Source organism: Panthera tigris, chromosome C2 (assembly GCF_018350195.1).
Source record: "Panthera tigris isolate Pti1 chromosome C2, P.tigris_Pti1_mat1.1, whole genome shotgun sequence".
In the NCBI taxonomy this organism is placed as follows: Eukaryota; Metazoa; Chordata; class Mammalia; order Carnivora; family Felidae; genus Panthera; species Panthera tigris.
Window position 1 is genome coordinate 17,966,016 of NC_056668.1, and position 144,179 is coordinate 18,110,194.

Genomic DNA, 144,179 nt, shown 5'->3' on the forward strand with positions numbered 1-144,179 from the left:
TGCAGGGTTTGAACTCATGAACTGCGAGATCATGACCTGAGCTGAAGTCGGACACTCAACCGACTGAGCCTCCCAGGCACCTCTATAACATTTCTAAAAGACTACCCAAGCTAACACTTGGAAAACAGATTGAATATGAGCAAAGCAGGTATGGGCTGAGCACTAAAAAGTCTATTGCAATAATAAAGGGGGGGGGGTTAAGTAAAATATACTAAAACAACCAAATGGAATTCTAAGCAGCTACTGACAGTAATGATTATGAAAATTGTACAAATGCTGAAAATGTTTAGAATTCAATATTACCTGACACAAACATGGAATATAAAATTGAGCAGACATTATGCTTCAACTAGGTGAAGTTATATATGCATACAAAGACTACATGGGAATTTATGCCACCTACATCAAAGAAGAAAATACTAGTAAGAACATGGATGATACTTTTCCTTTCCCAAAGGAATAATTTTACTTAATATTACTTTAGAACAATATAAATTGGGACACTTCTTTCAGTTCATTGAAAGAGTTCTCTTGCCTACCCTCTTAGTAAGGTGAGATATTTTTATCAGCCCAGAAGGTAAAATTGTTGATAATATAATTGTTGATAATATGAGCCACATCTGCATTTGTGTTTAACCCTCCAGAGTGAGTTCCAGTTTGTGTTTTATGACGGAGACACTACTTTTTCTAGACAAGTCTTTGCACGATACCACAAAGAAGATATTATCCACTTGAAGAATTCCTAATTCTTTTAAAAGTAAATGCATCAGATCTCCAATTGGAAAGCAATGGTGACCATCTGATTTCCAATCTCCTCATATAACCTCACACCAACAAAAACATGCGAAGTATCTTCTAACTAGTTCTGATTTGTGTACTTAAATGCTTAATGATTGTTGCATGCTAACTTTATATCGTGCTACCCTACTGAACCACCTAACCACAAAGAGAGCAAAATGTATAAAATGAAAGCACACGAGGACTGTTTTTGGAGGTGCATTCCTCTATAACCTGGGAGTAAGAAGAGGCTCTCTAACCATGACTTCAAAAGTCAGATACCAAAAAAAATAAAAGTAAAAAAATTTGACCTCTTAAGAATTAAAATAACTTGCATGGCATAAGCACCAAAAGACAAAGGAAAAACTGGTAGAAAAAAATTGCAAAACATGTAACTTTAAAAGATCAAACATGTAATAATTTTTTAATTGAGGGGAAAAAGCCCCACCAAACTCCTATAGAAAAATAAGCAAAGATGTGAATAGCTAATTCACAAAATGATTGAAAGTAACCTATAGAAAGATGTTTGTGGTCACTCATAATAGCAGAAATGCAAAGGATACCACCTTTCCCATCAAACTGACCAAACAGAACAAAAATCAAAAGCTTAACAATGCATTATGTTGGCAGAGCTGGGGAGAAACAGGCACTCATACGCACTTCTGGTAGAAATGGAAAAATGGTACATTCTCTCAATGAGAGAATTTAGCAATATTTAACAAAAGCACATATGCATTTACCCTTCAACCCAGCAATTCTAAATTTACCCTAAAAATACAGCAATAATACATATTTTCAAGGCTATTTATTGCAGCATTATTTGTAATTGTACATTGGAAGCTATAATGCCACAACATACTAGAAAAGTATGGTACACATCTTCGACAGAATACTATAGAGCCTTAACAAATGATGGAGGGTATTCGCGCTGGTTGCTGTAGGAATCCATGTATCTACGGTGAGGGGTAGGAAGGACCTGTGCCCACCAGCTCTTTTGTCCTTGGAGAAGTTTCCTTAAGATCCCCACCCCTCACTTGTTCTGAGATTAGTAAACAAATATCCTTCCCAATGCCCCAGGCACCTTTTAAACTGCTGCTTCTATGCTGTTCCTAGCAGGTTGTTTGCTATGCTGGCTCTTTAAGGGCAGGGGACTGTTTCCCATCCCACCCCCCCAGATTTTCTCCTGCCCACTGAATTTCTAAAGTTCCTGATGGCAAGCCTGCTGGTTATAAAAACTTGCAAAGTTAAGCGCCACTGATTTTCAAAGCCAAATGTTATGAAGACTCATCTTCCAATGTGGGTCCCCCATGCCTGGGGTGCCTGGTGTGGGTCTACTCCTCTCCCCTCCTTAGGTTTGTGGGGTTGGTTAATCTCCCTAGGCGTTTAGTTCCTGATCATGTCTCCACCCCTTTCATCCTTTTGATGTGGCCTCCTCTCTGTGATTTTCTGGGTTGGGTGCACTGATGTGGCTGTCGTCTAGGTGCATCCATGGGACGAGGTGAGCGTAGGATCCTCCTACTCCGCCATCTTCCCAGAAATCCTGGAGCAATAAAAAATGAATGAAGACAAACCCTATGAACTGATACGGAGTGATTTCCAAGATGTATTATTCAGTGAACTTACTTCCCTATAGACAGACTTTTTAAACTAAATTAATATTTCAAAGCATATGGTTATTACATGAACTCTCTCCCAAATTTCCTTTGAAAAGCTGATATAGCCATATTGAGTGAGGACCCCCACAAACTCAAAACCCACTTTTAATTATGAGATGCCCGTCAAATATCCTTAGGAGACATACAAATGAAGACTTCTAAAGGGTGGTTTGCCTAAACCTAGTGTGAATCCGGGATAGGTTTAAAGATCTGTGTTTTAACAGACCTGCAGGTATTTCTGAAGCCCACTAAAGCTTTCCGAACTATACTTCTAAACTATAGTGATTATAGTAATACAATTTATTTTAGGATCGTTGGGTTGATTAAATGAGACCTAGTTATTGAAGCTAACTGTAATAATTGCTGTTGAGAGAGCTCATCTGGAAGTACTTTGTCTCTTGTTTTTGATATGGTCCAAAGGGGAATCTTAAACTTCCCCCAAACCAAACAAGCTATTCGTTTTGAAAGACAGTGTAGCCCCTGTGGTAAAGGGTAGGAGCTCTGCTCCGAAGTTACATTTTCAGGGCACCACTCCTTGCTGTGTGACCTTGGGCAAAGTTATTTATTCGTGCAGGGTCTCAATAACTCTGCTCCTACAACAAGGGTGATAATAATTGCAACCACTTCATCAAGAGGCTGAGAGTAATTACAGTGTTAAAGAACTTAGAAACGGTTCTGACACAAAGTAAGCATCCAATACTCTTCCCGTACTCTGAGTGCCATATTTTAGGTTATCTCCTTTCTTCTCTCTTTTTCTTCCCCCCTGCTTGCTTTCTTCTAGATTTTTTTGCCTTTGTATGAGTCTTGCTTTTCTTGGCATCCACACATCTTCTAATGAAGATAAAGACCAGATACAAGTAGAACCCTAAATGTACCCACTTTTTTTTACACTTATCAATGAGTAACTAATTGCAAGGAGTTACACTGATCTGACTCTATGGTGAAATATATTATCTGAAGAAAGAAAGTATGTGTCAGAAGAACTCAAAGGGAACCATCATGAAACTCAGACATATTCTATCATATCATTACCAAAATCCGATATACGACCTCTCCCCATGGGGACTGCTGGGCCTCAGAAACAGACCTGGACAATCTGTGAAATCCTGTTCTCTTCTAACTCTCTGGTTCTAAATAATACTATAGGTTAACATTACTCACCTCTCATATGTCACCTATAGCTTTTTAATCATCTTCAGACGTTTGAAATGTTGGCTTATGCATCATCCAAAGGCAGAACTATAATATAAATCCAACAACATCAAATTACACATGATACATAATAAATGCTCGTTGCTAAATATACATCTTAAAGTTTCTTAAAGTTCTCAAAGTTTCAGAAAGCCCACTAAAGAACAAATTTAAAGTTCTTAAAGTTTCAGAACTATGGCAGGAATTAAAATATCTTCAGAGATAAAACTGTTCAATTTTCAAAATGCGACAGTATGTAAAAGCTTTCATATTGTTAGGAAATATCCACTCTAAATGACATGACCAGACTAAAAGATTTTATTTAAAAACCCATTTTTTTCACTATAAAATAATACACGCCTATTGTAAGATATATGGAAACCGTAAGCAAGAATAAAGAAGTATGTATCTATGTGTTCCCTAAATTAGTAACTCAAAGGAAATACAATTTTGTTTCTTCCTTAGAAAGACTATGAGCATTTTTCTGTATTATTATTCTCCATAGCCATGAGTTTAATAATGTAATATTGCAAAAGATGGATGCCATCTTTTTTTTTAAGTTTGTTTATTTATTTATTTATTTATTTATTTATTTATTTATTATTTTGAGAGAGAGAGAGAGAGAGAGAGAGAGCACATTCACATGCAAGCAGGGGAGGGGCAGAGAGAACGGGAAAGAGAGAATCCAAAGCAGGCCCTGCACTGTCAGCATGGAGCCCGATACGGAGCTTGAATTCATGAACCATGAGATCGTGACCTGAGCCGTAACCAAGAGTCGGACACTTAACCAACTGAGTCCCCCAGGTGCCCCTGGATACCATCTTTTTAAAGCCAGTATTTATTATATGCTATGAGCTATGTATAGCTATAGTGAAGATTCAGGGGGAATTATTAAATAACAATTAATTAGAATTCTAGCAGTCAAAAAATAGCTATTTTTACAAATTTGTGTGTACTCTTATCTCCCATGTATGTATTAGCAATAGCTTTTAAAAAATCAACTTCCTTGAGGCATAATTTACATACTCCAGAACATGCATATTTTAAGTGTACTGTTAATGTGCATTTCCATGACTTCAGCACATGTATGCATCTGGGTGATGGCCACCATTATTAAGATATAGAACTTTGCCATCACCCCCAAACGTTCCCTCACGAGACTCTGCAATAAAACTTATATTCCTACCCCCATTCCAGGGCAGCCATTAATCTGCTTTCTGTCATTATAGATCAATTTTGCCTTTTCTACAATATCATGCAAACAATGTTATACAGTAATTTGTTTGTGTCTGGCTTCTTTGCTCAGCATATTCATCCAGAGATTCATCCAATGTGTTCCATATTCTTCAAACTTGTTTTTACTGCCAAGTTGTGTTTCACTGTATGAATATACAGCACAACATGTTTATCCATGGATTACTTCCCTTGGATACTTCCCTTTCCCATTTTTCGTCTTAACTATATATCTCAAGGACTTTCCCCCATTATCTTAAAGTATTGGATATTAATCCATAATATGGATGTATCCTAATTCACTTAACTGGACATGTAAGCTCTTTATCATGTTTTAAAGTTATTATAAATACTGTTATAAACATGTTAACAAACTCAAATGTTAATGGAATCTGATTTGGAAATAGGATTCTTGGGCTATTGTCTTTATCTTTCAAAGGTACAGAAATATTTTTGCTCTCTTAAATTCTAAGGTTGCAAATGAGAAGTCTGATGTCGGATGCTTTTTCTAAGCAAACTTATTTTATTATGTAGAAAAGTTTATATTAAGTTAATGCTAGTTCAGATAGGTCTCTAGGACATGTATATATGCATTTCTCTTTTAAAAAAGGTTTCCTGGAACTCACTTACCATTTTCAATTTGAAAATTCAAATTTTATTATAGCTTGGAATTGTAAACAATAATCTAATATTTGTTTCTTCATTTTTTTTTCTTTTAAAACTGCATCTAGCTTGCATATTGTTTTCATATTCGGTCTCTTCTTTATGCCGTAGCATTTTTTATATTTTTATTCATGGTTTGTATTTCTTTGCATATTTTTCTGTTAGGAATTATGCCCTCTCCTTGAGCCTATCCCCTCTAACAGCCTAAGTTGTTTTTTTTTTTTTTAATCTGTGACAATTTTGTAATTTTTCTGTGACATTTTAAAAATTCCAAGTCAAGTTTTATTTTAATTTCCAGAAACTCTTTTCTTCCCTCTAATGCTGTGTTTTAAGGGTTTTCATTTCATATAGATACATATATACATACATATTTTGCACCTAAAGCACCTGAGTACTTTAAGGTGGACCATCTTTTGCAATGGCAAACCAGCAGGCAAGCCTGCTTGGCCTTTTCCATTGACATGTATGAGGACAAGGTTCTCTGTTCTCAAAAGCAAGCTGGGATCAACATATTCCACTTGCCACTGGCCTCATTGGCAACAAGCTGCCAGTCCCAGAGCTGTGTGCAACTGGGTGGGAACAGTCTTGCCCTTCATCTCCAGATGCCTGTCCCCACCACCCCAGTCCTAGGGTTCTGCATCCAGTGTTATCTGCCGAGGAAAGCATCTTTCCATTCCAAAAACCTTCAATATCCTTCTCCAGCTTTGCAAATACTCACTTACATGCATATCTTCTTCTTTTAGGACGCAAAATCCTATATACCTGAGACTTCCTCCAGTTATTTACAAATTCTCCCAGCTACTTAGCAATTGTGTTCCCCAGCAGAATGTTGAGATCAGGTTAAGAACAACAGAACCCACTGATAAATCTTCTCAAAAACCATGGATTAAATGTCTGGATTTTAACCCAAGAGCAAAACGAGTGCACTGGGTTTTAAACCAGTGAGTGAATGTGATGAAATCTCTAACTTAAGAAGAAATATTCTAGTTTCAGTCTGGAGGATAGCCTTGGAGGCAGGGAGACTGGTTGTAATGGAGACTCTAAGCGCCTAGCTTAGAGCAGAGATAGAAGGCAAAATGCAAATATATTTGAATGTTGTTTGGGCGTACCATCAGGAAAACTGTGTGATAGATCAGCTGTTGGAACTGAGAGAGAGGAGCAATTGACCGGGCTTCTTATTGGACATGTGGATGGCTAGGCCTTCGCTGAAGCATACAGCCTGCTAGGGCTCTCCAGTTATATTTATTTTGAAGGTGGTTTTTCGTCCCATCTTCTTACACCAAAGCAGCAGCATATTGATAGGACTAACCTCCTAGAGGAGGACAAACTGCATTAAACTGAATGTGTATTTGAATTTTGACACATATTGCCACATTGTTCTTAAAAGTTGGGTTGTTGGTTTTTATTTTTTATTTTATTTTATTTTATTTATTTATTTATTTATTTGGTTGATCTGATATATGAAAGAATGATGTCTCACTGTCATTTTGGTTTTCATTTTCATTTCTTTTTGGGGAGTTAGGATGTTTAGAAGACTAGAAGACCTAGATAGATAGATAGGTAGATCAATCTATTAATATTCCTGTTCAGTTTTCTATTGGTTTTCTTTTCCTTATTGGTTTTTTTAAATTTTTTAATGTTTATTCATTATTGAGAGACAGAGCATGAGCACGGGAGGGGCAGAGAGAGGGGGAGACACAGAATCCGAAGCAGGCTCTGGGCTCTGAGCTGTCAGCACAGAGCCCGATGTGGGGCTTGAACTCACAAACTGCAAGATCATGACCTGAGCTGAAGTCGGACATTTAACCGACTGAGCCACCCAGGTGCCCCTTCCTTATTGATTTTGAAGCTCCTTACATATTAAGGAGATCAGGACTTTACCTATCCTATGCATTGTAAATATTTTTCCCAGTTAAATGTGTGGCTTGTCATATACAGACAGTTTTATTTCTTATGGAGTCAAATTGGTCAATTTGTTTCTTTTATGACTTCTGCGATCATATAATGCTTAGAAAAGCTTTCCATAATCATTTACATGTCATCTTTCCATTTTTTATCCAATATTTTTATAATTGTATCTTCAAGTCTAAATACTTGATTCGTATGCTACTGTTTGATGAAAGGAGATAAGAATCCACAGATGCTTACTTAAGGCCCCAGCACTATTCACTGAGTAACCCATCATTTCCTCTTCTGCTTTAAAAGTATCTTTTTTAAAACTATAAATTTAATTTCTATGCATATGTATCTCTATTTTTGGATTCTCCAGTCTGTTCCATTAAGCCTATCTATTCTAGTGTTAATGAAAACTGTTTCAATCATTGTGATGTTATAATATGGTTATTTTCTGTTGAGGCTTATCCCATTCATCACTCTTTTGAATTTCTTTAATAAATAAAGAGAATTATCTTTATTCATTTACTCATGCTTTTTTTTTTCTTTCATGCCTAAAACAGAACTTTCTAATCGATTCTAATTTGCATGAAAGAAAATGATTGAGTCTCTGTAACTCTCTTTAAGAGCTGTAGAGTTGACTCTGTCTGATTTTCCACATGCACAAGCATATCATTTGCCAGTGGTAATTTTTGCTTCCAATTTTTATAACTTTTTTCTTTCTCTTGCCTAATTGCATAGGCCAGTAACTCCAGAACAGCATCAACTAATAGCGATGACAGTGTACATTCTTGTTGTGTTTTCCACTTTACTAACAATGCTTTAGGTGTTTAACAAATAAACATTTTATCAGCTCTCAGCAGAGAAGCTACACACTGCCTCTGACTTTCCAATTCTTCTGGGCTTTCCTTAGTGGCTTCCTTTGTCCAGAACCTTCAACCCTGAGACTGCCCTACCTTTGTTGAAAGGTGAAAAGTTAGATTCTTCTTCACCTATTGCCTCCAAAGGAAAAATTGGAGCGCAGGGCTGGAATTCAAAAGAGCAGCTGCCAGAGCACCGGGTTGGAAGAAGTTCCCTCTTGCTCCAGGACTCAAGCCACAGAAGGAAGAACCCGAGGGTGGGGAGGAGTCGGGGCCACCCCCGCCCCCAGCCCCACGTCGGTGCCACCCGCGGAGATGAAATGTGAGCCCGGGTGGCCCAGGACGCCGGAGTGGCTGCCTCGCCTGCCGCCTGAGCGCCGCGGGCAGAGACAAAGAGACCTCGGCCCCAGCGCAGCCCCGCGCGCCCCGGCCGGGCTCCCCTCGAAGACGCTCAGGGCAATGGCCCGGTCCCCGCGCGACCCTCCTCTCGGGAGCGCTGCCCTCTCCCTCTGACCGCGCTCCGGCTCCTCCGCGGCCCGGGCTCTCCCTTCTCCCCCCCATCAGCCCTCTCTCCAGTCTGTGCGTCTGTCCGTCTGTCCTGGCGCGCAACCTCCGGCCACCGGCTTGGATGGACGCGCTGAGGCTGCCCGGGGGTCCAGGAATCTTGCTTCCGAAGCTGGTCCTGCTCTTTGTCTACGCAGGTCAGTGGCCTGGGGCGGCGGGAGAGGGGAACGAGACTTGGGACTGAGCTCGGGTCGCCCTCTGGCCACGCGGGTTGGGCGGGAGGCACGGGGACCCTGGTGGGAGAGCCGAGACGGGGTGGTCCCCGCCGGGCAGCCAGGGAAGCCGGCGTGCTGCGACCCTCGGCTCGACCTCCCTCGAGGTTTTGTTTTGTTTTGCTCCTTTTCTTTAACTTTCCCTTTCCCCTTTCCTCCTCCCTTCTCTCTCTGCAAGCAATTTAAAACTCCCAGTCCAATTTAAAAATCCCAAACGCGCATTTAGAGGATTTCACTCTCTGGATAGCGTTCCATTGATCCTGTCCACGACTCAGGAATCTGGGGGTTGAGGGCAGAGACTGAGGGGTGGGAGAAAAGCATTTTTTTAAAAAGTACCCAAGATTTAGAGGTATTTGCTGAAGTTTTAACATGAACTAATGTGGTGACTTTTCCATTTCAAGGTAGTCTATCTCCTCTCCTTGCTACCCCCACATTCTGAGTATTTCGAAATATAAAGCCTTAGACCATCGGGTTTCTTGTTTTGTTTTTTTCACTTTAGAAGTTGATTCTCAAGTGTGGTAGTCTGGATAATTGGATGCTTTGAGTTCAAATAGGAGGTTTTCGGGAGGCGTAAATTCACCCAGAGTCTAATCCTGTTTTCATCGATTTCGTGAAGCACTGTTTATAGGTGAAAGGAATTTCATTTCCCTCCTCCTAATTATTCTTCCTGATAATTGCTAATAATTGATGGAGCAAAGCGGTTTTCTTGTTTCATGATTGATATGGAACTCAAAATGGCTTTTCACTGGTTATTCATGTATAAAGTTAATTACACATGTGGTTTTGCATTTGCTTCCTATTCACAAAAGAAGCTGAAAGCAAAGTTCTTTGTAAAATGTTTTCATGTCTCTAGCTTCCTAGGACAAAAAAAAAAAAAAATCACAGGCTTACCTGTGACCTTGCAATAGTAAATTTATGTAGCACTGTGATTTATTTCTTGATACTTAACGAAGATTGCGACTGACATGAAGAGGTTCTTCAACATTATTGAACGTGAACGTCAAGAGAATTGAACTTCTCATTCAACCTTGCCAGAAATGACTCCCCAAACTTCTATAGAAATTTTCAATTGATACACTAAAATGTGAATTAGTAGCCGTCTATAAGTTATTTAAAAGATATTTTATTGCAAGGAAAACGCTGACTTTCAAATGCAAAAATTCATCAAAGTAGGAAAAGACCTTCCTACTTAATGAGGAGAAACTGCATTGTAATCCGTTTGCTTATTTCTGTACCTTAAAGTGTATTCCAGAATTTGCGAAGCTAAAAGAAACAATTGCGTTATTGGTTTTATATTAAAATCTTCCCATTAGTTCATTTGAAGCAATGATTCTTTTCACCTCCTCTGTTTATCCAAAAACAAAAATAAAAATAAGAAAATAGAACAAAACCTCACTCATCTTTACTCAAGCACACCGTTGAACAACAACTGACTCCTTGTCTATTTTATTCCCTGTGGTAAACTGAAAGCTTCTAATGCACACGCTTTTCCTTCCTTTTGTCCTGTTCACCCACCCCACCCCCCACCCCCACCTCCACCCCCACCCCACCCTGTGCTTGGTGAACAATCCCCAGGGTTCAGGAAATCTGCAAAGCCTTCTGGCAACAAGTTTGGTTAGTTTAGAAAGTTTTGCTGCATTCATTTCTTCTCTTCTTAGGCATACCCCCCTCAAAAGCTACAGAATAACTACAAGCCAATAATACTAAATTAACTTACTATCTTTGATAAGGAATATTTAGCCAATGTGTTCTTTGGTGTTAACTCCCGAACTCTTTGCTTCAGAAATCCCTTTATGCTTGCCTTATTTATTTACCCAATATTCACTGAGTGAGGCATTTTGAGTGTTATATAGGACAGAGGCCTTGCTCTGAGTTTCATCTGGGAGATAAAGGAGGCCTATTATAATGTATAAAAGGCTGTGTCATAAGCGAATTACAGTCATGTGCCAGAACTGTTCACAGGAGGGAACCTCATCGCTGGCTTAGGAGAGTAAGCTCCAGGAAGATGATGTCTGTTTTGTTCAGCATGATATTCAGATTCTGGCAAAATACCTGGCCCATAAGAAGAACCCAATAAGTAATCTCTCAGAGAAATTGAACTTAAGGAGGAATTTAGGGACTAGATAGGGAAGCCTTGGACATAAGGAAATGGAGGAGGATATAATGTGAACAAAGGCAAAAACCATGAGATATATATTTGTAATGATACAGAATTCATTTTGGTTGCAACTAAGACATGTGGCTGGAAGTGAGGACTGGGGGATGATGAGGAAACAATGCCGATCTAACAGTTGAGACACCCTGTTAAATAAATTTCCAGCTTTAATGGGACAAAAACCTATGCAGATGCACCGCCTATAACCTGAATTATTTTCCCCCAAAGCAGATGCACTAAATTCATGCTCCCTTTGATAAGGAGGTACGGGCGAAGTTTCTGTGCCTAAAGCATCACGTTTTGCTGTGGAACCACCTTCGGAAAGAGACCCGATGACATTTATGCCGTTATCCAACTCCCACCGCAGGCAACAAAGACAGGATTTGGCCAAGGTTTTACCTTCCCAGCCTCAGCCAGTGACTGCTGTCCCCTCCCTTTCCTTCCTCCCTTATCCTCAGCTGTAGCTTACAAGAGCCATTTCTGAGCATGTGCTTTGCAACCAGATGTCGCTTTTCCTGTGCCACGAATTCCTTGAGGTGGGGGTGAGGGTTGGAGAACCTTCTTCCACATCATGCCTTTGATTCAAGTCACTGCAGAAAGCTTGAACTGGCTACTTTTCAAGAATATTCACTCGAACATTAGAGGTAATATCAATTATCTTCTGAAACAATTGGAATGTTCCATTCCTTACAAGTGAGAAAATGCTCTGGTGCCTTCCAAATCCAATTTTCACAGAATTGCTCTCCACTAAACTGGAGAGAGCAACTAACATAGAAGATTTGACGTGTGGTCAAAACCTCAGTTTGAGAATGTTGCGATTGTGAATCTGTTTGCCATACTGTTACATCTGCCCTTGTCAGTTGTTTAATTCTGGGAAGTAGACAGGAGTGCTAGAAAGTGCCATCAAAATAAGGAACAACTTGTGACACGATCCTGATGTTTGCTGCAGGTATAATCCAGCTCCTTGGCTACAAGATGTTGGGCTTGGTTTCCTGTAACATTGGTTCAAAATATTTTGATAACACCACGTCCTTATAATAGTAGTAACTGGAATACAATAATAGTAATTGAACCTTTGATATTCATGGAGAGTTTAATAAGATGTCACTATCAAGGGCATCATTCCGAAGGCACCCCATGAAGCTACCTACATATGGGTTGTCCTGCTCACACAGAAAAAATGGGGACATCGGCTCTTCTGCTCTCCGAATGGCTTTAAAGAACATGCAGCAAAACATCCCTGTTAAGCCTCTTGAGACAACTAACTAATCTAAATGTTTGAATTAACTAAACAGCACTAAAAATGAGAGCTATAGAAGTTCATAGGGAAACATGAGAAGATAAATAGCCTTAAAAAGTGTGATGCACTCTGCAAAGAGCATACCCTGTCAGTAGGTCATTAGATTGTGCTTCTGTCTTCAAAATTTAGCAGTGGTTTTCAGTAGAGTTACTGAATCTTACAAAGTAATTATTTCTTCCTCTCCTTTCTTCTTACCTCATCTCAGAAGAAAACATTAAGGTTTATTAATTTATGGGGTAGAAGTAAAATGGAGGGGGAAAAAAGGTGAACGTTTTCACGTGTTCTGCAAAGGCCATGCATTATTGAAAAAGATCAATGAACTTTGCTACTTTCTGATATTCATTTGTCAAGAATCATCCTGTCAAGGAGGTGATTTAAAAACAAAATCTAGGGGCACCTGGGTGGCTCAGTCGGTTCAGCGTCCAGCTTCGGCTCAGGTCATGATCTCACATCTTGTGGGTTCGAGCCCCGTGTCGGGCTCTGTGCTGACAGCTCAGAGCCTCGAGCCTGCTTCAGATTCTGTGTCTCCCTCTCTCTTTGCCCCTCCCACCTTGTCCTCTCTCTCTCTCTCTCTCTCTCTCTCAAAAATAAATATACATTAATTTTTTTTTTAAATCTAAATTTTTCTTTCTGGATAAATCAATCACCTGGACACACAGACATAATGTAACATCTTGTACTTTTCGGTTATGGTTTGACAGGCAAGCAAAAGTGTTACATAATTTAGATAATAGTGGATATTACCTCTAGGGATTGAGTTGGAAAGGACTTCCTTTGTGATTCTTGAACATGTAACTTAAATTACCAGACTATATTTAGTGCGTTTCTAATCATGTACCTCAAACTCACATATCCATGATAATTTATACCAGTGATTGTAATTAAATAATCATCTGAACTTGTTAAACATAAATCATTTAGGTGGCACGAAGAATTTTTAAAAGCTAGGGCAATTTTTATTCAAATTTGGGGTCTAATTTTCCTTGCCAAAAACATCTGGAAGAAAAAAGACATATTGAATAAAAAAGACGGTTTTATCAGCTCCTACATGTCCTTTCTACTCAGAAAGCACCTTTTTCCCTTCCCATAGTGCTGTTTCATAACTTGTTGATTCTGAAATCTAACATTAAATAAATTCCTAATTATTCACGAGATAGTTATCTACGGAAACGCCTTCCTACAACTAACCCATTATCTTCCAGTCCAGATGAATTGACAGGATATGCAGACTCATTTGTGTTACCATATGTATGCAAACTGTCGTTATGAGGGTAAAACAAAATGTACAGAAAGAGTAACATAGAATGCATTGTCATAAAAACATACATTATCTAAAAAGTATCTCCAGTTGACAATATACACGTCAATAACACATTCCATCAAAGGACCTTAATGTGACCCTCAAGTCAAAAGACTTTATCATTTCGAAATTGTTATAAGAATTCTGTTGCAAAATTGAACGGCTGATCTGTTGGATCATTCGTTTCTCCTTCCGTTGTCCCATTCAGCACTTTCAACTACCAGTTATGGTGTTGGATGAAGGAAATTCAAAACAGAATGGTCTTTGCCTCTTCTGGATTTACGTCCAATAGGGAAGGAAGACTAGTTTAGATGCTTATTCATGTTTGAGAATTCTGAGTATGCAAAATGAATATCTAAATGCACCGAAGTGTGGTCGCTGACCGATGGAGCTATAAAATAGAATACTTTTCATGAAGCTGTGATTTCAGAACTGTAAAGGACGTGTGTGGTGTTTCTTTTGCAGAGGATTGCCTTGCTCAGTGTGGCAAAGACTGCAGATCTTACTGCTGCGATGGGGCCACGCCCTACTGTTGTTCCTACTACGCCTATATTGGGAATATCCTCTCGTGAGTACTGGTCAAGTTCGGCAATACTGACGCTCTTTCCATTCCTCAGTTACGTGTTCACAAAGTACCAAGGTACATAGGTAGGGGCAAGAAATTTTAAAAGGGGTTATTTTTTTTAAGTTTATTTATTTATTTTGAGATAGGGAGAGGAGCGGGGGTGGGGGGGCGTCCCAAGCAGGCTCCACGCTGTTACATGAAATGCTACGTGTGACCTGAGCTGAGACCACATGCAACGCTTGATCACATGAAACACTAGATGTGACCTGATCTGAAATCAAGGGTGGGACGCTCAACTGACCGAGCCACACGGGTGCCCAAAGCGTGGTTATTGACGTAAAGCCTTCACTGGAGATATTAAACACTTATCACTATCTACAGTGTTATATTATCTAACAAAATATGCAAAGTGATATGCGACATAAGCTGCTTTTGTTAGAAGAGGGTTAAGAAGTATTCTTTTACGCTTAATTTGTGTTCCATAATAACAATGTTTTTAGTCCACCACATGCATATTATTGATCATTTTTTAACATTGTCAATGATATGGTTTTGTCTGCTTTGTTGAAGGATTTGTAAGTTAGAATTTGTCATTTAATTATGGCTGGTGTATTTTGCCATGTATTTGTCTATCTCATTCAGTAGATGAGAGACATTATGAATAAAAACAGTTAAGATATGAAATGTCAATTTTCTATATAGTGTATGTCAAACAACTTCGGGAAGTAAGCTTAGAGCCCAAGAAAGTCTAAGCATCAACCCTATACAGTGGTAACCAAGTACGAACACGAGTGAAACAAACACACATAGACTGTGTTTAACATTCCTCCATAACAAATTGAGAATTAATTTTGGAGATGCCCCTGGGCAACGGGACATGGAGAAGCTGGAAGGGCCTTCAGGGTTATATGTCTGAAAGGTTTGCAATTCTTTGTTCTTCTACATGGATCTTAAAGTCAAGAAATTAGAAAATTAGGAACGTAAGACTTTTCAGAGTCAAAAATCACACGTGGCTTTCAAATAACAGCCAGGATCTAGTCTTTTAGACTAGCTCCTTAGTTTTTATTTTTCAAGTGAATATCACGATAACTCATTCTCCATTCCCTGAGGACAGAAGAGCTGGCACCACATACACTTTCTAAAATCAAAGTTGGGGCTGATAGTGGAGATCATAACTGTCTGAATAAGGCCAAAAATAATCATACTTCAGGATACTCTTGAAGTCTGACATGGCTCTAAGAATTGTCAGGTTATAATAAAGATTGATGAACGGAATTTAAGCATTCTTGAAATGCAAAATAAACTGTAAATAAAATGTTTGACATTTTCTCCCGGAAGTCTTGCTGAAAAAGGGTTTAAGTCTCCTTCTTATATTAGAGATCAGTCAGAATGATATTTACAGGATTAATCAGCTCAGAATACGCTCAATATAAATATATAAGGATGTTTCACATTTGTATGTCACTTCTCACTCTTGAAGTACTTTAAAATAGGGGCGCCTGGGTGGCTCAGTCAGTTGTGCGTCCAACTCAGGTCATGAGTTCAGTTTGTGAGTTCGAGCCCCGTGTCAGGCTTTATGCTGACAGCTCAGAGCCTGGAACCTGTTTCGGATTTTGTGTCTTCCTCTGTCTCTCTGCCCTCCCCCGTTCACGCTCTGTCTTTCTCTCTCTCTCTGGAAAATAAATAAACATTAAAAAAAAATTTGCAATTTAAAATAATTTAAAATACATAATTGCTAAATTCCAATTTCATTTTCCAGTGGATTCCACATGCCAGCTGTTGGTGTTTCAGGTAGATGTGCAGGTGGGTTCAGAAGGTGGTATAGATTTGAGGAAACAAGCTTCAGAGTGATTCCGTGATTCTCTGGTCCCCTGGCTCCTGGTCCCATCCACTAATATCCATTACTGTGTGCGTTGTGTCCTTATTTGTCACCTCACAGCTAACTGCACCCTGGGAAATACAGAGAGAAGAAAAAATTACTAAAATCAGAACTTTAAAATTTTAAATTTACAGATGCGCTTTGTATGTTTTATATTGGCATTCAGATTTACATTTTTATGGTATGCATTGTAACTCTTTAATTTTACCCTTGGTTAAAGTAAAGAGTTAGTGGAATTGATCTATTTGTCCGGGTTATTAGGGCCATGGACTGGTTATATTTGAAGAGAAGAATTGTGTTTTGAGTTGGGGGGAATATAAACACAGATGGCATTATATTTCAGGCGGTTATAACTGAATTCTGTGTTCAAAATAGAAGCCATTAAGTAAATCCTTTGGTAAACAATTCTCAGGAGAAAAAAAAAAAAAAAAGAGAAGCTTTAAAGTGTTTTCCCCCACTGAATAAAGGAGAATACATTTTCAGGATTTCCAGTAATTGTTTAAGATTTGAAAAGAGTTCTTAACTCCACCCAAAGCTTTTTTTTTTAAGTTGTGGGGGGAAAGGAGATAGAAACAAAATCATTCCAAGAATGCTTACAAAAGTTCTTTCATGCACATGTTTTCAAATATTGCTATTTTGGAACACATAAACTACCTTCTTCTCTTCCAAGTATCCAGGCACATTCTTGCTAAAATCATTTTAATTATCTTAACAGAAAGTTAAATCTTTGTCCTTATTAGAAAAGTAATAAGGAAGAAAGCTGTAAACACAATGGGATGTAATGTATCCTAAATGGCTAATTTTATAAATTGGTTATAATTTGCTTTCTATTTTTGTATGTTTTCAAAATAGAAGCTATCTTGGCTCAGCTTAAAATGAACTAAAAAGAGTGCAAAGTACAATCTGGGTCATTCTAAACTGTTCACAAATCAGTAAGGTAATGTGCAGTCAATCCTCATCGCTGAGGCCCCTCTAAAATAATCAGAGAGAAGTGTTCAGCCCTAACTCTGTTTCCTTCAACTCCCTTTTCTGTTTTACAAAAGAAACCACTAAGCTTCATTTGTAAAGAGATCCCAAGAGCTAAATTTACCTTTTAGTTGAAAAGCCTTACTTACATTACTCAGGTCCCTTGTTTTTAGACATTTTACATTCTAAATATGAGTTCATTTTGACAAATAAATTTAGATTCTACATCCCCACATTTTTTTTCTTTTTTCAGTTAGGAATTTTTTAAAGTTTATTTATTTATTTTCAGAGAGAGGGAGAGAGGGAGAACATGGGTGGGGTAGAAGCAAAGAAAATTCCAAACAAGGTCCACACTGTCAGCACAGAGCCTGACACGGGGCTTGAACTCACAAACTATGAGATCGTGACCTGAGCTGAAATCAAGAGTTGGACGCTTAACCGACTGAGCCACCCAGGCACTCCTTCAGTCAGGAATTTTTAATTTTACATGTGTCTCCTGAAAAATTTTGAAAATTCAACTTTTAAAATGGCATATCTACTTTTTAATTGGAGTATAGTTGGCATATAACATTATGTTAGTTTCAGGTGTGCAACATATTGATTCAATATTTGTACATATTGCAAAATGATCACCACAGTAAGTCTATTTTAAATAGCATATTTATTTTTGATCATTATGGTCACACATACTAAGTTCAATATAGAAAAATAGTCCCATTTTCCAGAATTTAAGAATGTTTTCACAGAAGTCAGCATATACTATGTAATCAGTTATTTACAAATACATATTGAGTGCTCATTAATTACTCTAGCAGTACTGAGCTAGGTTCTGGGATCCAAGGATGAATAAATGATATACCTTGACCTCTAGGAACTCACAATCTCATAAGAGAAGAAAGTGAAGAACATTTAATTCTGATTCAGTGAATTAATCTATCAAGTGTTATTGGAGGGCCAGGAAGAGAGAAAACAGCCAAGTCTTTGTGTGTAGTGTTTGGAAAGAAATGTTTAGGGAAAGTCTCATAAACATGAAATTGGATCAGAGCATTGAAAGATATTTATATAAATGGACAGCCAAGAAAGGGAGGTACATTCCAGAGAGAGACTGTCACTTGTGAAGGCAAAGATATAAGAATGGAACCGGTCAGTTTGAGAAAACCCATGTTATTCAATGTTGCTGTAGAAGGAAGGTTAAACTTTAAATATAACATACGAATAAGTAGGGAAGACAAAAGATAGGTCCTTACGTTCACATACTTTTAGTGGTCATGCTTAACAAAACTGAAACAAAATAATGTATTATTTTTCTTAAGATAGCTGGTTTTATATAGAAATGACATACTCTTAGGTACTACTATGACAAAGGACATGGGTGAGAAGGGTACCAAATGGACATTATTTTATTTATGCCATAAAGAAAGGATTTGGAATAAACACTTTGAGATGTTGCGCTATTTAGAACAACTTATGACAGGATACGTGACCTTGGAATTATTTCTCCCTTTTTGAGACTTTTTGTCATCATGAGGGTAATTACCTGAAGATTAAAAGCCTCACTGTGCTTGAAAATGAGAATTGGGTCAACTCAAGAAGTAAACAATTTCTCATCAAAATGATTCTCAAACATTTCATTTAGCCACTCTTCCCCGTGAAAAATAAATATCCGTGATGAATATGAAAAGGGATATTTCAATTTTTTGCTGCTGATGAAGTTTAATTGACATGCCTGAGGGAGAGGATCCAGCATAAAGACGTGGTTTGTAGAGTACTCTTTAGCATTGGAAGAATTCAAGGGGATAGAGGGTGCACTTGAGTGGCTAATTACTGTCAGTAATGGAATAAAGTAAAAACTTTACTGGACGTGAAGGGAAACTGCTATGTGAGTAAAAAAAAGTATTGTCTGGTGTCGAATAGGAGCCCAATAATGCCTAGGATGGACTTAGTGAGCCCGATAACAAGATGTAAGATTTAATCTTTTTATTCAGAAATAGATATTTGCTTTTCCAGTATGCCTCTGTAAAATACAGCTCTGTCGAGGGATTCCTCAGAGCACCATCTGGCCAACACAAAATCCCCGTGGGGAAAAAAATCAAGAGGGAGAACTAATAATGGAGATCCTGGTGGGATTAAGTTTCTTTTCTCCTCAATGGAATGTGAAAGATGTATTGCCCACAGTTTTGCAAAGACAGCTAATAAATATCACCACTGTGATTTTAGAACCATGTTACGCATGAAAGCAAAACCGAGCTAAAAGATAAAGGTTTCATATTTTCAAATGGCATTTGAAGCGTATGCTCATTAAGTAGCTGAACGTTCTGAATAAAACACGTGGGACTCTTCAAATACTGACTGGGACATAATGTATTTTGAAAGGCCCTTTGGTATTGGGAACATCATTTAAAGTAATTAAAATAAAATATTCTTAGTACTTAGATATGAAAAAAACAACTCTGAAAGGTGCTTACTGAGCAAACCAAAGTTGGTGGGGTGAGGGGGGAGGGTCTTACCTTTAGTATGACACAAAGATAAATAATTAATATAATGTTAAAACAAATATGAATTTGGCTTCAAATGTAGTAACAAATTTTGTTTGATTAAGAATAACGTCAGTGTGCCTCAGAAGACATTTCTATTTTATGGGTTACTTTATAAAGATGTTTATACAATAAACATCTAGAAATCTAAAACTCTTCTCTGTCAAATCTTACATTCTATTTCATCGTAATTGCCTCTGTAAATTAAGCTTCAATGTCAGAAACATAATTTGTGTTTAGAAAGAAATGGAGGAATTTTCTAGAACATGTTCTCAGGAATTTGTGTCTATAAATATAGAGAGAGATTCTGTGTTCTACACCAGGTTCTGGGGGATAGAGCCTTGAACCAAACATGGTTCTTGCCCTTGAATTATTTATAAGCTACTGGGGAGCATAGACCTATAAAGAGATAGTTTAATCTACTGGGGAAAGTGCAAAATGCGGTGGAATTAGGGAAGAGAAGCTTTTACTCCAGTTTGAGGGTTCTAGGAAAGCTTCTTGAAGGAGCGTAATTCTAAGATTAACCTGGAAAAGAAAAGCAATTGATAAAATGCATCGCTTACTTGGAATTAAAAGAAAAGATTTAGCAAACTAAGAATACAGAGGAAAGTCTCTTCACCTTATAAATCTCTCAAAAAAGAAAAATCTCCAAAAAACAAAAAAACCCTATGTCAAACACCAGACTTAGTGGTACGATATTATATATAACCTTTCCCTTTAAAGCCATCTGTAAGGCAAGCTGGCATCTTGGGCTTCTATTCAGCATCCTGGTCAGTGTAACTAACAAGACAAGTTAAAAAGAGGTGATAAGAATTGGATAGGGGGGAGCTAAGTTGTTATTTATTAATGGTATGATTGCCTGTACTCTTCAGACTATAAAAATGAATGAGAATTCACCAAGATTGCCGTATATAAGCTCAGCGTACAAAAATTAGTGCATCCCTCTATAGCAGCAACATTCAGACAATGTAATATGTATGTGTGTACCCAAATCTCATTTATAACATCAAAAATGATAAGATACCTACTCAGAGATCCAGTAATAGTATATGCATGGCATTTATGGGGTAATATAAATATATAAACATTTTGAGAGAAGAAAGAGAGAGCTACAGAAATGAAAAGATCTATCAAATTTTAGGTGCGAATATTGTAAGGATATCAATACTGGTATATGTCAGTTCTTCCTGAACGGTATGTAAATTCAGTGGAATTCTAATCACAACCCACAAGACCATTCTTTTTGTTGTTGCTGAGTTTGAGAGACTGAGTGTAACGTTTTCAAAGGGTAGCAAAGGGTGTAAGAAAAAAAGATATGAAGAAGAACAAAGTGAGAAGACATGCCTTGGAGACATCAAGATTTATTAGAAAGTTATAGTAAATAAATTGTGTGATATTGGTTTACAGGTAAACCAATAGAATATAGAACTTAGAAATTGACTCATATATATATTGGGCTTTGACAGATAACAGATGGCCTTACAGACCAGTGGAGGTGGGTGGGTTATTCAATAAATGGTGCATTAGCTATCCATATGGGTAAACATTAAATTCGCTCACTCCATCACACCGCACCCAGAAGTCTATTCGTTCCTATTGGATTAATTACATAAATGCAAGAAGCCAACATTTATCGCTTTTAGAAAAGGGAGAGAATGACATTATGGTATCAGGATAGGAAAGAGTTCTCAAATAAAAGGTAAAAACACAAGTACAACTACTAAAACTAAAAACCAATGAACTGTATACATTTTAAAAAAGATTTTCATCCCCATGACTTCTTTATTTTGTGACAGGCAGTTTGTATCTCTTAATCTTAACCCTTAATCCGCATGGCCAATGTGTGTGCACAAAAAAAATAGCAGCGCAGAGAAGTGGAAGGGCAATAAATGTACAGAAGATGCTCCACCCAGCGAGCCAAAGCTGGGAAATGAAATACCATCTCACACCCCTCAGGCTGGCAGTGCTGCTCAGTGTGACATGAGCCGCTGTTCAGTGAGCCGCATGAGCCAAGGTGAACGGAGCTCACATTGCTGCGGAAAGAACGTCACCTGTTATCAGCACTCGGGGAGCAATTTGACCAAGTACAGTAAAGATGAACGTGGGCATACTTTGGAGGTTAGCAATTCCTCTTCCGCGTATATTCCCTACAAATTTCCCAAAGATGCAACAAGATTTATAATACTGGCAGACGTGTTAAACTAGCAAAACATTGGAAGCAACCTCAATTTCCATCAGAAGAAAATGGATCCAGTGTATTCATACAATGGAACGGGATACAGAAATTACAGTGAATCCGTGCATGTTGGGGCACCTGGGTGGCTCATTCGGTTAAGCGTCTGACTCTTGGTTTCGGCTCAGGTTACCATCTCATGGTTTCGTGAGTTCAAGCCCTGGGTGGGGCCCTGTGCTGGCAGCACGGAGCCTTCTTGGCATTCCCTGTCTCCCTCTCTCTCTCTCTGCCTCTCCCCCGCTCATGCTGTCTCAGTCTCTCTAAAAAATAAATAAATAAGCTTAAAAAAAATCCGTGCATGTTAATGCATCACTATAGTAAATCTCAAAACTGGTAATGCTATGTGAAAAAGAGCTAACAGAAACAGACTGTGCAAAACATGATACTATTTGTGTGAAGTTAAACACATAAAATAATTCTGTGCATTACTTAGGAAACACGGGCATGTGGCAAATGTGTAAATATCTGAGGGAGCGAAGGGTATACGTGAATTTGAGGATTTCCCAGGACTGAGGGATTTCCTGGAATGCAGAATTTTCAGTGCCACAATGGAGACAGCCCTTGGCAAACTGGGACAAGTTGGTCGCCTAGACACCGTTGAGCAATGAACTCAATTCTGCTACCGTGTGGAGAGAGCCTCAGATCCCAGAGGCGAAGGCCTCCATCGTACAAGACATCCTTCCACGTCAGCCACCAGGGGCAAGTCCAGGTGGCCAGCTGTGCTTCTGACCAACCAGCTACAGATTGACGAATTTGTTGGAGTGGCCCGCAGAACCCAGAGAAACATTTTACTTGGTTATAAAAGGATCCAACTCAGGAACAGCAAGATGGAAGAGTGCAAAGGTCAAGGCCTGGGGAGAAGACTCCGAGCTTCTGTGTCCCCCTGGCAATCTGTTGTCCTCAACTCTCTGTGTGTTCACCAACCAGGAAACTCTCCAAACTCTGTCCTTTGGGGGTTTGATGGGAGCTTCATTCCAGAGGCATGACTGGACTCAGTCTCCAGCCCCACTCCCCTCCCCAGAGGTGGGTGGGTGGGACTGAAAATTTTCCATCCCTTATTACCCGGTAGGTTGCCCTGGCCACCAGCCCCCATCCTCAGGTGCTTTCCAAAAGTCACCTCTTTAACCTAACAAAAGACACCTTTAGGAAATTTCAAGCACCTGGGGAGCTCTGTGCCAGAAATAGAAGGAGGGCCAAATATAGATTTCTTATTATAAGCCTCAACCGCCCCTCGTTACCATGCAGATTCTGGTTTGGTAGCTATGGGGTGAGACCCGAAATTCTGCAATTTTCACCACCTCCGATGGGCTGTCGATGCAGCCCAGCCTCCAAGCACACTTGGGTAGAGGAGGCTGGCGTGACTTGACAACGTCCTAACCTATGGAATGAAATGGTAGAAGAGATTAGGACTGGAGGACTGCAGGCATGCGGGGGGCTAGTGGCTGGGGCTAAAAGAAAGAACAAGCCCACATTTAATTCTGGAGCTCCTGCTTTGGATGATTGGGTGGATGGTGTGCTGGAACTAATAGGAAATATTCAAGAAGGTTCCGAGAGGGGAATTAATTCCATTTTTAATATGTTGAGTGGCGGGCCAGTAGGGGAGCAGCGGTAATAGACTTTATAGCCTATGGGCTCAATTCAGTGGGTCTTCAAATGGTGAAATGGACTAATCTGAACTCCGTGGGAAGCCTGGAGCAGGCACAGATAGATTTGAGAGGACAAAGCCTAGAGGTGCTGGTTGAAAAAGGTGTAGAGAGAGGTGTATGAAAGAGAACAGCAAGCCAACCAGAGAGCCCCGGGGAGATTCGGGAATACACTGTGAGTTCTTCCCTTTCTATATTTAATCAGTCTTTTGAAAAGTGTTCTACATCTATTTCAGCCTCCCTTAGAGTGTTTTCTATCCCTTTGATATTCCTTTGCCTCTGTGTAAATCGATCTGTTCTTCACTAATCAGCCTGACTATACCTCCCGTGGTGGGGACCCTAAATGTCCTTATTTTCTCCTATGTGCTTTTTGTGTTTTATTATCTAAAATATATTAGTTTAAATTAAATTAATTAAATTAAAAATATATTAGTTTATTAATCTTCAGAATGGCCCTCATGACCGAGGTATTGTTATTTCTGTCTGTACAGATGAGGAAATTAAACTCAGAGCTGGGTAATCTCTCTAATTTTATACAGCTACCGTGTAATGAGCTGGCACTTAAAACTGTGTGTGCTTGACGTCTTACTGCCACTCCCCACTGGCTCCGGAAGATCTGAAGATTTCAAAAGGGATGAGTAGACACTGCTCGTTGCTGTAAGACCTTATGGAGACCTAAACACCGTACTTTGGGGAGAGCGCTTTTTTACCCCTAACATCTGGATTAAATTCCCTCCCTTATGCTGCCATAACATTATCCTTTCTCTACTCTGTTATTATTTATCGCTTAGCTCAGGTTCCAAAATTATCTTTCTGCCCTTCCATACTCTAGACCCTGAGAGGGTAAGAAGCCAGTGTGGCAGTTTACCATCAAAGGTAGAGGGGTGGAACCAACTGAATGATCCATAATGGGCTTTTTTGTTTTTTTTTTTTTTTTAAGTTTTTATTTATTTTTGAGAGAGAGACACAGATTGGGGGAGAGGCAGAGAGAGAGAGAGAGAGAGGGAGAGAGAGAGAATCCCAAGCAAGCCCCATGCTGACAGCAAGGAGCCCAACGTGGGGCTTGAACCCACGAAACGCAAGATCATGACCTGAGCCGAAATCAAGAGTTAGATGCTTACCTGACCGAGCCACCCAGGCGCCCCATAATGGATTGTTTAAATGCAGGTCAGTCCTTCATGTGCTCCTGAAGAACCGGATATATTGTGGGTTCTACACAAATATGTATCACCTGGATAAATACAAAACAAATTCGGAAATGTTATTGATTTCAGAGAATTGCTTTTCCTGGAGTATAAATCAGGTGTCATTAATGGAATGGTCTCCATGTAACCATGCATCAGTTTCTAGTCACACCGTTTAGGATAAATTATAATCAGATGACAGGGATCAGACTTTGAAGACCGATTTGATTATGACGATTTGACCTCTTGTCACATCTCTGGTGTAAATGTGCTCCTTCCAGGATGCCAGCCCATGATTACTAAGGGAACAGCCTCCTTGCGACTCGAGTCACCTGCATAATTTGGGGAGATAAAATGTTTTGCTGACAAAATTGAGGAGGGAAGAATTAGGCACACACGGTGCTTTTTACGGGATTATCCTGGGCGAGTTCTGGTGGGCAGCTACGGGCCAGAACCCATGTCTCCCGCCTACAAAATGTTAGGATGAACACATCCACAGCTGATGAAAATTTCAGAGGGCAGTGATAACCTCATAAAGTGTCATAGGATTCCAACTGAAAGGGCCACGGGTGAAAGCCTCGACCGTTTAACCCATAGTAACTCAGAGACAAATGGAATTTGTAGTTTCAGTATTCATTTGTAAGGAAAGAGGAAGAAGAAAGATCTGACACGTAACAAGAATGCTTTTTTTTAATGCCCCTGCACCAATCTGCCAAAAATAGAGCAAAACATGACAAATGACTCCAAACATACTCTGTATGAATTCAGGCTGTTAAAAAAGGTGGGCAGAACTATATCTCCCTGAGCTGCATTTTGCAAAAAGTAAGTGCCGCCTGTGGTTGCAAATAATCACCTGCGCAGCGTTGATACAACATTCTTTCTCTGCAGACACCAGGAATAATATAAGGTCAACCTCCAAAGTATTGTACGTGAAGAAATACTTAAATGTATCAAGTTAGTGGTGAAAACGCCACTTGACAATTGCAATCCTGAGCGATACGTATCCTTACGTTAAGCAAATAGACCTCTTTGCCCTTTGCCAGGTGGAATTCAACAGAAAACAATTCTTTGTGATTTCTCTTATTAACTGATAGTAGTCTTAGTGATAGGAACTTGTAGAAGAAAGACCAAGAATGTTTGGATTCACAAAAAAATGCATTTGAGTTTCTCTTGCTCTTATGCTCTGCAAACTTTATTCTCCTAATGTCACCGAGCCTGGGTTTATTAATTTGTAAAGAGGGAACAGTAGTAACAACTTGCCTACCTCTCAGAATTTAGCTAAAGGATATATTTGTTATTAAAAGCATTTAGAAAGGGGCGCCTGGGTGGCTTAGTGGGTTGAGCATCCGACTTTGGCTCAGGTCGTGATCTCATGGTTTGTGAGTTGGATCCTCGCATCAGTCTCTCTACTGTCAGCATAGATCCTGCTTTGGATCCTCTGTCCCCTCTGTCTCTCTGCCACTTCCCTGCTCTCTCTCTCTCTCTCTCTCAAAATAAATAAATAAACTTAAAAAAAAACATTTAGAAGAACAGTGCACATTTTCCTGTCATTAATGAAAACATCGGGCTTTGCAAATCTTTGGAGTTGAGAAGAGAGAAGCAAAGTGACTTCTCCAAGGTCATTCAGAAATCCATGACTGATCTGCAAAGTGAGTGCCACTTTGGGTGTAAGACCTCCTTGGTCCTCCAAGCCCAAACATAGGCTTCTGCCCTCAGGAAAGCACCCTCAGCCTTGAATAAAATAAACGACCTTTTTAATCAAACGTGATTACCATCTCTTAACCGCAAAATCTACTAATTAAGCACAGTGTTCTGCCGCCCAGCAATTGCTAAAAGTGTAATACAGCCCAGAAAGTCATGTGCGTACGATAGACAAACGCTCCATGTTGCCCTAGGCTGACCTATGAATCAGAGAAGCCAACTCAACACTGGGGTAAGGAAGTCCAAATAAAAATATATAAACCTGATTTATTAAAAAAGCACACAGGTAATAGCAAATATCGGGGAGGCAATGATTTGTTTTACTAAACTATTCCTTATAGGGTTCCAATTAATTCCCCTTTCAAAATTTATTTTATTCACAACTTTTCAGAAATGTATATTGTACATAAGCCTGGTTCATCTCTGTGGATGACATGTCAGTAATTAATACACAAAAAACGTGTTCTACCTGCTGACCACTTAGGGGCACGTGGGTGGCTCAGTTGGTTGAGTGTCCGACTTCGGTTCAGGTCATGATCTCTCAGTTTGTGGGTTTGAGCCCGGCGTCGGGCTCTGTGCTGACATCTTCGAGCCTGGAGCCTGCTTGAGATTCTGTGTGTGTGTCTGTGTGTGTCTCTCTCTCTACCCCTCCCCAGCTTGTTCACTCTCCCTCTCTCTGTCTCTCAAAAATAGATAGACATTAACAGCTGACCATTTCAACAGTGATCACAGTACTCTATAGATCTGAGTGTGCCTTTGCATGTAAAAGCTTAGAAATGCCCTGATTAGGCTTTTTAAAAAGTGTCTTAATCAGCAGTAAGTTAGTGCGTAAAAGACAAAAATTAAAAAGGCAATGACTTGCCTCTGATGATATTGTACATAACCTACATTTGCCACATCGCCAGATTGAAAATATTTTAGGTGGTAACGAGTAAATGCCAGATGGTATGCTGAGTAAAAAGCCATTGATCATGGCAAGGATCAGCTGAGGTCTATCAGTCCTAAAATGAATTCCTGTTTACTCAGTTTGTTGGCTTGAAACAGCCAGCTTATTGCACATGCTATATATTTCGTTTCGCGTTTGTGGTACAATCGTTTCGTCTCACTACCTTTCATGGCAAGGATTGGCTCCAGTTCTGGGGGAGACACAGAAAGTGCGCTCCACTCTCTGCCTCCCGCTGAATGCAGCTATAGAATTGGGGTGGGATGCAGGAAAAGCCCTTTCAGGTGTATGGAAAGTAAACAGTAGCAAACAGATTGGGGAACAAGACCAGAATTCAAAGTACTGCCTAACTAGCCATGAGTTTACCAGTTGTTTTTTCCCCCTCTGTTTACTCCACTCTGGACTAAACGTAGCCCAAAACACAGAAGTAGCTTACACGGACAGTCAAGTAGATACAGCAGAATCTCTCCAGCTAAGTAACCGAGGACTCCGCGTGCCGGAAGACCGCGGGGGAAAATACCCCGATATTTTTTCTTTGCTCTGCTCTCTTGCGTAGCTCCCAAGTGATCCTTTGGTTGCTGCAGCAGGGCCAGGGGTAATGGCAGCAGCAGGAGCCTAACATTCCAAGAAAGGGGAATCTTCCTTTCTGATCAGAGTGATGTTATACCAGGACGATGGGGCAAATCCCCACTGCTTTTCTTCTGTCTTTGTCCTCCTGGGGTCCACCCTGGCTATGAGCCCATTTGTAGAAACGCGCAGAGAGCAAAGTAAATAAAGCCCATTTTTTTTTACCAGAGAACTGCAAGTGTTGTCCCAGGGAACCAGAAAGTACCGGTGAGATCTTTGTGCTCGCTTTGGCTGCACACGTACTAAAACGGAAATGAGCAAGGCCCTGAGTGAGGATGGCATGCAAATTTGTGCAGCGTTTTATTTTTTTTTTTTTAATGCATGGATCCAACCCTAAATGGTATCCACAGCACTTGAGAGCTGAACACAGACAGGCTAGGCAACTAGCAACTAGATCCAAACCTGACTGCAAAGGCTCTGGAAATGGAACTCACATTAAAACCACAACCAACAGTCTGACTGAAGCTTGTGGTCTGAATTGAAACTGGTTGGTCGCCTGCTGAAACAAAAATCTCAGAATTCTCCATACATGTCACACCAAAATCCTCATAGCATAAGACTCAAAGTCCAGGATATAATTCAGAAGCACCCAGCATACAAACAAACAATCAAACAAACAAGGAATCTTAACTCGAAAGGCAAACAGTCATCAAGCAACAGACATGTTGGAATTCTCTGACAGAGCCTCTAAAGCAGCTATGGTGAATAGGACCCAAAAAGTAAGGACAAACACTACTTGAAATTCATGAGAAGACTGAAACAGAAAAAAGAAGGAAATAGGAAACCTGAGGAACCAAATGGTAATTTCAGAACAAAAAAAATTCAGGAGCTAAGGTTTAAAAGATTGACCGCATGGGCTCAGTAGCAGAGTAAAGCATACGTGAACTTGGGGACAGAGTAGTAGAAATTACTCAATCTGAGCAACAGAGAGAAAGAATATTGAAGCAGAAGAAAAGAACAGAGTCTCAGGGAAAAGTCTAGCGTTGATGTCACAGAGTCCAAGAAAAGAGGACCACGATGCTTAACACTTCCCAAGTTTGGTGAGAGAAACCACATATTCAAGAAAATTCAACAAACTCCCAAGAGGCTAAATTAAGTTTAAGTAGAGAAAATAAGATCTTGAAAGCAGCTAAAAAATAAGCAACAAATTACCTCCTGAAGAGCTACGATTTGAAGGAGTCCACATTTGTCATCAGAAACCATGGAGGACAAAGTGTCAACATTTTGTGATGTGATTTATGTGATGAAAGAACAGAAAGATGAGTCCACGCTTCTATAACTAGCAAAAATATCCTTCCGGAATAAAAGTGAAATAAAGATATTTTCAGATTTTTTAAAGTCTATTTACTTATTTTAAGAAAGATTGGGGGGTGTGGGGGGGGCAGAGAGAGAGGGAGACACAGAATCCGAAGCAGGTTCCAGGCTTTGAGCTGTCAGCACAGAGCCGGATGAGGGGCTCAAATCCACGAACAGTGAGATCATGACCCGAGCTGAAGTTCAACACTTAACCAACTGAGCCACCCAGGTGCCCCGAGACATTTACAGGGTTAGAAAAACTAAGAAAATATTTAGCAGTCAGACCTGATCCAAAAGGATTGCTAAAGGAACTTCTTCAGAAAGAAGGCAAATGATGCCGGAAGGAAATTTGCAATATCAGAAAGGAAAGAAGAGTACAAAATTGGCATGTATTTGGGTAAATATAATAGCGTAATTTCCCCCTTTTGAGTCCTTTAAAAGATGTTAGACTGTTGGATGCAGAAACATATACATTGTAGGTTTGTGTTTTCAGTGGAGGGAAATGCTATGCATAACACAACCATAGCGTAACACGGAGAGATTAAGGGATCTGTAAGACAGTGAGGTTCCGCCTTCCAGCTAAAGTATAAAAGTGATTCTCAGTAATGATGAAAAGTATGTGTTCTGCAATCCTGAGAGCATCCACTAAAAAAAGTAAATAAAAATAATTTAAAAAAAAAAAAAAAAAAAAAAAGAACCAAAGCAAAAACCTATAGTGTAATACAGTTAAAAGAAGGCAGGAGAAAAGGGGAATTGGAATGAAAAACAAAGAAAACAAACAGAACAGAAATAATACATGATAGACCCAATGTATCAGTAATTACATGGGTGGTCAAAACACATCAACTAAAGGACAGAGAACGGATTTTTTTTTAACTGACAGAAATTTGTCCTGTCTACCTGATACTTCAACTACAATGATACAGGCAGCTTAAAAGAATGGGAGGAGGGAAAATGGGGAGATGTTGGTCCAGGGGTACAAAGTTTCAGGTATACAAGATGAATTAAGTCCTGGAGGTCTGCTGTGTAACCATGTGACTATAGTTAGCAATACTCTATTGTGTGATCGCTAAAGGCATAGATCTTACATTTTTCTCAACACACACACAAAAGAAAAAGGTAACTGTGAGATGAGGGATATGTTGATTACCTTGATTGTCGTGATTAGTTTACAATATATGAAAATATTGAATAACCAGGTTGTATACCTTAAATCTACGCAATTTTTAAATTAATTATCTCTTAATACAGCAGGGGAGGGGGGAAATGAGCTATCAAGCCATGAAAAGAAAAAAAAAAAGTAAAAGGATAGAGAAAATACAGACCATGCAAACTTGAACCAAAAGAAAGCTAGTGTGGCTACATGAGTGTGAGACAAAGTAAAGTCCAGAGCAGAAAGTATTACCAGAGACAAAAAGTGATATTGCACAGTGAGAAAAGGGTCCATCGATCAAGAAGACATAACCATCAAAAAGAGAAACATGTTTGGTTTCTGTAAACAGCAAATAGACTCATTATTTGTTGCTGAAGCGCATCTTAGGAGAGAGCAGTGTGTGTCTCTTGACGTACATACAGGGTTAGATGAAATTATTTGCATTTTCCCTTTGTTCATCTTTTTTTCTTTTTAATTATGAGTCATGTCAGCGAATTGTAGATAATACCAGGGAAGCTTAGATTTACTGTATTCTAATTCTAAACCAACCTAAAACTTGGCAGTTCCTGGAATTTTTATGTGTAATCACAACTAGGAAATGAGATATTTAAGGAGGTGGCCCACACGTGTGGTGCACCAAAAACCCGTCGCAGTGATGGCAGAGATATTAATTTAATGGTACCAGATGCAGGGGCGCCTGGGTGGCTCAGTCAGTTAAGCATCCGACTGCAGGTCATGATCTCACGGTTCGTGAATTCAAGCCCCACATCAGGCTCTGTGCTGACAGTTCAGAGCCTGGAGCCTGTTTCACATTCTATGTCTCCCTCTCTCTCGGCTCTTCCCCTGCTCATGTTCTGTGTGTATGTGTCTCTCTCTCTCTCTCAAAAATAAATAAACATTAAAGGGGGAAAAAAAAGTACCAGATAGACAGAGTGCCCTGCAGATGACGTGAAAGGAAGATAAAGACACAAGCAACAGAAAATGAAGAGAATCGATAAATGAATTTTGTGGTAAAAGTGACTACAATAATGAATTTCAACTTAGGCTTATTAAGAGAAATACATTACTTCATGAAATGTAAAAGAGAATTTCGGAAAGAGAAAGAATAGAATATTAAAACCAAGAATCTAATCAGTGGCAGGCTTTCCCAACTATGTTCGTACATTTAAAAAAAAATTCATTAAACTATTTAAAAGAATGATCTTGGCTTTTCTCTTCTAATCTAAATATTTATGAGAAAGGAGAACTCACCAGGAACTGCAAGACCCAAAAATTCATTCCTTTCCTGGTGCAGGAAGAAAGTAGTTCATGAGGGAAAAGAGCTTATCCTGAAATGATTTATCCAAAGCCAGTAAAATCTGTTCTACTTTTCAGATTATGCTATTAGGAAGACTAACCCCCAGGTGTTTCCATTAATCGATAGTATGATTTAAAGACCTGCACAACTTTGTAGGTTTTTTTTTTCCCCCGTGCTGCGTCATTTATTTCAAATAACGCTTTTAAGGCTATATTAGCATACAAGAAACAAAAACGTACTTATCCATTTCTTAAATCACACCCAAGCTTTTAAATGTCTTGCAGTTGTAAACACCAGACATTAATTATGTCTGTTCATAGGAAAGTAGAGATTTCACAGCATTTACATTAGTTTATTTATTTTTAATTTTTTAACATTTATTTGTTTTTGAGAGACAGAGGGAGACAGAGCATGAGCAGGGGAGGAGTAGAGAGAGGCACACACAGAATCCAAAGCAGGCTCCAGGCCCTGAGCTGTCCGCACAGAGCCCGACGCAGGGCTCCAGCCCACAAACCTGAGCTGAAGTCATGACCTGAGCCGAAGTCAGTCCCCTAACTGACTGAGCCACTCGGGCGCCCCTACATTAGTTTAAATTAGAGGTTCCTAAACTTCAGTATGCATCAGAATCACCTGAGAGTGCTTGTTAAAACTACATTTTTCCTAGGACCTGATGTAGAAATTCAGGTTCAGTAGGTCCAAAATGGGAGCCAGAAATCTATATTTTTATTAACCAACAAATAGCCCTTGGGCTACACTAGTCTAAGTTAACTATACCAAAGTACATTTCATTTTGGACTCTACTATCCTGTTTAGTTTTCAAATTAAGAAATAGAATCGAATTGTCATATAACGAACCGTAACTTCTTTGCCTTTATGCAGACTTAATAAAGACAGTTCAAATAACTATGGTAAGTGTTTCCAGGAGTATTTATATTGAAAATAAAAGGCTATAAAGCTTTACTTAGGTTTGATCAAAGTAATTGAATAGAAGGAATGACCAATGACTTCTTGGTAAGCCCACAGCAGTCATACTTACAGAGCTTTTACCGTTACCAACAGTAACGGATTGTAAAATGGGGATAATATTAGAATCTGTCCCATGGGTGGCTACGAAGAATAGATTAGTTTGAACTTATGGGCCACTTAGAACAAGAGCTAGTGCTCAATAATTTTTGGCTACTATCTCTTCTTCTCCATCATCATCAGTTATATGCTCCATGTTGGGCAAAGCAGGTAATGGCATGAGCGTGACACAGAAACTGTGCTGGTTCAAACATTTTTTCCTTGACAAAGAGAATCAAAAATGCAGGAATATAAATACAGTCTTCACCAGGAAAGGCCAAGACCCTTAGCTTAAATGCTGCACGTGGGAGACCTTCTCTTGCTCCATTGTAAGAAAAATAAAAATGAGTCTTTGCACCTGGGGTTCCCCATCTAGAAAAATGTACTACCCTCAGCCTTGCTCAGCTCTTGACTTTTGGTAGATTACGCTTCCATCTGCATTGCCTCAGTGCTGGGGAGCTGGCATTTCCACCTGATGGTTTTGGTGCCTATTTATTTATTTATTTATTTATTTTAAGGTTTATTTATTTCTGAGACAGAGATAGAGCCCGAGTGGGGGAGGGGCAGACACAGAATCCGAAACAGGCTCCAGGCTCCGAGCTGCCAGCACAGAGCCCCACGCGGGGCTTGAACCCACAAACCACAAGATCATAACCTGAGTCGAAGTCGGATGCTCAACCGACTGAGCCACCCAGGCGCCCCTGTGCCTTTTTAATATCCTCTGAGGCAGCCTCCGGCCACAGTGAGCTTCCTGCCTGAGCTGGGCAAGTTATTTCCTGAGCATCCATTATTGTTGCTGGAATACTCAGTCTGAGCTCAGTAGAATCTATGGTGGCCCTAATGAAGCTTTCTTTCTTTTTTTTTGCATGGGCCCCTTCATTGCATCGAAGGGGGTGCATTTTTGTAGCACTTGTAAAGTAGGATATTTTGACTGTTTCTTTTAAGACCACAATCTTTCCACTTCAATTACTTCTCCCTCAGGGGCTTTGGAATGGCTGTACCGTTTTAGGGACCAGCTGGGAGGTAACGGGAATTGTAGGATATATTTTTTCTAAGTTTAGTATATATTTATGTGGTTTATAGTCACTTCCATATATAGCTGTAACTGTTGGCCATTTCTGTTTAGGAACGCTTCCCCCAAATGATCAAACAGCCCCATCCATCATGTTAGAGGAAAGACTGCATTATCTTTCTCTTCTCTGTCTAGGAAAAGATATTATGAGTTACTGTTACATGAAAAGGAGCTCAAAGAATTTGCAGCCACAAAATGTAGTAAAACATAAAGGAATTTGCTCTGCTGAGTTGTGTCAGTCAGTTAATCAAATGTATCTTCTGCAAAATAAAGGGTCCTCAAAAGTCTGCAAGCTTCAGACTCCAAGAAACGCTGATCTACCTACCACTGGTTTTTGATTAACTGACCTGTCTATACTCCGTAGTCCTATTACTTTTAATTTTTAATTCATGATATTGTAGAACTTTTCATAACCCAGGACTACATACATCATGTTATAGGAGAAACATCAGTTGCTGTTATATTATTACCATTATTAATTATTATTATTGTTATCAATGCAATTATTGGACCTTGGGATGAGGGGAGGGGGATCTATTGAACCAAACCTGTTCGATAATAGGAAGTGATTTCCTAAAGTCATTTTGTATTTATGTTTTATTTATAAATTTTTATACTGTATTTTTAAAACTACATTTTAAGAAAAATCAAGAGACTTAAAGCCCATAGAAATATTATCCTAACTTTTTCTTAAATTAAAAACTAAGCAAGGGTGCCTGGGTGGCTCAGTTGGTTAAGCGTCTGACTTCGGCTCAGGTCATGATCTTGCAGTTCATGAGTTCAAACCCAGCGTCAGGCTCTGTGCTCACAGCTCAGAGCCTGGAGCCTGCTTCCAATTCTGTCTCCCTGTCTCTCTGCCCCTCCCCCCCCTCAAAATAAATAAACATTAAAAAAAAAGACTAAGCAGATCATAGGTTTATTCATATATTTACTGAAATTGCGTTTTGTTTTAATAGTTACAATTTCTTCCTGCTTTATTTTGTTTCGGAAATCTCTAATATCTAAAGGTAGCAAGGTCCATCCCATGTCCATCTAAGAAAACACCTAATGTCAACACTTATTCAAATTATTTTAAAGTATCTGTTTAAGCTTTCATTATTGAAAAGTGAATGAGGTGAACCATCTTTCACTTTGTTAGGAGTACCGAGTTAACCAGGAGGTAGAAACTTCACCATAGAACTGTTTGCATGTGCGATCACTCACTCACTTTGCTATTTGGGAATTAACCTTCTGGTTGCTTCTTTGTAAAAAAAAAATTTAACCTTTGTTTATTATTGAGAGACACAGAGAGAGGTAGAGCATGAGCGGGGGAGGGGCAGAGAGAGAGAAGGAGACACAGAATCCCAAGCAGCTCCAGGCTCCGAGCTGGCAGCACAGAGCCCGACGCGGGGCTCAAACTCACGAACCGCGAGATCATGACCTGAGCTGAAGTCGGATGCTTAACCGACTGAGACACCCAGACACCCCTACCTTCTAGTTGCTTCTTAGTATCTTTCAATAAATAAATGTATATATAATTTCTAAATTATATAAATATTTATTTCAATAAATAAATAAATAAGCTTAACTTGAGAGCGATGTGGGTGGGCCCTAGAGATGTGATATTTGAGCAGAGAAATAAAACCAAATGAGGAAGTCAGCTAGATTAAAGAATACCATTTCACCAGGTGGGAGGCAGATCTGGAGACCCTGAAAGAATGTGATAAATGAGAAAACAGAACTTTAAAAGTAACGTATGTTGAAATAGTGCAAATATCTTGTATTTGTAATAAAATTTATAATTTCAACATAGAATTGTTTTCCAAATTAGGAATTAAATACAGACCAGAATTCATAGTACAGAAATGTCGTATTAATGTTTTCTGGAACATTTAACCTGTTCTGAAATGGTTTTGCCATTTAGCTAAATTGTTCTTTTGGTGTCATTTTATACCCAAATTATAATTTATTTTATTCTCTAAATATTTGAACCCATCTGTCTATAATAGTAAAAATATATAAATAGATGCTATGTTTTAATTACAAAGTTAACCTTTAAAACCCATTTAAATGTTAAGCAAATTTAATAAAACTATCTTTCCTTCTGATCCTGTCATTAATCAATGTAACCTAAGTATCACCAGTATACATCACAATCTATACCCCTCAAAAGTGTCATCAGAGATGGACCCTGACTACAAAGAGCTTATAAATTTAGTTGTGTAAGTCAGACAAGATTTATAAACATTGCATTCTTATGATAAACATTCAGCTAATAAATCCTAAATAAGTTTTGATTTATAAATCCTTTCATTGCCCTTGAGATTCTAGGGACTGATTTATGAGTCGGTATGCTAAAATCTATAATTTGATCAGGCATAAATCTTATTCTGTGACTTCTGTTTTAGCCAGTAATTCATAAATCCTGGTCAGTGTAGGTTTTCAGTTTTCTAAGTGTTCTGCATTTACAGTGGGTCTCAGAAGTACATATTTTAGGGTGTTAATGATTAAAAGTGATAATTTGCATATAATTCGATTAAACAAATACAGCAGCTGAATAGAACTTGCTCTGTATTCTAGGGAGTGAGTTTATAGAAATGAACTCTAAACTCAATGATGATTTCAAAGTATTGTAGCTGGAAGAACAATAAAATATTAAAATTAAAGTCATTGTTGACTGTACCTGCCAGGTTAGGATTGGTGTGCCAGAAACCATTAATTGTCTTCAAGTATCCACTCTCTTTTTCCGTAGTAATGTAATTTTCACAGAGCACAATATGTGCCCAGGATAAACTACATTTCCCAGTCCTCCTTGCAGCTGGGTGTGACCATGTGACTAACCTACAGCCAATGGTACTTGGGCAGAGGTGATAAGTACAATTTCAGTACATGTACTCCGGCTGGAACGCAAAAGTGGTTCAGGTCCAAGTGGGGAAGGAAGGAGTGTAGCCCCCCCGTACGACACTATCTTTTGTTGTCTGGTACACTTATTCCATGACAGATAGATGAGGGAGAAAACAATTTCTAACATCCTAAGACATTAATTAAATCTCTGTTATAGCGCACATTTAATAAATATTAAATTTTATATATTTATGTGCTAAATGTGTTATTTTTATATTGTACATTTTATTTAAAAAATTCCGTTTGCCAGGAACTCTGCTAATCACTGTGGAAATACAGGTAAACATGATTCAGTCCTTGCCTTTGTTAAATTTACCCCTAAGTAGTAACTTGTTTCTTAACACTTGAATACACGGAATTGTTTGTAAATTTGTTTTCTGTTGGCTGGCAGAATATAAAAATATAATTAGGGTTTGTATATAAACCCTGTCTACCACCCTACTAAATTCACCAATACCTCACTTTGTACGGTAGTTTGGATTTTCCATGTAAAAAATTATCTGCAAACCGAGTTATACTTCTTCCTTTATGTGTATGCTTTTTTTTTTCTTACTTCATTGCCCTAGAAATATTGAATAGAAGTTATAATATCTTTGCCTTGCTCCAGAACTTAGGAAGAAGCAACATCCATTAAGTATGACAATTGAATTTTTTTTTCATTGATCTTCTTTGTCAGATTGAGGAAATTCTCTTCTGTTCCTCATGATTGTGGGTTCAATTTCATCAAATACTTTTTTGCCTCTCCTGAAATGATTGTATGCTTAGCTTTCTTGTAATGGGAATTATATCGATTTTCAAATTTTAAACCACCCTAACATTCCCGGGAGTATCCCTACTTAGTCATGATTTTTTTAAAAATCTTTTTATATGTTTCTGGCTTTAATTTGGTAAAGACTTTGTCACGAATTTTTGCATCTATGCTCATAAGGGAAATTGGTCTGTAATTTTATCGCCTTGTAAAGTCTTGTTGTGTGCTCAGGGTTATACCAACCTCATATAACAGCTGAGGATGTGTTCTTTCCATCTCTATTTGCTGAAAGAATTTTGAGAGATTGATTTATTTCTTCCTTAAAGGCTGGATGGAATTTATCAGTGAAGCCATCTGAGTCTACAGTTCTATTTGGGGGAATATTTTTAATAATGACTTTAATTTTATTTTTTAATATTCATGAGGCTATTTAAATTTTACATTTCCATTTATATATTTTAAAAAATTATTTTCACCTGAATCTTCAAATTTAATTTTATTAAGTTCATAATATTCCCTTACTATCCTTTACTATCTGTAGGATTTTTAGTGATAAACCTTCTTTTATTCTAAGTATTGCTAATTTGTATTCTTGTTCTTTTTCCTTTTTAAATTAGCATTTCTTATCTTGGAGTTTTTCAATCTTATTGATATTTGCAAAGAAAAAAATTTTTTTGAGGATGGGTTTGCAAGGGTGATCTTTCAACAACTATTTTTTGAGCAGTCACATCTGCCAGGTCCTGGGATCCACACAGTCCCTGCCCTCGTGGGCTTAGTTCCTGGAAGGAGCCCTGTGGAAAGTCTTGGAGAAACCTGAGGCAGTGGGCAGCTTCCTTTTCTTGGGCAGAGTGGCCAGGGATGTAAAGAACAGTGGCCTGGCTCTCAGACATGCCCTCTCGGCTGAAGAGGACTTAAGTCCCCTTGCCCAGATTCCATGTAGCCCTTCCTTGGTTTTTACCTTTGGGCTTTGTTAATGTTCTCTGTTGTTTTCTCACTCACTGATTTCTGGTCTTAGTTATTTCCTCGTATTTATTTTATGTTTGCACTGATCTTCTTTTTCTAGCTTCTTAAGTTGGAAGCTTAGATCACTGATGTTATAACTTCTTTTCTAATATAGCCATTTAAAGGTATTAGTGTCTCTCTAAGCATCATAGAGTTACATCCCACAAATGTTATGATGAACTTTCATGATCATTGACATGAAAGTGTACTCTAATTTCCTTGATGACTTCTTTTTTTGACTCATCAGTTACTTGGAAGCATGTTTCTTGAATTCCGGACATCTGTAAGTTTTCTTACTTAATATCATTTTATTATTGATTTCTAATTTAGTTCTCTTTTGGTTGGAGAACATACTCTGGAATATTTCAAATTTTAAACTCTGTTAAGATTTGTGGGGGCGCCTGGGTGGCTCAGTCGGTTGAGCATCCGACTTCGGCTCAGGTCATGATCTCGCAGTTTGTGAGTTCAAGTCCCGCGTCCGGCTCTGTGCTGACAGCTCAGAGCCCGGAGCCTGCTTCAGATTCTGTGTCTCCCTCTCTCTCTGCCTCTCCCCTCCTCATGTTCATGCACTCTCTCTATCTCTCAACAATAAAGGTTAAAATTTTTTTTTTTAGAAAAGATTTGTGTCTGGTCCAACATGTGGCTTTAGTGAATGGTCCCTGTGCACTTGAAAAGAAGGCTGTATACTACACTTGTTAGGTGCAGTGTTCTATAAATGTCAATTATTCAAGGTTGTTGATAGTCCTGTTCAGGCGATCTGTATTCTTCCTGACTTCTTACATAGTTGTTCTATTAACTGCTGAGAGAAGTTGTTAAAAGTCCAACCAAAATTGTGAATTTGTCTGTTCCTCCCTTTAATTCTACTAATTTTTGCCCTGTGAATTTTGAAACTTTTTGTTTCTAAGTGCAAAGGCATTTCTGAATATTAAGTCTTCTGTTCAATTTTTATTTTAGCATTATGAAAGTATTTATGTATTTATAGGTTTTCTTCCCTGTCTTTAAGAAAGTTTTATTCCAAGTTTATTTATTTTTGAGAGAAAGAGAGAGGGAATCCCAACCAGGCTCCCCCACTGTCAGTGGGGAGCCCATTGCAAGGCTTGAACTCAGGAACCATGAGATCATGACCTGAGCCAAAATCAAGAGTTGGGACACCTAACGTATTGAGCCATCCAGGGGCCCCTTTAAGTAAGTCTTTGAATTCAGAGTACATCTAACTGAATTTTTTTATTTAAAGTAACTTCCAGGCAGACAGCATATAGTGCCTTTTAACCAACCAATTCTGACAATTCTTGCCTTTTCATTGGAGTATTTAATTTGTAATTAATGTAACTTTTGATGTGGCTGGATTAGGTCAACGTGGTTACTATTTGTTTTCTGTTTTTCCCATTTGTTTTGTGTTCCTCTGTCCCTCTTCTATCATTTTGAGTTCATTGAAATTGCTTTTAAAATTTCATTTTAATTATCAAGTGGCTGTTTTGCTTACCTCTTTGTATTATTATTTTAGTGGTGATCTACAAAGTACAACAAACGTCCTTGATTTTTCAGTCTGTTGGAAGTTAATAACATAAAATGTAACTTTGCAATCTTTTTGGGTTTTTTTTAGTGCAATCTTATAGGTTTTTTTACACCCTGTAATTTATGTTATTGTTCTCATGTTTATTACACAAGCTATACATGCTAGTATTTTTACCTTAAATGGTCATAAATATTTTTTAATTAAAATCTGAATTTTTATCTGGAATCATTTCCCTTGCGCTTGAAGAACTTACTTTAGCTTTTCGTGAACGCAAAGTCTGCTGGAGAATTACCTTTGTTTTTGGTAATCTGAAACTGCCTTTATTTCACCTTTATTCCTAAAAGTTACTTCTGTTCCATGGAGAATGCTGGGTTGACAATTTGTTGTTTTTATTTGACACTTTAAAGATGTCATTCAACTATATTTTGGCCTCCAGTGTTTCTGCTGAGAGAAGTCATTGGTAACTTGTATTTTTGCCCTGTATATGTTATGTGTCCCTTTTTCTTCTGGAAACTTTTAAGATTTTCTTTATTTTTTGTTTTCATTTGTTTAATAACTGTCACCTTTCCAACTCTTGTGTTCGTTTGTTTGCTTTTTTTCTATTTATACCACATAGAGTTCTCTGAGGTTTTTGAATCTATAAAATTTGGGAAACTTTTGTCCATTCTTTCTTCAAATGTTGGGTTACCCAATTCTCTCTCTCATCTTTTTCTAAAACTCCATATGTAGTTGCTGTTTTGATACAGTGAACTAATCACTGAGACTCAGGTTTTTTCCTATCATTTTTTTCCTCTTTGTTCTCCACACTGGATAATTTCAGTGGAGTGATCTTCAATTACTGACTCTTTTATTTCCAACATGGTTGTCCAGCCTATCCAATGACGTTTTTGTCTCAGATACTGTATTTTTCACTTCCAGAATTTCCGTTTGATTCTTTTCTTATGGTTACTATCTCGCTGTTGAGATATCCTGTTTATCCATTCATCACAAATATATTTTCTTTTATATCCTTGAGCATACTCATAACAGCTAAATTAAATTTTTTGTGCTCTAATTCTGGCGTCTGGGTCATCTCAGTTGCCTTTCCTCTCGATTATGTGTCTAGTAATTTGAGATGTATCTTGGACGTTGTGAAAAATACATGATAGAGATTAAATTCCGGTATTTCCCTGAGTATTTGATTGTTTGTTTGTTTCATCAGGCAGTTAACATGACAGGACTCAAGTCCTAATGTTTGTCACTTCCGCAGTGGGTATCTGCTAAAATCTGTTCAATTCTTTTAGCCTCAGGGCTGCTCACAGTTTATGCATGCATAGTTCAGATGCCATCCTGATTTTTTCTTCCAGAATTTACGTGCACGGTTTGATATTCCCCTTCCCCCTTTCCCCAGAGTTTCTCCTTTCCCTGATTTCCTCCCTCATTTTCCATCTGCTTTGACAGTCCTAAATTCTGACCTCTAATTCTTAAAAATGGTACACTGCAAAGATGTCTATCCAAGATTTAGTGAATCTGTTTAATCTGACCAGCGCATGCCCTTTAGCAAAAATCCTGATCAACAGGAAACTCACCAGTTCCTATTCACTTCTTCCAAGTTTTGACTCTCTTCCAATTTATGCCTGCTTTTCGTTTCGCTCCAGTGACTTCAGGGAGATGTGTTTTATATTGACGAATAACTCACTTGCTACCTGTGGTAGGGTTGTACCCATAAGAGCTACTCCACGTTTACCATTGTACCAGAAGAAAAAACTGCCCACATCCCTGAATGTTGACTTTGAGAAACTCAGTGTAGTGTCCTAAGCAGAGACACTAAAAGCAGTTAGGGAGAGTCTGAGAAAAGTTCGTTAAGAAATGATTTCCTTAAAACACAGAATAGATGTCTTCCTTAAAGTGGCATTGCATATCAACCTTGTTGTCTCACTTTTATATTAAATCAGAGAGAAGGAGATATGCTACTATGAGCAGAAAAAAAGATGTGAATCCCAGACACAATAAAATGCTACTTATGAATTTATGAATGCATCAAAGCACTGTTTAAACAGCATAGGCTGAATGCAAATGTCTATCTGAACTTCCTCCTAAAGCTTCACATAGCAATGACAGTAAAGGAATTAAGAGAAAAAAAATTCACAAGGACAAAAAGAAGACAGCAGACAACAAAAGTAACATTTTGAAATCTGGGAAATAGTTTAACCACCGGTAGCTGCTTTAGACTGGAGAACGCAGCAATCTGAGCCTGTTGAGGCAGGAAGCCAGAAAGCCAGTCATTTTCGCATAAAACTATGAAAATACTCAGACTGGAGACAACCAGTGCTTGGAACGCACGTGTGCAAAAAATGGGGCTGAAATCTGGAGTGTGAACTGAACGTTTTTTTAAAGATTTATTTATTTTTGAGAGAGAGAGAGAGAACACAAGTGGGGGAGGGACGGGGGTGGGGGGTACAGAAGATCTGAAGCGGGCTCTGCCCTGATAGCAGCAAGCCCAATGCGGGGCTCGAACTCACAAACTGGGAGATCGTGATCTGAGCCGAAATTGGATGCTCAACCGACGGAGACACCCAGGTGCCTCTGAACCGAACATCTTTAAAAGAGAAGCCAGACTTCCCATCTTCCCTCTCCACCCTGGCTCCATCAAAACAAAACCTGGGATCTATTTTTAGAGAGGCTTGATCAGATAGCCTCTGGATTTGGAGACAGCAAGAAGAGTTGAGGTTGGAGGGTGAGTTACTATGCTGAAATCAGAGGGATTATGGGAAAATCTTCCCACTGAAGAGAGATTTGTTCCCTGCATGGCTCTGGAAAGGCCTGCAGCCAGGCATACATACTTGAGGTTGGAGATTGGTGAACTGCCTTCTGGAAGAAAATTGATCCACTCAAAAGTATAGACTTACAGTAGGATTTTTAACCATAGGGTCCATGAGCACAAAAATTCATTTTTGTTTCCACTAACCTGCAAATTAGCATCTCTGTCGTTTTTGAATGTAGGTAACAAACCATTGTAATAATCACAGTACCCGTCACTTTGTCACTGGTAGGAATCACGGTAATTTTTTTTATCACATTATCCATCGCGTATATCTTGAAATAATATTTTCATTCATCATTACTTCAGCAGTTATTAGATCAAACTCTAAAGCTTATTATATGATGCATTAATAAAAAGCACGCATTATTGTTTCACAGATTTATTTTTAAAACTTTGCTATAATTGGTTCCATGCATTTAAGTACATTCTGAAATAGGGTCTACAGGCTTCACCAGACTGCCATGGCACAAAATAAGTTAAGAACCCCTAAAATGCAGATACAGGCATTTGGAGATTTCCCCCAGCCAAACAAATGATCTCATAGTGAGATACACAGATCACGAAACTACACTTATGCTTCCCAGTCTAGTTCATTTGGGCCTCACTTTTAAATATGATTTGACAGCTAAGGAAGACCAGACATTAAGGACAGCCTCTACTCTGAAAGGTAGAGCCAGAACAAAACAAAATAGGGAGAAACAAAGAAGGGAGAGGAACAAAGTGGTAAAATAAACTCATGAAAAAAGAACATCATGATTAATATCCAAAGAGAACTAAGAGACTCTATTTCATCTGTAAAACAAGACCAGAACAATACACATACAAAGGAGCAAAGAATCCAAAGGACTTCTTGAAAACTCAAGATAGATTCAATAAGGGTGCCTGAATGGCTCAGTCTGTTGAACACCCGACTCTTGAGTTTGACTCATGGTTCATGAGATGGAGCCCCACGTTTGGGATTCTCTCTCCTCTCTCTTTCTGTCCCTCCCCACTTCCTGCTCGCTTGTGCACTTTTCTCTCTCTCTCAAAATAAATAAACATTAAAAAAAAAGATTCTCTCTTCTTGTGTCCCTCTAAAATAAAAGAAAAAGATAGCTTCAATAAAATGTTCAACAGATGTGTGGAAAATAACATTAAGGACAACATTACTCTTTTCCTTCTTCCAGGAAGTGGGAAAAAAAGTCAAAGAAATGAAAATGGTATTTTATTTGCTCTGCCTAGTCTCCATTTCCAAATCATTGCCGTGGTTAGTGAACACCTTCTGATCTCCACTTCTGCACCCTATCACTCCCCTACAATGCCCCCACCCACACCTATTCACCTATATAGGGGCAGCTGGTTGACAATGAGAGGGCAGAAAATGGGTTGGTTTTAGGCAGGGTACCAGTAACTTGCTCTTTCCATGGACCACAGTATCTGATAAACGAAAGTTCATCTCTATGCTGACCGCTACTGTTCTTACCAGATATTTCTAGTTGTCTGCCTACCAGCCTCATGGCGGTAGGCTCCTCCTTCTCCGTAGTTTGAGGTCAAGCATTGCCCTGTGGCTTACTTCGGTCTTACATCTGCTCTTTATGTGTTCTGGGTGGTGAACCATAGGGGGATGCGACGCCACACCGAAGAACGACATAGAAGAAGCCAGCTTGGACCCTTTGGTATCTGAGCCCTGATCTTATGCATAAGTTACCTGGAGCCCAGTGGTTGTAAGTCAAACACTACATACATCAGTACCTGATTCTAGCACCACATGGTCTCTGAGTCCCTGCCTATACCATTCTTTCTATCTGATAAGCTCTCCCTAGGCCTTCTCCTGTACCCTTCATTTAATTAGCACACTTATCCATCACAGTCCTTTCCAATAATTCCCCTAGGAAAGCTTCTTTGAATCCACACATCATGTAAGGTTCCCTGGCTATATGCTCTTACCCTTGTACTTTTCCTTCACAGTGTTTACAAATTCTTGGCTCTTTCGCATGATTCTTTGAGTGCAGGATCTTTGGCTGGGCCTGGTACACAGTAGGTTCTCCATAAATATCTATTGAATGACGGAACAAGTGCACCTAGAGTCAAGAAAGCTGAGAATAAGTCTGGAGGATATAGAAATGATGCGTTGGGGGAATGCAGAAATAAAGATCAAGGCACAGATGCAAAGAGCCAGTCGAAGGGCTGGTGTGGTGGTGCTCAGGTAACATCCAGAAGCAGGTCCATTTCCATTCCAGGGTCTCAGGGCTGCCAGTGTTATAAAAATAGTGACTGGAAATCAAAGGGGAAACGTTACCACTTTCTTTCTACCTACGTATTGAATTTTAAAAGCAAACCTTCAGGCCCTTTATAATCACATTAGAGTGACTCCTGCCATGCTTTTCTAAAACGAAAGCCTCTGAAGTGTGGAGGCCATGCTGTTTAAAATGTACTAAGTAAGGAGACTTACACCATCTGAAAAAAATCCCAAGTTCCTGCCATACCCGATTTTGAAATTCTATAATTTGATATTGCCTTCCTCTGGTAATGTACACTATTTCTTAATTCATAATAGATCATACATATGCCCATTTGTTAAAAGCATAATAAAACAGCTCATAGAAAAGCAGAGCTTAAGACCTGTGTGGCTTTCAACGATATATTACTTCTTTCTCTTTCATGCTTCTCTGGAAACTCTGAGTCTTAAGTAGCCTTACGTAAGGAGACATACAAACGCACTGGTGGTCTACTGGAGAGGCAAGTTACAAATATCTCCACGTGAAAGTACCTCAGAGTTCACTCAACTCTTGAGCCTGATAGAGAAACTGAAGCAGCCCTTGGAGGGTGGGATCTGAGAGTGACCATTGACCTACTGTGGCCCTCAGACAACCCTCAGAATGCTAACAGGGCGTATATAATGAATGAAATTAGAGAGTCTTTTACATTTTAAAGGGTGCTGTAACAAAACCCGATTTAAAGCTCATTGACTTTCCTCCATAGCCATAGTAAAGGTCTCATAAGCCTGTCTCTCTCCACCCAAACGAATAGGATGAGCAAAACTCCAACAGTACTGTTCTTTCTTCGTTTAATGTTTTATTTATTTTTGAGAGAGAGAGAGAGAGAGCGGGAGAGAGGGAGACACAGAATCCGAAGCAGGTCCAGGCTCCGAGCTGTCAGCCCAGAGCCCACCACGGGGCTCGAACTTAGGAACTATGAGATCATGATCTGAGCCAAAGTCGGATGCCTAACCGACTGAGCCACCCAGGTGCCCCAGTATTGTTTTTTTATAATAGCTAAAGTATTCTGCATTCCTCCTTTTATAAATTTCCCCCTCCTGCTCTTTTCCCTCACTCAGCAAAACTAGTTTACTCCCTTAAACTAGTTTACTCTTTTATCCAAAAGAGATACTCACTTTGAGCCAGGCTGTGTTGTGCCACTCTGTTTTAACAGGAATTACACCTAGCAGCTGCAGTGTCCACAGACAAATGCCCAGTGGCTTCTGGGAAACAAAATGAACAAAGAATGAATGAGTGAATGGAAATAATGCAAGTTCTAGGTAGAGTGTATTTCTGTCACAGCCATTCTTTGAAATGGGAGTAGTCCTATTTTCCTTGCAAGCGTAAAGAGTAACATTAATTGTTTAAGAGTTATGCAAGCAGCCATATGGTAACTGTCAAGTTCCTAGCAGGAAGCAGCACACTCAAAGGGGAGATTGGAGAGAGTTTAATAAAAGGATCTTTCATAAAGGTGCAGATGGGGACTGGAGAAACCAACAAAAGATGGTGCAATGTTCTAGGCTATCAACAGCTGAGAGCCTTTCCCAATCTCTAAGACTGAGAGGGACAAGGAAAGAGAGTAGTTACCCAAGTCCAGACAGAGTACCTGTATGAAAAGGACCTCCCACCAGAGCTATGGCTATCCCTGGAAGGCAGCCAACTGACTGGAGGGATAGCCATAGCGTCCTAGGACTCATTCTCCTGTTCCTTTCAACCTCCAATCCCCCGTATCCAGTTTGGCCAAACCCAAGCATACGTCGGAAGGCAAGTTGGTGTATTGACACAGTTGTTACGGGTCAGCCTTCCTGACTATTGAGCAAGACGGAGAGGGCTGGAAGGTGGGTCAGGAGGGGTAAGAAAATATCCAGTATATTAACACAGAGTAGAGACGGAATGCATGGCCACCGACTCTGAAGCTGAGTGTGATAAAGTAAGAAAGCGGTGACTCCTATTCATTGATTCACTCATTTAACATTAGCCCTTTATTCAGCCCCCATCCTGTAAAAGGATTCTGCTAGGTCCTGAGCGTACAAAGAAATAAAGCATGATTTCTGCCTACAAGGAGTTGTAATGGGGCAATCAGACAAGTAAATAAGCAACTGACAACACATCATAGTGATATTAGTGAAATATTGACAACGTATTTTACAAGGTCATTCTTTTGAGATTCTGGTTGACAAATTCCTTACACTGATTTGAGACACATGCCGACAGAGTGCCAGAAATACTGGTGAATAGCATGACAGGTGTGCTTACAGCTCCATGTACTTAGAATTTGCTACTAAATTTTATATTATTTGAATGAGTCTTAGAGCAAATACATCTGAGTTTTAAATTCTTCAAACCTTCTAGGCCTTTTGCCGTGAGAGAGTAAGTGGCTTTGGCTGGTTATGTTCCATGACCTGTGTTTGCTAACATTCACTTTTGCAATTGGTCCCCTCTCAGAACCAATCCCAAGCATCGCACACAAAATACACACACACACACAAACACACACACACACACACACACACACACACACACACCCTGCTACCACCACCACCACCACCAATGACAACAGCGACAGCCTAGTTGATGTTTTGTCACGACCAGTTCTGGCACGCGCTGCATGCCGTGTGGCCGAAGTGACAGGGTACTCAACTTCTATACCAGTAAAATTCCTCCATTAACAACACATAACTTGATGGCGGCAGAAAACGATCGTGTGGGCTGATTATGAAGAGCTTGAATTCCATAAGCATTTCTCAGCTTATGAGAATTTTACAACACACAAATACAAGCAGATTGACCGACCTAAGCTTCACAGTGTACGTCAAATGATATGGTGTGGGTTTGTTAGTCTCCAATGGAAGGTCTGTTCATGTACTCACCATCGTTGTAGAGCTGTTGACCAATACATGGTCGTATTCCTGAAGATATCTATACCAGTGTTGTGCCATAACTCATCATTGTCACTAGAAAAAATGGGATGGGTGCAGTAACCTAAAACTGTCAAGAAAGGAGTCCTCATGGGTATTTACCCAAAGAAAATGAAAACACTAACTCGAAAAGATACATTCACCCCTATGTTTATTGCAGCATTGTTTACAATAGCCAAGATATGGACGCAACCTAAGTGTCCAGAGATAGATGAATGGATAAAGATGTAGTGTGTATATACAATATGTGCAACGGAATATTACTCAGCAACAAAAAAGAATGTTGCCATTTGCAACAGCATGGCCGGACCTATGGTATTTTGCTTACTGGAATAAGTCAGACAGAGAAAGGCAGTTACCGTGTGATTTCAATCATATGTGGACTCTAAAAAAAAAAAAAAAAAAACCAAATGAACAAAGAAAAAGCAGAAATAGGCCCATAAATACAGAGAACAAACTGGTGGTTGCCACAGGGGCAGTGGTGGGGGGTGGGCAAAATGGATGAAGGGGAGTAGAAGGTTACGGAATGAATGAATCAAAAGGATGAAAGTTACGGCACAGGGAACATAGTCAGTGGTTTTGTAACGTCATGGCATGGTGACAGATGGTAGCGACATTGGCAGTGAGTACAACATACAGGATAGAGAAGGTGAATCACTGTGTTGTATACCTGAAACTAATGTAACATTGTGTGTCGATACTATACTTCAAGAAAAAATTAATTTTAATTTTTCTTAACATTTATTCATTTTTGAGAGTGAGAGAGACAGAGTATGAGCGGGGGAGGGGCAGAGAGACAGAGGGAGACACAGAATCCGAAGCCGGCTCCAGGCTCCGAGCTGTCAGCACAGGGCCCGACGCGGGGCTCGAACCCATGAACCGCGAGATCATGACCTGAGCCGAAGTCGGACGCTCAACCGACTGAGCCACCCAGGCGCCCCAAAAAATTAATTTAAAAAAAAAGCAAGGATCTTCCAAAGATCTTTTGCTTCCTTGTTTTGAAGACCCATTATTACCAAAGGGCTAAGAGCTAACTCCCTCCAAATATACCTCTGCTCCTCAATCATTCTAGCAAACAGCTTAAGTGCTTAATCACGTAAAATCCAGTAGCACTGAACCACAGTGACCTCTGTCAAAAACAACATCACCTGCAGCTGATAATTTTAAATTAAGTAAAATAGAGACTGGTGGTATTGTCCCTGACGGTCGCAAGCTGTGTCTCCCTGTGCCTTCAGGATCTTGTGTCTTTTTGTGCCACACTGTCGGTCCAGCCAGCCTCCGGGTCTGCAGTAGTGTGCCCTGATTCCCAGCCCGTGCCAACGGCTGCTGCTGGCTCCAGCAAAACCGTGTTCTGTATACATTTCACCCATTTGAAGCAAAGCCGAGAGTGATCATTTGTATTCTAAGATTCAGTTCGAAGTTGTGGTTATCTGTTTTCTTCACGCATTTTATGCTTTACAAATGTAATGCATAACACTCATTAATTCAATATATGAATTACATGTGTGTGTTCCATATTAATACATGACTCAACCTATAAAAGGTCATTTGTATCCAGTTTATCAGAAGCTCATTTATTTCATAAAACTCTTGTACCTTTCTAAAACGATGCAAAAGGAGCATATGTAACAAAATCTGATGTGACACAGAATGGGCTTTGAACTCAGTAAGTAGACTTCTATTCAAATCGCACATTTGCCGCTTACTCACCAGGTGACTTTAGACAACTTAGTAAACCCCTCTGAGCCTTACTGTCTTTGTATGGCCAGTGGCAATGACAATACACAACTATTGGATTGTTGTGAGAAATAAGCAAAATGAGTAAAGTATCTTTGTAAAACATAGAGAGGAAGGACTCAGTATTTTAATTTCTTTATGTCCCTTTGTTTGCTATTAGTAACGGACGAGGTGTGTGTGAAATAGATACCAAACCAACAAAACTTTATGGTTTAGCTGGCCTGTCCCAGAAAACCTGTGTTGAAAAGGCTCATGAGAGATTTATTTGAATGTGCTTCCTTCTCTTACACACTTTCTTGTCTGACGGCCACAGATACTCAGTAACCAAGCTCCTCAATAACAAGGCAAATTGATTTCCAATTCGGACATTTCTTCCGATTATATAAATAAAGATACCATCTCAGTAGATTGAACTGAATCTTAGATTTTATTTTCACATTTTTCCCCATTTTAGGGTCTTTCCAACAAATTTCTAGCAAATGCTATTTACAGGAATTTCTAAAAAGAGACCAAAGGCTTTTAATTGTAAACCTTTTGAGCTAAAAGCAGAAATTCAGTAACTAACAAAATGGTAACATTTTGGCTCAAAATTAATATTTCTATTTCTCTTCTGCCAAAATGGTTTGCTTCTTTTTGATTGATAGTTAACCATATTTCTACCGGAGCATTTCCAGATTTTTAAGTTTTTCCTTTACCCTTTCTTTATAGAATTGCTAAAGTTTATTTCTTGACATTTCTGTATGATGTTTTCATAAAACAGTCCACTCCTTTGTCTAACTATATTTTGTCTGAGCTTTTGTTTTAAAAAAAGGTAACAATAATGCCTTAATATTCATTACCTCAGACTTCGTAAAATATCGTATTTCTAAAGACACAATAGGTGAACAGAACCTCTGATCGCTGAGGTGTTACATTATTTGAACAAAATATTCTCCGGGGACCTATGCAAGATTCTGATACCTAAAACCTGAATTTAGCTTTGAATTTGGCAGTGGAGCTCTTAGTAAAATAGCAGTGCTCCGGAGGAGCTGAGCTTTCTTTATGTATGATTCATCTGGCCATATTCACGCAAACTAAAAGAAATGTACAGAGACAGCAACGAAATGGAATACGTTCATCCCAACATAAGCCAGTTATACTTGATGAAAGTGGGAACCATTCAACAATCAAGTAACTGGGGCGCCTGGGTGGCTCAGTTGGTTAAGCCTCTGACTTCGGCTCCAGTCATGATCTCATGGTTCGTGGGTTCAAGCCCCGCGTCCGACTCTGCTGACAGCTCAGCGCCTGGAGCCTGCTTCAGATTCTGTGTCTCCCTCTGTCCCTACCCCACTCATGCTCTGTTTCTCTCTCTCTCTCTCAAAAATAAAGAAACATAAAAAAAATTTAAAAGTGAAAGATTTCTAAATTCGTGGATAATATAAAGAACTACTATTAGATATTCTTTTTTGGTTGACTTTCTAACCTTTGAGGTTTATACAGCATTCCTTGAGAAAAGTAACAGTGGTTTGACTTTAATTTGTTATGTAACTTGGGTTATGCTACATAATTAAAATATAATGAGCTTACGGAACTTCATGCCTGAAAAAAAATTAAAAACCGTAATATTTTAGAAGTTGTGCTTGCAGCTTATTGACAGGAAACACTTGTTTTGGTAATATTTTGGCCTGTGGACAAAGAAAAGTAGGAAGCTGGCAGTGCTCCTGGCCTTTGCTCTGGCTTTAATTTGCTTCAAATGTCCAAATGCCCTTCTCTATGTTTCCTGGACAGAAGAAAGTTATGTGAGGGCAGCCTTTCCTTGACTTCTGATCATTCATGTCATAAACACAATATTTGCAAGAAAAATAAAAAACAATAGAAGTGTCCAGAGCTTCTTCACTGAAGGAGTCAACTTTCTTTACTGTCTAATTCATTGCAAGCGATTGACTTGAACTCTTGGCTTATGTTGTGCACGGAAAGGAATGCCTTCGCTCAGATTTTTGAGAATTAACAGGGCCACAGTGCTTGGAGGACATGGGATTTGTTCTCTAGATGGGGTTCCTGAATCTTAAAATGCCTCACCTTCCTGTCTCCTTTGATATCTAGAACCCTGAAGTAAGGACAAGAGTTCCGACACCACTTTAAAGATGCAAACAAACAAACAAAACCAAGAGTCACAGAGGTGACGTGTTTCCCATAAGGCTCCTACAGTCACTTAGTTAAAACAGAGTTGTAGTAGTGGGCTCAAAAAGAAGATGGGAGAAAAAGAAATAGAAATATACAGACGTTAGTCAGGATGTTCATCAGGGCTGAGGCCTCTGGAGAATGATTTGATTTGTATTTTATTGTAAATGGCCACTCACTTTCATGTGGAGTCCGGATTGTAAGGGGCGAGAGAGAAAGCAGGGACCCCAGTTCAGAGCCACTTTGGGGAACAAGAGAGAGGAAGATGATTGTGATCCTTCTATAGGCTACGATAAAAAAGAAATTTCTATAAATAAAAAAAAATAGGGACAAGAATATCTATTCTGTTACTAATTCAAGATTTTTTTTTTCCAGGAGCTTCCTGGTATTTTCGGTCTGGCCTCATCTTATCCACCAGAGTCAGATTTCTAAACTAATTCGATTCTCTCTCTCCTCTATCCGACACCTTCAATACTTTTTCCTCACCTTACATACGCAACTCCAAACTCTTAGGATGGTCCCAAGGCTCTTTGGAGCCTGGCCTCATCTTTCCAGACTTCCTTTCAGCCAAGCTCTCCACCCCTGTCCCCTAAGCCTGTGTTCTCACAAAACTGAACGGTCACGCTTTCATACCTGTTGTTCTTTGTGCCCAGAACACTCTAACTTTCTTCCTGGCCTAGAAAAACATAGTCATCTTCCCAGTGCCAATAACCCAGATCTTTTCTGGGAAATCAGTTATCCCAGGGATAAAACCACCATTGAATTCATTTCCCTAATAATGTTTTTCACAATTTATGCTCAATAGCTGTGTCTCCATCTCTCCCGATAGACTGTGAGATTCTCAAGGTCAAGAACCTGGTCTTTTTATCTTTTCTCATCATTGTATCCCTCAGTGTATGGTAGGGGCTCATCAGTGCTGATTGAAATAAATTAAGGTCTGTCTCATTATAAAAAAATAATGACAGGTAAAATAAAATATTTTCTCTAGAAAATCAAGATGTGAAAGCAAAAGGTCCATTTTGATCAAAACAAAACTAAATTTTGTGAGCAATCAAACTGTACATAAATTGAGAGTATTCTTCTGATATATAAATAACCCTTAAAAAGTACCATCTGTGCATTTTTCCACGTCAGTGTTTTTTTAAGTTTTTTTTTTTTTCCAAAGAGGGGTGATGTCACAGGTTCCTTTAAGAGTGTGATAAAAACTGTTGGATCATTTCACAAATTCATATGAACACACAACTTTGCAAATAATTTTGGAGGCTTTCAAGCCCACTAAAATCCCCTCATGGGATAGATCAAGACTAGGTGAAAGTATCTTCTGTAAGCTTTTAAAAATATATGGTAAATCTTCTCTATAGTTGGAATATTGCTCACATTGCCAACTGTTACTGTTCTCATAATGTGTCAATGTGCTAATAACTAAAGGTGAAATATTATGTTGTAGGCAGCATATCGTTTTGACAAAATATCACATAGAACATTACAACATCAGTATAAAACTATGTGGATTTTCATTCCAGATAGAATTCATTTGCAAATGATCACAGTGTAACCTTTTCAATCTGTACCACCACAGATCCTTTCCTGAAGGGCAAAACAGCTAACAAGGAGCTCCAAAAAGAGAGAGACAGAGAGAGAGAAACATTTTAAATCCTACCTTAATCAGCTAAAGAAATTAGTTGAATTCTTCCCAAATGTGAGCAAATATTTTATTCTCTCTCTTCCTGTTTTTTTTTTTCCTTTGCTTTTAATTCAGAAGCTATGTCACAGATGAGCTATGAGTAGGTATAACAGAATGTATAGCGTGTATCCAGGACTGATTTTGTTGATCATTCTCTTTGGGACGAGATACACTCAAGAGTTCAACAGAGGTAGCAGTCCCATCAAGGATTGTTTAAAAAAAAAAAACGATGGCAATATTATCACTTGGTCAAAATTAAAACAAATTAACGGAGGCCATTATTAGCTATTATTGATTGATGTGAATTTGAATGTTCCTTTCGGGTAAGTTAGTCCTGATGGTTCTTATGGGAGTTTGTTTGAAGTTGGTGTCCATTCATTGTACTACCTGCTCACAAAATGTAAGAATTAAAAAACATACCCGGGCATTTCTCGAGGTGAAATGTATTGGCAGAGCTGTATCTATCTAAATAGATTTCTTTAGCATATGTATAAAGTCGTTTCAGTCTGGGCTAGCTAGCATCGGTAAGTTAACTCATGGAGAACCAAGGTCGCTGATTTCATCTCTGAAAAATACCTCTCACCTGGATTACTGCCATTGCCTCCTAGTTCTCTTTCTCAGGTTAACCTCATTCCTGACCGTCTCTTGTCAGCCCAGCAACCGGAGGGATTCCTTCCAAAACCCAATTTTGGATCATGTCACTCCTCTGCTCAGAACCCTTTAGCAGCACCCTATGTCCATGTAGAGTAAGAGCCAAAGTTCTTAAATGGTCTCCCAGTCCCTCTGGACCTGACCTGCTAACCTCTGACCTCATCTCCTACCATTTTCCCCCTGCGGCACTCTCCCTCAGCTACGCTGACCTCCTTGCTTGACTGAGACCCAAATTATTCTCCTTCTCTGGTGGCTGTGCCATCTGCTTGGAGTGCCCTTTTCCAGGTGTTCGCCTGGCCAACTCTTTCACCGCCTTCAAGTCGTTGTATCTCAACTCTCTTGTATCCCTTCCTCTGATCCTCCTTATTCTGCTGACTTATCCTTTTATTCCTTGTAGAATTTAGTATCTTCTGACAATATTTGTACTTTGTTATGTTTATTGCCTGTTCCTCCACTCCTTCCAAAATGTAATCTCTTCAAGGACAAGTGTCTTAATAATGTATTCCAAATATCTCAAATAGTACTTGGCACATGGTAGGCTCTCAATAAATATTTGTTGAATCAAATGAATGAATTGATTACTATACAGCCTAAGATTTACATATTGATTCATTCTGAAGATACAACAATGAATAAGAAGACAGGATCCTGTACAAAAACTAACCGATGTTGTCTCTACCATTAGGATCTATGTTAAACTGTTTGCCACTGACCACAGACAGCCCTGAGTAAAGGAACAGGGATGGTTCTACCACATCTATTCAATTTTGGGAGAAAAGACATCTGTTGCAAGGATTTCAATGATACTTCAAGAATGTAAATTACTGCCTAATTTTTGAACTCAGAGTGAGGCATGATCCTGAGCCCTTTCCCATTCTTAAGGTAATCAGTTGGTGTAAAGCTAAATCCTACCATTTGTTGGTATGTTAGCAGGCTGAACTTTAGGAGGATAATAGTCTGAGAGCCTCGTAAAACACGGATGTACAAGGAGTAAAGTAGCATAATTTCTTCTTTTCATAATGAGATTAAAACAATAGCTTCAAAAACTAGTGTCCTAGACAACCATGCTGGGTGTCTAAGTCTGGATCTCAGACGATTGCAGATGTAGGACCAGACACGTCTCAGCATTGCCTTCCCAAATGCTCAGAGAGTGGCACCAACATCTTCAGCCAGCTGTGTGCAGTCAGCATAGGTGCTGTGACACCAAGATTCATGATCTTGTCGGCCAAGACTTCAAGGGCCACGTGAGAGGAACACTGACAATCCTTATCCTCTATCCAGTTTGCTGTAACAGAATAGCATACTGGTTAGCTTCAACAATCGACATTTATTTCTTCTAGCTCTAGGAAGTCTAGACTTCTAGGGAAGTCTAAAATCAGTTAGCATGGTTGAGTGCTTGGTCCGGCCCCTGTTTCTGATTTAGAGACAGCTGCTTTCTTTCTCCACTGGAGGCGGGGGTGGGGTGGGGGGATAGAGACCAAGCTCATAAGTGGACTAATCCCATCATGGGGGCTCTACCTTCTTGACCCCGTCTAAATGTAATTGTTTCTCAAAGGCCCCACCTTCAAATATATTGCACTGAGATTAGGCCTTCAACATATCAATCTTGAGGGGACACAAATACTCAGTTCGTAATAGTCCCCAAGAAATATCTGTGGAAATTTTCCGGGGCTCCTAGAGATTTAATGAAGAATTGTCTGGTCTGTGTCAAGTCCTGGGATTCGTTACGCCTTCTCTACCCACCTTCATCTTACTTTTGCCAATATGTCTGATACCTCATCCACTTGAGTCTTCTTTTAGAGAAAAAAATAAAGAAGGAAGTATTTTAATATGAACTGAATATACCTAAATGGGCGACTAAGTTTTCTGCTACATTTTTCTTTCAGTAGCAAGCCATTTCTAGGAAATAATTAGGTTTATCTGACAGCAGTACTTGAAAGATTAGAAGTAATACCATATTGAAACTGCATATAACATGAAAAGTAAAAAAAAAAATGGATTCTGGAAAGAATCAGCTTAGATAATCCTATACAGGGTGTTCTATTTCTTTCTTATAATTCACTTTATTTGATAGGTACATTATTTTTAGCCTTAATCGTAGTCAATATTATAATTGGTTAGATTATCCTAGTGAATTCTTCAATCCTGGCTAAACATTTCTTTTATTATTCCATAGAATCCCTTCATTACTTGCTGGCTTGTAGAATAATCTTCATATTAAGTTAAGCAAAGAATTTTAAAGCAATATCCTTAAAGTATTTAACACATTCTAGAGGCCAATATAATTGGCTTTAAGTTTTATGTATATTAAGCCATAATATTGTCTATTTACACAGACAATTTAGAATGATTGCATTTTGGGAGGCCTCTATCAAAACGAGGGAGCTTATCCAGCAGAAACCATCAGATATTCTCTCATTAATATTTTTCAGGTGCAGTTTCCAGAAGAATATATTTTATATTTTCAGCTTTAGTAATAGTTAACTTTCTTATAATAACTGCACACTCAAGATTATTTTTTTCATAATTTAGGACAACCCTAAATGGTTGTCCATCAATAAATGCATTAATATTTATCAAATGAGAAAAAATTACCCTTTAATACGCTTTTAAAATGTTCTAAATATAAGTCTTTCAAGGGGTCCCTGTGAACTATCAGACTGTTACAATGATGTAAATTATACAATAAAAGAAATTATACAGTTATTTAAATAGCACTTCTTAGAAGAATACACGATCAGAGGAAGAATACTCGAATCAGTATTTTTGTTAAAGACTTTGAAAAACAGATTGTATGCCAATAGGCCTGTATATCCTACTGGTAGTGAAAAGTACTTTTAGACTCAGATCCTTACATTGGCTTTGGAACTGGTATAAAATGAAAAGCCTTAGTTACCTTCAATATACCGTCGTCTTCCATTTCATACAACTGCTTCATTCAAAAGAATTCCAGTGACCGGAAAGAACTGTATTAATTGAAAAGAACCAAGTCAAACATAAGGTGAGTGTGGGAACAAACCTCCGAGGGAAAAAATGCCCACATTGAGGAGCCTAAGAAAGTGAAATTTCGTGTGTACATTGTTCTTTAATACATTTTTGAACACTTTTTGTATGAATGCCATTCTAAGGCACTGTTGCTGGGGTGGGGGGGTGGGGGGCGGACAAAAAGATGTAAACAAACTCTAAAGCTCCTGGAGCTTATATGCAACTATTATTTCAGATTAAGGATAGAGCCATATAAATGGCATAGAAAGAAATGTCTATCAGAGTGGAGGAAAGAAAGAGATTACCATTTCTGCATAAAGAGATCAAGGAGGGTTTTATTGAGGGAACATTTAACATGCAGGGAACGAGGTGTACCAGGGTTAATTGGAAGACGGTGAGTACCCAGGGGGACTGAGCAAACTAAAATAAATCTGGAAATGGAACTTGGACATGTTTGTGAAAATGACTTGGAAGGCCAGAAATCCAGAGCACCTGACCACAGCAACCAATATGTTTTTAGATTTTTTCGTGTGCAGGTTGGCACATGGGACACAGAGTACCCATGAGTGAGTTGCGAGTTTGAGTTCAATGGGCCAGTAATAAAAGAGACAAATATCTATGCTCTCACATTTACCATGTTGAACTGTAAAAAGACCGTTTTGTCATTTCTCTATCTGCATTATTCATTTAATAGATATGTATTGAAAAAGTGTGACGGGCAATGGTAGGTAGCAGGGGGAATTGGTGTGGCTTCATTTATGGCTGCCTTCTTACCTCAGCTCCACTAAGAATCTCTAAGCCACAGTTTCTTCTTCTGTAAAATGGGGATATGCTGCTTCCTTGCAGCTCTTATGCATGTCAAATGAGGTATTGTAAGTAAAAGCCTTATCAAGGCCTGACGTGTGGTTAGGGCTCATTTAATTCTCTCTACCCTGGCCTTTCCCAGGCTTTGCTCTCCCCCTTCCTCTACGTCTCTTGTCTTCCCCCACTGCTAGAGCCACTTAAGCCTTCTTTATAGATTTCTCTGCTCTATAAATCTCAGAATTAAATCCAAACCTAAGCAAGAATAATTTAAGGAGTCCTTACACAATATTTGGGACTCAGCTCCAGTCATTGTCTTGGTAGTAGCCTAGCTCTGACCTTGAGTGTGTTTCTGTCTTTGGACTTTTGCCCAGTCACCTCTTTACAACTCCGGTCTGTCTAAGACCCGGCTGCTATTTTCTCCTGGCCAAACGCCACAGCCTCACTTTATCCCCTTTTTTATTGGCTCTGTTGCCCTGGACCCCGGTCTGGTGAATGGAATCTCACTACTTATTGAATGTTGCCGATGTTTAGGGCCTGTCTGTTCTTCGGTGTATTTGCCTGCTTCTGGGTTGGGTCCTGGGCTTGTGCCCTTCCAAGATTTTGTTTGTTTTTATGGAACTGAGCCACCCCTCCCCATAGCAGCTTTATTAGAGCACTGACTTGGGTCTTTTGCCATGCCACTGGAATTTCCCTGGACACTGCAACTAAGGAAATACGTGATTGCCCATGTGCAGAGGCCTGGATGGATGCTGGCATTGGTCCCTCGGTCGACCGGGATCGTCACCAGGCCTGTCCATACCCACACCATTCTTAAAGGTACAAAGGGAACCTAAGGCAAGTCCTTACACTCAAGGATTGCAGGACAAAGTAGGAGAAATGACACAAGAGTATGACTAAGTAGAGTGCAGGGCAAGATACGGTAAGTGTGTCAGAGAAGATCAAGACACTGCGAATTCACAGAAGTGAGGAATCCTATCAGGTAGACGCATTTCTGAGCTGCCAGGTTCAAAGTGACATCTGAACTGGGATTTCAGGATGGATATCAACAGACAGATGAAGCTACACAGATGTCAACACACAGCTAGAACATGGAAGCAACATAAAAAGCTACAGGGTACCGAGGAAAAAGTAGTGGGTGGGAAGGCTGGAGAGAATCTGGTCTGGGCCTAGCTTATGGACAATCTTAAATGCCTAAGCTCCAGAAAAAGCACTTAAAGGGATGAGTATTAGAGATCAGGTGTAGTAGACAGCCACACAGGCTAGGTACCACTCAACCCCAGGAGGTCCCATTTGCATAGTGGGGGCTGGCAAACTTCTGTTTTATTTGGCCAGACAGTCAATATTTGAGGCTTTGCAGACCATGTGGTCTGTGTTGCAACTGCTCAAATCTGCCTTTGCAGCCAAAAGAAGGCACAGACAGCATACAAACAAATGAGTATAGATGTGCTCCAATAAAACCTTGTTTATGGACACTGAAATTTGAGTTTCACAGCATATTATTATTTTGATTGGTTTCAACCATTTAAAAATGTAAAAAAAAAAAAAGGGGGGGGCGCCTGGGTGGCTCCCTCAGTTGAGCATCCGACTTCAGCTCGGGTCATGGTTTCATGGTTTGTGACTTCAAGCTCCGCATCGGGCTCTCTGCTGTCAGTACAGAGCCCACTTTGGATCCTCTGCCCCCCTCTCACTCTACCCCTTCCCTGCTCATGCCCTCTCTTTCAAAATTAATAAACAGTTTTTTAATATAAAAGATGTTTTAAGGGACGCCTGGGTGGCTCAGTCCGTTAAACGTCCGACTTCAACTCAAGTCACGATCTCGCAGTCTGTGAGTTCGAGCACCGCGTCAGGCTCTGGGCTGACGGCTCAGAGCCCGGAGCCTGCTTCCAATTCTGTGTCTCCCTCTCTCTCTGCCCCTCCCCCGTTCATGCTCTGTCTCTCTCTGTCTCAAAAATAAATAAACGTTAAGAAAACAGATGTTTTTAGCTAATAAGCATACAAAATAGGCAGCAGACCAGATTTGGCCCATAGGTTATTGTTTGCCGACCTCAATCTAGACTCCATGTGAATGATACTCCTGGAATTAAGATACAGGCCATGATTGAAAACCATTGATGGCCTTTATTAAAGATAAGCACGATACTGTCAAATCTGAATAAGAAAGAGATTAGTAAGAAGAGAGACAGAGATAAGAGATCATAGTTCAAGCTGTGTGTATCTGTGTTTGTGTGTGCACGTGCGCTATTTTGGACACAGTTTTTAACTGCCATGTAGAAAGTTCCTTCTGATTCGGACTGTTTATTTTTCTATACTCTCTATTCCAAAGTGTCCACACAATGTATGGTCATCAACTTGGAACTGTGACCAGCTCTGTGAATGTCTTTTATCCACGAGAGCAGCAGAAGTGTTTCAAGAGAAGAAAAACAATCATTCTCGAGGTTGTAATCTTCGTGGGAGGTGGGAAGCAACCCAAACCCTTGAGTCAAGGCAATAGTACATAGAAGTTGTTAGCAAAAGGAAACAAAGGAGCATTCGCTTGGCAATAGCCCGGACCTATTTTATCATAGCGTCACATAAAACATCCCATAAAATTCACTCCCTGTGCTTTCTGTTACGCTCCATTTTAAAAGCCAGCACTTGGCCATGTGTCAGAAATCTTGGTTCGGTGACCTTCTGCTTCAGAAGGCTTTATCTCATTGTTGATATGCTATCTGCATTCCAGCACGTGGCCGTGGGTATCTATTTGCAGCTGGCTTTATTGGATCCATTTCTTTTGTTCGTCACCGTAGAGTTAGGTGGGCCAATGACCAGGCAGAAAAATTCCATGACAAAGTTCAATTAGCAGATTTTTACGTGGATTTTTGTGGGTTGGTTACCACAGTACTGACTGGTTCCTGGACTCTAATATTTTAGGCTGTAACCGATCTGTGACCTTTCAATGACCGTAAAGGTGTTCCTAATGTTTCGCGTGTGTAGAATACTGTTACTAGCAGCAAGAAACGTTTTCTGAACTAGAATCATAGGGGGAGCTTCTGTGGAGGCCCATCTGTTTAATGTAGGAAATACTCGTCTATCAGACATAGATACATGCAGGCAGAATGAGCTTTCTCAGAAAATAAATGGCAGGCTGAGTTAAAAAGAAGCTCTCTATAGGGACAGTCTGTCACTTTAAAACAGGTGACTTGGACTCTTTCTGTCATGATGCTGTAGATTCCACAGAGTTTTCCAGAGAACCCAAAGCATATTTTAATAGTAGAATTCACACATTTGAGTATTTTGCATGACATCTATTTATAAGATTACACCTGTTATTGATGACATTTTTTGCATATGGAAAAATGATCAATAATCATGATTATCATTATTACCATTAAAATTTCACCATCACGAGCAATCTTGAGGTGACTTACAAAATAACTACATGTACGTTCAGTACTGTTTGATGTCTGACAACAAATATACTCATTAATTAGCCAAATCTGTAAAAATTGATGTCTTTAAAAGACTTTGATATGGCCTCAAATACATGGTAATGAAATTTTTCAAATAGCTGACAGTTGGCCAGTATTATACCCTGTCCTAACTACACATCCATCCTTGGAATATAGGGTCGGCTTTGTGGCCTAGTAGCTGATCTAGGTAGACGCTCTCTAGCAACAGAGCATCAGATACCACAAGAGCCGCCAAACTTGTGCTTTGGGTAATCTTTAATGTTTAACATATATCATAATTTCCTTTGCATTTTCTTCATACTCCGTACATAGAAAACACACCAGTGCTGATAGGTAAACAGCTCCTTACTTCGCTGCTTAGGCATCTCAGCCGTTAAGCAAGCAAGACTGGACATGGTACCGTTGTTTACGGCTCTAACAATGTTGATGTAGAACAGCATAATTCGTTATATCTCATCCAGACAGGCTTTCTAGGTTTCATACTGCATTATTTATGTACTCGCATTTGAACAGTCGCCTAAATACGGTAATTCTGCTTGCAGACTTTTGTAGCGGAAACTAAAAAGTCTCGCTTATACAAGCAGGGTGGGTATTATTTTCCCCATTTGGTGGATTTGAAAACTGAGACCCAGAGGTAATGATTGATTTACTCAAGGCAACATGGGTAGTGACTGGTTCAACAAGATCTATGCTCAGCTCTGCTGGATCCTACTCCTGTGCGCTCTCCATCTTAAGGAAGCCATTCCAAAGCTGGCTGTTGTGCGAAACTTGAGAAGTGCTCACCAATGCCCAGGGTTCCTTTCCTTGAAGGGCCCTTAGAAGATACACTTCCCAACCAGTCCTCTTATAGTTAAGTGGGACCATGGAACTAGCTGACCATTGGACCATGAGCAGAAGTGATGTATGTCACTTCTGGCCTGAGTTATGTAAAAGACTCTGTGGGACCTTTCAACACAATCTCCTTCCTTTTGGGGGCAAGCATGGAGGCCATATGTTGACCGATTGGGGCCATGAGCTACAATGAGCCTGGACTCCTGAGTCACTGCATGGAGGAGAGCCATCATGGTTAGTCACCTGACTTAAACAGACTTTGAGGAAGAAAGAAGCTATCTCAGTTAAGCCACTGAGTTTTGGGCTTGTGAGTCAAGGCAGCACAAGCTCAGCCTATTCTACTAAAACCCATCTAGATCCTCTCTACAGATGCTATCAACAGATGCTATCACCATTATCTCCCGCTATGATGTTGGGAGGGAGTACAAAAATTATACTTTGGCACTACTGAGAAAATAAAGCAGAAGGTAATATCAGGGTGCCTGGGTGGCTCAGTCGGTTAAGTGTCAGGTCATGATCTCACAGTTCGCGAGTTTGAGCCCTGGGTCGGGCTCTGTGCTGGCAGCATGGAACCTGGATTCTGTGTCTCCCTTTATCTCTGCCCCTACCTCACTCACGCTCGCTCCCTCTCTCTCTCTCTCTCTCTCAAAAATAAATAAACGTTTTTTTTTTAAAAAAAGAAGGTAATAGGGATTGGTAAAAAATTAGTTGCTACAATTTAAAATCAATGGTCAAGGAAGGACTCACTTAAAAGATAACATTTGATCAATAAGTCAAAACCATGCAGATAAATCTGCAGGAAACATTCTCAGCAAAAGGGAGTGGTCACGTTTCTGACATTTGAGGAGTAGCAAAGAGGCCAGTGTAGCTGGAATACAGTGACTGGGGGAAGACAGTAATGAGAAATGGAGTCAGAGAGTTAAGGAGAAAGAGGCACATCATGGACAGCTTTGTGGGCTGTCATAAGGACTTTGGCTCTTACTCTGAGGGAAAGCAGAAACCACCGGGAAGTGTAGTGACATAGTTTAATTTATATTTTTAAAAGATTGTTTGCTAAAAGCCTATTTATGACGTTAAACAGTTATTTACATTGGATGATGTTGTTGCAATACAACCCTGATTTCAGGATGTGGGGTTTGGATACATGACTAATTCACACCAAACCGACGCTGGTGGTGTTAACTCACACTGCAAATTATATGGATGACAATCAGACCTCTATCAAGGTTCCCAGTGACACCCTAGACTACAGTGCCCTTATTTGAAACACTTGCCATAAAGCTATCAAAGAAATCCTTGCAAGAGTCCTTATTCTCCTGAACCTCCACTGTAAATCATCAAAAATACTTGCATATAATTTCAAACCAGCACTTTGAAGCACTGAAACCAGCGCTTGAAGTGTCCTAGGCAATGACAGAATGAAGACATTAATCTTCCAAACTCTTTGCTTTGTCATTTCCATCTGGATATTCAAAAGACACTTTTCGGCTCAGTGTCTCCCAAAATAGAACCATTCTCCACTCGCACCAGTCTACTACTCCAGAACCTAGGCCCACTGGATTCCTGGTCTTTGTTCAGAAAACCCTTATTACTCTGGTAGCTCAAGTCAGAAACCCCAGAGATTGCTAACCATTTCTAGAAAGTTCTTTGTCCTACACAATTCAACCCTTTCCCCTCACTTTCTCCAGTGCGACCTCGAAGCCAGCCCGTGTTCCCTCTCATGCAAATTGCTGGAACAGTCCATAATGGATCTCCTAGGTCCCATTCTTTGCACACAGCTACACGAAGTATCTTTCTAAAACACGAATCTGATTGTGTCACTCCCCTCTTTGCAAGGATGAGCTAAACTCTTTGGACTTAAAGATCCCGTACCATCAAGTTCCTGCGTGCATTTTTAGCCACATCTCTTGTCGCTTCTAGATTGCAATTTTTACAGCAGCTACACGAGACTGCTTGTTGTTTTTCAGAATCCTAAGCCACTTCACACATCTGTGACTTGGCACGTGCCCTCTGCTGGAATATCGTTTCACCTTGTCTGACTGGCAAATTCCTACCGCTTTCAGCCTCTGCTTATAGGTCACACCATCTGTGAAGCCTTCCCCGACCCCGCCTCCAGGGCCCCTCAGATGTAACTGTATTTCGGTGGTGCCTTAGAACTCATATCTGTTGCCCACACCACACAATACTTTATATGCCAAGCCCCTGAGACAGAGGGAAAGGATATATATAGGAGGTGATTAGTCCACGTTGAATGAATTAATAACTCTAAATACCATTCTGACTGTATTGCCTGGTGTTAATATAATTAACGGAATGTCACATCTGTATGTTGACCCGCATCCTGTGCTGCTCAGTGGGTAGAAAAATGGCATTGTGTTATCACATCCTTCTTGAGGGAAAATGTAGTAATTTCTTTAAGTAGTTTGTTGGGTAAGTTGATTAAAAAAAACACTAATTTTGAATTTGTTTTTGCTCGGGTTTCTGGGTTGTTTGTTTGTTTGTTTGTTTTTTTTGGCTTTTTATTGCTTCAGATTGACTTATTTTTGTAATTCTTTGGCTTGCAGCCGATGTTATTAAATGATTACCATTCTTCTTAGGGCTGACCTCATTTTCTTGTCCAGCGGACGCTTTGACTATGAAGGGGAAACCTGTTGAGAAAAATCAGCCTCTAGCTTCTTGGTTCCTACGGGGATCTGAATTCTAAAACTGTGTAAAAATAGACTTGAGTTAAGAGAGCAGCTACTCTAAAAGTAATACTCAAACAGCGGGAAAAAAGTAAAGATGCTTGATTTTTTAAGGGACTAGATTTTAATGATACCACATTGTTTAGTATTTATATTTTGTTCTTTTTTTTTTTTTTTCTTATTACAGGATAGCGCATGTTCTGTTGGGACATTGCTGTTTTTGCCTCATTAACTTGAAAGCCCTCTCTAGTCAGCATAAGGCATGTTTGGATGATGACTGCAATAATCTGCTGTTAGAACTGGCAGCTGAGTCATCTGTTTTTACAGGATGGTAGTGTAAAGAACTGAGTCATACATCTCGTGTCAAAATTGAGTGTGAATTTTAAAGTCAAACGTAAAATGAACCCTTGAGCGCACTCAAGTGAAAATCACGGCAACCCGAGGGCTGAGGGTTTTTGTAGCTACTATTTGATTTTTGACCCAGTTGTATTATTATAGTCCTTGCATTTTCATGCAGCAAGTGGAAAAATCCAAGCTCAGAACTCACTAGCACCGTTATGAAGAGGATGATATTAGAAATGATTTGAGTTTTTCTGCGATTGTCTGTAAACTGTGATCCTTTGCTCATTATGGGCTTATTTTCTTGTACAGTCATCAGTGGTCTAGTGCTTAAATGAGGGGTTAGTGTCATTTTGGCAAATGGGCACCCACCTAGATCGGGTAGGCAGCCTACATAGGTCAGTGCGCCTTTTGGGCCTGTTTCTTTTCCCTAAAATGGAAGGATTCCCAGGCTGGGCACCTGGGTCAGGTATCCAAGGTAAGATTCGGAGCATAGAACACACTGATGATAGAAACGTGTGGAGAGCTGCTTCAGACCAAGAACACCAAGCTCATTCTGCTGTTGCACCATGATTTAACTCTAACTAGGACCAGAAAATCTTCTTTGGGGAATTTGAGTTTGAAAATGTAGCTGCCCGGGGGCATCTGAGTGGTTCAGTCAGTTAAGCAACCGACGGTTGGTTTCCGCTCAGGTCATGATCTCATGGTTTGTGGGTTCAAGCCCCATGTCAGGCTCTGTGATGACAGCACAAAACCTGCTTGGGATTCTCCCTCTCCCGCTCTCTCTGCCCCTCCCCCACATGCTTTCTCTCTCTCTCTCTCTCTCTCTCTCTCTCTCTCTCTGTCTCTCTCTCTCTCTCCCCCTCCCTTCTCTCTCTCTCTCTCTGGCTCTCTCTCAATAAATAAATAAACTTTAAAAAGAAAAATGTAGCTACCTGTACAGTTCACCTTCAGGTCTTTTTAAAGCTTATTTTCTCTGTCACCTTCTTAGCATTGGCCCAGGATGCTTTGGAAAATACACTGCAATGATGGTTGTAGAATTTGTGAATCAAAAAATGCAATGAAACATCATTAATGTATAGTGGAGGGAAAGTCCCCTAAATATCAGATGAATGTCACACAGTTCACCAGCTGTTCCTGTCTAGAGAATACTTAACATAGTACAGATTAATTAGATTAAGGGCATGTTGATGACAAGGTGACTGTTGGCTAGAGGCAAGGGGGCATTGAAGGTGGGTGAAGTAAAGGCAGTGGATTAGGAGTCAAGTCTAGTTGGGGTACAGAATGAAGGCTTTGAATTTCTCACAAGCCCTTTTTCTAGATTGGGAAGGGGATCAGAAGCCTCATATCGACAGAGTGATTGCCTTTGGGGCCTGGATGGTGTTTTGACTGTTAGTGAGCACAAGGGGGCTTATTGAGATGGTGGATAAGATCTACATGTTGATGAGTAGGGGTTTACATGACATATGCATAAAATCATTCATCAAGCAGTATGTTTAATATTTATGTACTTATGTAAGTTATACCTACACACACACACACACACACACACACACACACACACACAAAACAAACAAAACAGATGGGATAGAACTGTGCAGGACCTTGATTTTATACTTCTCCCAAGAATAAATAGTTCCTAATGCAGCATTACCGCCATTTCTTCTCTCACATCTCCAAAAAGCATTAAAAACACTTTTTTTTTTCTAATCTTAACCTAGTTTCTTCAGAATGTACTCTTTGGTACTATGTAGACAATAGCTTCCTTTTATTTTCTTAAACAGCAGTTCATAATTAGCTATGTGACTCTGTCATTGCCCTCAAACTCAGTCTCAGAACTTTATGATCCTGTTGGCTTAATATAACTTAATAGGAATGATAATGATAATAGCTCCTGTCTATTAAGTGCTTACAAAGTTCCAGGGACCTGGTTACATACCTACTTATTTGATTTTCATAACAACCTTAGGAGTTCCATACAATAAATATGTGCATTTTTCTTGCAAAAGAAAAATGAAGTTTAGGGAGGTTGAACAGCCAATACATGGTCACATGGTGAAATATGGCAGAAATTTAGTTTTGTCTGTTATTAAAGCACAATCTTAAGCTTTCCGGAATGTACCACCTCCCAGCAGCCTCCAAATGCTCATGGAGAGGCACATCTTAATTGCAATTCAGGCTTGTATGGCCTTTTACTTGCTTGGAGATAAAGAATTTTGGAGGAAATGTTAATTCTAAATAACGTACCATACCTTGGCAACCATGAGGCACTGTATGAAAAACGAAGTGTAATTAAGAGCATCAAAGCCATAAATGTTTAGCAAAGAAGGGCCATTGTTTTCTTTCTAATTTCATCTCTGAGCTGTGTTTTAATTCACATTACATTTCTACTTTACAAAAGTTTTTTTTTCCTTTGAGCATGAACATTTAAAAAATAGTTTATCTGCCAGAAATGCAAAATATTACTCAAATACATCCTAGCTTCTTAAACAGGGCACACCTTCCACCAAATATTAATCTCTTCTTGATCCTTGGACACCACTAAGATGTGCTGCACTCTTTGATCCTAATCAGAAGTCCCAAGGTGATATGACGCTCTTCTGGGTTTTCTTTACGGGATTTATCCGTATTATTTTATTATATTCCAAAATTATAATTATGTCACCATTCTTTTTTTTTATGTCATCATTCTTAACACCTGTCACCTCATGTAGTTACCAAAAGGTTTTTTTCCCTTGTAATGAGAACTTGTAAGATCTACTGTGTTAGCAGCTTTCAAATACACCATACAGCATTAATTATAGTTATTTCATTTCCTTTGTGTATGTACTCAGAAGTGGAATTGTTGGATATGAAAGTTCCACTGCTAATTGTTTGACGATCCTCCATACTGTTCTCCATAGTGGCTGCACCAATTTACATTTCCACCAGCAGTGCACCCAGAGAAGTTTCCCTTTCTCCACATCCTTGCCAGCATTGATCTCTGGTCATGTTGATGATGACCATTCTAACAGGCATAAGGTGATATCTCAGAGTGGTTTTGATTTGCATTTGCCTGATCAGTCACGTTGAGCACCTTTTCATGTACCTGTTGGCCATCTGAATAACCTCTTTGGGAAAATGCCTATTCAGGTCCTTTGCCCATTTTTAATCGGATTATTTTCTTTTTCGTTATTAAGTTGTATGAAGTCTTCATATATTTTGGATATTAACCTGTTATCAGATGTATGATTTGCAAATATTTTCTCCCATTCTGTAGGCTGCCTTTTCATTTTGTTGATTTTGCAATATGGAGTTCTTATAGCTGTGTTTTATCTCCTTCACTCACTTTTTTTCACAGTTGGCCTTATGTAATTTTATTGAATTTTCTGCTTCACAACTCCTTTGGGCTAACGAGAATGTTAATAGAAAAATAACAGAGCTAAAAATACAGATAGTAGAGCCTTTTAGAATAGTTTGAAAAAATAGTTTGAAAAATTGGGGGGAGTGGAAACGTTCTTCTATTAAAAAAAAAAGTTGGGGCGCCTGGGTGGCTCAGTCGGTTGAGCGACCGACTTCAGTTCAGGTCATGATCTCACAGTTTGTGAGTTTGAGCCCCGCGTCGGGCTCTGTGCTGCCAGCTCAGAGCCTGGAGCCTGCTTCAGATTCTGTGTCTCCCTCTCTCTCTGACCCTCCCCACTCGTGCTCTGTGTCTCTCTGCCTCAGAAATAAACATTAAAAAAAATTTTTAAAAAGTGCACATTTAGGTTTTTTGTCCCACCTCCTTTTTGTATGGATTCGTAGAATTTAGATTTTTCTAAAGGTACTTTTTCTTCTTTGTATCCTATGCTTTAGTTGTTACGGTTACCTGAAATACGTAATATCCAGACAAGTGCTTTATGGTGATTTTAAAAAAATGCTACTTTCTCAGGAGCAAGCTGATGGTTTCTGTCAGCTCCTTATTAGATGCCTTAAATCTCCAAGAGGCCACAGCAATGGATGTTCAAGAGTGGTCTCCAGGCAACGGGATCCCTGGCAGTTACTGCAGAGAGAGGACACAAAAGTGAACAGAAATGAGATGAGACGGTTAGTTTGAAGAAAGGAAGAATTCAGCAGAAATGTAGATGTATTTGAGATATATATAGATATATATCAGAACTTTCTAGTATCTTGGAGATAGGTGTTGAGAGAAAAATTTTAATCTAGGATTTATTTCTTAAGTTAGATGACATTTTTAATCATTTATTCAGGAGTTGTTTAATAGCATTTACATTTTTATCAGTAAAATGTAATGCAGAGTACTCTGAAAATATCATTTTGATTCAATTTGATCCAATGCTCAAGTGACTTTTATCCTTTTTAAAGACTAAAATAAGCAGTTTAGGAAGGCGGGACTTACATGTTTCAAAGTGTGTCCCACGGCGAAAGAACAGACTCTAAATTATGTCACTAGTATCCAAAATAAATGAAGTCCCGGAATATTCTCTCCATTATAATAGTATCTCCAAGTGCTTTTAATGGTGATAAAATTGCCCTACTGAAATTAGGATCCACCTACTTTTATTTTCATTGTTCACTTACCTCCAGAATTGAGTATAAAACAGACACCTCTAACTACAGCACATACACTGAGACCATATTTGGGGAAAAAAACAAACATTTGGGGGAAAAAACTAACATATGTGAATAAAGAAGAAAAAGAAAAAATTTATCACAAAAAATATTTATCTATAAGAGCACAGCACCATCTGTTCCACATGGTATTAAAGATCAGAGAATTTATTTCACCTTATTTTATTTTTTCAGGAGTAGAATTTAGTGATTCATCACTTACGTGTAACACCCAGAGCTCATCCCAACAAATGCCCTCCTTAATACCCATCACCCGTTTGGCCCGTCCCACTACCTAACACCCCTCCAGCACCCCTCAGTTTGTTTTCTGTATTTAAGAGTCTCTTACGGTTTGCCCCCTCTCTGTTTTTATCTTATTTTTGCTTCCCTTTCCCATGTTAATCTGTTTTGTTTCTTAAATTCCACATATAAGTGAAATCATATAATATCTTTCTCTGACTAACTTATTTCCCTTAGCATAAACACTCTAGTTCCATCCACAGTGTTGCAAATGGCAATGGCAAGATTTCATTCTTTTTGATCACCAAGTAATATTCCAGTGTGTGTGTGTGTGTGTGTGTGTGTGTGTGTGTGTGTATGCCACATATTTTTATCCATTTGTCAGTCGATGTAAATTTGGGCTCCTTCCATAATTTGGCTATTGTTGATAGTGCTGCTACAAATATTGGGGTACATATGCCCCTTTGAATAAGCATTTAAAAAAAATTTTTAGGGGCGCCTGGGTGGCTCAGTCGGTTAAGCGGTTGACTTCGGCTCAGGTCATGATCTCGCGGTCTGTGAGTTTGAGCCCCGCGTCAGGCTCCGTGCTGACAGCTCGGAGCACTCTGTCTCTCTCAAAAGTAAATACACATAATGTTTATTTACTTTTGACAGAGAGAGAGAGAGAGAGAGAGCGTGCGCACGCGCGCGCATGAGTGGGGGAGGGGCAGAGAGAGAGGGAGACACAGAATCTGAAGCAGGCTCCAGGCTCCGAGCTGTCAACACGGAGCCCAACGCCAGGCTCGAACTCACAAACCTTGAGATCGTGACCTGAGCTGAAGTTGATGCCCAACCAGCTGAGCCACCCAGACGCCCCTTGAATCAGCATTTTTGTACCCTGTGGATAAATACCTAGTAATGCAATTGCTCGGTTATAGGGTAGCTCTATTTTTAATTTTTTGAGGATTTAAACTAAACGTCTTAACATTAAAATTAGCTACAGCCCACTGGTGCATTACAACATAAAGACAAACAATATGGGAGAGAAAATAAACTTGTCATTAAATATATTATGAATGGACCTAGACAGCACTTTAAAGTATACAAGGAATTGGAGCCCTCTCAAAGAAAAGACAGACACTGCCATATCTAATGCTTCTGGGTGCAAAGACCAAGAGAAATTGTAAAGGCCAAAATAATTTAATATTTCCAGTTTGCTTGAGGGCTTTACAGCCTGGAATAATTAGCGTGCAGGAAAGAAACAGTGACTTTAACTTTCTTTTAAAATGCTCAGATTCATAAATAACATATTCGTCTCTTATTGCTCTATAAATGTAACTTACTACTGTCAAACTTGCTGTGCCTTTTCATCTGCTCCCCGACTATCCTCCAAAGCAAGCAATATTCATATCTCCATTTCATCTCTTTTTGCAAGACCAACAACAATAAAAGCAGTTATCAAATTTATACACAGCAGATGAATTCTGCCCATGCCGCATTTTGAACTGGGGAGGAAAGTATCTTTGATCTCTTTGCCTTGGTTTCATTTCTGAACATCTCTGTCTTTAGTCCCTTGCCTTCCTGTACAGACTATTCTAAAATTTCAAGGCATACATTACATCGTGGGTGTTTAAACCAGTGCTTTATTTTAAAAAGTTAGCTAGATTTTTTAAGATGCAACGAATATCTCTCTATTCATATGTTTACGGTCATGGGTGGTCAGGTTTTGTTTTTGCTTTATTTTGTTTTGCTTTATTTTTCTACTTGGATAATATGTATATTCCTTTCTACCCTAACTCATTGAGGTATTACGGCAAGCAAGCCACGATCCTTTTGCTGCATGAATTTCCCATGTTTATTAAAATATCCTTATCCGTTGATACTTTTTTAAAAAATTTTTTTAACGTTTATTTATTTTTGAGACAGGGAGAGACAGAGCATGAACGGGGGAGGGTCAGAGAGAGAGGGAGACACAGAATCCGAAACAGGCTCCAGACTCTGAGCTGTCAGCACAGAGCCCGACGCGGGGCTCGAACTCACGGACCGCGAGATCATGACCTGAGCCGACTGATACTTTTAAATGATACTTAACAACTCCCTTAGGATGTGCTCTTCATCTTCAGTGCATTTTGCAGACCATTATTAATTCTCACGACACTTCAGGGAGGTAGATAAGTGGGCATTACTGGCCAGAACTGTATTTGGTCTAACTGTGGGAATCCATGCATCAGGAAAACAAAATGAAATTGAGACCCATTACCACCACTGTACAGATGAAGGAAAGGAGACCAAAAGATTAAGTGGTGAACCAAGGAGGAAAAGGGAGCCTGTGTGAATGGAATGGAAAAGCTTTTTCAGTTCTGCTGCTCAACCCTACGTCTTTTGTATCTACCTGGTTGCACACCTTCCCCTTGGCCAGGGAAAACAAATGGAACCTGTGTGTGATGCATCCTGTACCAAAATTTCTCTTAAGAATGATAAGATGTAGCAAAGTTAAAGAAAAACATTGCTTAATAATCACACCATGATGTAAGTATCCTAAATTTAGCACTAGAACTGGGGAAGCATCTGTTCAGAGTGAACCTTTACCACCTTAGTGATTGTATTCTGAGGAAATACATTGATTACTGGGATGTCTTAGAGGAAATGTCTGTCTTTTTCTTTAAATGTCTAAACAGTATATTGAACAAGCAGGACGTTTGATAAGCAAAATTCAACTCTAACCCACTACCTTTTCACAGGAAGCTTTTCCCCTGCCGTGGCTGAAAATTTGGTGGATCTGTGACTTTCCTGATCACTCTTACTCCTTAAATCTTCTAAGTTCAAAACACTCCTGTTTGGAAATTAAAAAAATTTTTTTCTAATCTTTATTTTTGAGAGACAGACAAAGTGTGAGCAGGGGAGGAGCAGAGAGAGAGGGAGACACAGAATCCGAAGCAGGCTCCAGGCTCCGAGCTGTCAGCACAGAGCCTGACGCGGGGCAGCTCGAACTCACAAACCGTGAGATCATGACCTGAGCCGAAGTCGGACGCTCAACCCACTGAGCCACCCAGGCGCCCCTCCTGTTTGGAAATTTTATTTTTTTTATTTATTTTTTTTTTAATTGTTTTAAATGTTTATTTATTTTTGAGACAGAGAGAGACAGAGCATGAGCAGGGAAGGGGCAGAGAGAGAGGGAGACACAGAATGTGAAGCAGGCTCCAGGCTCTGAGCTGTCAGCACAGAGCCCGACGCGGGGCTCGAACTCACGAACTGTGAGATCATGACCTGAGCCGAAGTCAGATGCTTAACCGACTGAGCCACCCAGGCGCCCCAGGAAATTTTAAATGCCTAATTTAAGATGCAAACCTTTCAAACTTCGGCCCAGGCTTCTCCCCATCTTCTCACTGTGGACAATATTTGGTGGGTCACCTGTGTTTGGAAGGAGAAATGTGGCCAAGTGCTCTTTTCCCACCCGTTTCCCACCCAGCAGCTCCCCCCCCACCCCCCACCCCCCAGTGCATACCCAACCAACTGGTATGAAAGCTGCAGGACAGAAGAGTGAAAAGAAGGGCACAGGAAAGTTCCAGCTCAGTTCCTAATACTTAGCCGGCTTCTTACCCTGTGCTGGGCCCCTCAGACAGCAGTCTTCAGGAGTTGGAGCTTCGCGGGGCACCTGGGTGGCTCAGTCGGCTAAGCATCCGATTTGGGCTCAGATCATGATCTCACGGTTCATGAGTTCAAGCCTCATCAGGTTCTGTGCAGACAGCTCGGAGCCTGGAGCCTGCTTCGGATTCTGTGTCTCCCTCTCTCTCTGCCCCTCCCCCACTCGTTCTCTCATTCTCTCTCTCTCTATCTCTCTCTCTCAAAAATAGATAAACGTTATTTTTTTAAGGAGCTAGAGCTTCTCCTCGGCCGTCCTAACCTCAATGTAATGATATTAGGTGGTGGGGCCTTTGGGAGGTGACTGGGTTTAGATGAGCTCATGAGGGTGAAGCCCCCATGGTGAGATTAGTGCCCTTCTAAGACGAGGAAGGGACACTAGAGCTTTCTCTTCCTGCCGTGGGAGGATTCATTGGGAAGGAAGACAGGAACAAGATAGGAGGGGGGCCCTCGCCCAAAACCAAACCTGCCAACACCTGGATATTCAACGTCCTAGAGTCCAGAAAGGTCTGTCGAGAAAATAAATGCCTGTGGTTTAAGTCGCATAGTCTGTGGTATGTTTATTGAAGCCTGAGTTGACTAAGACACTGCTCTGTACTTGCTGGGGTGCAAATTCCCCACACCCAGCCCTTTCCCCCTCCCTCTCTGCACTGCCACAGACCCCCTTTCTGCCAAAAAGTATTGCATTTTGTTCCTTTTTCCTCTCTTTCCAGTTTCTCTTCCCATTCCTCAAGACCATGATTCTTCTTCAGCCAGTCTGATCCACTCACTGATATTTTGGCATCCCATGTGCATTCAGACCCAGGATCTTTTCACTAATATAGCCTCTTGCTTGGCTGTCCAACCTCATTTCTGGCCTCTTACTCACAAATGCCCTTGGATTCTGCTCTATGGGCTTTTTTCAGTGTCCCAAATGCACTGTATTTCCGCCTCATGTGTCTTTTTCTTGCCTTGTTGTATTAGTTACTTGTGGATGCTATAACAAATTACCAAAAACTGTTGCTTAACAGAGAACAACAGAAATTTGTTGTCATATTTCTGGGGGCAGAAATCCAAAATCAAGGTGTATGAAGGACCGTGCTTCCTCTGATGGCTGTAAAGGAGAATTCTTCCTGGCCTCTTCCAGTTTCTCATGGCTGTCCACATTCCTTGGGCTCATGTTCAAACTTCTGCCTCCATGGTCACCATTGCCTTCTCTTCTTCGGTCTGCCAAATCTCCCCTATGTGTCTCTTATAAGGATACTTGTCATTGGATTCGGAATCCATTTAGGTAATCCAGGGTCATCTCGTGATCTCAAAATCCTTAATTTAATTACATCCGCAAAAACTCTTTCCAAATAAGGTAACGTTCACAGGCTCTGGGAATTGAGACATGGACATAATCTTTTGGGGACCACCATTCCCACCACTATACTTGCCCATTACTTCCCTCGTCTCTTTTGCAACCTTCCGAGTGGCATCTCTGTCTCCATTTTTGCCTCTGCTCCATATTCTCTGACATCTTCCTGAAACACAACCCTATTCCTGCTACCAACCCTTCTGCTTTATAGTTTCCCCTTTACCATGGCTTTCAAAGCCCTTCATGATCTCATCCCAGTTTAGCTCACCAAACTCGCGTGCAACCACTAGTCAGATATCTTCCTGCCATCAAAACTGTATACAGTGCTTGCTGGACTGAACTTTTCTGTTTTGAAATATGCCCTGTTCTCTCTCTTGCTTTTCCACAGGTTGTTTCTTCTTCCTGAGTACTTTCTTTTCATCCTGGGCTAACTCACCTTTCAAACCTCATTTTAATTACTACTTCCTTGATATTTCTTACTGTCTTTTTGTTTAGTTGTCTTTCTTTCCCGGTAGAGAGGCCACTCGGACACCTTCTATGTCACTGTTGTGTCCACAGCTTCTAGACGTATACCTGAATAGGTACTTCATCCATAGATGATGAATACATGAAGAGATATATCCATCACACTTTTTCAAGAACTTATCAAATGTAAAAGATGGAAATCTCGTAAAGCCGATGACAAACTTAGCTGCTCAAATTTCAAACCAAATGAAAATATGACACAGGTGAAATAAAGGAAGTAAACGTGAGATTCAATTCAGACTTTCTAATTCAATGGAGAGCATAAAGTCAATATTTACACCTGGGTCTCCCTAAAAAAACCATGTTTTGCTTGGCTTTCAGTGTAGAAAAGAATATGTATTTCTTATGTTTTAAAACACAACATTCAGGCACCTTGATCTTCAATTGATTGATCCCCCAAAAAGCAATTAATTAGTTTCACACTGTCATAATGTTGTTGTCAGGGACAGTATGTATGACTCCTTCTCAGGTGGGTCATGTGACATGAGCCACACTTCACTGAGTCCATGGCATTTTAATAACTTGAACTTAAAATAGTAAAAGACCAAATTATATTTGTTAGCCTCATGTGGTGCAAGAACTTCCCTTAGGGAATGATATGAGAAGCAAACTATCCTCTAGTAGCAAAAGGGAATAAAAGAGGTCAAGATTTATGGAATGGAGCTGAAAGCTTAATGGCTACTTTTCTTTGTAGGCATGCTTCTCACAGCACTCCTGCTAGCTGATTTGCTTTTAAAAAATGACCTTGTCTGTCTTATAGATTAAAATCCAAATTCTTGTTAATGGTTTATTTTATGTTCTGTGACTTGAGTGATAGAAGATTGATAAAACAGTCTTTGAAATCACAAAATGGTGAATTGATGGGCATGATCCCAAACTGTTTGCATGAAATCAGTTATTGGTGTTGTTCCCTAAAACTTTTTATGATTTGTATTTCCTAATGAGGGTACATTGGTGAGAAAGGATCATTTTTAAATTAAATCTGAGCAGATGTGTGAATATTTTAAGGACCATTCAAAATTATTAAGACTGCTGACTTTGACTTTAAGTTAAGAAGAAAAAATAGAAAGCTTTGGTGCCGATGCAACTTAGTTACATAAGCTGGGTATTCTTTAGGAACCTCTGTACATCATCAAAAGCAAATAATTAATATGTCACTGTCCAATCAATACCTGTCGTTACCAGCAGATAGTTTTGAGTTTGTCATCTCACTGAACCTTAGCAGTCCAAAAACAGGAGAAATCTGAGTAACGGTTATAAATGACTATAGGAAATTAAGGGTCACCTTCCCATTAAGATTCATTCACATCTGGTAGGAAACTGATCTCCCTTGCTAAATGTGGGTTGATCATAAATAGAATAGGACATTGAAACAATGGGATTGAATCAGTATGGCAATTTCTAGATTGCCGGGCTAAATTTTCTCCTCATTTAGGAAACAGCAATCTGCCTATTTTCATAGTCCAACATCTCTTTTAATGGCTATACATGTAAAGGTCGCAAGCATTGTTTAATTTCTGTACCACTTTATTAATATTTTACTAATTTTGTATATAAACAAATACTTTTCTCTATTGAATATTAATTTTGTAACTTCTTTCCACACTTTAAGTGCATTTAGTAGATTTGAGAATCTGAAATAGGACTGAAAAGAAAATAATAATAGCATTCATAACAGCACTCCATCCATTTAATTTCTGTAAATGAAAATGTGTTGACTTGAACTACTGTCTCTGTTTTGTTGAGAAATTGCTGCTAAAATCACCTTTTTTCCTCAGTTCCACATCACTGAATCCACCTGACTTTTCCCCTGGGCTCCATCCTTCACCTCCTGAACCAATTTCAACTGAGGCAGAAAGTCCTTAAGCAGCTTTAAAGCCTCTTTGTTACACTTAGTCATTGATTACCAACTTTGACTCATATTAGCACCACCAGGGTAACATTAAAAATATAACCCCTAGCTGGATCTCATCCCCAGGGATTCTGATTTAATTGATTTGGGTTAGGGCTTGGGCATCAGTATTTTTGTGATGTAATTTAAATCTAATGCGGATCCAGAGTTGACTGCAGCCTTCATTCCAAGACAAAATGAGACTGGCTTTCATATTCTGTATCAAGTCAGGTGCCCTGTGGGGCCTATTCAGCTCTACAATTCTGGGAGCCTGATAACCTGGGTCCTTGGAAGTTTCATCTCTCTTGGAAGATAGTCTTTCCAGGACCCACCCATGGGCTTCATTTTGTTTCCTGAGTTGGAACTCCTTACAATGTCTCTTTCTATCATCAAGATTCTTGCCCCCAAAACAGAATTTCAGAGAGGTCAAGTCACAGAGCTCATTGATAATGGAGACGGGATTCAAAAACTGGTATGCTGATTTCATATCCTGTGCTCTGACTCACACCAGCGCATTAATCAGGATAATTATGCAGAAACTGATAAACCCTGAAATCTCAATGGCTTGGCCCAACACCATTTTATTTCTTGATCACATCAGCAGCTCACCTGCGTGGCTGTCTCAAGCCATGCCTCGGTGACTCAGCCTCCTCCCATATTGTGAGCTTACCATCCCAGAATCCTTTGCTTCGAGTCACAGAGACAGGCTAGGGTGGAAGAGGTGAAGAAGAAACACCAAATCTTAACTAACCTTGACAGGAAGTGATGCATTGTTCCCTTTAAGATTCTGTCGGGAAGAATTATTCACACAGTCCCTCCTCTCCAAACTGCAGGAGAACATGAGAAATGGAGAGGAGCACGTGGCTGTTACTATTCCTGCAGCAACTGCCTGCCTTAGGTGCCTCTGCAGAACGAAAGATTATTATTTCCTTAATCTCCTGTGGCTGTGTTGCTCTTTATTGGATCTGCTTCTTTCTGTCCAATCAGCATTAATTTGTCAGAAGAATTGTTAAAGAAGAATCTTTAATCTACAGTAATGACTTACACTGTAATTTGCTATTCTGCCTGTCCACACAGGCAATAGAAGTTACTTGAGTAAGTATAGGTATTCTGCCAGGCTGCACCGTTTACATTGGCTAGTCTTCTTCTTGCTGGTAGAATTGTTATTTCTCAGGCCACGCCTCCTGCCTTTAGTTTTTCCTAATAGATGGGATAGGATGAAGTTTGCCTGACTTCTGAGACATGCAAAAAGATGGTTCACTCAGATGGTTCAAACCAGGCATAATTCCTTCCCTGTAGGTTGCATGGCTCTAGGAATGAGTAGCCCCTTGGCCTACTGGAATGTCAAAGAATACAGTGAAATGTTCAATCACATTGTAATAGTTACTCTTAAAAATGTGCAGAATCCACTTGATTTTTGAGTCTTTTATTCTCTTTATTAAAAAATAGCATGTAAGATATCTTCTATTCTGTTGTGTCATGGTATAACCATTTTTTGTCAAGATCCTTAAGATAAAACTACATCCAAAGTAGGAGTAATCAATTAAGAGCTGATTAGATAATATGAATGAGTACATGCAGTTACTACCTTGATAATTAATTATATCTCCACAGACTTGAGAGTGTTGTTTGTATTAACTATAAATGAGATAAGAAATACTGAAAAGAGATAGTCTCTTTCCACCTCAGAATTGGAGGTGATGTTGGGAAAGAGATTTGTGTGAATGAATATAGCTTGAATTACAATTAGCCAACATTCCTAAAATTCTGTTCTTGTTGGAGTGTGATTAATTATCACACTGAAATTTAACCCTCTTCTAATCTTTTCTCAGTGTTCATTAGGCTGAGATTTCCACCTCTGGTTTTGCTTTCCTTTTTTTGACCTGCAGCCGCTGTGTGATTAAAGTGGAATTTCTGCTAACTGGTTGTGGTGGTAGGGAGCTGGAGGGGACCTCTGGCATCATCTGATCCAGTTAGATTCTAACTGTACAAAGACCTGGATCAGAAGATCAGATTTCATGAAGCAATCTAAGAAAAACTCAAAGATTATTATTTTTAATATACATTTTGCAGAGGTTTAAAGACAGTTGTTTCAAAGAAGGATGGTTAAGAGCTCGTTGATTATACAAATAAAGCAAAACTTCTATCCATGCATGCTCGTTATGTTAAAAATTTACGTAATACAATATTACGGAGCAGATATGCCTTTTATAAACATATTCATCTTTGGAAAACACACTTGATTAAAGACAGACCAGGAAAATTTATCTCCTGCGCTTGGTATGGCACCTTCTGGGCTGGACCCTTCCCTTCTTCCCTGTGACAGGTCTCTTCTTTGGGAGAGAGAAGATTTCTGGTGAACTAAATCCCACTGAAGTGTCACACATTTACAGGGTAGTGTTGCACAGTGAAATCAGGTGCCTCCAGATTCAATGACTTCTAAGTCCTGGGAATGTCCAACAGCTTTGGATGACTGGTGGATAACACAGAATTATGATAATCCTTTCAGAGTTTGAACTTGATGACTTTAAGGCACTGCTAATTCTACTTTCTATGCTGTTCTTGAACTCCCTCCTGTCTGCCTTCCTCCATATCCCACTACTGTGGTCAGGTTCAGTCTCTTGACATCTTTTTCCCAGATAATTACAAAGATCTTGTAATAGGACTGCCCGGACACAGGCTGGTACCCATCAACTCCACTCCACTCCACATTACTCTTTGACTGGCCTGTGCTTACAGCTTTTCACTTGTTTTCCATAAATTACAATAAAAAACCAAGATCTCGGCAGTGTCAATGAAGATCCTCCCAATCTGCTCCCTAAATCATGGCTTACTCTTTAAGAGATTTGCCTCTTTCCTGGTCCAGCAGCCCTTGACTTTTCATAGTCCCTTTAACATATCATGATTAACATAACATATCATATCATATCATAACATAAACATATCATGATTAACATAACATTCCTATGGCATTTATATGTTGTTCTTTTGATCTTGAGTGGGCTTCTGCTCTAATCTCAATTCCCTTTGATTAAGTCCTAATCTTCTTTTAGTAATCAGAAGGGGTTTACCTCCTTCAGGAATCTATCCTCAAACCCCCCCCCCAAACACTTATACACTGCACCCTCTTTCACTCACACTCTCACACGTACCCAATCTCTACCCACACATGCTAGCACGAATACTAACACATTTGGAATCGGCACTGACTGCTCTCATAGAACCTGGACTAGGCTTCCCCATTTGCACCTAATGCCATGCATGACTACATGCATGTGTGTCTCTGTCTTCGCAGTCTTTGTGTTTCTTGAACCTTCGACATCGTATCTAAGCTAGAAGAGATACTAAGAAGTGTTTGATATTGCATAATTCATGATTCTCTCCAACCTTGAGATTAAATTATTTTTTTTTAAATAAAGTCAGCCAGAATAGATGGCCACTAGAAATCCTCATAGTTCTACACGTGCAAACCTGCCTGAAGCTACCTTTTTGACTTTGTAGCACCTTTAATATATTTGGATGAAGGACAGACAAAACCAGGATTTGAGGGCATTTGTCTTTTTCATTCTTTATCATTGTAGCTCATACTCATAAATTCAAACTTGGACCTGGAATCCTAATCATGTCAACTACACAGAGTTATAGTGTGTGTGATAGTCTGTGTCATTGTATGCCAAAACTTTTCCTTTCTTCCTGAATTGACCATCTCTATTTCCCCCATGTCTTTCCTCATTGGTTATATATTGCAGGTCTGGGGCCAAGCATCCGACCCAAGCTGGGCCAATTGTGATATTCCTGGCTGTGGGCAAGTGGATTGATCTAGAGGTGGGTCCCCAACTCCAGCTAGGTCAATCTCATTCCTTCACTGGAAGTGTAACTACTGGAATGAGACATTGTTGAAATCAGTTTTTCTCTCATGGCTAATTGTAAGCCATAAAGCTCAGAAATTGTTTGAAGCTGCTTAGAGGCAGCCACCTATGGTGAAAAAGAATGATGTTGATGCTATGGTAAGGATGTATTGATTGTGCATGACTTTAAGAGTCATTAAAATGAGCCTGAGGCTAGATCCTACAAAGAAGCCAAAGTGTAACACTTCCGATCAACCACATCAGGCTGGCACAGCTGAGGTTGTGAGCAAGACGTTCAGAGAGGTGTGATCCAACAGCAGCTCTTGGGTCTGGGCAGTCCCAGGCTCGTGAGAGTTGTTGGCCGATACTAACTGTCAGAACTGAGCAAATCATTGACAAGCCTAAAACACAAGATGGCCCCAGCAGACAGTGATCAATTGCAGGCTTGTCTCAGCTGAGGATGGGGACTTGCTAAGGTCCAGGAAGAAGATCACAGTTGTTTGGGTGGGAAGGCCAACGTATAATGTATAGTCTAGCCATTGGTAAAACCACATGAGGAAACACCAGGCTAGGCAGCACATGGGCTCGCTACCAACGACCCATTACAATATCAAGGTCTGTTACCAGCTTCAGCAGTTAATTTGGAAAGGTTTACAACCTCCAACATCCACCCAAGTCCTATGGGACCTTATTAAATTTTTAGAAGTCTATGCCTGGAGGGCAGCTGTTATTCTGCCAGGTCCATAACTGGCCTCTCTCCATGCTGGAGTCAATGAAAGGGAAAACAGATTACTCTGAGGGCTCTGAATTTTCATATTCAGATTCACTCTCTTACATCTTAGATGCTCTCAGGACTTAAATCTCAACAAATACATTTTCAGTAGAAATCCCCATAGTCACTGTTAAGAAACTGGTTTGTGATTTTTTTCCCCACTCAAAATATGACTTAAAAAAAGTACCGAAAGAAAAAGATAGTCCTGCCTAAAGTAATTATCATAAGCAAGTTAAGGTAATTAGCTCAGTATGAAGTTTCAGCAAAGGTTACTTCAAAACGGTGAACTGTGCCAACGCACTATAAATGAGAGTATTATATCTACAAGCAATTGGAAATTTTTTAGGTTTGAAAGACAAACTTATGTGGACATAGGGAAACCTATGTGCAGTAGCTGTATCCATCTAAATCTAGCTTATGATTGCATATCTCATATAGTCTTCATTTCAACACATTTTTATGAACTGCATTTCATGCAGCAAGGGGCCATGACCCCGAAGACATTCTGCACTCTGGCCTCTTGCTTACTGTCCAATTCAATCAGTCATCAGGTCTTAGAGCTTCAATTTCCCACACATTCCAGGAATCCTTTCTCCTCTCCTTCTCTGCTTTCCTCCGAGACTGTTCATCTTTATATGCCTAGTGCTTATTAGTAGAGTGAAGGGACTCCGTAAACTTTTGCTGAATGGATGAGACAATGAGAGCAGGCAGTCCACTGGAATATAACCAGCTCTGTAGGGGGAATTAGGACCACTGAGCTCTATTCTTTACCATGAAACTGGCTAGAAGATCTTTATCTTCACCTCTCACAGATTTGGTTTTCTCACTTGCAAAACAAGTGGGTCCGTTTCTATTTCACAACGGTACCCTGCGGATCAAAAACTTTTATATGCTACTAAGAAGTATTAAGAAATCATTGCTGCTGTCTTTAGTCTATGACATTTATACTGTTTTAAAAAAAACAACAACAGTTCTCTTTTGCTGAATCTGATCATATCCTTGAATTATTTTCTTGTCTTCATCTTATATGCCTACAGATAGGGTCTAAAATTCTTGAAGGCAGGCACCATATATCACTCAAATTTTTTTTGTATCATTCAGATTTTATCTCAGCACCCAGAAGAGTGGCTACCACACATTAGATGCTCAGAACATATTTCATGAATGAAATAATGAATGTTGCTATCTAGCAGCGGCCATTTAGAATTGCAGGCATAATGCTAGAACTAAATCAAACACCTCAAGGGCATGACTGGAAAATAAGCTGATTTAATTGTGGATCAATACCACTTTTTGAGATATTGCTGTTTTATAAACAATGAAATGAAACGTTTTCTGCATTTGCAAGAAAAAGGTTCTAGGACCTTCTGTAACTATGAATTGTTGCATTTAGACATTGACTGACAGTACATTATGTTGTGCTATCCCAAGTCTGTATTGGCAGCTAATCGGATAAATGATATTTGGAATCCACACACTGTATAGAACATATCATGGAATATAGTTTAGGGAATCTTCAATCAGATTGCTGTTTTCCTAAATGAAAGTCAAATATATTTATATTTATAAATAACCGTTATTATTGATATTACTATTATTTTATTACACGCATTTGATCTTCATTGAACTTACTTCATAAATCTAATATAGGTATGGGGAACTTGTTCAGAAAATTTGGTCAGTGGAGATAACTGAAAAGCAACCAATCCTCAAAGGGTATCTTCTGGTTTGAATTATTCTTGCTTTCTTCATCGGTCAAATCATTTACCATTGAACTCCAGTGATAAAATGTTATTGTGTAGATCACCCTACCAGTCACAACACATTCAAGATCATTTGTCATTCTCATTTTGTATTCTCTTTGACATCGAGGCATTGTAGAGATTTCTTGAAGGTCTCTCACTGAATCACTAAAATTTAGCTGTATATAAGATGCAAGATGAATGATCCCAATTTAATAGAAGTTGGATGTAGTCTCTCATGCTTTCTTGGTTTTGACATGCTTTTTTGGAACTTTTTCACGGGGATGTCAGAGTACCTGTATGCTACTTAAAACTGCTCCTCCGTATTGAAGTTTTCTTTTTGTTTATACTGTATGCTAATCTTGGCGAAGGATCTGTATTATGTAAGCTTGGGTCAAGGATTGTGTCACACACACACACAAAACACACACACACACACACACACACACACACACACACAAAGTGAAATAACAAAGGTTTTAATAATTTTTTAAGGCATTTCTTTCTCTCTCATGAAATCCAGAGATAAGCAATTCAAGGCTGATACAGCATCTCCTTCAAACCTCCATCCCGAGGAGGGCTGTCTTCATTTCAGAAAGCAGGACAGATGGAGGGACAAAAAACCCACTCAAGCAATTTTTTAAGGAGGTTTCTTGAGAGATGTCACAAAATATTTTACTTACAACTTACTTTTCCAGAACTCTATCACATAAAAAAAGACCAGCTTTAAGAATCAGGGAGGTAAGCAATAGTATTTATTTCAGGTAGGCATGAGTTAACCGGCAAGAGTTATTTTATTAAGGGAAACATACAGAACAAATACTGAAGTAGACAACTCTCTACTACAGGATTGAGTCAGGAGATTAGGTAGATTTATTCATGTAGAGAAACATTGTGCTCACTTTGACAGCACATATACAGAGAAACATTAGTTTCTAATTTTTTTTTAATTTTTTAGGGCTTATTTTATTTTTGCCAGGGCGGGGGAGACAGACTGCAAGTGGGAGAGGGGCAGAGAGAGAGGGAGACACAGAATCCGAAGCAGGTTCCAGGCTCTGAGCTGTCAGCACAGAGCCCAGTGTGGGGCTCGAACTCACAAACTGTGAGATCGTGACCTGAGCCGAAGTTGGACACTTAACTGCCCGAGCCGCCCAGATGCCCCTAGGTTCTAATTTGACTATGAGGATAACAAAGAAGTTACTGGTAAACCACCTCTCCCAAAAGGATAATTTGAATGAAGTTAGTAAAGAAGATTAGCATGATAAAAGGCAAAATAAATTATCTTGAGCATATCTGAATTTTACAGGATTTTTTTTGCAAGTAACATAGACTCATTGGGAGAATCTTATGGATTGATGTTTCTACCCTCCTAAAATAAGCATTTTATATATGGGGTTATAACAATATTTGGTCATGCTTTAACCATTTGAAATTATAGTAGTCTTACTTGATTTATATATTATGTATATATTTATATATTTATATCAGATATCAGATATAAATATATATCAGATATATCAGATATATATATATAAATATATCAGATGATATATATATATAAATATAAATATATATATATATAAATATATATATAAATGATATACATATATAAATATATCAGATATAAATATATCTGATATATTTATTTATATATTTATATCAGATATATATATCTGATTTATATATTCTGATTGATTTATATATAAGAGAATATATAAATTCTTTATTACATTATAGGTGTACGTGTAGCTGACTAGAGAGAGAGATATAAACATAGATATATGTAGTTCTGGGGTCCTCTTGTAACTAATGGAAGTTACAGAACTAAATATTTTTAATATTGAAAGCCATACTCCATTGGGTTTGTTTTTCTTTCTTAACATTCTGTAATAACTTATCAAAGCAAGAAAATGCATCATTTTTAAATTAAGTAGTTCAGAATTTTACTAAATCCTATACCTTATCGATTGTCAATACATTTAGAATAAAATATTGGTTTTAAAGACTTCCGGACATGAAAATATTATACCAAAATATTTTAATGCATTGGATAAAAGAACAGTTATTGAGCAAATGGAATAATAGATTGAGGAAAAAATTTTGCCAAGCTTTATTCTGTCCACGTGTGCATTTTACTTTCAGCACTACAGTTGGGATATTTTTTTCTTTGCTTTAACTCATTGCATATGGATCATCATAAATAAATAGGATTATTTAGTAGTCCCTTCTTTAATAAAGAGGGCCTCTGTTTCACTTAAAATTTTCATTGTAATAGGAGATGAAGCCATTTTAAGTTTATTCTTTTGAAATCGTGGTCATTTTTTTTCCAGAAAACTCCCTCTTCTAAAAATTGTCTCTTCCTTATTTTTCATGTACTTCTTAAAAACTCTTTTGTCCATATACCAAGTTTCTCCTAATGGAAATATTCTGTAGCTCTGCCTGTATCTTATATGGGCATCAAATATTTCTGTGGCCCTTTTTATTATCTTATTTTATCGAGACTGGTGTTATTAGATTATTGCATAGAATATTCACTTGTCCTTTGTATTATGCTGTTTTATAAAATGCATTTGTAAGTTGGTTATGTCAAAGAAAAGAAATATCACAGTGGTATTTTTTCATATCTATTACTTACCTCAAACATTATTTTTTTTTAACGTTTATTTATTTTTGAGACAGAGAGAGACAGAGCATGAACGGGGGGAGGGGCAGAGAGAGAGGGAGACACAGAATCGGAAGCAGGCTCCAGGCTCTGAGCCATCAGCCCAGAGCCTGATGCGGGGCTCGAACTCACGGACTGTGAGATCGTGACCTGAGCTGAAGTCGGACGCTTAACAGACTGAGCCACCCAGGCGCCCCTACCTCAAACATTATTTAATTGTAAAACCATGTCAAGATATCTGTATTAAGTTGCTAGATAACAGTGCTGACCCTAAAAGTGTGTCGTAAGTATTACTGTGCCAATGGCAACATTATGAGAATCTTTTTTACTTATGAAAAGCTATTTATGGAATGAAATATATTATCTCTGAGCCTTGTTATAGACCACAGATTTATAGTATCATTAGAGCCACTACAAATACATTTAATATCTTCTTATTAAGTCTCATTTTGGTACAGATTTTCAATCTATAATTTCATTCAAAAGTTTTTCATTATCAGCAGGTGGTCAGTATCTACCCATGGAGTTAAACAATACACACTAATAGGCATTTACAAATATTTTGGAGAACAGAGAAGGAAGCATGTGGGGTGTCTTTCCTCCTGACAGGAATCACTTCTCCTATCAACGGAGTGTCCTACAGTTCAACTCAATTCTGACACTAAGTCCCTGAGTTGGCGTCAGACTCCACAGGTTTAAGGACTCAGTCCCACAAGACTGTCCTCATTTCAGATGCCAGTCACCAGTATCACGTTCCCGGGTTACCCACACTTCCATCTAACGTGGCTGTAAAGTCAGGGATTCCCACAGCCTCCTCCTTCGGGGTTGAATCAATGCTAGAATTCACAGGACTCAGGAAAACACTTTACTTGGAATTACCAGCTTACCATAAAGGATACAATACAGGAACAGCAAATGAAAGAGCTGCCTAGTGCAAGGTCTGGGGGGAGGTGGGGCATGGAGCTTCCAGAACTTCCAAGCACTTTTTAGATACTCCCCCTTCTACAGCATTATCTTGTGCTCACCAACCCAGAAGCTCTCTGAACCCATCACATAGGGGTTTTTTGGAGGTCTCCCTGTGCATGCATGATTAAATCACTGGTCATTGGTGATTAACTAATTTGCAGCCCCAGGCCACTTTCTCCGAGGTCAGAAGTAGAGCTGAAAGTTCCAACCCATTAATAGTGCTTAGGACTTTTTCTAGAGATCAGCCGTCTTCTTAAAGCTGTCTAGGGGCCTCCAGCTACCAGAGATCTCAGTAGCTTACAAAAGACACTTTTATCACTCTGTAGATTCTAAGGGTTTGAAGAGCTGTATGCCAGGACCCTGGGACCAGACCAAACGTTTATTTATTTTTTTTATTATACCACAAAGCAGGGGTAATTTTTGTATTGAAGTAGCAACAGAAATGAACTACGGTAAATATCAGTAGGGGTAATCAAAAAGTATATTCAAACTTGGCAACTCTCATGAGTTTCTAATTAATAGAATTAAAAGATCTTCCAAATACCATAGACTGTTACATCTTCAGTACAAACTGCCCGGCCTATGCAACCACTTGCTTTGTTACAATATCATTAGTGGCATAACGTTTTAGAAAAAGTCGTCTAGGAAAAACCAACATTAATTTATTCGCAAGTGAATTAAATCAGACATCAGTATACTTTTTCTGCAACAGGTGAGAGTAAATATTTTAGACTTTATAGACCATGTGGTCTCACAACTATTCAACTTTGACATTGGAGCACCAAACCAGTCAGACAACATGTAAACAGATGGGTTGGGCTTTGTTCCAGTAAAACTTTTATTTGCTAAAACAACTGGGCATGGCCTTAGTTTGCCTACTGCGGGACTAGGCTGAGTAAAACAGCATTCACTATAATAAATGATTAAAATGAACAATTAAAAAAAATAATTTGCTTTAACAAACTTGGATTTTTGCCTATTGATTGTTGTATATAACCAAGAAAACTGAATGTTTTTGTTTATTATTAAGCTTACAGAATTATTAAATACTGTGAGAAGATAATTATTTCTGAAATTTTTTAGAATTCATGAAAGGTTTTGCAGTAGTCTCCTGAGAACAGAAAATTGTCTTTGCATACATATTTATCCAAATTGTGCTTTAAAAAAAATTTTTTTTAATGTTTATTTAGTTTTGAGAGAAAGAGAGAGAGAGAGCATGAGCAGTGTAGGGGCAGAGAGAGAATGAGACACAGCATCTGAAGCAGGCTCCAGGCTCTGAGCTGTCAGCACAGAGCCCGATACGGGGCTCGAACCCACGAACATGAGATCGTGACCCGAGCTGAAGTCGGACGCCCAACCCACTGAGCCACCCAGCGATCCCTCAAATTGTGCTTTATAATCCAGAAATCAGAAGTTAAAATTTAACAAATTAATAACATCAAAAATTTTAAAAATATTAAAAATTAACAGCATTTTCTTTTCTCAAGAAAACTGCCCTTTCAGGTTTAATTTAATAATAAAGAAGTGCCAGGAAGAAGTACTTCCATTACATTACAGATGGCCAACAGACACATGAAGAGATGCTCAGCGTCACTAATCATTCACTAATCAGCCATGTGAGTTATCCACCTTACACCTGTCAGGACTGCCCTTGCCAAAAAGAGAAGAAATAGAAGTGTTGGCAAGAATGTAGAGGCAAAGGAACCCTTGTGCACTGTTAGTGTGGCCACTGTATGAAAATAGTATGAAATTCTTTAAAATATATATAATTTTTATATTGATACATATTGTATATAATAAATGTTACCTATTTGATATATTAATGTATATATGTACATACATATACATACAATGAAATATTACTCAGCCACAAGAAAAGGTAAAACCTTGTCATTTGCAGCAACACCATCTCGAGGATGGACCTCGAGAATATTCTGCTAAGCGAAATAAGTCAGACAGAGAAAGACAAATACCGTATGATCTTACTCCTATGTGGACTCTAAAAAAAAAAACAAACAAAACAATGAACCTCAGACCAAAAAAAGCAGACTCAGACCTACAACTACAGAGAACAATCTGATGGTTGCCACAGGGGAGGGGGATGAGGAGTGGACAAAGTAAACGAAGGGGAGGGGAGACACAGGCTTCCAGTTATGGAATGGATAGGGGGATGAAAGGTGCAACATAGGGAATATAGTCAGTAGCCCTGCAATAACGTGGTATGGCGACAGGTTGTAGCTACTCTTGAGTGTAGCAAAACCATAGAGTTAGCTAATCATTACGTTGACCGCTTGAAACTAATGGCACATTGTAGGTCAATTGCGTTTCAATTAAACAAAGAAATACTTTCATTACAGGGAAAGAATTTTATAGGTGATATTCCCATCACAGTTAAAGAAATGTGAGATAGCTTCATTCATTGATTTATTAAAGATTTTTTGAGCACCTCTAATATGCACAGGAAAAGGTTTGGAATCATACATGTATGTCAATGACATACGATTTTTGCCCTGCCAGCCTAAATTAACAGCTATATCTTTAAAGATATTTATCACATTTTCATCTCTTCTAAAAAGGTGTTTCTATATTTCGCTTTAAAAAATCACTTTATAATTTTAAACAATTACCTTTTTTGCCAGTATTTTATTTCTCAAAGCCCCATTGCCTGACTGGACCTACTTTTTCCTATTCTTCCCTCTAAGTACAACTTGAAAACCCTAGATGTTATATATAAAACAAACAAGAAAAGTTTGAAAGGTGAAGAGAAGGTGCCAGAGCAGCTAGGATTCCCATGCCTAAAGAACACAAGAGTGAATTCCTTGTGCTTTCTCTTGACTCATTTATCCCAGACTTGGAGGGAACCGGCAACCCAGAAACACCAGTGGACACATACAATAAAAGCCCCAACAAAAGCCTAATCTTTCCAGGCGCAGCACCAGTAAAGAGGCAGCCTCGCAAGACAGAAATCTTTTAGACAATAACAATTTGACTACAAAACAACAAAGGAAACAAATACAGCCCCATCCTAACATCTACCAGTAAAGGTCAAACGGGGAGCCCAAACCCAACAGAAGAGCTACAAAATACATGGAGCAAAACTGATGAAAATGAAGGGAGAAACAGACAAATATTTAGTATAGTTGGAGCCTTCAACATCCTCCCTCATCAATTAGTAGAATAACTAGACAGAAAATCAACTAGGATACAGAAGAACTGAACATCATCAACCAGCTGAATCTAATCATTTACCAAACACCCTATTCAACAACAGAAAAATAAACCCCAGAAATAGTCCCAAATAAGCATGGCCAACTATTTTTGTTAATGTTTATTATTTATTTTTGAGAGAGACAGAGCATGAGTCAGGGGAGGGGCAGAGAGAGAGAGGGAGACACAGAATCCGAAGCAGGCTCCAGGCTCTGAGCTGTCAGCACAGAGCCTGACACGGGGCTCGAACCTACAAACTGTGAGATCATGACCTGAGCCAAAATTGGACGCTTAACTGGCTGAGCCACCCAGGCGCCCCAGGGCCAACTAATTTTTTACAAAGGTACAAAAACAATGCAATGGGGGAAGGATAGTGTTTTCAATCAATGGTACTGGGGCAGTTGGATGGATATCCATGGGCAAAAAAATTACCCTCAACCTCAACCTGACACCTTATCCAAAAATTAAACCAAAATGGACTATAGGTTTAAATGTCAAACATAAATCTAATAAATCTTTTAGAAAGAAACATAGGTGAAGTCTTCAGAACCTTGGGCTTGGTGAAGAATTCATAGGCACGACACCAAAAGCTTAATCCATTAAAGAAAAAATTGAAAAACTGGACTTTATTAAAAGTAATTTTTTTTTCTCTGCAAAAGACTGTTAAGAGGATGGAAAGACAAAATACAGACTGTGAAAATATTTGCAAAGTATATATCTGATAAAAGACTTCTATCTAGAATTTATGAAGAATTCTTAAAAGTTCAATAGTAAAAACACAAACAATCCAATTGGAACATGAATAAAAGACATGAAGAGATATTTCACTGAAAAACAAATCCACAGATAGGGGGCCCCCCGCGGGGCTCACTCAGTTGAGTGTCCGACTTCAGCTCAAGCCATGATCTCACGATTTGTGAGTTCAAGCCCCATATCAGGCTCACTGCTGTTAGGCTGTCAGCCCAGAGCTCGCTTCAGATCCTTTGTCCCCCTCTCTCTACCCCTCCCCCGCTAGCACTCTTCCAAAAATAAATAAATATTTTTTAAAAAAAGATAATACACAGATGGTAACTAAGCCATGAAAAGATGTTTATACCCCTGCCCTCAGCCATTAGGGAATGTAAGTTAAGATCACAATGAGATATCACTACATGCCTATTAAAAAAAAACTAAAATACAAAATAATGACAATACCAAATGCTGGCAGGGATGTAGAGAAACTGGATGTCTCATACTCTGGTGGTAGGAATGTAAAATAGTACAGCCCTTCAGGAAAATACTTTGGCTGTATCTTTTCAAATTGAACGTATATTTTCAAATAACCCAGCAATCCCACTTTGGGGCATTTATCCCAGAGACATGAATACTTATACCCACACAAAAACCTGTACATGATTGTCCATGGCAGTTTTATTTGCAAAAGCCAAAACTGGAAATAACCAACATGCCCTACAATAGGTCCTGGATAACCAAACTGTGTTATATCCATACCATGAAATACTACTTAATGATAAAAAGGAATGCATTGGTATGCACAAAAGCTAGGATGGGCTCCAAGGGTATTATGCTCAGTAAAAAAAGTCCATCTCAAAAGGTGATATACTACGTGACTCCATTTGCATAACACTCTTGAAATGACAAAATTATAAAAATGGAGAACAGAGTAGTGATTTGAGCAGTTATTAACGGTGGGGAGGAGGGAGATGGGTCTAACTATAAAGAAACAGCACGGGGAAAATATTTGTGGGCAAAATATTTGCTTGCCATAGTGACTGCATGATCTCTGCCTGTGTTAAAATGACACAGAACTATGCACACGCTTCATCCTAATGTCACCTTCCTGATTTTGATGTCGTACTGTAGCCACCGGGCGGAAGAGACACAAGGATCTCTCCGTACTATTTTTACAACTTTCTAGGAATCTATAACTATTTCAAAATAAAAGCTTAAAAAGGAAAATATGTACACCTGGCAGTCCATTCTTTCAAAAAAAAGTACATTCCCTACACTTTTTTTCAAGATCTTTATGATGCCCAATTTCTCACACGAATAGCTTCTCTCTTTCCGACAGTTGACGGAACCAAATTATTTATGTGCCAGAAGGTTACTGCTTGTTTATTGTTTCTCTTAATTAATAATGGAGTAAATAATGCTATAAATGTTTTACTTGCCATGTCTTTAATAACTAATTTACAGTTGCTAATGGGTGTTGAAAGATCAAGGACACCAAAATCATGATTTAATCAGAAACCTCATTTAACACATTAGTTGCACCCTCAGTAGTGACCTCGCAGGCACTTTTGCTGGAGCTGCTAACAAGAAAACAAAATGTGACACATTTTCTACTTTCCTCTGTTTAAAAAATGAATTAATGAATATAAATATGTACCGACTTGATACCTTAACAGCTTCCATCACACTTAATTCGGAAACTCTATGCCTGCATAATTGGGCCATTGATTACTTCTGAAGCATAAATTAAGCCCACCAAATCAATCTTATTTGGACTTCAAAATTACAATAAAAAGGTTTCCAGATGACTTTTGATTTACTTATTTCAAATTATTTCCTTTGATAAATCTTTCTTTTTTGAAAAGACTTATGTATTAAATTGTTAGACTCGGTCATTCTTTAAGTACTAATAACGGCACATCCAAATACATCTCACATTCTGCTTTCATAATTTACTAACAAAGTTAAGATGCATGTAGGAGTATTTTATTTTTTAATGCTTATTTATTTATTTTGAGAGAGGGAGAGAGTGTGTGTACATGAGCAGGGGAGGAGCAAAGAGAGAGGAGAGAGAATCCCAAGCAGGCTCCACGTTGCAAATGTGGAGCCCCATGCGGGGCTCAATCCCACAAACCACAAGATCATGACCTGAGCTGAAATCAAGTGTCAGAAGCTTAACCGACTGAGCAACACAGGTGCCTCAACATGTAGGAATATTTTAAAGAAGTCTATTGGAGTCTATTGGAATTATTAGTGGCATTCTGTTTTTTAAGAGCGGGAAAAGTCATAAAAAGGAAATCTCTTCTGAAAAGAACAAATACGTGTTCACAATTCCTGGTCTGCAGTTCTGAAATCCTCCAAACAAAACAATGACAAATATATGTATCTCCTCACCTTTACTGGGGCGCCTGGGTGACTCAGTTGGTTAAGCGTCTGACTCCTGATTTCGGCTCAGAGCGTGAGCTCACGGTGCGTCAGGCTCTGCGCTAACATCTCAGAGCCTGTGTGGGTTTCTCTTTCCCTCTCTCTCAGCCTCTCTCTCTCTCTATCTCTCTCTGTGTCTCTCATAATAAACTAATAAACTTAAAAAAATATTCTCACCTTTACTGCAGAAATGTAAATGTGGGGGTGCCTGGGTGGCTCAGTCAGCTAAGCATCTGACTTCACTCAGGTCATGATCTCACAGTTTGTGGGTTCGAGGCCCACATCAGGTTCTGTGCTGACAGCTCACAGCCTGGAGCCTGCTTCAGATTCTGTGTCTCCCTCTCTCTCTGCCCCTCCCCTGCTGGTGCTCTCTCTCTCTTCTGAAATAAATAAAATAAAAACATAAAAAAAATTTTTAAGGAAATGTAAATGTGTATGTGCTCGGGATACTGGCCCTGGAAGAAGTATCCTACAATATAGGGTGTATGTACTATATTCCCTTTACAAAATCTTAAAATTTCTGATTTAAGAGAAATATCTGGCCTCAAGGGTTTGGGACGAGAATCACAGAGCTGTCTTAGAAAAGTCTAGGACAGATTATAGGATAGAAACAAAGTATAGGATAAAAAAGGATAGAGGGATGCCTGCGTGACTCAGGGAGTTAAGCATTGCCCACTCTTGATTTTGGCTCAGGTCATGATCTCACAGTTGTGCGATTGAGCCCTCCACACCCAGTGTGGAGCCTTCTTAAGATTCTCTCTCTTACTCTTCCTCTGCCCCTCCCCTGATTATCATGCCCACACTCTCTCTCTCTCAAAAACTAATGAAATAACTAACTAAATAAATAAAAGTATAGGATAGATATTTATATGGCATGAAAATATGCCAGATATATATCTGGCAAATGAGTCCAGGAGTACAGATATTTCGTGATATGAAATCTGAGAAAAGAGTCAGATAATCACCAGGCTGACCTCCGTTTAATTAGTAAGAAAACTAGATGGGTGGGGGGCATTCAGCAACTTGCCCAAGGTTACTCAGCTACAGCTGGAACCCGGGCAGTCTGGCTTTAGAAATCATTCTTTTGAACCACAAAAATTATGTTACTGAAGACTAATTTTGAATGGTTCCGCTGTCGCAACAGAGTGGGATGCAGTCTCTAAGTTAAAAGCACAAGGATTTGTGGAAGTTCATGCCCTTATAGGCAAAACTCTAGGCTCCAAGAAAGTGTCAGGCTGGCTCATACATAACATTGGAGGATCCTGTTCATTGGGCACCATGAACAGCCCCAAAGAAAAAACTATGGGTGTTCTTACACCGTGGATTTCATCTGTCCAATGGTAGCCTTCCACACTGAACTTTCAAGCAGCTAATCAGTGCTTCTTTTTTAAAGAGCAGAAAATTCAGGATCACCAAACATTTAAGGAAAATGCCAAACATGAAACGGATCAAAATCATCCATAAAAAGGAACCTAAACAGGACGGAAGAAATACAAAGTGTAGAAGAGAACATTTCAAAAAATTATACATCATTGTACACCATTCTTATAAGAGGAGCCAATAGATAATAAATGAAAATAAAGGGGCGCCTGGGTGCTCAAGTTGGTTGAGCATCTATTTGTACCTTCAGAGATTAGAAGAAACTATATCCATGAAAGCAAAACAAGACATTATACAATAAGGGGGTGGGTGCAATGGCCGATAAGATAGAGCATCCAGAAATTAAAAATATGACAACTGAAAATTCAATAAAACTTTGGAAGGTAAAGTCAGTGAAGTTCCCCAGAAAGTAGTTCAAGAAAACAGAGATCAGAAAACTTAGAGAAGTTATCCTGGAAGTTATTTCAGAAAAAGCTTCCAGAAAGAGAAACACATAAAATGGTGGAACGGAAATCATCCATGTATGGAACAATTTTAAGAACTGAAGAATGAGGGGCGCCTGGGTGGCTCAGTCGGTTAAGCGTCTGACTTCGGCTCAGGTCACGATCTCGTGGTCCGTGAGTTCGAGCCCCGCGTCGGGCTCTGGGCTGATGGCTCAGAGCCTGGAGCCTGCTTCCGATTCTGTGTCTCCCTCTCTCTCTGCCCCTCCCCTGTTCATGCTATGTCTCTCTCTGTCTCAAAAATAAATAAATAAAATGTTAAAAAAAATTAAAAAAAAAAAAAAAAAGAACTGAAGAATGAGTCTCCAGACATGAAAAATCCTAAGGGACTGGAAAAATAATTTATAAAAAAAATCCAAGCACATTATGCAACTTCAGAATACTAGTGAAAAGAAAATGCTAACAACTTCTGGTAACTGTTTGAAAATTTTCTTAAGAATTTGGGGGTGGGGGCTAATAGCAACATGCATATGGAAAGATGGGAACTCATGGAAATTCCATAAACAAAGTAAGTGTAAGAGAGATGAAAGTTACCAATGTACCTTGCTTGACTCAGCAGTAAGCGATGTCATGGTAAATGTCAATACTGATGACTGATTTAACCATGGATCAAGTTTGTCTGTGGGATCGAAATTCCCGAATATTTGTAAGAGGAGCCAATAGATAATCCATGAAAATAAAGGGCGCCTAGGTGGCTCAAGTCCGTTGAGCGTCTGACTATTGATTTCGGCTCAGGTCATGAAATCACAGTTCATGGGTTCAAGCCCCTCATCTGCCTCTGTACTGACATGTTGGAGCCTGCTTGGGATTCTCTCTCAATCTCTCTCTCTCTCTCTCTCTCTCTGCCCCTCCCCCACTTGTGCATGCTCTCTCTCTCCTTTCTCTCAAATGAATAAACATTTAAAAAAAATAAAGGAATGTAACTGTATTAATGAGAAATAAGAAGAAAGGTACTAAAACAATGTTTGAAAGAGTTGAAATGGTTACTTCTGGGGAGTTACCCAAATTAGAAAGTGAAATTTTTCTTTATTGTCCCATGTCTATACACTGTTTTTTGTTTAAAGTCTATTTATTTATTTTGAGAGAGACAGAGACAGTGCAGAGAGAGAGAGAGAGAGAGAGAGAGAGAGAATCCCAATTAGGTTCCATGCTGTCGGTGCAGAGCCCTACGTAAGCCTCGAACTCAGGAAATTGTGAGATTATGACCTGAGCCAAAATGACAATCCGGACGCTTAACTGAGCCACCCAGGCACCGATCCCATATGTTTAAAATAAATCTTTAGATATACATTCAAAATTTTGAAATATAAAAATATAATTTTCTCCTTGCAATCATCTGTCAATACTGGTATTCTGCGAACATTTGCCTTTTCACTTGTAGTATTAAGTTAACCATGTACCATGAACATTTCACCCCAATCCATGTGGACCTCTTCACCTTTTTAAGTCACTATATAGGATTCATTCTCTGGTGCATTACATTTTTTTTCTTTTTGTAATTTTCTTGATATGGATATTAAGGTGCTTCTGATATTTTGTTATTAGCAACAACACATTGAGAAATACCCTTGTTACATTATTTGTGCCCACACGTGCTGTATTTCCTCAGAAAGCATTGCTAGAAATGATGCTGCCTGTTGAAAATTTACCTTTTCACAAAGATTTCCCCCATTACTTTCCAAAATGTGGACAAATGTAGACTCTTACAAATCATACCGTGTGCACATAATGATAATGGCGATTCTTTCATGCGGTATTTTTCCCTTCTATGATTTTGTTGTGAGAGATAAAAGCCTTCCAGAGAAAAACATAACGTTAAAGAACAAAGGTGTTGCTTGCATTGTTTCCAAATTTAATGAGAATATTGTTTGTCGTAACTGTTTTCTGAATAATTTTTTTTTTTAATTTTTTTTCAACGTTTTTTATTTATTTTTGAGACAGAGAGAGACAGAGCATGAACGGGGGAGGGGCAGAGAGAGAGGGAGACACAGAATCGGAAACAGGCTCCAGGCTCCGAGCCATCAGCCCAGAGCCTGATGTGGGGCTCGAACTCACGGACCGTGAGATCGTGACCTGGCTGAAGTCGGACGCTTAACCGACTGCGCCACCCAAGCGCCCCCTGAATAATTTTTTAAAACTGTTTGGTTTGGGGGCACCTGGGTGGCTCAGTCAGTTGAGCGTCCAACTTCAGTTCAGGTCATGATCTCACAGTTTGTGGGTTCGAGCCCCGCATTGGGCTCTGGGCTGACAGCTCAGAGCCTGGAGCCTGCTTTGGATTCTGTGTCTCCCTCTCTCTCCCCGCCCATCCCCAGCTCATGCTCTCTTTCGCTCTGTCTCAAAAATAAATAAATAAACTTAAAAAAAAAAAGTTTGGTTTGGTTTTCTCTGTTTTGTCAAGAAAAAAAAAAATCCCAGTTCTACTTTGTGAAGAGTTTTAATAAAGATAAACGTTAAATCTTCTTTAATATTTTGGTATTTATCAAATTGTTTTCAGTAAATGTGTACTCAGACAATAGGTAAATTCTTTGCTGCTTAAGTACACAGCAGAATGGTTTTTTAATCATTGTTTTCGAGAGCATATCTGGATAATTGTGTTTTGTATAAATATATGGATTTCTAAAACCAGAATCTGAATGATAGTTTTACTGTACTGAAAGAGGATTCCCTGATGGCTTATAACGTTTTCCTATCTATTGAAATACACAAGACTACTCACTTGACTGATTCAGGGAATTACCTTTTTTTTTTTTTAACATTATCCTTAAGAAGATTTGTAAAGGAGCATTAGTCACATAGTCATGGAGCTGTATTTGAAAGACTTTTGAGCCTTTTCAATAAATGTACTTTTGTTTTTCTTTTTTAGGGGCACCGCAATTGCTGGCATCGTGTTTGGAATTGTATTCATCATGGGGGTCATTGCTGGGATTGCCATATGTATCTGCATGTGCATGAAAAACAACCGTGGGACCCGGGTGGGCGTCATCAGGACCACCCACATCAATGCCATCTCCTCCTATCCTGGTAAGCACAATCACTTACTCCTTCTGAAGGAAGAGTCAGATTTGTTAGTTATGCTCTATGCCTTGGAGAGAGGAAACATTGAAGAGGCCACCACAATCATCTCGAAGAAGGTAGGGCATTTCTAAATTAACGTAGATTGAAGCTCTAACTTTCAATGGAGATTAATTAGATCCAGGTAACAAAATCTACCTCACATCTGAAGGTATTCGTATTTTTAATGCCTGTCTCATTGACCGCAATTCCCAATCAGCCGGAGTTAAGAGAAATAGACGATTCACGCCCACTGTGTCTACCAGCCAGAGTTCTGACAAATAATTCTAGAGAAAGTGTAAGTGACATGTCTTAACAAACTGGCATCTGACCTAGTAGGTATGTATGTCTTAAGGAAAAGTATTAACTAAAGTTTTTACGTGTCCTCTTTATGCAAGGAAAACCCTCTTAACATAATAGCAAACTTCTCAACAAAGAAAATTCTCAGCAAAGGTAATACATTAATAATTTGACAGGTATTTGATGAGAATCTGCTAGAAGTTCTACATATAAACATATTGAATACATATGACTCTATAACCAAATACTCCATTTTACAATAGGTGATTACACAGTAGAGTTTTCTAGGTCAGTCTGTATATGTACATTTTGACATATAAAAAGGAGTCAAGTTTTAAATGTGATACATTCTTAAAAAGATAATTTCCCATCCACTGTATGTTCTTTCTCAGCTCCTTTATTTTTATTTTTATTTTTTAATGTTTTTTTTTTTATTATTTTTGAGACAGAGAGAGACAAAGCATGAGCAGGGGAGGGGCAGAGAGAGAGGGAGACACAGAATCTGAAGCAGGCTCCAGGCTCTGAGCTTTCAGAACAAAGCCCGATGCAGGGCTCGAACCCACGGAGTGTGAGATCATGACCTGAGCTGAAGTCGGACGCTTAACCAACTGAGCCACCCAGGCGCCCTCTCAGCTCCTTTAGAAAAGAGGGTACCACGGGGTACCCTCTCCAGAGGAACAGTCAAAGCCAGGGGTTCCTCATTTTAGCCAAAGTAAATGGCAAATTCCTGACTGGGGGCTAGAAGGCAATGCATGAACTGGCTCCTCTTTTTATTTGTCTGACGTCATTTCGTTCTCTACTCCCTCTTGCCACTCTGGCTCCAGTCACACTCTTCCTTGAACACAGAAACAGGCTCCGTGTGCTCTGTGAACACAACAGGGCACACTCCCATCTTAGGCCTTTGCCTAGAACACGGACTCCCGCACTCAATTCAACTCTTTGCTCAAAAATCACCTCCTGACTGAGGGCTGCTCTGCCCACTCTATTTAAGAGTGTATTGTGTCCCTCCCCATTGTGTCCTTATTCTACCCAGTTTTTTTCCCCCAGAGTACTTTTAATCTTCTAAGATACCATATAGTTTATCTCATTGTTATATTTACTGTTTATTGTCCATCCCCTCCTTCTAGAATATTAACTCCACAAAGAAGAAATCATTGTCTATTCTGTTCACCACTCAATCCCAAGTATAATACCGGGACTGGCACATAATGGCCATTTAAACAGATGTAGTTGAACAAGAGAGGAACACCACTCATGACAAGATCTGATGTAGTTATATACAAAAACCTAGAGAATTTACTTTAAATTCCACCCTGGAATATGTAGCTTTTACTCACACAAAAGCAATTCACAATGTGGATTCTTTCCAACTTAGTAAAAATATTGTTGGGATTAGTGTAATGATGTTAGAACTTGAGGAAAGGGGAGAAAGGGGGGGTTGTTTTTTATTCTTCACATCACCCTGTTTTTACCTGGTCAGCCCATAACTCAAGAGAACAGAGGAGAGTCAGAGAGAGACATTAACTAGAAAGAAGACAAAGAGAAGCCCTCTGTAGATAATATTCCAGATACACTTAAAAAAAATTCTTAATGTTTATTTATCTTTTGAGAGAGAGAGAGAGAGAGAAAGCAAGTGGGGTAGGGTCAGAGAGAGAGGGAGACATAGGATCCGAAGCAGGCTCCAGGCTCCGAGCTCTCAGCACGGAGCCCGACGTGGGGCTCGAACTCACGAACTGGGAGATCATGACCTGAGCCAAAGTTGGACACTCAACCAAACTGAGCAGCGCAGGAGCCCCCAGATACACTTTTGCTTTGACCAAAAAAAAGCTTAAATTAAACATTAAACATTTTAAAACATTAAAAAATATTTTGGGGGGCACCTGGGTGGCTCAGTCGGTTAAGCATCCGACTTCGGCTCAGGTCATGATCTCACGGTCTGTGAGTTCGAGCCCCGCGTCGGGCTCCATGCTGACAGCTCGGAGCCTGGAGCCTGCTTCGGATTCTGTATCTCCTTCTCTCCCTGCCCCTTCCCCACTTGTGCTCTCTCTCTATCAAAAATAAATGTAAAAAATTTTTTTTAAATATTTTTTATAAAAGTAGAATGTAAAATACAAAATATTTGAATGTGAAGGCTTATGTTTTCTCGGGTTTGAAGTTTCTATTTCATGCTTGGATACATGTTTTTGAGTGGCGTCATATATTCTGGCAGATCACGACAGCATGTTGCATTTTCAGTAAATGCATTGTTCTGGGAACCGAATACCATGAGAAAAATAATAAGCCTTATGGTGGAAGCATTTTTACTGCAAAAAGGCTAGGTCTTCACAAACATAATGTGCTTGATCACTTCTCATTTCCTTCGCAAAGTAACTAATTAAGCTTTTACTTAAGAGATAGGAAAACACACAGAGTAGTACTGAATGCTTTTCAAAATCTTTCATCTGTAGACATATTACATATTTTTCCTCACAGTAATGAAATAACCTTGTGATAAATGAGGCAACCACCCAATTTATTGTATAGTCTTACAGCCTGAGGGCCACATGCATGAGTAGAAAATAATTTGGCCAAGGCCATCTTATTCCTTGCTGAAAGGGCTCAGTGAGGACACCTGCAGTGAATGCTATTTCTGTGCACTAGAGAGATTACTGACAAAAGGTAGTCTGCCACCCCCAATACTTTGTTGGACAATGACCTTCCAAAATAGTTTTTGTTCCTGCCATGTTGGGTAGAGTGAACAGTGTCCAGTTTAATTACAATTATTTGTCAAGTCTTATAACTTCCACTACTTTCCAGAACTTCATTGTGAACAAAGGAAAGTGATCGTGCTAACCCTTTTTTAAAAAATAGGTTTGGATGATACACACTTGAAAGAAAAGAATACAGAAAGACCACAACAGAAGGCTTTGCAAAGATATAAAAATCAACAAAAGGAAAGCAGGGAATTTCAATGCTATCAAGAAATCTGAGATCTGAAGTACATTGTTGAGTCCCCTGCTGATTGCCTAATAGATGATAGATAGATAGATAGATAGATAGATAGAGATAGATAGATAGACAGACTGATTTGGGTAAACAGTGGAAAAGGAGGGGGAAGTTCTTGCAAACAGAAAAATGACAAAGGATACATATAGAAAGGGGTTGTGGAATTGGAAAAAATCATCATTTTTAAAACCATCATAAGAAAAGGTTGGGGGGGGTGCTTGTGTGGCTCAGTAGATTAGGCAGCCAACTCTTGGTTTCGGCTCAGGTCACGGTCTCATGGTTCGTGGGTTTGAGCCCCACATTGGTTCTGCAATGACAGTGTGGAGCTGCTTGGGATTCTCTCTCTTCCCCTCTCTCTCTGCCCCTCCATGCTTCTCTCTCCCTCTCTCAAAATAAACAAATAAACCTAAAAAAAAAAAGTTTGGGACAAGAGTCATTAATGATGCTGAATCTGGGGGAAGAGGCTGCAGGGGGACAGGACATTTGCAAGTATCTACTCCCAGGTTTGCTGCTAGTTATAAGGGGAAAGATAGAAACCAGACAGTAGAGAAATCAAACAACATCTTGACCAGCCAGTAAAGTCACCAAAAAAGGACAGATGGACATCTTGCATCTTTGGGTATTAGTTACTCTGAAGATGACACAATTGTATATGTGTAGGATTCTGGTTGAAAGTTTACAGCTTGAATCTAAGCATGAAAAAAAAATCTGACAAAGCCAAGTTGAGAAGCATTCTATAAAATAACTGACTTATGGTCTTTAAAATCTCCTGGAAATATTTCATTAAGAAATCAAAGCTCTAGGGTGCCTGGCAGGTTTAGTCGATTAAACGTCTGAGGCTTGATTTCGGCTCAGGTCATGATCTCACGGTTTGTGAGTTCAAGCCCCGCATCAAGCTCTGCACTGACAGTGCGGAGCCTGCTTGGGATCCTTTCTCTCCCTCTCTCTGCCCTTCCCCTGCTCATGCTCTCTCTTTCTTAAAATAAATAAATAAAGCTTTTAAAGAATTTAAAAAAACTCAAAACTCTAGGGGCACCTGAGTGACTTAGCTATTTAAGCGGCCAACTCTTGATTTCAGCTCAGGTCATGATCTCACAGTTCATGAGATGAAGGCTTGTGTCCGGTCCTGTGCTGAGTGGAACCTGCTCTCTCCCCTCTCCCTTTGTCCCTCCCATGCCCATGCACTGTCTCTCTCTTTTAAAGTAATTAAACATTCAAAAAAAGAAATCAAAAATCTGTTTGCATCATTGAATTCACAAATGAGGGTAACCTTATTAGTATTTGCACTGAACACACAAAGACTTTCATATACTTATCAAAGGATTTGGTGATAGGAGGATAGTATCTTCTGATTGTGCCTATATTCTTACAGAAATTAGAAACAAGTCTTGTTCTGAAAGTGGGTTGAGGAGATGTTTATAGTTAAGGAATCTCAGAGGGGCAGGGAAATACCTAAAGAAATACATAATTTCCAAGCAATGCCAAGGGTTTCCACACTTAAGAATATAGTCATTCCTTGAAAGTGAAATCAGTTGTTTTAATTGTTCATTTTTCTCTAGCCACTTTAAGCTCCTAGGTACCAGTCTGGGAGAGCCAAAATGTTGAATTTAATCAAGATTGGAGATTTATCAGGCAATGGGGAGAAAAAGAGATAAGAAAGTTGATAAATGCACAGAAATAATTTTACTGATGGATGATAAATCTAAGCTTAATAAAGAAAGACAGGAAGACAGGAAAGAGGTGACATCAGTTTAAATTAACTTTTTTAAATGCCATCAGTGAAACTGGAAATCTAGGTGAAGTTCAAGATATGTTGGCCTGCGTATTCTAGAAAGGTAAAGAGTCGCGGTCAGATTTACATACGTACCATTCCGTTATTGGTTACAGCAAGGGTGAGAAAAAGATTTTTGCAGGCAAAAAACTTCAAGTGTTAAAAATACTGTTTTAACACTTCATGAAGTGGACAGTCTTCATGCAGAGAGCTGCAAAATAGGTGGAAGGAAGGGAGCTTTTAGAGGATAAAAAAATAAAGAACAAAGAAGAGAAAAATAGGAAATATCTGATTGGCTGCCGCATAAACCTTGTTTGGAGTGAGAAGGAACAGGAAGTAAGTATAGAGCCCAGAGTTGGCTTGGGGTCTGGGGATTAGCTGACTGGATCTACTAAGTTCCAGGTCAAGTGGAGCTTCGTAGGCACATGACGGTTATCTAAGCTTTGGTTTGCTGCCATAGCACCCTGGGCAGAAGTAAGCTCCATCTTGGGGCTAGAAATTTACTTCAACACATGAATGTTGAAATCATCAACAATGCTAATAGAAGTCATGCTGTGGAGAAAGATAATGGGCCAGATGCTAAATCTTCAATGGATGAGAGTCTAGAGCAGAGCAGACCACAGGTATTGATAACGAGGAGGAGTAGAAAGTAGTATAATCTCATAGTGTGTGCTACAAAAGAGCCCAGGTTTTTAAAGAGGGAACATAAGCCACGGTTTGAAAAATGGCTATGAGAATCCCAGAAGACACCCAGTGCACCTGCTGGCCCTATAGGACGTAGGATACGGAAGAAAAAGAAGACCTCTGATTTAATACTGCTGTAGAGGAAGCTGCCCTCTCAGGACAAATCTGACTTGAATGAAAACAGAAAGTGAATGTTCACTTCCTGAGATAATTATCTCCTGTATTCTTCCTTCTTCTCAAAAGCTCAAAAACCCCTTTATTTTTCTCGCTCTCAGCAGATCTCATTTCTCTGGAAAACAGGCACAGTTAGAAGAAGACTGCCTCATATTCTGAGCTAGAGTAATGTGTAAAGGGGTGAAAAGGTGAGGATACAAAGGGCTTTTCTGATGACAGACTTTGTGGTCTACTGAGTACAGTGAAAGGGGGTGGGGAAAGTTTAGAAAATTAATTAAATTCATGCGTAAAGCCTTCCGGAGTTAGAGGTCTACAATGAAGGATGTTCTCGTAGCTTGTCTAGTAACTTGTTTCTCTGGTAACAGACAGATGTAAAACATGACTGGACTAGGTCTTGATGTCATCTGAGGGGAAGGGGAATGACAGCTTCTAACAATGTCATCTTTTTGGGAAGTGCATCTTAGGCCACTATTGAGAAAAAGTGGACAGGACTGGGTCCGTGTGGTGGGGATGGAAGCAGTGGAGAGGTCCTGCTGGGAGCTCTGTGGGCTTCTGCTCTGAGTATGGTTCAGGCAAATTGTGAGTAGTGGGATTTGGGAGACGATGGAGGAGAAGATTTTCTCCTAGCAATAATATTAGGAGTTATCTTTAAAAATAAGTTGTGAGCTGGAGCCCTGGGTGGCTCAGTCAGTTAGGCAGCCAACTTCAGCTCAGGTCACGGTCTTGTGATTCGTGAGTTTGAGCCCTGCATCGGCCTCTGTGATAACAGCTCAGAGCCTGGAGCCTGATTCAGATTCTGTCTCTCTCTCTCTCTGCTCTCCTTCACTCTCTCTCTCTCTCTCTCTCTCAAAAATAAATAAGCATTTTTAAAAAATTAAAAATAAGTTGTAAGCGAACACTAAAGTATATTAAAAGATAAATTGAGGCATATTAAAACTTTAAGAGTTTATCTGAGCAAAAATTGATTTGAATCAGACAGCACCAACCAGAAGTTGTTAGGAGTACCCTGCCTTATATAGAGAAAGTGTGGAAGTGAAGAAATGCTCAGCTACAGCTTAAATCCTAGTTGGCTCTTTGTGATTGGTTGCCTTTTTGTAACTTTGAAGCATTTATAGGCTTACATCTTGGTTTGCTTACCGTGACAGTGGAGTCACCTCAGTGTAATGGGCTCCTTGTTTAATTAATTTCACAGGTGGTAATCATATTGCAATATATAAACATGTCAAATCAACATTTTGTACATCTCAAACTTACATGATGCTATATGTCAATTTATCTAGTAAGAAAAAATTTTTTTGAAACATGTTTTAAAAAAGTCATGAGATTCACCTGGCCTACCAGCTATTAAAACCATTTAAAATCAATAATAACTAAATGGGATATTAGTACAAAAATACATGCCTTGTTCATTGGAATAGAACAAATAGATTAAAATTTCACAAACAAAAGGAGAGACAACAAAGCAATGTGAAAAATGAGGATTAAGAAGGCACGTAGATAATTTGGCTTAGCCAAAAATTTTAAATTTAGAAAAAATAAACTTTGATGCAAATATACACCAAATCAAATAATACATAAATTTAAATGGAAAACCTCAGAAATAGTTTGGTTACGTATCAGATATCTGAAAGAGGAGATAAATGTCTAAGTTTAGAAACAACACAGAAGAGATAAAAAAAGATGAAGCATATATTTTAAGTACAAGTTTTCAACTGTGGTATGTCAAGGTAAAAAACTATAATTAATCATTTTGACAGTTATTTTTAGAAAAATACCTAGAAAAGATACACACTTCTGTATATTTGTTCATATCATATTATGTTAATTATATCTTGATTCGAATTAAGATCCCACTTTTTAAATTACCAACCTAAAACAAACTAAAAATCACCCAATATAAACTACAAACAGCAAACAAGTTGTAGAACAATGTGAAATCCAGCTACTACCAAAGAAATGTAAAATAAAGAGCTATTGTTTTTACCATTAAATTACCAAAGTGTTAAGTGATAGCCAGTTAGTTGATTCTTGGAATTTTATTTTAACAAACTAAATCAAAATAATAATACAAAAAAAACCTATGTGTAGAAAGAAAGTCATCACTCCATTATTTATAATAATAAAAAATTGTTAATTTCAAAATAACTGAAGAGTCAGAATAATATGCAGACATTAACAATAAAGTTTATGAAGAATATGTAGTAGAATGAAAAAGACTATGTTATAATACAGAGTAAAAAAAAAAACATATACCCATTTTAACATGACTACAAGGATATAAAAACCATAAATGACTAGAAGAGATTATATGAAGATAGTTGTTAAATCATGGCGACAAAATTATGGATGATTTTCCTGCTTCCAAATTTTTTAAAATAATGTTGTATATGTTTTGGTAACACTGTGCATCTTCCCCTTTACGTTTGCTTTAGAGATGTTGGCCTGAGTGGATGAAAAGCATTATGTTTCTTCTATGAATTACATAACGTCTGTAAATTTTATAATATTGTAGAAAACTATAATGACATTAAGGATAAACAGCATAGGTGCACCTGGGTGGCTCAGTTGGTTAAGCATCTGACTTTAACTGAGGTCATGATCTCGCGATCAGTGAGTCCAGCACTGCATCGGGCTCCATGTTGGCAATGTGGAGCCTGCTTGGATCTCTCACTCTCTTCTCTCTCTCTGCCCCTCCCCTGCTTCTCCCCGTGGTTTCTCTTTCTCTCAAAATAAAATAGATAAATTTAAATTTTAAAAAAGGATAAATGGCATATTTTCCCTACTTAAATCATAGAATTGGAGTATTGATTATGAAAGAATTTCAAAGGCACCATCCCTCCAGCTGCATCCATACATCTTTGAAAGATGATTGACCTTTAAGAACAAAACCTCTTAGAGTTAGTCAGGAATTTTCTAGAATTGATACCTTAAAAAGTTTATTTCCTAGTGAAACCTTATTATCGCAAGAAGGAAAGATTATCACAGTCCACAGTTATACAAGTCTTATTTCAAAGTATTTTCCAGTAGCTGGTATTATAAAAGATGTGCCATGTTTATTTCATGATGGACAGTCCTCAAAATATTGCTCTTCTGCATTATGTTATCACTTTATCAAAATTCAAAGGCTGTATGAGTAGAAAGCTATATGGCTCTAATCATGTCTTAAATTTTCATGTTCAGCATGCAGCTGTATAAACCATAGGGAATCTCACTGAAATGTCCTCTAGCAGTTTTAATGCAGATGGCAAAACATAAACACTTTGTTACATAAATAGACACTGTCACCGCTTCATGACAGAGAATGATGCAGAGTCAATCTGTAGAATCATTCTACGTGTGCTCCTCGAGTGGGAGGCAGGGAAACCTTCCGTATAAACACAGCTTAGAACCACACGCTTATAAGAAACAGTTCAATGGGTATCCAGCTGTAACTTCCTGTTTTACATGGAGCCTGCATTTCTTGGCTTGGATGAAGTATATTATAAATCTCTTTGTCTCAGTCTTCCTAGATATAATGAAGCAAAGGAGTGGGTGTAATACAGCGGGAGTGTGTGCTTTGAGTCCACAGGAGTTGTTCCATTTTGTTATAGAAAACAAAGCTTGTGATAGCCCAGACTCCAAATGTTTAATTAAAGCAGGCTTAGAGAAGCTGTATACAGCTGTGTCCTCTGCCATGAGGCCTTGGCCTGTAGAGCCCACTAGACACTGGCAAAGCCTTTGCTCAGTAGAGCAGTCCTCAGAGGACATCCTGCCCAGTTCTGTGTCTCCATTTTCCTCTTTTCTCAGGTGACTCAATCCTGTGTCCTCACATCCCTGAGTACAGGCAGATCAGTAAGTGGTTCAAGTCACCAAGCTCTTGGTAAAGCAAGCCAAGTTAAAGGGATCCAGAAGAAACATTGTTCGTGTTGCATACAGGGTGAAGCCCTATGTTTGTGCACACATATTAATCAGAACACTATCGTAATCTTATTGGTAAGAGCACAATTTAGAAGACTTTTTTTAAAGATTTTATTTCTAAGTAATCTCTGCACCCAACATGGTGCTCGAATCCACCACCTGAAGATCAAAAGTCACACGCTCCACCAACTGAGCCAGCCAGGTGTCCCTGGAAGATATTTTAGAAATAAGTTTATTGAAATGTTGCTTGTTCTTTTCTTCCATTGTAACGTTTTTTTGCATTATTATGCAAATGCCATTTTTTGCATTATTATGACAGTAGTCCTGTGATTTAGGCTACATTCATAGTAAGCCATTAAGGCATGTCAATTTCCAATTAGAATCATGATCGTGATGATAATCCAACTACTGCCAAATCATCAGAGGCGTTGCTCAGATGTTGCAGAATGATTGGTTCTTGAAGACATGGAGTACATAAGGGGTGCTTCTCTTCCAACCCTCGACACGGGATTGGCACACTACAAAATAGACATCCATACAGAGTCGTGATAAAGTGTGTTAAATGTGATTTAAAACACACTGACATATATTAACAATAAAAAATTAAGAAAATTTTTCAAATAATACTTAGAAAACGAAATTCTTCATTCCTATTCACAAACGTGCTTGCCTAAAGCGAGAAAAACCCTCACTTTTTTTCTTATTCCTATAATGGTTCCATGACCTTCTGAGTTGCAGGAGCCCAATAAAGGGTGCCCAATACCTGAACACCTTCTTTCACTCTCCATCTCTTTCTTCACCTACCCAGTCATCAAGTAAGCACTCAGCTGCTCAAGATCTCTTCTGATTTTTTCACTCAATGCCATGACTCCCTTACACTCTTTCACATATGCTATTACATCATTTCTCCTTTCCTTCTGCCCACTTCAATCCATATGGCTGAGACAATCACCTTCCCAAAGCATATTTACCAGCATATATATATATATATATATATATATATATATATATATATATACACATATCTGTTGTGCCTGGGTGGCTCCATCAATTGAGTGTCCAACTTCAGCTCAGGTCATGATCTCACGGTTTGTGAGTTCGAGCCCCACGTCAGGTTCTATGCTGACAGCTCAGAGCCTGGAGCCTGCTTCGGATTCTGTGTCTCCCTCCCTCTCTCTGCCCCTCCCCCACTTGTGCTCTGTCTCTCAAAAATAAATAAATGTAAAAAAATTTTTAAATATATATATTTATATATATTATAAATAAATATAAATATATATTTAAATATATATATAATATATATACATATATTATATATATATATCTGGTAAATGCACATCACACACTCCTTATGTGATATTCAGAGCCCTCCATGATGATGCTACAATCGGATTCCTCAACACTTTTTCCCATTTCCACCCTCCACGTACTTTTTGCTTTCAACAAAAGTGTTCTTCTGCTTCTGTGCTTTTGCTCAGTCTTGAATTAGCCCCTAGTCTTTAATTTATCTGCCCTTTCACATAATTCCAAGAAACTTCCCTAAGCAGCCAATTCTAAACATTTTGGCCAATGGCGCCATTTTTTATAGCACCTACCCTTTCATATACGTGCATCTTCAACCAAATAAAACTAAGATTTTTTTCAGACAAAAATTATGTCACCTCCCAAAGTGCTCAGTCCAGTGGCTGAAACATAGTAGACACTTAAGTATTTGCTAAATGTCTGACGCCCTTTACCTTTCCTTTTTCAGTGGCACCACCGCCCTATAGTTATGACCATGAGATGGAATACTGTGCCGACTTGCCGCCTCCCTACTCTCCCACCCCACAGGCTTCCGCGCAGCGTTCTCCACCCCCTCCTTACCCTGGAAATTCAAGAAAACAGTCCTTCTCCCAGAACAGAATATGTGCCAATCAGAGATCTTGCTTGGAATAAAAGGCTTGCTCTAAGGAATACATTTTTGGGTGAAACAATATGTCGAGTGGAATGTCCAGGCTAAGAAACACTGAGTTTTTATCCTTCTCTGAGCTGACCCCATCTGACGTACTGCTCGATTTGATGGTATCATATTTGAAGAGATGTACCAGTCAATGTAAGCACATTCAGAGAAGAGTAACAAGATAGACAAAACATCTGAAAATCATGTTGCTTAAGGAAATTGCAATACTGATCCTGGAAAAGAGAAGAATTAGGAAAGACAGGAGGACAGCCTGGACTACCTAAGGAGACAACTATATTCTGCATTGCTTTAAAAGTTGGAACAAGAATTATTCATTCTTTCGTTCATCAATAAATACTGTTCAAGTGCCTAAGAGCTCACTCTGTGTCTTCCACTGTTTGTGAAGCACTGGATGGAAGCTACAGGAACTTTGGTTTCTGGATGAGAACAAGGAACTTTGGTTTCAGTATAAGAAAGAGGAGTTGGAGCTTCCTTATTCACTAGATTGTTTTGTGAAGTTCTCTATTACCAAGACTTCAAACAGAATCTGTCTATCTGATAGAGACATGCTCTAGAAAGGACAGCTAAATCAAATGGTCGATGGATCCACTGGGCCCCAAACATTCTGTTCATGTTTTAGGCAAGAGTGAAGTAAGTCTCTATGCCTCCAAGAATTAAAACAACTGGAAGAGTTGAATCTTCTCTATTTAGTTTGACAGCTAAAACAGGATCAAAGGGACTCAACAGCTGCTTAAAGCCAAGTGCTAGCTACTGCTATCTAAAAATCATGTGACTTTAAGTAGTGTTTTATTATGAAAAAGGTTATTCCAACTGTGGGGGGGGGGGGAAACCATATTGAGTTCCACAAGCAACAAATACTTCTCTTCAGATTAAGAGATTAGAAGCCAAATATTCCCATGGGATTTTACATCAAGGAGTAGACTCGTAGAACTTGACAAAAAAGATATACAACAATTTACAAAAAGAAGAGAGGAAAATAAAATTTGGATTCTGTTCTGTGGAATTCCATTCATATGTAGCTTAGTCAAATTTGTCTCCCTTTTCTTTTGTAATACTTTAAAAACCTACTCCCTTGAAAAAGTTATACAGTTAATAGAAAGGTTATGATAGTGACACCAAACGGTTGCCTTTTGCCAAAATCCAAATGTTACGAAGTGCCTACCTTCAACTATAAAAGTTTTTACTAAATAATTCTAATGTGCCATATTTTGCTGCAAGTAACCTTAGCATTTATATTTTTATGTGGGTCCTTTCATGTTTTTAAAATTTACATTGACAAAATATTGGGGGAGAGGGATGTCACCAAGATGGTGACATACATCATTCCTGAATTTGCTCCCCCTCACAAGAAGAACAAGTAACAACTATCCAAAACCAGACACCACTGAGAGAATCCTAGAACACAGGAGTGAGGCTGAAGCACCCCCTGAACTTCAGAGACCAAGACAGACTGTAGTAGAGGGGTAAGAGAAGCGACTGCATGTTGACTGCATTGCCCCTCCCTCAGGACAGTGCAGCACCATGGGAAGAGATGTTTCCTGAGCCTCCAGTTCCTCCAGTGGAAAAGAGAACCCAAAGGAGGACTAACTGCCCCCCCCACCCCAGGATGGTGGATCACTCTGTGGCAACCCCTACTCTGATCTCATACCACTGGATTGCAGGGCTCAGCCACTGTAAATATAACTGTGACAGAGAATGAGGAGGAGCTTGCAACAACCAGCCCATGGATGTTGGCAGACCAAGTTCATACTGGCAGTGCCCAAACAGTAATCTCAACCAGGGGCTTTGCTCATCTGTAGAGCCAAGTTGGGAGCACACTCTGACCAGGGAACCCAGAGGGGTGCAGATCTGCCTTATTCACATCCTCAAACAAGAAGTTTGTCAGCCCTACAGCCCAGTTTTCTCACACCCAGGAAGGGTACTGAGTCACAGCCCCGCCAACTGTGGAGATTGCCTTCAGCCCCATCTGACCAGAAGGGCTAGAGACGACTCCCGGAAGCTGCATGACCGAGTGACACTTGAGCTGAAAGAAGAGCAGACAGAGGTGATAGTTTGCAGAGCCAATGGCCTCATTTGGCCAGGGAACTTGTGGTGTGGGTCTGCTTGAGTTAAGGCAACAAAGAGCTGTACTGGTTTTAGAGCTGCTCCTCTTCTTGCATCCAGGCAGGGAATCTAATTCATAGCCTTGCTTATTGCTGAAGACAGCCTGCAGCCTATCTGAGCAGGGAGCTTAACCAGAGCACACAGGAAGCTGCACAGCCCATCTAACAGCCCTACATACCGTGGGACTCGAAGAGAGTGCAGCCCTTGGCTTCCTCCATCTGCAGAGCATCACCTGACAAGGGAATTCAGTGGACACTCAGGCCTGATTTGTGCCCCAAACAATGATTTGTATGGGTCCTGAGCCCTGGCTGCTGCCCTGCCAGAGCAGAGAAGCAGGTAAGATAGCTCCATCTACTACTGAATATAGACCCAGTCCCAAACATCTAGTAAGTCTGAGCAGAGAATAAGACAACAGAGGACCCCATCCTATAGCTTCATATGGATAGGGAACCAAGCCAGCAATCATATCCAAGTATTTTCAGCCAGTGGTAAACACACTCCATCCCTCTCTTCAGTGTTTGAATAGATGCCTTGCCCAAAGAAGTCCATAATAGCAGGTCCCACCTGCCCAAAGGCATTCCAACAGACACACCCACCTAAAATGAGCTGACTACTGAAGAGCTATCTCTGCCAAAACAAACCTGTAAAGTCTGGAAAAGGAGGTTAATTACTCAAATGCTCAGGGCTACCTGGGTGGCTCAGTCAGCTAAGTGTCTGACTTCAGCTCAAGTCATGGTCTCAGAGTTTGCAGGCTCAAGCCTCACGTCAGGCTCTGTGCTGATAGAAAGTGCCTAGAACCTGCTTCAGATTCTGTGTCTCCCTCTCTCTCTGCCCCTCTCCAACTCTCTCTCTCTCTCTCTCTCAAAAAATAAGTAAACATTAAAAAAATTTTTTTAATTACTCAAATGCTCAGATACCTATGCAAGAAATCAAGTCTCATGAAAAATCAGGTAAATACGTCACCACCAAAGGAAACAAATTAAGCCCCAGTGACTGACCCTAATGAAATGGAAATCTATAAACTATCAGACAAAAAATTCAGAATAATACTCCTAAGGAAGTTTAGTGAATGATGTGAAAGCAGAGACAGACAACTAAACAAAATTAGGAAAACAATGCAGGAACAAAAAGAGTTTGACAAAGAAATAGCAACCAGCAAAAAATCAAAACAAAAACAGAAATCCTGCAGTTAAAAGATACAATAACTGAACTGAAGAATTCAATAGAGAGTTTCAAAAGTAGACCTAAACATGCAGAGGATCAAATCAGCAACCTGAAGGATAGGGCATTGGAAATTACCCAGTCAAAGGAGAAAAATGAAATTAAAACGGCAAAGAAAACCCTATGGAAATTAAAGGATAATGAAAACCAACAATATTTGCATCATAAGAATTCCAAATAAAAGGAGAAAGGGACAGAGAGTCTATTTAGAGCAAAAATGGTTGAAAACTTACTGAACTTGGGGAGATAAATGGATATCTAGATCCATGAGGCCCAAAGGATCCCAAATAGGTTGAACCTAAGGGTATAGGGCTACTCTAAGAGACATTATAATTATATTGCCAAAAATAAAAGGCAAACAACAACAACATTTAATAGCACCAGGAGAAAAGAGAACTTACATACAAGGAACCCCCCATATGACTATTGGTGAATTTCTCAACAGAAACTCTTCAGGCCAGGAGAAAATGGGGTAACATACAAAATACTAAAAGAAAATAACTGTCAACAAAAATTCTATACCCAGAGAAGCTGTCCTTCAAAAATGAAGGAGGGATAAAGATTGTCCTGAACAAACAAAAGCTGAGGGGGGTTCATTACAACCAGACCTGTCTTGCAAGAAATGCTAAAGGGAGTTCTTTAACTCCCCTTATAATTAACATAAAAATAAAAACACAAAAAGGTAGCATGAATCTCACTGACAATGGCAAATATATAGTCACAATTGGATTATGCAATTTGGTAATAGTGATACACCATTCACAACTCTAGTTTAAAAATATTTTTTAAGAATGTAGCAAAAATAACCATAAATACAATAACCTGTTGTTATTTGCACCATATAAAAAAAACCATAAATTGTAACAACAATAATCTAAAATGTGAGAGGCAGAGGGGAGCCTAGGAGGCTCAGTTGGTTAAGCATCTGACTTTGGCTCAGGTTATGATCTCACGGCTGGTGAGTTTGAGCCCTGCATTGGGCTCTGTGCTGGCCGCTTGAAGCCTGGAGCCTGCTTCAGATTCTGTGTCTCCCTCTCTCTCTGCCCCTCCCTTGCTCGTGCTCTCTTTCTCAAAAATAAATAAACATTAAAATGTGAGGGGCCGAAATAAAAATGTAAAGTATAAAAATTCTATTTAAGTTATTAATAGGTTTAATATAGGTTTAAAATAGAGTGTTATAAGTTTAAGATATATTATGCATGCCTCATAGTAACCACAAGGGAAAATCTTGTAGTAATAACACAAGAGAACACAATAAATAAGTCAAACTATATTGATACAAAAAAAAAATCAAAAACACACACAAAAAAGACAGCAAGATAGGAAACAAGGAACAATGGATCTACAAAAGAATGAGAAAAAAATTAGCAAAATGGCAATAGTAAGCCCTTACCTATAAATAATTACAATAAATGTAAATGGATTATATTCTTCAATCAAAAGAATGGCAGAGCGGATAAAAAAATTCAACAATATCAGCCTTAAAAAAGACTCACTTTAACCTTAAATAAAAGACAAAAAAGGCAAGTATAGCTACACTTATATCAGACAAAATAAACTTTAAAAATAATAAAAAAAGAGTCAAAGAAGGTTATTATGTGATGATAAAGGAATCAATACATCAAGAAGATACACAATTGTAAATATTTAGGTGCCCAAGAGAAGAGCACTTTAATACATAAAGCAAAAACTAACAGAGTTAAAAGGAAAAATAAACAGTAATCCAATAATAGTTGGAAACTTTAATACCCCACTCTCAACAATGGATAGATCTTCCAGACAGAGAATCAATAAGGAAACAGTGGATTTGAACAACACTATAGAACAAATAGACCTAGCAGATGTACACAGAACATTCTGTCCAACAGCAGAATACACAATCTTCTCAAGAGCACCTAGAACATTTTCTAGGACAGACCATATGTTAGGCCACAAAACAGGCCAGCAAATTCAAGAAGACTGAACTCATACCAGTAGTGTGAAACTAGGAATCAGTAATAAGAGGAAAACTGGAAAATTCACAAACACATAGAAATTAACATTTTCCTGAGCAACCAGTGGGTCAAAGAAGAAATTAGAGGAGAAATAAAAGTTTATTGAGACAAATGAAAATGGAAACACAACACACCAGAACTTATGGGATGCAGCAAAAGCAGTTCTAAGAGAGAAGTTCATAACAATAAATGCCTACATGAGAAGTAAGAAAGTTCTCAAACAACCTAACTGTATGCCGTAAGGAATTAGAAAAAGAAGAACAAATTGACCCCAAGGTTTGCAGAAGAAAGGAAATAAGATCAGCACGGAAATAGAGAATAGAAAAACAATAGAAAAGATAAACCAACTAAGAGTTCTTCTTTGAAAAGATAGAATTGACAAAATCCTAGCCAGACCAACCAAGGAAATAAGAGAAAAAAATTAAACAAATCAACAAAATTACAAATAGGAAAAGAAACATTACAGCTATTACCATAGAAATTCAAAGGAACACAAGAGACTGTTAGAACATAAATTAGTGCAGCCACTATGGAAAATAATATGGAGGAATCATTAAAAATTAAAAATAGAACTACCATATGATCCTGCAATTCTGCTCCTAAGAACATAACCAAAGATACTGAAAACACTACCTCAAAAAAGATATCTTGTACCCTCATATGAGTTCATAACAGCATTATTGACTATAGCTGAGACATGTAAACAGTCTAAGTATCCATCAATAGATGAATGGATAAGGAAGGTATGGGGTGTAGGGTGTTGTGTGTGTGTGTGTGCACAATGGAATGTCATCCAGCCATTAAAAAATGAAGAAATCCTACTATTTGGGACAACAACAATGGACCTTAAAAGTAATATGCTAAGTGAAATAAGACAAAAATAATCCTGTATGATCTCACTTATATGTGGAATCTTAAAACAGTAACAACTCATAAAGAGCTCAGACTTGTGGTTTCCAAAGGTGGGAGGCGGGAAGAGGGGGGATAAGAGGAAGGTGGTCAAAAGCTATAAATTTCCAGTTTAAGATAAATAAGCACTAGGGATGTAATGTACAACATAATGACTAGAGCTAACACTGCTGTATGGTATATAGGAAAGGTGTTAAGAGAGTAAATTCCAAGAGTTGTCATCGTAAGAAGACAATTTTTTCTTTTATTCTTCTTTACTTTCCTTTTATCGTATCTATATGAGAAGACGGATGTTAGTTAAACCTATTGTGGTAATCATTTTACAATATATGTAAATGAAACCTTCATGCTGTGTGCCTTAAACTTACACAGTGATGCATGTGAATTATTTCTCAATAAAACTGAACAACAAAACTGTGTATCACTTCTATTCATTGAAAGAACACTGTGATAATCATAACTTCCTAGTAGCTGGTTAGAAAGATCTTTATTACAAGTCTGCCTAAACACTGCACTGCATGCCTAAAAGAACACTGGGAGCAGATGATCAAATGTTTGTGTCATTTGGCAATTAAATCTAAAAAGTTTAATCCAACGTCATTATTATAATTTGGTGAAATCCCAAAATGACACTAAGAATTTTGCTGAATAAAATAATCAAAAGAAATGCCTTAAGGTTTAAAATTACAGTTCCGGTCCTCGTAGTTAGGAAACTTAGTAGTTAATATACGTAGCATATTTTTCTTTCAAATACATTGATCTGACTGAAATGCACTCTGTCAGTAAGATCTAAAAGCTGGATTTGTTTTGAATGTACTTGCTTGAGTCTTAGGCACTGACGATTTTCTGGCTTATAAGACACAAAGCATTCAAGAGCTCCAGCCTATTCTAGTGACTGAGATTTTAGCATAGTTTTAACAGTACATGTGCTTTATCTCTCTCCTGTAAGTGTGATCACATCCAATTACACCGCAGCTATGTGACTCAGTGCTGGGGTCTCTGTGACGTTCACAGTGTTGGTTGCAAATGAACCGTAAATTCCTTAGGAAAAATGGAGAGGAAAGGAGCAGCGGAAATTGAATTCTCATCATCTTCACCATCAATAAACATTTACTGCGTACCTCCTATGTTCTGCAAACATTACCCCCATAGGAGCCATTTCAGTCCACACCATATCTCTTCTTTGAGTTGTTTTACGGCTACCCTTAAGGCTCAGCACAGGCCCAAAGACCTACAACCGATGACTATTTTTACTATTTGTTGTTAGTGTCACAAGAGCATAAAGGTGAACGTTACCAGTATAGACTTTTGGAGCTCACTGATATTTTCATAGATGATATATCTGAAAGGAAAACAGCATATAATGTGAAAGCTTTGAATTACGGTTGTTCAAAAACCAATGTGTGTGCTGTGGCCAGTGTCTGCAATATGCAATAAAGTGAAATGACTCATTATACCGAGGATTATATTTTAATTGTCTTGTGTCCGTTTTGTTTCACCCTCCATTTCTGCTGATTTAGCGTCATTCTTTTGTACAGAAACACAGAGCTGAAGCCAGATAGACTTTATGTTGAATCCTGTCTCCTGCCTGTATTATTTGAGAGGGGCCAGTTCATCTCTATGAAATTTAACTTTCTGCTCTGGAAAATGTAAATAATATAATGAGGTTCATCAGGTTTTGTGAAAATTGGATGATACACGCAAAATTCTAAGTATAGTGCCTGGCACATAGAAAATATTCTCTAAATATTAACCAAAAATAAGTTAACAAAAGAATAACGTAAGGACAGCAGCCTCTGGAATCGTGCTGTCCAACACATTAGCCACCAGCTACATATGGTTAAATTTAAATAAATCAAATTTAAATTAGATGAAAAATTCTTTTCTTTTTTTGGAAAATTCACGTCTTCAGTCTCACTAACGCATTTCAAATGCTGTATAGCCTCAAGTGACCAGTGCCTACCACACTGGACAGTGCTGCTCTAGAAGAATCTAGGCAAAGTGCAGTGAGGTAGCAGGAAGGAGGTTACGAAGAAGGATACAGTCATCTCGTCCAGGAGAAACTGAGCTTTGCCAGCGAATGGTGACATCCTCCACAAATATGTGCAAAGAGGCCTTTGCTGTGGAAGTGAGGCTGGGGTCTGCAAGAAGCCCACTCGGTCTCTCCTCAGGGCCAGAAGCAGGGGAGGTATTGCAAGAGCTGAAGGGCTGAATCTAGAGGAGGGACCCTGGCCCAGGAGCTGGGGAGACAGAACCACAGGCCCTTCTCAAAGTCTACTCAGTTCTGCTGAACTGCCCCGCTCCACTGTGGAAGCCATTACAGGAGCATCCAGGGCCAAACGTATCTTCCTAAGGTGAGGCACTGAGGTGTGCTTTTCCATTATCTCATAATCTTGTTCCCACCACCAAATGAAAGCCGCGCTTACCATTCTTCCATTCTATTCCCAATCCGTCCCTGCTTAGCCAAACCCATTTTGCCAACTTTCGGCCGTAAGTGAGGTCAAGTCCAGGATGCATCAGACTATGTTGAGTCTGTCAAAATAGTGGAGAGCTGGGTGCTATTGCTTTATTTTTAACTTAGTTAAAACACCCTAACACCACAATGCCAAAGTCATATGCTCACATAATCGCTTTCCAGATCCTCAGTCTGAATGTGGTTGAAATGCGGTTTTAATTATAGGGCCGAGTTGCAAGGGAGAGAGCTGAACTTGTAAGGCCAGTGCTTTTCTGGTACGACCCCACTGTGTGGTATGACTCATTTCAAACCGCGTCAGGACCTCCAGAAACGAAAGCAACATAACTGGATTCAAAAAGACCTCCAGATGATTCTGATGTCCACCCTAATCCCCACCACACCCCTTGCCACTTACAATGGTTAAGGCAGAAGAAGGAATGAAGGCTTCAGAGTGAGAGACCGTGTTTTCTCTCACCTCCGTCGCCTTCTAGCTATGTGTTCCGAGCCGAGTAACTTGGTCTCCACAACCTCGGTTTTATCTAAAATATGGGAACACCACCACCTTTGCCAGGTTGTGGCCATGATTATAAACAGTATACAGAAAACAACTGTCATAAAGATTCTCTCTGGGTTGCTGAGTCCGACAGATACAAATATATATGCCAATTCTCTTTCCGATGCTTGTTCTCCCACTTCTGAGCCTTACCACTTCTGTGAGCAGATATAATAGTTATCCATTGCTGCGTAACAAACTACCCGAGAATTTACAACCTTGAAACAATGTTAACGATCTCAGTTTCTATAGGCCTGGAACCTGGGTATGGCTTAGCGGGGTCCTCTGACTCAGGGACTCCCACGGGTCACCTCCACGTGCACCTGACGAGGGCCTGCCTCCAAGCTCTTTCCTGTGCCTGGAGGACTCTGTTGACAGGCTTCTATTCCTGGCGGGCTTTTGGACTAAGGCCCGATTTGCTCACTGGCTGTTGGCCAGGGACCACCTGCAACTTGAAATATGTCTGCTTGCTTCCCCAGCGCGAGCAAGCAACAAGAGCCCTAAGGCGAAAGAACACGCTAGCAAAACATAGTGCCAACGAGAGGGGAGTCACAGAGTTAAAGGCTAATCTTGGAACTGACATCCCATCACTTTTGCCACGTTCAGTTCCTTCGAATAAGGTCACCAGGTCAAGTCTGCACAAAAGAGAAGGAGATTACACAAGGGCACAAATACCAGGAGGTGAGAGCACTGGCTATCTTAGTAGTCAGCCTACCACAGGAGGGATATTTTTTCTCATCCTCTGTGGGTCCATTATGTGGAGTTTAGGCAATCTTTCCTAACAGGACTGTACCAGCTCCACAGCTGAAAGAATCACAGGGCCCAGCTTGGCTGTGATCAAATTGCTTTTAGTGAACTGACGAGGGCAGAGAGGAGCCGCGACGATCCCAGAGCCATGCTGACTGGGTGAGTGTTGCATTCCTAAGGAACACTGAACCGAGATCTACAACGTTTGTGTCTCTCCTGAACTTCATCTATGAGCTGCGATACAGCACATCGAATTTTGGCAGGGGAACAAAGTAAACCACGTACCACATACCTTATGGACAAGTCTTAACGTGGCCCCGGTTCTAACCTTTGTTTTAACTTCGTGCCAAGATATTTAATCTCCATTAAGAAGAGAATTCCCAGACGAGTTTCCAGATGAGTGTTCAGTGGACCAAGCTGCTACCTAACCTAATCTGGAATACCTTCACTAAACATGGGAAACAAATCTAAGGAAATGTTTGCAACCACAGGAACGTGTGCTGGGGACTTTGCCTTCTCTGGATGCATTAAGAAATAAATGGTTTTAAAATGTTCAGCTAGACCCTTCGATTTTAACCTGTTTTAGCTCTGCTTTCCCTTTTCTCACCCAGCTTTGAGCAGCTTTCGAGTGTGTGCAGCCCGCCTCCTATTAGTGCAAAGGGGTGGCAGGGGGATCCCTTTCTGAATCACATTTGGTCATAGGCAATACGTGAATAAGAGATCTCATATTGTCTCCATGATCTGAAGGATGGATAGAACCAAGTGACCTGATTTTCCCATTTCTGTATCTCATTGTGTTAATGTCTCCATTATCACACAACTTGCACCTTATTTTCGTGGTGGACTGGGAAGAACGCGAAGGCAGTTCAGAAGAATTAAGTCATTAAAGTCCAGTCCTTTCTGCTTTGTCTATGAAAATGCATTTGGAGACCACTCCCTGGGTCTCTCACCACTCCCTGAACACACAAGACAAACTTGCTTCTTCCTCTTCTTCTTTTTTTTTTTAATGTTTATTTATTTTTGAGAGACAGAGAGTTTGAGCACGAACAGGGGAGGGGCAGAGAGAGAGAGAGAGAATCTGAAGCAGGCTTCGGGCTCTGAGCTGTCAGCACAGAGCCTGATGTGGGGCTCGAACTCACAAGCCGTGAGATCATGACCTGAGCCCAAGTCAGACTCCTAACAGACTGAGCCAACCAGGCACTCCCAAACTTGCTTCTTCAAAAGGCTTCTCACTTCTGTGGACCCCCTGCTCATCTTCCCACATGTAGCAAAAGGGCTTATACTCTGGGAGGTGTGATGATTTGTCCCGTCAAAATTCACAGATTCCCACTTCTGCCCCTGCTTCTACCTAGTTTGTACCCTCCTTGTATCCCTTGTTACAGATTTGTTAAATGTCTGTTTTTAAGAATTAGAAGAGGGGCGCCTGGGTGGCTCAGTAGGTTAAGCTTCTGACTTCGGCTCAGGTCATGATCTCACAGTCCGTGGGTTTGAGCCCCGCGTCAGGCTCTGTGCTGACAGCTCAGAGCCTGGAGCCTGCTTGGGATCCTGTGTCTCCCTCTCCCTCCCTGCCTCTCCCCACTCATGCTCTGTCTCTCTCAAAAATAAATAAATATTAAATTTTTTTAAAAAAAGAACTAGAAGAAGAGAGTTTACAGTGAGTAGCATATTCTCAGTGGGGTCCGTAATCCAAGATAGGGGTCAGAGAACTGGCACAAAGGCTATAGTCTCAGTTTTTAATTGATGGTATACATCGATCCAGATGTAGCTGGATTGTGTCATTAAGTACGGTATTAACACATGTCACTCAAGCAAATGAACATGCTCCTCTTGACTGACTCACTTAGCGGGAACGAGACCACACACCAGTTTGGGAGCTGTGCTCTTACAATTCTTCAGATTAAATCCGGGCTCATTTTTTACATAAAAAGAATACCAACCAAATATCAGAAAATAATTGTCTCATAAATCACATTTCCCATAGAACAGATTACAATGTAATTTAGACTTCACAAGCAGTGTCCAAAGGATTTGCTAAAGGCATTTTTACTAAAATAAGATTTCATTGTTTTCCCATTACCATTTCCTCAGGGTATGTTAAAAAAAAAAAAAAGAAAGAAAAGAAAAGGAAAAGAAAAGAAAAGAAAAGAAAAGAAAACACTGAATATTCAGAAATGAAGCAAAAAAAAAAAAAGAAGAAAGAAAAAGAAAACTGGTGGAAATAGGTTATAAAATGGCTGCTATCCTTTGTGCCGTTATCATTTGATATGTATAGAGAGCATTGGTGCGTTTATCCAAGTTCTGAAAAAGCAGTTATACGATTGTAAAAAGATTCTCAATGAAAGGATCCTTAGAAATGTATTACCTTACATCATAATAATTTTTTTGGTGCCAGGCACTGTTCTAAACATTTTACATTTAATTACATTGAATCTGCCGATCTCATCGTATAGGTATTATTATCATCCTCATTTTGCAGATCTAGGAACTGTAAATGTATCATTTCATAGTCCTAAAAAAAAAACATCTTTCGGTGAGAATAGATTTCTAATGATGCAAAGAAATATATCCATATTTACTCTGCTTGTAGAGCTACCTGTGGTGATCCTGTCACTGATCACAGAAGCTGCCTTTCCATGGCTTGGGTTCTAAACAGATAATTTTACGTGTTTGAACAATCTTAATGACTCATATCCTTCCTTTCATCCTTCTGTTGCAATTCATCACTTTCTCTTCTTCAGTTCCCACTTTTATGTACACTGTCGATGTGATGGAGAGTAAAAGGTCTCTCTGTTCCCTGATAAAGCACCTGGTCCCAGCAGACACCTGCACCCAATTATCTCTCAGGGCATGACTTTCACCAATACAGAAACCACTCGGAATTTTCTGTGAACGTCCTATATTTCTTTGGACCAGTACAAATGAATGAGTCAATATTTATTTTTTAAAAAAAGAGAGAGATGGGGCACCTGGGTGGCTCAGTCGGTTAAGCGGCCGACTTCGGCTCAGATCATGATCTCGCGGTCCGTGAGTTCGAGCCCCGCATCTGGCTGTATGCTGACAGCTCAGAGCCTGGAGCCCGTTTCAGATTCTGTGTCTCTCTCTCTCTCTGCCCCTCCCCTGTTCATGCTCTGTCTCTCTTTGTCTCAAAAATAAATAAACGTTAAAAAAAAAATTTAAAAAAAAGAGAGAGATAAAGGAAGAGGATATCTGCAGAGTGATGTAAATTTTTAAGTGATTTTGAAGGGACAGTCATGAATGTTGATAGAGTATATGAAAACTGTGAACACTGGCATCTACTTTGTCAGTATCTCAATATTCCTATGGAACTGGTTGTTGGCTTTCTGTTATACATTCAAAAAGTAAAAGAAAAAAACTCAAGATCCCTGCAGAATTTTAAAGGGAAAATTACCTACAAGCAATAAAATAATAAATTAGACAATAGCAATATGTTAGAAGAGTTAGGGGAAATGTTTAAATAAGAAAAAGGCAGTAATAGTCTTCTAGATAATTCTGCATAAACAGCAGCGTTCTCCAGGAATCCAGGAATAAAGTAGTTTTGCCCAGCACAAAGCTATATATGAATGAATGTCAAAATTAAAATATTTATGAGGTCTGCATTTCTCCAGGCCAGAGCAATCTAATAAAGGGTATTGCCCCTTTCTGGGCCTCATTCGTTACTGTAGGACTTCCAGACTCCTGAAAAGTATAACCTGTGATTAGATTTGGGAGTCACCAGAGTATTTCTGGGACCTCTCAGTTATCAGGTAGCATCTTCTGCACCTCCTCTCTTATGGAGGTTATTGACCGGACATGCCAACCACTAAATTGCACGAAGGTCACGTGGCACTGCCATGCTGCTAGGGACACTGGTAAGATGGTTTGGTGTGCCCAGCCACCAGCACCATCATTGCTGCGGGAGATCCTGTGTTGTATCGTCACTGTCCACTATTGCAGCGGCAGAACTATCCTGGAGAATGACTGGGGTGCTGTGTCTGCCTCTGGCTGTTGTTGAAACCTACTGGCTGTGGACTCCAATAAAGTTAGGACACAGACACCTTGAGGCGTGGGCCACTGGAAGGGTAGAGACCCCCATATGCTAGCGCTTCCTATATTCTTTCCATCTTTTAACAAACGAATAAAATGTTGTACCCTGAGCTAAATGGGAAAAGAACTCTTTCTCTTTTACTGAAGGTGCCAAGCTCAAAGCAGTTCCCAATGTCTCAGGGGCTATCTTGTGAAACTATTTCTTTCATTTTTGACCTAGCATCCTTTTCTCTCCCTTAAACTTAGACCATAGATCTACAAGGAAATAACTGTAGGACAAATTCTAGTGATAGACATTGTGCTCTTTTCATTAAAAAAAAATTCTACTCTTCTCTGAAAACTAGGACATTTTATGGGAACATAATTCTGCCTCTTTTCCTCCCTTGAGATGAAACTTGCCCAGGAGACTTCATCATCTCTCATACAAATAAAATCTCAGTGGATCTGCTCTACCACTTAAGACTTTCGGACATGCTGGGAATGAACAGTTGAAATTCAAAGTGGGCAACTGCATTCTGCACTACAAGCAAAATACAGTGGTTTCAATGACTCCCAGTATGTCTCCCAGTAAAGAACAAATAGCCATGGGGCGCCTGGATGGCTCAGTTGGTTAAGTGTCTGACTCTTGATTTTTGGCTCAGGTCATGATCTCATAATTCATGAGTTTGAGCCCCACATCAGGCTCTGTGATGACAGCGCGAAGCCTCCTTGGGATTCTCTATCTCTGCCCCTTTCCTGCTCGTGCTCTCTCTCTATGAAAATAAATAAATAAACTTTAAAAACTTAAATTAAAAAAATAAGAATAAATTTCCATAAAGCAGAGCTTAATTGAAACTAGTGTTTGGTCAAATTCAGATGAACTGAGAAAATAACTTTATCAACCTATTTAGATGGACTCATTATTTACTTCAATTTTTTATGTGAATTTGACTGTCATTTTGGCAATCAGTAGACCTGTTCTTAAAGATGGGTCAGTAGAAACCAAAATAAAGGCCAAATGTTTATCTATAATAATTTTTAAGCAAATATATGGCATGACATAAGATAACCTAAAGTATTGATGAAAAAAAAACGTTGAATAGATAGAAAAGTTAAAAATACTCTTTGCATAAAGCCTTTCTGTATCACATACCTCCCATTCTGTCCATCCAGATCTCATCTCCACCCCTCTCCCCTGTATCTCTTCCCAGGGAGTCATACTGTATGGACTACACCAGTGAGCTCCCTTGCCTATTGGGCTTCTGGTTGAGTTTGGCCAACAGGGAGCCCCCTCAAGAGAGCAGAAGGAAAACAAAGAATAGGATAGGGTATTTACTTGGGTTATTTATTTGGGCTGTGCCTCTTACACAGAAGTCTTGATTCTCATGGGATTCACTCATCAAGCAGCTGTTTCTGCCAACTCTTTCCTCTGCCCCATTCAGACCCAGGGCTGGTAACACTCCACATTGATACTAGCCTGGGTATACTGTGCAACCCACTTGCAAGTTCCCTATACTCTACCCACACATGTCATTAAAGGCTCTTCCAATTACCCAGTTTGAGTGTGCCATTTGTTTCTTGTCCTGACTGAAACATGCATTCTTTTTTTTAAATTTTTTTAATGTTTTTATTTATTTTTGAGACGGAGAGAGACAGAGTATGACAGAGAGATTGGGAGAATCCGAAGCAGGCTCCAGGCTCTGAGCTGTCAGCACAGAGCCTGACGCGGGGCTTGAACTCACGGAGTGTGAGATCGTGACCTGAGCTGAAGTTGGACGCTTAACCGACTGAGCCACCTAGGTGCCCGAAACATGCATTCTTATGAACATATATCTGAATACGAATCATGTAATATATTAAAATAGACCAGAGGTCTCTTCTCGACTGCTCTGGGTTTTGTTACCTATTTATTTGAGAAAGCAAGCAGGACACCTGAATTCTAGTCCCAGCTCTACCACTAACCAGCTTCAGGACCGTGAAGAATTCTCCAGAACCACTGTTTTCTTGAAAACAAAATAAAGGTGTTAGATTAAATGACCTCTAAGATCATTTCTAGTTCTGTGATCCCAGGAGGAACTAACAAATTTCTTCTGGCAGCTTCCAAGAATGAACAAGCCAATAAAAATAATTGCATAGACTCATAAGGATATTTTCATGTAACATCCCTATTTCTTAAGTGAGGAAATAGACACAGAATAGACAGACTTTTTCAAAGTCACTGGTGATAAGCAAACTCATCAGGACCTCAAAGTCATTGCTTTTATCCACTGCACTATGCCACTTCTCTCCACACTTGTTGGTTCAGCGTGTTATTGCCACACCCTTTCCTGTGCTTTGCACATACTGATGCCCCGTCTTTCTTATTTCCTGATCTCATTTGAAATACCAAATGATAATATTAGGGCTTCTCTAACAACCTGATCTGATTAAGTCTCTAACGGCGCCTTACCGTTGCTCTGCAGCACTATCTCCCGTGTGCTGCCTTCACAGCACTTATCTCCAGATGTACTTAAATATTGTTTACTTGTTTCTGTTCTGTCCCCTTTCTCCATTAGACTGTAAGTTCCCCGGGACCAGGGGCATGTCTGTTTAATGTATAACTCTATACCCAGCATCCAGTAAAATGTCTGGAAAAATATAGGCACTCAGTAAAAGTATCTGTTAAATTCATCATTGAATGTGTTTTCCAGAACTGCAAACTAGGGTATGGGATGTCGTTGCCCAAATGCTATAATAAGAGAACATTTTTAAATTTAAGCCCACAGTTCTTACATTTGAAGCGATCATCTCAAGACACTCTCTCCTTCCCTCTTTTCTCCTTTTCTCTACAGCCTTCCCTGATGGGAATGATTCAGAATGACGGGTGGTACCACCACCACCAAGAACCAGGGAGTCTTTGAAACAATGTGGTGGCATTTCAGGTGACACTATGTCTATGGAGATGCTACTGACATTTAGTACACCACAGATGGCAATCACATAAAACAAAAAATCGTCCTGCCCCAAATGCCCCAGGGGTCAATATTTTCTCCAAGATCTTCCTCAGATACCTCCGAGTCAACCCAAAAGGTACAAATCCATGATTACGTGAAGCATCATTAATTTTTAATGTTTCGGATAGTTAATGACCCTAACACATGCCATTAGCAATGTCAGCTGACTGGCTGGCCTGAGGAACAAAGGGAGTCGTAAACGTTCCACCTCTATTCTCTTTTTCGAACTTCAGAGACTGATGGTTACACAGCAAGAATATCTCAAGTAGCGTATTGGCCTCTCTCACTGCAATTTTGCTTTGACTGCTACGTTTCACCCAAGTGATGGCCACACGTTGCTGCCTCCAAGAGACAGATGCAAATATCCATTGTTCGAGTCAGGATGTATTTTTACCTGAGAGCAACCTGCATTCTATTCAAAGCGGAGCTTCATTTTATTGTCGGTGAAGAGGCCAGTGATAAGTTGTGAGTGTACAAGTTGTTGGGAATATGAATAACTGACATTGAACATAAGTCCTTTTTATGGTCTCCATTCATTAGGGGAAAATCCAATCAGGCAGCACTGTTTTCATGTCATCAGGCTTGAAATATGGTTTGGAAATAAAAACATTGGCTTCTACTTGTCCTCAGCATGGATTTAAGTAAGTCAGGCCTTAAAACTATGAGATAGCGTGAAAATTAAAATAGTAGAGGCAATATTTCTACTTATATGAAGGGGAATAAAATAGAAAAGTCCATCAGGTTACCCAAAAGTAAGCCTGGTACATTTGTAGGCGTCCACTTTAAAATCACTTTTATCCACTTATTCATGCATTCGGGCATTTACTCAATCAACAGATTTTTATGGAGAACATATTTTGTGTCAGACACTAAAGGCTGGGTTGCTAGCAATGAAGAAAATGGGCACGGTCCCTTGACTCATAGAGATTACAGTAATCTCCGTGTTCTGTACCAGGAAAAAAAAAAAAAAACAACACAAAACACGAGTCACTACAAAATTAATGTATTAAATTCAATTGTAGGAATTTATCAAATGCAACTGTCAGGTCACATTATCCTAAGAGCAACCGTATAGGTCATTAAGATTGAACATGTTATCTCAGAGGCAGGAATGCTGACATCCTGGGAGGTGAAATGGCTTAGCTGAGTGTAATCAGAGGAAGCAGCCAGCCTGGGGCTCTTACCAGGTAAACACAGAGGAAGCAGAGAAGATCTTCATCCACACCTAAGGCTGACAGGACCACTAAAAGACAAAATACAACCGTGTGTGCACTTCAGCTAAAGTTAGGCTCATAGCTCATGTCATCTAAAGATTCTTGCCACTTGCTACAGCGTGGATGGAGCTAAGGTGTATTATGCTAAGCGAAATAAATCAATCAGAGAAAGATAAATATACAATTTCACTCATATGTGGAATTTAAGAAACAAAACAGATGAACATAGGGGAAGGGAAGCAAAAGTAAGATAAAAACAGAGAGGGGGGCAAACTGAAAGAGACTCTAAAATATAGAGAACAAACTGAGGGCTGCTGGAGGGGAGAGGAGTGGGAGGAAGGACTAAACGGGTGATGGGCACTAAGGAGGGCACTTGTTGCCATGAGCACTGGGTGTTATATGTAAGTGATGAATCATTAAATTCAACTCCTGAAACCATTATTACGCTATATTGGTTAACTAGCCTGGATTTAAATAAAATTAAAATTTTTTTTTTAAAAATTGGTGTATCTGAATAAAGAATATATGGTGGGGGGGGGGGGCGGGGAGAAAGAACAATGGTCTTCGAAACCCAGGAGTTTTCCTTTTGTTTTTTTTTTTTAATGTGACTTACTTAATGGTGGCTGTTTTCATTTGGTTTTGTTTATTAAGCCTTTTGGTTATACAACTATGGTTCGTTTGCTTCTTGGTTGGTTTTAGCAAGGCTCAAGTATGTTAGAGTTGGAAAAAGCCCTTTCTAGAAGCCAATGTGAAAAGAAAGGCTCCGTAGTATATGATTCTACTATACGACATTATGGGAAAGGCAAAACGATGGAGACAATAAAACAGTCAGTAGTTGCCAGAGTTTAGGAAGGATTATTAGGGCAGTGAAACTAATATATGTTACTCTAATGGTGGACCCATGTCCATTACACATTTGTCCAAACAAATGTTCGAGCCCCACATCAGGCTCTGTGCTGAGGGCACATGGAACCTGCTTGGGATTCTCTCTCTCCCTCTCTCTCTCTGCCCCTCCCCTGCTTGCGTTCTATCTCTCAAAATAAATAAACATTTTTTTAAAAAGGATGTACTGGGAGAGGGAAGAGCAAAAGCTAAGAGGGAGGATTTCTGGTTCCCTGAAGTTTTGGGTGGTTTTTTTTGGGGGGGTGGGGGGAGTTGTTTTTTACTTCTAAATGTCCCCTGCCTTATGCCTGGAGAATACTGCGGTCAAGTTCTACCCAGCCCTTCTTAGCCGGCTCAGAGAGGCACACCGAGAAATAAAATTTCACAGGATAAGATTAGGTCTCAAATATTCATTTTCATCTTAATTTTTTTTTAAAGTAGGCGCCACACTGGGCGTGGGGGCTTGAGCTCACAACCCTGAGATCAAGACCTGAGGTGAGATCAAGAGTCGGATGCTCAACTGAATGAGCCACCCAGGCTCCCCTCATTTTCATTTTTAAAAGCCCTTAGGTCTTCTCCCTGAAATATTCTACCACTCTATTTATTGTTTCCTGGACTGGAGAATCAGGGTCTATGTGTGGTTCTGTCTATAATTCTGAATGTTTATCATCTCTATGCTACCACACAAAAATACACAGCTGATTTCATCCCTTTTACGGCTGGTGAATAGAGACGAGAAAGGTTGTGCCAATAACTAAAAGTATACGAGGACTGGTAAGTCCTGGGATCTTATGAATGTTCTTATGGAATGTTTTACTAGCTTTCTGCCAGAACTGACATGCAGCAGGGGAACCTTTCACTTCCTAAAGGTATTGTAATTTGTGGTATATATTTAATATTCTTTGTGCATTCTTTTGGGCAGATATAAAGATGGGAAATATTATTATCCTTCCCCCTTAAAATGAATTTAAGGAGTGTGTGCACATCTAAAGTACAAATTTCTAGTTTATTGCTGTAACTTTTCAATACTTTCGACATTTCTAATGGTGAGTAATTTGGTGTGTGTATGTGTGTCTGATGCTCATTTAAGCATTCATAGCAGATGGATATGGAGGTAATGTTAAAATCTAGAGAATTCATCTTATGTTTATGAATATAAATTATTGTTTGTCCACAAATTAGTCAATTACTAAATAAAACGTACAAACCAACCAAATGTCTTCTATGTCAATTACCAGATTTAAATTGCTCACCTACCTGAAACATTCAAAGGAGAGATCTCCAATTGGAAAATAGCTACACTGTTTTCCATTGTAAGATTAGCATTTTCCTTGAGTCAAGAGTTCATAGCATTTCCCAGCTTTCTCCCAAAGCTATCCTCATAAGGTGAGTCAAAGGAAAAAAAGATAAATGTGGACATTTTCAAGAAATCTGCTATCTCTGCAATCAAATTTCCTTTTTCTGAAATAACCCCTCCTAACTCACAGACAAAACATGATGATTTAGGGGTTGAATGATTATATTCCAATGAAGTAGTGCCATTTGATTTCTAACTGCTTAAATTTCACATTTCTTATTTCCCAGCGGCATACAGCTCTTCATACACACACTGAATGTATGAGGGTACGCAATACCCTAAGATATAGCTAGCTGATAAAAAATGGAATATTCTAATTTCCCTGAAAAGAGGGAAGGGGTAAGAAAGGAGTCTAAAAAGTTCTAAAATGCTCCCCAAATATGAAGACTGATGCTTCCAAATACATATATTTTAGAATACCTCAAACAATTGATAGGGTTATTGGCTTTCCTCTTAAGCTCTGCTCATAGAAGATTCAGCCCCAACTACAGATCCCTGAATAATTTTCATATGTCTGAAAATGGCGGAATATTTTCTTAAAAGACGGCCTAAACAAAATCATGAGGTTTTTCAGTTTGTTAGCATAAGAGCTTCTTTCCTTTCTGACTCAGTTTATCCCCACTCGATGGTGCATCCTCCCCCTTCAGATGTCAGTGATTATGAGAGATGATAGGGGTTACTTTCTCTTTTCTATGACGTGGATTTTCCAGGGATCAGGCTAAAAGGGTAAGAGAGGTTAATGCGTGGGGCCAGAGTAGGTGTGTGTGTGCGGTCGAGCGTGTTGCATGAATATGAATATGTGGGTGTGTGCACAGTGTGAATGCATGTAGGTGTATATGTTGGGGGTGGGCATGAACATGCAATGAACACAGTAGACTTGGGAATCAGTCAGAGACAGATTTAAATCCCAGTCCCACTGCTTACAAGCTACAGGACCTTGTTGAACTTACATCGTTTCTCTGAGCCAAGGTTTCCTCATCTATAAATGGTACACCATTTAGTGTGGGCTATTGCTTTGTCTAAGCTTCCAAGAACCATCTGTGAGGGTAAATTGTGTGTGTCAAATTGCCCAGGCTACAGTGCCTAGTTGTTTGGACGAATACTAGTCCAGATGCTTCTGTGAAGGTATTTGTGTATATGATTAACAATTGCAACCAACTGACTTAAATAGATTACCTTCCAAATTATGGGTGGTCATAAGAACAAAGACTGAGGTTTCTCCCAAGGAGGAGGAGATCATTGTGCCTCAAGACTGCAGCATAGAAACCTTGCCTCAGTTTTCAGCCTACCAGTCAGATTTTGGGTCTGCCAGTCCCCACAATTACATGAATTAATTCCTTAAAAATAAAATCTCTCTCTCTCTTTCTCTCTGAACACACACACACACACACACACACACACACACACACACATACACACTCACTCACAACATGGTTCTGTTTTCTGGAGAGCCCTGACTAACATACTATCTCATGTTGTTGCCATGGAAATGAAAGAAGTCCAGTATGGGGCTAGAATGCTGCACATGTTCGATAAATTTTGGTCCCTTACCCCATTACTCCCTCTCCCCCACCCCCAAAGTTACAGGAGATCCACTCACAAGGCAAATTCTGAAAGCAAACTGCCTTTGTCCTTTGGGCTTTGTAGGTAAGTTGGGAAGGGGGAAGAAGGAAACAAAGTCGCACAGGATGGGCTCTCTCACAGGAGCTTCCTGGGACAAAAAAAAAAAAAAAAAAAAAAAAAATCCAGTGTGTCATTTGCTATCTTTCAGCCCTAGGCTGGGCCTTATTCCACCAGAGGAGAGGGCTCTAAACCTGGCTGGCATCATTATCTTTTAAATGAGAGCTACTGGCCTGATTTCTGGAAACCATCTCACATCAAACCCAGACCCAAACTGTGTTTCACTTGGGCTCTGGCCTCTCAAAAGCGATTGAAGAAAAGGGATTCAAAAATAACTCCACGAGAAGAAGCACTATAAAGTGAAGGTGAGGCTTTTCTTTGTCACTGAATGTGATAAAAATAATGCAATACTTTAAATACCATCACCACTCCTTACCAGAATTTCTAAGGGAGAAACTTAAACCAAAATCAGCTCAACTACAGAGTTGACACTATTCTCGTAAGAATATTGATACAGTCTTTTGTCTCAATAACCAGACATATAATTCACTCTCATCTCTCTCTAGAGTCCCTGAAACCTTCTAATATAGGTTAACTTGATTTCACTTGGGACGATGTTGAATTTTATGATCATGGCTTACGAAAACACAATCACAAACTTCAACAGTCAAATTAAACCAATTCATGATTTCAAAATTTTGGTGGCTTTCTTAACATATCGAAAAACCTATTTCCAAAGACATGTGTCTAGTTAAGATGTGGGGTACGGGGACAACTCACGCCCTATTAGCATGTAAGATGGGTAAATCTTCCTGAAGAGCAGTTTGATAACATACACCAAAATGCAAAATGTGCATATGTTTTGACTCTATATTTTTACTTTGAGGACACGATTTAAAAGAAGGAAGACAAATATGCACTTATTTAGCTATTGGTTGAAGATTATTTCCATATTTTAACTATGCTACAGCTGTTCTTATGCATCTTCAATTTATGCAATTGGCATTAAGACTAATTCTAGAAACCATGCCCTAAATCAGGATTCCCTGAAGCCAGCAGTACAAAATGTGGGCATTCTTCCCTCTGAAGGACATTTGGCAACACCTGGAGACATTTGTGGTTGTCACAAATGGGGGAAGGAGCTATTAGCACTTAGAGGGTAGAGAGAAGGAATGCTGCTAAACGTCCTACGGTTTCCACAATAGTTACCTAATCAATTATACTTCAATTGAAAAAAAAATGGAAACATTAGATGGCCCAAAATGGCAATAGTGCCGAAGTTGAGAAATACTGCCTTGAGCCTTGCATAAAAGTTATAATAAATTCTTCTAATAATATTCCTTTACGGAATTAATTGTTATTTCAGTGGCCCAAATAATCCAATAGGACATGACACAGAAATAACTTCAAAGCTGAGACTATCTGTGCTCCTCATAATGTGAAGCATATCTCTCTTGCTCTTTGATAAGACACAGGAAACTTCAGACACAGTAACATCTTCAGATTAGTTCGGCATACCAAAGGCACTGAACAATTTACTTATGTTCCATTTGCAAAGTCAAAAATACCAAGCACAGATTCTTTAAGAATAGCCACATGTTCAGAAAAAATTGGCAAGTTATTTCCCCAAAGAGCTCAGACTAAACTATTAACCTGAGCATAAGATGATTAAAAGTTTGTTATATGTAAATTTCCCTAGACAAGATGCTTTAAGAACTACTATAGACTGAATGTTTGTGCCACCCCCAAATTCATATGTTAAAACCTAATCCTCAGTGTGATGGTATTTGGAGGTGGGGCCTTTTGCAGTTGGAGGCAATCAGGGCAAGACAGTTGAGACCTCATGAATGGGATTAGTGCTCTTAGGAAAAGAACCCCAGAGGGGCACCCGCGTGGCTCAGTCGGTTAAGCATCCGACTTTGGCTCAGGTCATGATCTCATGGTTTGTGAGTCTGAGCCCCCACGTCGGGCTCTGTGCTGACAGCTCAGAGCCTGGAGCCTGCTTTGGATTCTGTGTCTCCCTCTCTCTGTTCCTCCCCTGCTCGCACTCAGTCTCTCTCTCAAAAATAAATAAATATTTTTTTTTAATTAAGGGGAAAAAAAAACCCAGGGAGCTCCCTTGCCCCTTCCAACAGGTGCACGGACAGAGTAAAAAGACAGCCGACTATGAACCAGGGAGCAAATTCTCACCAGGCACCAAATCTGCCTGTGCCTCGATCTTGGACTCCCCAGCATCCGGAACTGTGAGAAATAAATTTCTGTTGTTTACAGACCATTCAGTCTATGGTATTTGTTACAGCAGCCTCAACAGACTAAAAGCAAGCAGCAGCATTTACCCCCATTCTTATAAATTTTTGTGTGTACAAGATGGACGGTGACTCTGATATGACTTATTTCTAACTAGGATCTTTGGGGTCAAGATCCTTAACCAGTGGTTTGTCTGTGTGAATGTGTGTCTGTGTACATGCTTGCGTCCGTAAGTCTAACAATCACAGACTTGATGACATCGCTGTAGTAGGAGTTTACAAATGTGCTGTGTGGCACCATTAGTGAGAAGCTTCATCCATCCTACAGAGAGAGGAAGGCTCAAATGCTTCTTGAGAGGAAAATGCTTCATGTTCTTGGAATTTTGTATTCTAGTATTCAGTATACATGCCATTAGAGATACTTGATTATTGAAAAGTATCTAGGCATTTTCCCAAGGCACATTTTAAGGAATTGTGGATTTAAAGGAGAAAAATCGTATTTACGCCAGCCAGGGCGCAAACCCACTAAAAGGTAGAAAGATATATTTTTTCCCTCAGAATTATATAATCAAGACACATCCTATCTCTACCAATGGTCATCAACACGATCTGAAGTTGATGTGGTTTTTCATAAAGCACTTATCCAAAGCCAACTCCTATCATGAATCAACCATCACTCTTTCCGCTTAGGAGAAAGACCTTTGCACAATTTGATGTTGCCCAGGCTTATGAGCAGTACAAATAATACATGTCCAGGTACTTCAAAAAGTGGCATTTCTCAGAACAATATTTAATGGCCATTTTTAATGGTTCTTCTCCCCTGGAATTTCTCAGCCATTTATGGAGTTCTAGAACTCCAGACATGACACTGTTCTTTTAATGATCTCCATGGCATGGGATCTGCAGAAGGTGAATTCACAGAAAGACTTCAAAGTCATACACTTTTGGATATAGCAAGGGCCGAAGTGAAAAAATAGGCAGAAAATAGCAACTTGCAATGTGAGCAAATATTTGAAAGTTTCTACCATGCATTTCTTCTACAAAAGCCTCTTCGGTTGCACAACAATGTGAATGTACTTAATGTTGCTGAATTGTGCACTTATAAATGATTAAAATGGGAAATGTTATGTTATGTACATTTTACCCAAAACATAAAAATACAAAATAAAAAGCCTAGTAGGAAAAGCCAATCCATGGAGTGAAAATTCTCAAGATGAGTCTCTTTTTAGAATTAGATTGTATTAAAATCTGAGTCTGTGCTATAATCTCAGTATCAACACCTGTTTCCTGACCTGTCTCTAACTTTGATGGGCTGGCTGTGTATCCCACCAGAATGTCTTGTGTATTGGATGTCTCTTGTGCCTTTTCTCACGCCCTCTTGGCTCAACTTTTTACCGCAAGCTGTCACTCAAGACCCACCTCAATGCAAGTGTAGCTTCGCGCACCTCTTCTCATCCGTACCACCCCCCCGGCCACCACCACCACCACTTTCTACCTGATGGCTTCTCTGCTGCTACTGCCTGGTACACCTGTGGAAACCACTCAGACATTCTGATGCATGTGCCGTCTGGAAGTACGAGGGAGCCAACACCAGACAGGAAATCAGGAAACTCTACCTAGCTCATTAGAGGCTCCCCAACATATAGCATATTTATATCTGTAGATGTATATGTTTATATATGCAGCACAGAATCTCTCTGGAAGGATACCCAAGGAATTGGTGACATTCTTATCTCCAGGAAATGTAATTGGGTGGCTGAAAGACAAGGGTGAAGAGAGAATTTTCAATGAATATTCTTTGGTGCCTTTTGAACCATGTGACTATATTGCTGATTTAAAAATTAAATAAAATTAAAATTGAAATACATAAAATTATCCTTCATTAATGTTAGGACATCTTATCTGATACAAGAAAACCTGAATATTCAGGTTGATTGCTGTCATATAGGTGGGGGAAAATAAATTAGATAGGCCACGGTTGTCACTTTGAGAAACTACCTTAAAAAGTCAAGCTTGTCACAGATTATCTGCCCATAAAGATGCTTTTTATAGAGAAAATAGCAGGAGAAGTTCAGAAAGCAATCATCACATTATCTTGGTCACATTTTAGACAGTACATGTCGGAAATGTTGGAATGAAACTGTTGGTTAGAAGCTATTTCTGCTGACCTCGAATTGCTTATATATCAAAGGTAGTAGAAAGGTGTGCATCATACATAAGACTACTAAACTAACTGACAGAGGCAATTTGCTTTTCTGTGATATTTTATGCAGAAACCTTGATCTAGAAGCACATTCAGGTGAATCCGGACAAATTTTGTGAGATCATTTCAGAGGAATTCCTTGATTTGGGCAGACTTGAAAAATGGCCCAAAGGGCTTCTAACGCTATACCAAACTTTGGCTACAAAACAGATTTTCATATCACAAAATATGGAAACTCTGTCTACCTTCATGAAGTCTATTATAAACACAGGCGCTTTATTGATGGTTTCTGCCATGCTTCCAGCAAGCATGAGAAATGAAAATATGTTTTGCAGGAAGATTAATCAGTGACATTTCAAACAACCAGTTCAACCTTAGTGAATTTAATCTGCTATTCATATAATCTAGATATACAGTGAAAACTTTCAGCAATGTTTTTGTGCATAAAACATGGGTATCATGTTTCATATTGCTTGAGGCAAATTTCTTGCTACATTTTTTTGTACCATCCTTCTAAAAGTAGCATCCATTAACTGCAATTTTTCCATTTTTATACAGGAGAAAATAAGCTAGAAGATGGTTCTGGCTTGCCTTTCTCACTTACTGTATCAGTACAGGAAAATATGTAAAGGTTTTCAACTTCCACGGCAGGCACCAAAAGAAGGGACCTGCTCCTTTGCATGTGGCTAAACCATGGGATGTGTTGTCCCTACTTCCCTTCTGCGTTTTGTTAATTAGATAGAGATTTATTCTTGGTCAAATTACAAGATCAAATGTGAGTTAAATCAAATTAAAGAAAAATGATAAAACTAGGCACTCTTAAGCACAATAGAAAGGCGTAAGAACCACCACACAATGCAGCTACTCTAAAAATTACACTATTGGTGGCTGTCCCAAGTGTTTGTCCACAATAATTCATAAGAAATACCATCACATGCTGGAAGATAGCATAATTAAGATTGCCTGTTGGCATTGCCCTGCATAATATAATTTGTTTATTCAGAAGCTCCACTTTGTCTTCTGAAGGTTGATTCAAGAGCTTCTTAATCCGACAAGATATGGTTTATTATGTTTTCCTTTGTAATGAATATTGGAATAGCTAATGTAGGGACTGATTCTTTATTGAAAACAATATATTACAGGGAAAAACTCTTATTCTGCCTGTGAGAGCAATCTGGTGTGGGTTTATTAACCATCTAAATTTGATCTTCTCATGAAGCTAATCTTTAATTGTCCAACAAGTACATGTAAGGTCTTTTATACCAAAATAAAAAAAAAAGTGACTATTTTAAGCTAAACACTTATTAAGTATCAAAAGCAACGAACCTCACTTAGTACTTAATAGGCCTTATATTTACTGAAACCTGAAACTCTAGGTTATTACCACTTATATAACATTAAACTTAGTGCTTATGTGAGAGCATGACAGAGGTGACATTGGCCAAATTTAAAAACTCCCCATTAGAAATTGCCTACTGGTCAACAAGGGACGTTTTAGAACTACCTGGAGAGGCGCAAAACTAAAGGAAGTTTCTGGGGTGGTTTAGAAAGTAAGTCCTGGAATTCTAGGGATGAAACGTTTAATTCTGAAACATCAATTCCCCTTCCCCGGCTCGACACTACTATGGAAGAACACAGTTTTTCGTGCCAGATACGTCTTTCCTGGACTCCTCCTAACATCCATTTTCTTTCTTCACCATTCCGACAATCCATAATTTCCCTAGGAACAATGAGAAGTTTTTGGTTTTTTCTTTGTTTGTTTGTTTTTTCACAAAAATAGTGTCTGTTCAATTCCAAAATAATCAAGGCACTTTTCTGGCAAATAAATCAGTCTCTTATTCAACCCAATCAAATCTGTGATGTCATGTTAACAACAACAACAACATCATTGGTGATGATATTTAATTATTTGACCTTTCATTGGGTAATTTTAGAGGTTGAAGAGACAAACTATGAGTCTATGTCTTCAACTCCTAACCCAGATCAAATTTATTCTCAGTGCAACCTTGGAGGGGACCAGATGAAACACCAACGAGCTATTTCAAGGATCATGTTCTGGAGTAAATTTTTTTTTTAATTTTTTTTTTAACGTTTATTTATATTTAAGACAGAGAGACACAGAGCATGAACGGGGGAGGGTCACAGAGAGAGGGAGACACAGAATCTGAAACAGGCTCCAGGCTCTGAGCTGTCAGCACAGAGCCCGATGCGGGGCTCGAACCCACGGACCGTGAGATCATGACCTGAGCCAAAGTCGGACGCTTAACCGACCGAGCCACCCAGGTGTCCCCTGGAGTAAATTTTAAGGAGTGAAGAATCTGAACTATTTTTGTTTCAGAACTTACCTGGAGCACCTTTAAACTACGAGCACATCTTTTTTTTTAATTTTTTTTTTAACTTTTATTTATTTTTGAGACAGAGAGAGACAGAGCATGAACGGGGGGGGGGGGGGGGGGGGCAGAGAGAGAGGGAGACACAGAATCTGAAACGGGCTCCAGGCTCTGAGCTGTCAGCACAGAGGCCAACGCGGGGCTCGAACTCACAGATGGCGAGATCATGACCTGAGCTGAAGTCGGATGCTTAACTGACTGAGCCACCCAGGTGCCCCCGAACACATCTTATCCATGCACTTGTTCAAAACATTCTTCTATTGGCGACTCTCGGTAGCAGACAATCCCCCCAGGAGCTACTCTGGGCATGTTAAACATGACGGACCTGACAATACATGGAATGAAAAATGGCAGGCTGACCCTCCAGGTGAAATCGATCTGTTCCTTTAAACTTTGAAGCTTAAAGAGTTATTTGTCATTTTCACTCACTCTGCAGGTATGGAATTCTCTTGTAACAGTGTACAGGGTCAAAGCTTTGGTCACTGTGCAATACTCTATTTCTTTTCCTACTGCAGGGATGCAAGAACTCAACATGACTTATAGCCCAGGCAGTAACCAAAATGACAACATGTAAGAAAGAATAAATCGACTGACCCCAGAGCTCAGCATCCATCTCAGAGATTTACAGTAGGGACCATGAAGAGATATCTAGTAAGTCAAGAAGTACTCCTAGACTCCTTGAATTTATGGTATTCTTCACTGCAACCCACCTAAGAAATTGGGGTTGAAACAAGCATTGTCTTCTATTCCCCCACATACTACAGTAATTGTGGTAATGGTAGTCATGCTCTCGGTAGTAAGAGCAATAATTGTCATAGAAACATTGCAGCCTGATATTCTTAGAGTTCTATGATAGATTTGACTACAACTTTCTAAAGAAGGCTGACTGAATCTAACTGAAAAAAGAACAATCAGCCTATTCTATGTGTGGTAAAGTCTCTTTTTCCCCCATGTTATACTGAGATATCATTGACACACAGCACCATAAAAGTTCAAGGAATATAGCATAGTGACTAGACTTTCATATATTGTGAAGTGATGATCACAGTAAGTTCAGTTAACACACAGATACCAAAACAAAGCAAAACAAAATGAAACAAAATAAAGAACAAAAAACAAAAAACCATCAAACACAAAAAAGGAAAGAAAGAAAGAAAGAAAGAAAGAAAGAAAGAAAGAAAGAAAGAAAAAGGAAGGAAGGAAGGAAGGAAGGAAGGAAGGAAGGAAGGAAGGAAAAATTTTTTTTTCCTTGTGATGAGAATTCTTAGGATCTATTCTTTTAAAGTCTCTTGCCAAGAGGAAAAAGGAAAAAGCTTTAGGTGCTGCAGAACAAATTAGTGAGGCCAAGCAAAGAATTTGGATGGCCAAGCAAAAAATGTATGCCCTTAATTAACTATCCAAACTTGAGTTATTTATTGAAACTCCCTGGCTCTCAATTTTGTCATTCTCTCAGTGAGAGATTAAATGGCATCTAATTTCCATCTCAACTCAGAAATTCTAAGATTCTATGATTAAATACATCAGCAAAAAAAAAAATGAGTGAATATTATTTTCTCACCAAAATTACTGCCAAGCCTACATTTCACACTTTTGTATAAACACAAAGAGCTATTTTTTTTTCATATTTAACCCTGAGTTAATACTTGAGAAGGTGCTTGACCAAGACTATCAGATACATTTATTTCCTCGTAGGGTGACCAGCAGTTAAAACAGGACTGTCTTAGTTTTACAACTCAAAGGCCCATGTCCCAGAAATCTCTTCTTAATCCTGGACAAACCAGGAAGGCTAGTCACCCCATGTCACCACGTCACTGCTACTGTCACTCTGACCCACAGCCTATAGGAACTAATTCCCCTCAACCAGAAGATTCCATTCCACCCAGTTAGTGATTTCATTTCAACCAAGAAAGACTTTATATAAGGAACCGCCATTTAGATTTGTGGTTCAATTTCTCACCTGCCATCTAATGGGCCTGAAAAGGACATTGGCCAGATACTTGCCTACTGAGAATACATTCCTGTAGTGGATCTGAAATCCTGCTATAATGCCCCGACCTCTTATCTATGGGTTTAACAACCCGCCACACCCTTCCCCCCTTCCCACGAGAGGGTTATGCCTGCCATTTGTACTCCCTGATGAAGGCCAGAGTCTTCTTTTGAACCAGTTCAACTTCTCATCTGACAGTGAGTTCCACTACTCCCCTCATTTCTGTACAACAACCCCCAGACCTGGCTCTCCTCTCACTATTCCAAACCTCCCATTAGTTCCTGAAAGAGAATCCAGGCCAGCCCAGATCAAGCTGAGATGAACTTGTTTGAGCAAGCAGCCACCTCTGCAACCACCACTGGTTCTTCTCAGTCCTGGTCTCTCCATTCTCCCACTGGCTTACAGTATTGTTGGAGATGCCAGCCCAAGCCACAGCCAAGCTTGGCGACATTTGGATATGGCCCTGTCATCTTAAGCATGACATGCCTCATATTTGACTCCTTCAGCTTTAATTTACTGCTGAAATCTGTCATGACATAGGTGGTATTAGTGTCCAAGGCCCTGCTTCTCCCCCCACGTTGGTATCAGCTATGCCTCAATGTTGTTAGAACACAGCCACCGAAAGGATTAAATCGGTAAGAGAAGGCAATTGCTAATGCACATGAGTCTCTTCAGACACTTAATGGACAATTAGAATTTTGTGCAATTTCAAATATACTTGTATTCTATTATTTTAATATGGAAACACTGTTATAGATGAGGAGTCATGATCTTCAACTTCAAAGGACACCTTCCAGGGGATACTGGGTATGAATCAGATCTTCTGTCTTTGCCGGTTCCTACAGCAATCAGGAGAATTGTTTGAATCTAATTCACACTTCCTGGTGGAGCTTTTCAATCCTAAGTAGCAGGCCCCAGGAATAACGAGAACAAGCCCCATGAGGAGCTAAGACCTCCCCTACCCAGTTAAGACAGTGGCCAGGCTGCAACCTTTAGGAAAACAGATCCTCACTCTAAGCTAAGACATGCACCTCATTCAAGGCCCAGTCAGATGCGGAAGGAGATGAAAAGCACAAAGGTAGGTACTGTCCAGTAGCCCTTTCCCCAAGAGCAATGACAAGACAGGATTCAAGTGATTAAAGTCAAATCTCAGAGTCAAAAGACCTGCACTTGCTCCCTGCTGGTAGGGGAATGCCACATGGATTGGGGAATCTGGGGTAAAGAAGACAGACAGAGGCAAATTAAGTAGCAACGGAGAGGTGAGTGTCAGGAGGCAGGAAGCCAAGAGCTGCTGGAGCTAGAAACTGCTGAAGACGCAAGTTGGCGGCAACTCTGAGAGAGAGATGATGGGAACCAACCAAGTCAGAGCAGCAACCAGCTGAGTCAGAGCAAAGCTGAGCTCTGTCTGCACAAGACAAAGCCAGACTGGGACCCAAAGAGATGTCACAGGGGTGACTCACTAACACGACAGGGAACCACGGAGATGCGGAGTTCGTGGGTCTGCTTTCCCATTATGATGTCACTCTTTAAACTCTGGACAAAAGGCACACATTGGTTAGTTCTTGTTCCAGCTTTGCGTCACTTTTCATGTGTCAGAAGAATTAGGTGTGTGAAACCACATCAGTGACCAACCAGATATGTAGGGAGCAAACTACCATATCTCCAAGACCGTACAGTCAAGGACAGCGGAACAAAACAGTAGCTACAGCGACTTATACCCACTGAAGATTACACAGAAGGTGATGGAATTTGCCCAGACTCGCTTTGCAGATAGCTGTCACTGCTGCTATTGAATTTCGGGTGTGTGAGATGGAGTACAGGAGAGACAGTTGGCTTAGAAAAGGAAAGTGTCTTTCTCTACCGATCTTCCAGTTATTTCTGCCATGCCCCCCTACCCTAACAAGAAAACAAAACCCGAAAAACAATCCACATTGGAATGAGAAACTTGAAAAAAGAGTTAAGGAACCAAAAGCCAAGATAATGATATGCCACTCATAAATTATAAAATACTAGACATCACCTAAATGTTTAGGGACTCAGTTCCTTTATCTATAAAATGGGGGGGGGGGAGTGAGGTCGCTTTTTCAATTTTATCATAAATGTAAAATAAGAAAGTGAAATGTGAAGAAAGTTTAGGTGCTACAAATATACACTACAATTGTGACCGCATAAGGATAATGTGAGACATTTTTTAATCTCTATTTTATTTCTCTCTTACTTCATTTCTTCCTTGTTTCTCTTTTTACTTCTCTACCGAAGTGTATAGGGAATACGCTACTTTTAGGTTGAAAAGCCTTCCAAAAGCAATAAAATATGAAGAAGTACAGAGAAGCCAAAAGGAATGTCAGGCTAATCAGAAATGCTATTTATTAAGAGCAATTGCTGGCTAATGTCTGCACACTTATCGCTGACGGAAGATTAGCATTAGCTCAAAAGCATGAAGACATTACCAACAGCCCTTCCTCTGTTTTCCTTCTTATCTTTCCCACATTGTACGTTTTGCTTTGCTCTCCCTTCAAAATGGTGTCATTTTCCTGATTTTCAGCCAAGTAAGTCTTCTGTCCTTATGTATCGAATTTAATTCGATACACTTGATTATACATAAAAAACATTACTAAAACAGATTTCATTT

The 144,179-nt window shown here is 39.4% G+C and overlaps 1 protein-coding gene across 1 annotated transcript; it reads left to right on the forward strand.

Moving 5' to 3' along the window:
• The first annotated feature begins 8,580 nt into the window (after window positions 1-8,580).
• CYYR1 (cysteine and tyrosine rich 1) lies at window positions 8,581-113,498 on the forward strand. The gene is made up of 4 exons (XM_007075034.2): window positions 8,581-8,973; window positions 14,269-14,371; window positions 98,692-98,849; window positions 110,441-113,498. The coding sequence occupies exons 1-4, from the start codon at window positions 8,901-8,903 to the stop codon at window positions 110,623-110,625; spliced, it is 519 nt and encodes a 172-aa protein (XP_007075096.1). The 5' UTR covers window positions 8,581-8,900; the 3' UTR covers window positions 110,626-113,498.
• The last annotated feature ends 30,681 nt before the right edge of the window (window positions 113,499-144,179 follow it).

Coding starts and splice junctions, on each gene's coding strand:
- CYYR1 (XM_007075034.2), top strand. CDS start 8,901: ATGGACGCGCTGAGGCTGCCCGGGGGTCCAGGAATCTTGCTTCCGAAG. Junction 14,372..98,691: donor TATATTGGGAATATCCTCTC/GTGAGTACTGGT, acceptor TTTCTTTTTTAG/GGGCACCGCAATTGCTGGCA. Junction 98,850..110,440: donor TGCCATCTCCTCCTATCCTG/GTAAGCACAATC, acceptor TTCCTTTTTCAG/TGGCACCACCGCCCTATAGT.